Source organism: Rhinolophus hipposideros (genome assembly GCF_964194185.1).
Source record: "Rhinolophus hipposideros genome assembly, chromosome: 16".
Classification (NCBI taxonomy): Eukaryota; Metazoa; Chordata; class Mammalia; order Chiroptera; family Rhinolophidae; genus Rhinolophus; species Rhinolophus hipposideros.
The window spans coordinates 56,052,326-56,181,915 of NC_138062.1; the positions used below are offsets into that span (position 1 = coordinate 56,052,326).

Below are 129,590 nucleotides of genomic sequence, written 5' to 3' on the forward strand. Positions count from 1 at the left end.
CAGGGTGGGGCTCCATCTATAAAGGGGGGAAGCCTGCCTGCTCTTGGGCAGGAGAGCTTGGCACATGTTCCAGAGGCACCAAGGATCCCTCAGGCTTTGGTGAGTGTCCCCCACAACAACCGAGACCAGCTGCTGGTCCCTCTGGGGACAATGACAGGATGGGGACAAGGCCCATCCTGTGCCTGCTGCCTCCCTTGCAGACGGCCCTGGCTCAGGATGGGGGTGATGGAGTTCCTAGTACCCACCGCTGCTCATCTTGGGTCCTCACCCTCGCTTCCCCTGTTCCCTCAAGGCTAAACGAGGAGAAGCAGCCTGCACCATGAACTTGTGGCTCCTGGCCTTCCTGGTGGCCTACTTCGTGTACACACGGGCCCCCGCTGTCCACGCTCAAGGTACTATCTCAAGCCATGCCTACCCTCTTTCCCCAGATTTCCCCTCTCCCCATCCGTCCTTCTGTGCCCTCCTCATTTGCCCATCCCCTCCTCCAGAAGCCTCTTCTGAGCTGAGCTCTACCACCAAATTCTCTGACGGATCAGTTTCCTTACCCCAGGAATGCTGAAACTCCTGTGCAGCGCCTTGGCGCGGCAGGGTCCCCAGCCTCTCTTCCGGAGGCCCCATGATGCCTCCACCATAGTCCATGACTAGCTTCTCCCTTTGGGGACTCCAGCTGGCCCAGGGGCTGTGGGGAGCAGAAGGTGGCTCCCAGCAGTGGCCTAGCTGCTTACCACCAGGGACACACTGCAGTGACCTGACTCTGCAGAGCCCCAGAGACCAGCAGGAATGGGTTCCCCATCCCAGCTTCCTCCCAACCCATCTGAGTGGTCTGGCCGAGAGTCACTACTCAGCCTTTATAGACCTCAGTTTCCTCATCTGCAAAGTGGGGCTCCGAATTCCCACCGCAGAAAGGGGCCATGAAGATCTGATGGGTGGATGCCTGCAAATTCTTGGCCCAGTGCCCACCAGCAACAGTAATGGTTACCGTTACTGTTATTCACAGGAAATCCCTTCTGTCCTCTCCCTCGATTAGGCACTTGAGGATTTTAATGACTGCAGTTCAGTTCTAGGCATGCAATGTCCTCCACTGTGTCCTCCATTCTTGTGGGCCTTAGGAGACAGCTGAACCTCAGCCGTAGGCCAGGAAGGGCTGAGGTCCCCTGGCTCCACCCACCTGCCCCATCTGCTCCACCTGCCCCTCACTAAGTCTAAGGCCCTAGCCAGGCCACCAGCAGACCTTAGCCTTTGCCCCAAGAGGGCTGGGTTTCGTTCCCATTGTTGTGCTATCAGAGGCCCATTCCAGGAGCCAGGCCCAGCCCAGGCCCTTTGATCCTGGGGCAGAGTGGCCCCCAGCCCCAGGAAGCACCTGCCTGGGACTGCAGCTCAGGGTCTATCTGACTCCACTGCCCCTTGCACTCTGAGGCTGCTGGAGCCCTCCCCCTCACCCCTCCCTCCCCATGCGCTCTGCCAGCACTCAGACTTGGTCCCTCCAGGGGCCAGCAGAGGGACAGATCCCAGAGGACCCTGAAGGCCTCTGCACCTTTTCCTGCGTCAATTCATCTTCTGCATCCTCTGGCCCTGCGTCTCCTCCTCTGAGCACCCCCCTCAGAGTCCCTGGGCTTCCTCTGTCAGCACAGGTCAACTTCTCGGCCTATGACAACACTGGGTCCGGTTCCCCTCTGTTTGTCCAGACATCTGGCACTGAGTAAGAACTGAGTGAACAGAGACGTCCCGGTTTCTGGCCAGGTGACTCGAAGTGGTCACTCTGATGGGGACAGAGAAGAGGAGATACCCAAGATAGACCTAGGTGGGGAAGGCCAGCCTGGAATGGGAATCAGGACATCAGGAGCAGTGGGCCAGCCCGCTCATTTTAGGAGGAGGGACCCAAATGGGAGTGGTGGCCCCTGGCCCCCCTCAGTGTGCTGCACCTGCTCTCCTTGCCCTCTGCCCCAGAGCAGGAGAGGAAATGGCCTTGGTCCCCCCTTCATTTTGAGGTCCTGGACCCTTCCTAGCTGGGATCTGCTGGCATTCTCCAACTCCTGCCGGCTGTCCCATATCAAGGGCCAAAGGTGGGCCGAATGGCTTCCTTATCCCCTGGGCTGTCCCTCAGCCTCCACTGGGCCTGGGACTGTCGTTGTATGTTTGCGGTGTGTTCACGGTGCCTACAGTGGTGTCCAAGCCTGCACACACAGTGCACATGCAGCCACACAGGCACACAGTAAACTGAGTCCGCGGTGGCCCTGTAATTGCAGGCGTCTTTGAGGACTGCTGCCTGGCCTACCACCCCCAGGTACACTGGAAGTTGCTCAAGCAAGCCCGGAGTTACCTGCGCCAGGATGTGAGCGGGAGCTGTAACCTGCCTGCCGTGATGTGAGCAGGACAGTGGGGGTGGGGCTGGGCTGGGAGGCCTCACACATAACTTTGTTCCCCGCTCACACACTAACCTGGTATCCCCACTCCCACGCTGCACAGATTCTACTTCCCCCGCAAACAGAAGATGGTGTGTGCGAACCCAAAGGCCAAGTGGGTGCAAGATGGGATGAAGCTCCTGGACAGACGGAATGAGGCCCATCCAAAGCATCACCAAGGCACCCGGAGAATCTTCCGCGGTGGGTGAGACCCCAGCCCAGCACCTAGAGCATTCTACCCTACCTGTTGCAGGCTCCTGAGCTTCTCAACCCCCAAAGGAGGGAATTGCAGCCCAGAATGCTGACAGCTGCCACCAGCCAAAAGAAAGCCAGTTGCTAGGGAGTGGAAGACTGAGTGAATGAGCAACTCTTTTAATTAAAACACTTTGAATTGCCAGAGATGGAAAGGTCAAGCAAATGGGGAACTTATTGGCTCAAATGACAAGCAAAGAGCTTCAGGCTCGGCTAGATCCAGGTGCTCAAAGGATATTGGCTGGCTCTTATTTATTTCTCGTTCTGTGTCTCTGCCAGGCTCTCACTCTGAGGGAAAGAAGTTGAGGTATAGAACCTCCAAGCTACCACTGTCCACATTTAGAGATCACACCAGAAGCAGCCAGAGGAATGCCTCCCCCCTGACAACAGCTAATCCAGGTAAGGACTCAGATCATTCGACCACCCCTCTACCCATCACCGCTGCTGAGGGATGAGGGGTCATGATGAGTCCAGACTGGGTCAGGGGACTCACCTCCAGGACCAAGGAGGGCTGACTCTGGACAGCTCCGCAGGCTCCCATGGGAGGATCCGCAGTGTCCCCTACCCTGACCCAGCCCGGGGGTCTTTGGCTCCATTCCACCCCTCATCATCTGCCATCCTCTCCAATCTCTTCTGCAGGAGGATGAGCCCGCACATCTCCAGGATAAACCAGCACAAGATGGGCTGGACCTTTCTCCACCATGAGGGTCACCCTGCAGCCCCAGCTGCCCAGCCCGTCCTTCAGGCCAAATCTCAATCCCTGGATTTGCTGCATTGGTTCCCTCACCCCTGACACCTTCTGCTCCTTACGCAGCTGGAAGAAGGGAGTTGACCTTATTTCAAGCCCCTTGTCTGCTCTGGGAAAAGCCAGCCCTGGGCAACAAGTCTTATAAGGAACCATTGAGATACCACATCCACCTACAGCCTCTTGCCTCCCACCCTGGGCCACACCAGACTGTGTCCCTCTGGGTCCTTGCAAAGCTCCAGTCTGTCCAAAGACGCCCCTTTCAGGCTGTGCTTTTTAAAATAAATCTTTAGTGGAATGTCATTCCTGTCTGTCATGTTTATTATGGGGTGCTGAATCCCTCGTGATCCCCTCACTCCAGGATCTGTGCTCAGCCCTCGTAGCAGACAGCTCTGGAGGGCCAAGCACTGGATCTGCTGGTGAGTCCAGCTGGTGAGCTTGAACAAACTGTCCACTCTCTTGGCACCTCCTTCCTCGTCTATAAAGTGGGGGTCACATGCTTACTCTGCCCAGATCCTGGGGATGTAATGGGCAGAGGAGACTCTGCAAGCTCTGACAGGAGCCCAAAAGCTCCTGATAAGTCGGGTGAAGTAGCCCCTGGCCAGGACAGAGCCCTGGGGCCAAGCACTAATAGTGAGGCTCCGCAGGAGGAAGGGCCACACTTTGGGGTACAGCTCACCACCCAGACTTGAGCCCCCCAACTGTGCTGTCCTCAGGCAGCCGGTTTTCACCACCACAGAAAAAGCTCTGCATGAAAACCAAATGCATTATCTCTAGAGGACAAGAGGTGGTTTGGGGCCAGGGGCCAGACCCAGAAGAACGTAGGACACATCCAGGCCTCACTACGCTATGTGGTGACTAAGGCAGATTCCACAAACTCTCTGAGCCTTGGTTCCCCCCTCTAAAATGCGGTGATAATACTGCCTGCCTCATACAAGTCTGTGGGGACCAAATATACTCCGTCTGTGATATGCACGCGCTCCCATTTGTGACGTGTACACGCTGACTACATATTAGGTAACACCTCGAGAATACTGGCCATTTAAACTTGGTAGATCTGGCCCAACCTGGAGACAGGCAGGATGGCACAGCTGCCTGACTTTGAACCCAGCTCTGCTACCTGCAACCTGGAGTCACCTTAGTCAAGTTGCTTAACCTCTCGGAGCCTCAGTTTTCCAATCTGCAAAATGGGGATGAGAACAACAGCGTCTACTCCATGAGGTTGTAGTGATGACCAAATGGGTTAATAACTGGAAAATATTTAGAATGGTGCCAGTATATGTAGTATGTGGTCTGGAAACATGAGCCATTTTCACCACTATTGGTGAACCCACAAGGGCTCAGTCTGCGCCAACTTCACAGGTATGAAGTTGGCAGAGCCTACTTGTGCCTGGCGACCATGTCCTCACACCCAGGTAGAGGGTGGTCTCCAGCCACCTCTCATCTATACACTTTCTCCTTGGAGCCTGGGGCTGCAGCTCATGTTTCCCACAGCTTCCGCCCTCCCAATGTCTCCAGTTCCCCATGTGGCTCTGCATCTTCTGTGGGCAGCATCTTCTTTGAGAACATGCCAAGGGGGCAGACATAACCCAAAATAACTTTATTGTTTCTCCACTTCTGATATAAAGCATCCTTAGAACCCTAACCCAGCCCCCTGGGGGCATGAACATGGCTGCGTGTCACCAACTCTGGTTGGGGCCCCGTGGTCCTTACTTCTCAGAGGGATGAGCCCAACGCCCATGCTAGCTGCCATTCCCATGTCCCACTGACCCCCGGGGGTTGAGCCCTGGTGCAGTGCAGAATTTCAAGCCTGAGATTGACCAGATACAGTGAATCACAGGGTCCTGCTCGACCCTAGTGTTGGAGGTGGAGGGTGCAGACCACAGCTTCCAGCTCTCTCCAAGAAAGACTGAGTGTTGGGGAGAGGCTGGGCTCGCCTGAGGTCATAGTGTAGCATGTCATTCTTCCTGAGTTTTGGGGTTCCACCTGGTCAGCCACTGCCACCGGGGATCAATCCTTCTCAGTTCCAGAATCTCCCACTTCTGGAGAGGAGGATGGCCCTGGAGGCCCTGAGACCATCAAGGCCAGGGCTTGTCACCAGGGTGTCCCTGCGGTGTGTAGCGAGCAGTTTCATCAGTTTCCCCAAAACCCCGTGGAATGAGGCAGGGGTTGGGTGATGCCCAGTGACTGGAGAGAGGGCTGCGAGAGGGACCTGCGGCTAAGCGGGAGTTGCGGGCCTCTCCCAGCTACAGCAGCTGCAGCTGTACCTTCAGCCGCAAGGCCAGGACCCCTGGCCCCGGTTGCCTCTCTGGCCGGATGCCCCAGGGCCCTGCCACGCTCACCACCTCCAGCTGGTAGGTTCCAGGCCCTGGCCTCCGACGCCCCAGCTGCAGGGAGCTGAGGCCATGGAGGTGATGCATGCGGAAGAAACCTTGCTCGTTGCCATGGGCAATGACGTAACGGACCCGGCTCCCCAGACTCTCCAGCGCTGGCCGCAGCTCCAGAATGTGCTCAGCCCTGCCCAGGCATGAGAGGTTCAAGCCCAAGGTCAGCGGGGCCTCTGAGTCAAGGCTGGCCATGCTCACCTGGGGAGAAAGACAGGAGGATGATGGTTAGAGGCTGGCAGAACTGAATGCAATGATAGGGGGCCATGGAGTCATGGCCATGGGGAGATTTTAGCCAATCTCTAAAGAGGAGGAAAACATGGCACACTCTCTGCCCTTGACTTCTGTCTATCCCTCCATCCACAAGGCCAGAGATCAGGTTGGGCTATGGACATAGGCATGAAAATGGAGGCTGCTCTCCAGATGGAAAGCAAAGAGGGAAGGTAGGTGGCCACTTTTACATGCTGCCTCCAGACTCCTAGTCTCAGCGCAGGGGCTTTAGTGAGATCCCTGACAATCTGGGCAGAGAGAATCGAGGGTTTGCCCTCAGATTCAGGGAGTTAGTCAGACGGCTTCGGGCCCCAGGGCTTTCAGGTCACTCAAAGGTGGCCTGGGGTGGCTGGAGTTATGACCAAGGGCCTTGCAGCAGAAGCCAGCCCCAGAGAGGAGACCAGACCAGACCAGACACAGTGAGAGGAACACAAGATCCGGCTTGGCTAGAGACAAGAGTTGCCCAACATTTTTCCGGTTCCCGGAGGCCCACTGCAGTTCCTGCATCTGGGCTCTTTGAGAGCCTTCTGTGTGCAGATGACAAACCCTCTTTATCTGAGTTTCTGTGAGTGCATTCCTGGTCCTGGCAGCTGGACAGGGCCCTGAGTAAGCCAGCCAGCCTCAATGGCAGGCTAACCCGTGCTGGGTGCCGTATCCAATCCCACAGGAGGTTATCTGTGTTTCCTTCTCCTTTGTTCTGAGCAGTGCTGTATTTGTTCTGCCAAATTGACATGCTGATGGGGTATTTTGCTCTTGCATTAAAGTGAAAGTTATGCCTCTTTCCCAAACCCTCAGTTCTTGGAGATTTCAATCCTCACCATTAAGTGTTGCTCAAACATGTGTTCTTACTGACTGACACCTACTGACAGTCTGCGGGTATTGCAGGCAAAGGCACATGGAGCATCCCAGGAGACGGGAGAACCACTCCACCCACTCACTGAGGACCAAGGGCTGGTGAAACCGCAGCAAACCTGACAGACACAGGGCCCAACCTTGTGAAGTTCATAGAAAATAATGGTAACAATGGGATAATATATACAGCCACCATTTTTCCCAACAAGAGGAAAAAAAAAACTAGAGAGAAATGGCAGGCAAAGTAATCCACTCATATTTAGTTAATCTAATATTAAAAGAAACTTCAAAGCCAACATTCCTATCACACTTCTGCTTTCATTTTTCTGCATAGCATTTGTCATATCATGTTTTACCATGTTATAAAATACAATGTTTTATTTGTTTCTTATTTGTCTGTTTTAAAATGTCAGCCCCACAGGCACAGGGACTTTTGCTTTTGCTCACTGTTGCTCCATCACGGTGTCCAATGCACAGTAGGTGTTCAACAAAATCTTTGGAGTGAAGGAGTTTGGTAAGGGCTTCTGTGCTCAGTGATTTTTTGGGGAAATAACATAAAGTGATGGTCTCAGACGGTGGTGACTGCAGTCAGGGGTACATGTCTGAGCAACACTTAATGGGGATGGGCTGAAATTTCTAGAACTTAGGGTTTGGGAAACAGGAGTAGCTTCCACTTTAATGCAAAAGCAAAACACCCGGGATGCCTGGCCATGAAGACCAAGGCTGCTTGTAAAGAAAAGGTTGTGTGGTGTAGCTGTGGAATCCCTGCTCTGCCACTTTCAAGTTCTGCAACTTGAGCATGTGCCCTAACCTCTCTGAGCCTCAGTTTCCTGATCTTTAAAATGGGGATGACAGTGGCATCTACACCTCTCAAGGCTGTTGTAAACACTGAGAGGCCGTGAGTGCAGAGTGCTTGGAGGAGTGTATACATTAAGCAGGTGCTCAATGAATGTTTAGCTTTCAGATCCCTTGGGGGAGGGGGATGGCAAAGCTGGCTAGCAGTGGCCTCAGGCACAAAACTGCCATCCTCTACAACCTGAGGTCAGGGTCATGGCTGAAGTGGCCCAGGGGGCAGGAGCGACAGAGCCACAACTGCTCTGAGAGCGTGTAAGGACCCTTGTGATTTCTAGAAATGAGGTGGGTTTGGGAGATCAGAGCATCACGGTGCAGGAAAGAGGTGCAAGGTGGAAGGTCTGAAGGGGCTGATGAACAAAGGGGCTAAGCAGGCTGCTCTAGGCCTCGTTGGTACTAAATTCAAAGCAGTTATGAGGGAGGGCTGTGCCAGCCAGCAGGTGAAGGGTGACAATGCGGGGATGTTGGCAGGGACCCAAGCCATTTCTCCTGCATCCAAGTACCATGGGAGGAATCATGGGGAGCATCACAGTCCGGCCAGAGTCTGTGTGGGAGGTACCTGACTCGTCACCAGGAGTGTGGTAGGGGGGTGGGGCTCTGTGTCCCCCAGAGAGCCCTGAGGGGAATCTGGGAGCTCAGGAAGTGCAGGCAGGCCCAGGCGGCAGCATAGCACAGGAACAGCTGGGGCACAGTCTAGTGTTCCCAGCCTTGGCCCGTCCTCTAGCTGCCCCCATCACCTACGGTGCCACCACGTCCAGTGCATTCCCTGTGGCACCTGGTGGGCCCCGTGCACACTGCGCCGTGCCCGGTCACGAGGGGGGAGGCTGTTGATCTTGCATTCGTAGCAGGATTCGGGCGAGACCAGCTCTTCATCTGGGCCATTCTGGGGTCCAGGCCTGAGGCTCAGGCCGGAGACACAGTGCCTAGGCCAGGATGGGGGGAGACAGGCCTTCAGGGACAGGCTGGTGGGAGCTCCACAGCCACCCTCACACTCCATTGGAGCCACACTGCCCGTGGGCACAAGTGCTATCATGCAAATGTGCCAGTGTGGCTTTGCATGCACCTACCCAGAGGTGTGTGCAAGCATCCTTGGCTTACCTGGGCAAGGGTGTGTACCTGCATGCACTCAGGGCTGTATGAACATACCTGAGTATACCTAGAGGCATGTGCATGTGCAAGCCTGTGTGCACGCCGGAATGCTGATGTGTGCTTGTGCACATGCATGTTGGGAGATATGAACGCACAGGGTGTTGGCATGGGTGTGAGCCATGTGTACACTCGAGTGTATTACAGAGAAGCGTGCCTCTATCACTGTGGACGTGCAAGCATGCAAGAGTACCACGAGGACAATATACCACAGTGGGTGTGAGCTTGTACATGTACATGTACAGGTGCCACGGGGGCACAGGCTGGCACATGTGCATATACTCCCAGGGTATGGGGGTCTGTACCCACCCCACTCACCCTTGCCCAGCCCGGAAGTAGCCTCGGGGGCAGCCGCACAGGAAGCCACCAGGGGTGTTGGAACAGCTGTAGCTACAGGGTCCCCCCTGCACTGCACACTCATCCACATCCTGGCAGCCCCCCAGGGTCTGGTCAAAGTCAAAGCCAGAGGGACAGACGCAATGGAAGCCACCCAGCGTGTTGTGGCAGGAGGCGCTGCCACAGGCCGTGGGCGACAGGACACATTCATTCTTATCTGAGGGTGGGGAGGGAAAGAGAGAGTCTGTAGGGGGCAGAGGGGGAGCAGCTTTCGCAACCCCAGAGCCATCCACCTGCAATGCTCCTCCTCCCCACTGGCAACACTAGCTCCTCTTTCAGAGTCCAAGGCCAATGTCAAAATCTCCGTCAGCACTGTGAGCCCCTCAACCCTATAATTCTCTTTCAAAGCAATTCTTCTTAAAAACTTCCCAGAAATCCTAAATTGTGGGATGGTCTAAAACAATGTCTCTCCCCCTTGGCACTGTTGACATATGTGACCAGATGATGGGGGGGGCACGTCCTGGGCAGCAGCCCTGTCCTGCACGCACTCAATACGAGAAGCACCCACGGCCCAGCTGTGACAAATGTTTCTAAGACACTTTAAAATGTGCCCCAGGGGGTAAAAAGGGCCCCAGTTCAGAACCACTGGCCTAATTAATCCCTGTTTCCCCCGTGAGACTGGACTAGAGGGCAGGGATGAATTCTGGAATCTGCTTCTCGACTCATGTCTATATTCTCAGGGCTTGGTGCCAGGCAGGTCCTGGGCAAACCATGACTGAAGGAATGAATAAGTATGCAGAGGAGCAGACAGACTGAGAATGAGGAACTGACCCCTGGGGACCAATCAGACTATTGCAGCAGAGGCAATAGTCTGATTGGTCCCCAGGGGTCAGATGCCACAGGGCAGTGGGGGACAGATGTGGAACATAGCTGAGGACCCACCATAGGGAATAGGAGAAGGAGCTGGAGAAAAGGCAGTGCTGGTGAGGTGGTAGCAAAGTGGGGACAGCCACGTCACAAGGCTGCAAAAGGAGAGAGTGTACAGAAGGGTCAGGAAGCAGTGCCGAGAGAGTAAAGGAGGTGAAGAAGTCCAGGAAGAGTGGCCCCAGCAAGGGTCAAGAGTGAAAGCCAGGCTGCAGGGGAGAAAGAGAAGTGGTGAGGACAAAGCTGTCATTTAGAGGGCCTGGAGCAGCAACGAGCGTGCAATGGAGAAGGGTGAGGGGCAGAAGGCTAGCCCCCACAAGCTGAGAGCCTCTGCAATACCTATGGCAAAGGTGTGGCATGCGTGCCCCCACTCGCCACTGCCACACCCATGGCAGACATCAACAATCAATCACAGCACTCTTTCCCAGTGATCACAGGCACCATCTCAGAATCTTTCTCATCTGAGCCCTCCAGGTCACCACTCGTTAGGAAGTAGATTTGAACTTTGCCATGCTGGCTCTGCAGTCCCCTGACTCCCCAGCAAAGGGGAACCCATTACCCTCCAGGCTGGCCCATCTGAACTGTATAGGTAGTTGTGCTTTCACAATATCCTGCAGGGTCACCCACTCTAGACAGGTTCTGGCGGTTGCCCCAGCTTCCTCCCAGCCCCTGCCACTCACCCACACACTGGCTCCACTGAGAGTGTGGGGTGAAACCCTGGGGACAGCTGCAGCGGTAGCTCCCCAGCTCATTCTGACAGCCATGCTGGCAGCGATGGGGCCCGTCACATTCATCCACATCTGTAAGACAGAGAGGGAGAGAAGGTTCGCCTGGCTGCCTTCAAGACCACATCCCAGGTCTGGACTCTACCCAAAACCTGACTCTACCTTCGCAGCCATGGCCTGAGCTGTCCAGGGTGAAGCCTTGATAGCACTCACAGCTGAAGCTGCCTGGGGTGTTGTGGCAGCGTCCCCGGGTGCCACATAGGCCAGGCTGGGCCAAGCACTCATCATTATCTGCAGAGGACAGAGGCGGTTAGCGGGCCACCTGGCGGTTAGCGGACTCATGTCAGGCACCATGATGCCGGGCCTACCACCTGATTAAATGTGTGGCTTCAGGCAAGTCACTTACCCTCTTTGTGCCTCAGTTTCTCCCTCTGTGAAATGAGCTCTATAACAGTTCCCACCACACAGAATTACCACGAACATTTGAGATTACACACATAGGACTCTGTTTGAATTTCATCTGTACCATCTCAAAGCTGTGTGACCTGGGACAACTGACTTACCCTCTCTGTGGCTCAGTTTCCTCAGCTGTAGCATGGAGATGATAACACCAACCTTGCTGATTTTTTGTGAGAATTAAATTTATCTAATCATGTGAGAGGTTTAGGGCAGTGCTTGGCATGGGAGTAAAAGATTAATAAAACACCTTTTCCTTTTCCATGGGAAAATGACCTGGGGTGGCTGTTGTGCTCTGTCCTCTTGGAAACCTGACAACTGTGGCATGTTAGCCAGTGTTATAGACTGAATGTTTGTACGCTTCCCCCCCAAATTCGTATGTTGAATCCTTTACTCCCAGTGTGATGGTAGTTGAAGATGGAGCCTTTGGGCGTTGATTCGGGTTAGATGAGGCCATGAGGATGGGGCCTGCCATGATGGCATTAGTGCCCTTAGGAGACAAGACACCAGATTGCTGGCTCTCACTCTCTCCCCACATGAGCACACATGAGAAGACAGACTGCAGGCCAGGAAAAGAGTCCTCACCAGGAACCCACCCTGCCAGCACCTTGATCTTAGACTCCAGCCTCCAGAACTGTGATCAGGAGTTGTTGAAGCCGCTCAGGTTACGATGTTTTGTTATGGCAGCCTGAGTTACCAGGCAATGTTGCTACGGTGGAAATGGCCATACCTGGTAAACTGCATGTGGACTGGGGTTCTGGGGAATGAACAATACATTTCAGGGTAGGGAATCCGAGTTTTGGCTTCCTTGAGTATGGAGATTATTGAGACCAGGTATGTCCTCTTGGGACCCTGAGATCTCTCTGGGGTACAAGTGGCACTGGGGAAATGGGGTTTCTAAGCCAGAGAAGCTCCTGAAATTGCATGTGGTCTCATCCCTCACACCTGAGCTGTCACTTGAAGGGCCACAGAGAGTAGCTCTGGATTTCCACCAGTGAACCAAGAGGCAGGGTGGCCTGTTGTAGTCATGTGAGTGTGAACTTCTAGTTCAGCCAACAGCAAACGCCTGGGACAAATCCAGCCCACCATTTGTTTGTGTAAATAAAGTTTTATTGGCACACAGCCATGCCCATGCATTTATGACGTATCACCTATGGCTGCTTTTCAGCTAAAATGGCTGAGTTGAGTAATTACGACAGAAACCACATGGACCACAAACTTGAAATGTCCACTAACAGGCCCTTTTTAGAAAAAGTTTGCCCATCCCTGATCTAGTTGGCCAAAGACCACCCACCAAGAGTACAAGCTATCCAGAATGATTTGGAGCCTTCGATCCATGGTAACTACACAATAGGGAGCCTAGCTGAGAATTTAATCTAATGAGAGAAGATCTGTGTGAGCTTGCTGTGTGTCATGTACACGTGGTATGCGGGTGCGCTGGCACATGGGCTGTGTGTGAACACACATACAGCTGCACACGTACACATGCCACATTAAGGGTGCTCGTCTTAGGAGGCAGGAAAAATAACTTTACTGGGAGGAAAAAGGGCAATGCACGTCATTTCAAGGCCTAGAACGCTCTTCCCTAATATGCACATGGCTCTCGACTTCCCTCACATCTTTCCTCAACTGTCCCCTTTCAATTAGGCTTCTCCTGATCCCTCTTTGAAAAACTGCAGCCTCCCTGATTTCCTCACTAGGATTTTCTTTTTTGTTCTTTCACACTACGTGTCACCTGCGAACATTCCATAGTGTTAACTTCTTGTTATGTTTGTTTCTAGTCTGATTCCCTGCTGGCAGGGATGGTCCATGACAGGAGCAAGCTTGATCCCTGTGGCCATTTCTGTATCCTCAGAGTCTAGAACAGGGCTAGGCACCACTTCTATAAAGGACCAGATAGGAAATATTTTGGACTCTTGCAAATACTCAGCTCTGCCACTGTAGCCCAGAAGCATCCATAGACAGTATGTAAATAAACAGGCATGGCTGTGTGCCAATAAAACTTTATTAACAAAGGCCCCCCCCCCCCCTTGGCGGGCCTTGGCCCTCAGGGGAAGTCTGGTTCTCCCCGGCCTCAAGACACTAAGAAGTGATGGGAGTGACAGATGCTCTTGCAGCTTTGGGTTCTGAACCAACTTCCCCTTTGGATCCTGTGAGCCCCTGGGCTTTCAGGAGCACCCTGGGGAGGGGCTTAGGAGACAGACCCAGCAGGGACTGCTCAGGTGTCCTGGGCCAAAGTCAGAGGAACTCCTGAGGGCGGGCCTCCCAGCTCCCTAGGGGAGGAGGGAGACAGGTTCTAGATAGCCCTGGGCACTTGCTATTTTTTTGGTGAACAAATAAGTGAAGGCCACAGTCATGCACCAGATTCGGGACTCACCAAAACAGGCCTGGTGGCGCTGGGTGAAGCCGGGGGGACAGCGGCAGGTAAAGGCACCGATGGTGTTGACACAGAAGAACTGGCAGTTGTGCTGCCTGGAGGTACACTCATCCAGGTCTGTGGCACAGATGGTCCCAGGGGGCTCAGGGAAGGGCCTGGCTGGGACTGGGGGCTTCCCAGGGGAAAGACCCTAGAGATGGCACCCGATGCCATGCAGCAGGGAGGAGGTGAGATGGCACGGGATGTGCCCGGGGTATCCCTGGGGGGGCAGGGATGGAGTCCACAGGGCATAAGGGGCAGGGAGGGATGGACATCACCTCTGCAGGTCCTGCCATCCTCCTCCAGTAGGTAGCCGCGGGGGCAGGCACACAGGAAACTGCCCTCCGTGTTTTTGCAGAGGAAGGTGCATGGCGTGGGGGTCTGGCTGCACTCGTCCACATCTAGAGGAGACGACAACATGCGAGGGGATTAGACAGACATTCCCAGGGGCTCAGAGGCTGGGGTGTCCACCCCGGCCCTTTTAAAGCCTCCTTCCCAGACTCTAGCCATCCAGAATCTGTGGGCTTACATAGGAATTTACACTTCTGTAAAAGTCAGAGTAATCATGTTGGGCTTTCTGGACCACACAGTCTCAGTTCCAACTACTCAAGTCTAGCTTTGTAGTAGGAAAGCAGCCATAGAGGGTAAAGAAACAAATAGGTGTGGCTGTGTGCCAATAAAACTTTATTAACAAAAATAAGCCAAGGGCCAGATTCAGCCATTGGGCTGCGTTTGCCAAGCCCCGACTTAGATGAATACCTGCTATACAAGGTAACTGAAAATCTTCAGATGTACAAAACAACAGAAAGAAAGTGGCCCAAATAAGGTCGGGGTAACAGGAAGGATTAGTGCATATTTTCAGCTTTGTGGTCCATATGAACTCTGTTGTTTCTGGTCCTGGTTTTCTCACAGAAGCGCAGGCCAGATGCTATGCAGAGGGGCTGGGCTGGGTCAAGGGATGGGGGTCAGGGGACTCACCCAGGCAGGCTGTGGCAGTGACATCTGGCGTGTACCCCTCCTGGCAGTGGCAGCGGAAGGAGCCAAGGCCGTTGATGCACTCACCATGGGGACACAGGTGAGAGAACACATGGCATTCGTCCACATCTGGGGACAAGCAGCGCTTAGCTGGGGCTGGCTGCCTCGGGTCCCTGGGCCACGCCTCCTCCCTTTTGCCCACCAGCCCTTTCCCTGGAGGTCAGGCCAGCCTCTACTTCCCCTCCCTGCACCATGGAGCTGGGACCATACCTCATGCCGTGGGTGGCACCTCCGCCAGTAGGACACACTAATGAAGCTCCTTCCACTGGACGCAGAACAGCCCGGGTGACAGACCCACCCCACAGAGGTGGAAGCACAGTGACACACAAGCATTTCACACCATCGCACACACAGACTCTCCTGTAGGATCACGAGTACATACACTCAGGGGCTCCTCTGTCCCCCAGACTCACCCTCGCAAAGGCACTTCTCAGCCCCTGACGTCACTGCTGCTGATTTTGGATGCATTGCACCCTCACTGACAGACTCGACGTGACACACTCAGGCACAGATACACTCCTACACACAGACCAACTCAGACACTCGCTGGAACCCAAACCACACGACTGGCTCACTCCCTCTCCCCCACCTTCTGCTGTGTACTCCTCACCCACTTCACACACACAGAACACACACCAGCACCCACCTTCATCAGCACACACGCATGCTCACGAACCAGCTCACACACAAGAACGCACACCAGCTCTTTCACTTTCACATGCTCACTAACGAGCCCACACACAAAAGAACAAAGAACACACACATTGCCTCACACACCTGCTCACCTGTCCACCCGTGTTCATGCACTCACAGAGTCAAGAATGGGTTCTGGTTCACGCGGGTTCATACACACCTGCCAGCGTGCACGCATGCACACACACACACACACACACACATTCTCTCTCTCTCTCTCTCTCTCTCTCTCTCTCTCTCTCTCTCTCTCTCTCCAGCAACTGCACGACCATGGACAAACTCCCACCCACCTCGGCCCTCGACAGTGTATCCGGGGCCATGAGGGCACAGCTTCTTGTGGGCGGAGGTACCAGGCAGGGGACAGAGTTCGCAACGGAGTCCCCAGCCACGGCCGCCTCCGCAACAGCACTCCACCCTGGTGACCGGCGCGCCACCGCTCGATGGGGCCTGGCATACGGCCTGCAGCACCTCGGAGAAGCAAGGCCCCTGCCGGATGTCTGCAGAGAACGAGTGGGGATGCTGAGTGGGAGAAACATGTCATCAGAGTCCCCCTTCCATGGGGGGTGTCAGGGGTGCTGAGTCTACACATGGGCGCCCAGACATCTCGGACACAGCTGTGCAGGTGCATGGGTTGCCACCTTCCAAGCTGTTGCTCCCTAGCACTGTTAAACGCCCTGTGGGCTGGGCCTGGGACTACAGCTGGGGCAGAAGCTATAGACCTGAAGGTCAGAGAGCCACCCCTGGGCTGCAGATGCCGGGCCGCTCACTGAGGGCCAAGGGCAGCATCCCTCTGCCTTAGAGAGATCAGAAGGTCATGGGAACACTGGGGGGCTAGCAAGAAGTGGTGGCATCCTGGACAAACAGTGGGGACAGAGCAGAAGGGTGACGTCCAGAGACATGTGGGAAGTGGAGAGGACAGGCTGCAGACTGGACATCAGGTGAGGGAGAGGGAGCGCCTGGTTACTCTAGGGGTTACTCTTGGGAGTAGGTGCTAGGGCATCACCGAGGGGGGCTCGGGGGCAGAGACTGGGCTTGTTTGGGGTTAGCTGTGTCTGGGGGGTATTGGCAATGGGGGCTCCTGAAGGCAGCTGGACACACATGTGGGGACAGGGTGAACAAGTTGCCAGGACAGATGGCATAAGCAGGTCACCTGCCAGGGTTAGCCCCAGGAAGCGGTGCACCTGGGGAGGGCTGGTCCCTGGGTGTGATGGGTAGGGATGGGGGAGACGACTTGCTGTTCCAGGGCGTTTGACTGAAAGGACCAAGGGAAGCATGGGGCTGTGTGGTGGACACGTGTGTCCAGATCAGCTCAGCAAGCCCATGGGTCCCTTTGGTGCCCCAGGACCCATCCCGCCTTGGGAAGCGCCCAGGCATCAGGGGCGACAGGCGTTGGGTGGCTGCACCCCCCGTGCCTGAGCCTGGTCACACTCACCTTGGCACTCGGTGAGGGCGGGGCTGGGCTGGAAGCCCTCATCACAGTCGCACTGGAAGCTGCCCGCAGTGTTGACGCAGCGGCCGTTGGCACAGAGTCTGGGCTGGGTGCGGCACTCATCCTCATCTGACATGGGAGAGATAAGACCCCTGAGCCTGCCTCTCCCCAGTTTCAATGTCTGCCCGATCATCTACTTCTTCTTGCTCTGACTCCTCCTCTCTGTGGGGCTCCCTGCACCCCCAAAGCACCCCCATACCGATGCAGCCCTCCCCAGAGCCAAGCTGGGGCCGCATGCCCGGGGGGCAGACACAGGTGAAGGTGCCAATGAGGTTCTTGCACAGCATGCCCCGGGTGTGGCAGTCCTGCTGGCCTTCTTCACACTCGTCCACATCTGCGGATGACCAGGGAGGGAGGGTGGCAAGGTCAAGCGTCCCATGGCCTGGCCCCAGTCTGTGGAGGCCTGGATCCCAAACCCCAGGTGGCCTTAGGTGGGGCCAGAGTGAGGTTCTTGCAGCACTGCCAGGCTTCCGTCTCTCTCCTGCCTGGGCCAGGCCTCCTGAGACGCCAAGGGGGTCAGCACTGCCCCGAACACTGGCATCCCCTGTCCACACCGGGTCTGTGAATCTTTCTGGCCTTCAACATGCTCGCCGGAACGCTGACCCTGAAACAGCCCTAGAGAGGCCACATCCCAGCCCAGGGTTTCTCACCCTTGAAGCTATGGACATTTGAGACCAGAAAATTCTTTGTGGTGGGAGGCTGTTCTGTACATTGTAGTGTTTCCCCCAAAATAAGACCTAACCGGAAAATAAGCCCTAGCATGATTTTTCAGGATGACATCCCCCGAACATAAGCCCTAATGCGTCTTTTGGAGCAAAAAGTAATAAAGATCTGGTCTTATTTTCGGGGAAACAGGATAGGATATTTAGCAACATCCCAGGCTACTTAATGCCAGTAGCACCAAACTCCCGCCCGCTACCCAAGGGAGACAATACAAAATGTCTCCAGACATCGCCACATGTTCCTGTGGGGCTTAATCGCTGTCCCCACTGCCCTATCCCATGGAGGGCATGTCCAGCTGTCAGGGGAGAGGGCTCCAGAGCCACGCCCACTGTGCTGTTAGTCTCATGACCCAAGATGCTAGCACCCCATTTTCATAACAGAAATAGAGTCACCCGTCACAAAAGCGCACCCACTACACATGCATTCATTCCCCTCGCCACATCTCTTACTGCTCCTTCCCACCCCTGGAGGCACAGGCTTATTTCTCCCTCTTTTCTCAGGATGGGGGCAAGGGAGCCCTGGGGGCCCTGACCTTCCTGCCTGCCTGTGCAGGTCCTACCTTGGCACGTGGCCCCGTCCTCTCGCAAGGTGTAGCCAGCTGGGCAGGCGCACAGGTAGGAGCCTTCAGTGTTGTGGCAGCGGAAGGCACAGAGGAGGGGGTTCAGGGAGCACTCGTCCATGTCTGGGGAGGCCAGTGGATGTGCGGGCTAGGCGGGGTCTGCCTGCGGGACCCCTGCTCCCTCCCGCCCCATCTCACAGGCAAGTCTTGGACAGAGAGGACGTACCTTCACAGGTCATCATGGGGCCGGGCTCAAAGCCATCAGCGCAGGCGCATTCGAAGCCTCCGATGACATTGGTGCAGGTGCCTTCCCCACAGGGGTGCCCAACGGAACACTCGTCTGTGTCTGGGGTGGGCAAGGGGTGGTCAGTGCCTGCAGAGAGCCCCTCGTCCTGATGCTATCCTGTCTGCCTCCCCACGGACTACCACAGACTGGATAGGGTCAGACCTGGTGCAGCTCTAGGGCAGCATACAGTGTGTGTTCAGTGACTGAATGAATGAGTGACTGAGTCCATGAGTGAGCAAAGGAGTGAGGGAGGGAACAAATGAGGGAGTAAATGAGTGAGTAAATAAGCGAATGAATGGGTGAATAGATGAATACGTGAGTGGGCAAGTGACTGACTCAGTGAGTGAGTGAGTGAATAAGTGAATGAGCAAGTGATGGAGTGAGTGAGTAACAGAGAAGGAAGAGTGGGTAGGGAGAGTGACTGGCTGAGAGACAGGATCCTGTCTTGCGTTGTGTCTGCCCTGCCTGCTCTGCTCTGCTGTTTCCTGAGAGGCAAGCTCACCCACACAACTGATGCCCGTGAAGTCCAGGCTATAGCCGAAGGGACACTCGCAGCGAAAGGAGCCGTCGGTGTTGACACAATGACCACTGGCACAGACACCAGGGTTCTCCGCACACTCGTTCACGTCTGAGGATGGCAGAGGTTGCAGGCATGGCATCTGTCATGTCCTGGCCACGCTTAGGGTCTCTTCCTTCCCTCCAGGCCAGTGAGATCCAGGGCCACCCATGAGCCGAGGGGGAACGTGAGACTTGGGAACCCAGGCAGAGCCCAGATGGGACTGAGCAGGAAAGGAGGAGGGCAGCCCGGGGGGCCTCTTAGCATGTGGGTGAGGGACTTACCTTCCCGAGTTTCATCCGGGCCTGGGACAGCCCCGTGGCCGAAGGGGCAGAGCTCCTGGAAGGCAGCTGGAAAGTGAAAAGGGAAAGGGGTGAGGGTCAGGGGCCAGGTGCAGCCCTCAGGACCCCCCAAGTGGGTGTAGAGAAGGCTGAAGAAAAACTGGAAAGGAGAACAGATGGGGGCGCAGGCAAGCAGAATCAGAGAGACCGGACAAGGGCGAGTGCTCACCACTGCCCTCCTGAGGACAAAGCTCGCAGGGGTCGTTCCAGCCCTCACCAGGCCTCTGGCTGCAGCAGCACCGGCTCTTGGTGGTGTTGAAAGCTTTGGGTACCGAGCACCTTCCGCTCTCAAAATGGGTGAAGCAGAAACTCTGCCGTGTGTCTGTGGGGTGATTCCCCAGAGAATTGCTGGAAAGGCCATCAGTAGTACCCACCTGTCCTGCAGGCCTCTTCTATTTTAATCCCTACAAGTGGGTGGTCCTGCCTCTACCAGCGTCCAATTAGAACAATCCAGGCCCCTGACCATGGTGATTGGCTCAGATATAGACATATGACCCACACTGGCCCAAAGAGGGTCAGCCCTAGGGCTTTTGCTGGACCCCTGGGAAATCCTTCCAGCAATACCCCACTTTCACTACTGTGGCAATACCCTGGGGACAGGGAGAACTGTCAACCTCAGCCAAGTTGTTCTTGATCAGAAGCCCCTTTTTGGAGAGGCAGTGACTGATTCCAGGGAGCCAGAGGACCTCAGACTTCAGACCCCCAAATTCTCATCATTTACCCCAGTCCTCAGCCCCAGATTCCCATCAGCCTGAGAAATCTTCTTGGGCAGGTTGGGGTTTGGGCCAAACCTGGCACCAGAATAACAAACATTGGTAGAATTGTCCTGCCTTCCCCCTTGTTACTTCCAATTTGGGAGTAAAGAGGCTGGCTCAGATAGAATGAGGCCAGCCCACACTGGATAAGACTAGCCCACATTGGATAAGGATGGCCCACCTGAGATGAAGCCAGCCCAGGTAGAGCAACTGCAGCCCATATAAGACAGCCCAACCCCAAGAGACCAAGTTAGCCCAGACTGGACCAGGTTCGCCCTCCATAGAAAGGACCTATCTGGCCAAGAGGTTGGTTGGATCAGGACAACCCCACTAATGCAGAAAAGGCCCTCTGCCTGGAAAAGGTCCAAGAGATTGGTGCAAGAAACTGCAGTCCCCTTTTCTGGCTGTTCTGAATCTTCCCCACCCTACCTCTCTCCTCTTTATGGAGCCCTGTGTGCTCTCCAGCCCCAGACTCACCAAAGCAACGGCGTCCATTGTCAGAGAGGACAAAGCCAGGCGGACAGAGGCACTGGAAACTCCCGGGGCTGTTGGTACAGGTGCCAAAGAGGCAGAGGTTGGGCTCCTCTGAGCACTCGTCGATGTCTAGAGGGGCAGGGACATAAACTGGGTGGGGTGCGAGCAGGACCTCCACCAGAGTGGTGCAGCCTCAGCTGTCAGGAGGGATAGACAGAGTGGGGGCCCAGGAACTGACCCGACGCAGTGGCCCCGGGGCTCAGTATGAGCCAGAGCAACGGGGAGGTAATGTGAGGGGTCTTTCCTGGAAGGTGACTTCAGGGTAGGGGTCATGATCAGGAAAAGTTCATCTTTACAGACAAATTTTGTAAAAAGTAACCAAGACTAGATAAATTTAGCCTACACTGGATGGAGTTAGTTCACACTGTATTAGGCTAGCCCAGATGAAATAGACCAGAGATGGTCAGACCAGACTGGTAAGGTTAACCCACACTGTACGAGGCCAGAAGGGTCTAAGTTAGCCGAGGTTGTATAAGGCTAGCTGAGATGGATTAGATTGGTGGAGGCCAGGCTAGACTGGTCTAGGTTAGCCCACACTGTACAGTCACCTAGATGGGGGATTACACCAGTGGAACTCGGGCCAGACTGGACCTTGCCCACCATGCATCGAGTGAGTTCTGTTTGGGAAATCTTACAGTGAGACCCCACACCCATGACCATTTTATAGGATTCACAAGGAAGCCTGTGGGCCCGAGAGTGAGCCATCAGCCTGGAGCCCCAAAACAATCCTAATAATTCAGTTTATGGAGTGCTCATCATACTGTATGGATCTGCATTAGGTCCTATTCTGTGTGTCTCCACCATCACCACGATCCCAGTTGACGTGCCAGTGTTACAGGTGGGGAACAGAGGCCTCTCTGGCTCCAGAGCTGGGAAGTGGGGCTGGACACTCACCGATACAGTGGTCAATCTGCACTTGGAAGCCGGAGGGACAGATGCAGCGGAAGGAGCCCTCTAGGTTCTGGCAAGTGCCTGGCAGGCAGGTTCCTGCGAGGCTGAGACACTCGTTGGCATCTGTGGAGAGAAGGAGGGGTCCCAGCACCAGCTGACGGCAGGGGGCTTGCCTGGAACCAGGACCAGCGCTTATAGTCAGTGCCCGATGGGGCCCCAGAACAAGCCTTCTCTGTGGCAGTCCTGGGGCGGCCAAAGAAGGGCTGAGACTCAGAAAAACAAGGACAGGTAGGGATAGATATTCTGAGTCTTGGTGGGGGTCATGGATGGAGCAAAGTGGTGTCCAGGGAAAGAGGGAGCAAGATTCCTAATCTTGAACCACCTTTCATAGTTTCCATGGCATCCACTGAGCACCTCTATTATTCTGTATTTTGTTAAACTTAGATATTTAAAATAGCCTCACTCTCAGCTGCAAACCCTAGGAAAACATGGCTATAATGTGCTGGTTTTATTTCTTTTTTTCATACCTTAAAATAAATGTATGATTATGAAATGGAACCATGATCGTGCACAAGTACCAACCGCATGTAGGAGTAGGGGCTAGCTGAGATGGCTCCCAGCACCGTGCAAGACTCACCCATACAGTTCTTCCCATCAGCTGTGAGCTCAAAGCCATCCTGGCAGAGGCAGTGAAAGGAGCCAGCTGTGTTGAGGCACTGGCCAAATCGACACACCTGCCCTGCCAGGGTGGTGCACTCATTTACATCTGCAAAGGGGAGACGGGCAAATGGGATCACCCATAGCACCGAGGCTCTGAGCCTCCCTTGCACTTCCATCCACAAAGAAGTTGAGATGACTTCAATATATGGAGCACTCACATGCCAGGCTCTGTATATTAGCCTTGCAACTATTCTAAGAGGCAGATACCAATATTTTCCAATATGAGCTTTTAATGCTATGACTTTGCCTTTAGGTACTCCCTTGACTGCATCTCACACATTTTGTATTGTGTTTTCATCACTTATTTTAGAACATTTTCTAAATCCCCTTATTTTTTCTTTGACCTATGGATTCTTTAGGACTATACTGTTTAATTTCCAAATATATGAGGATTTTATGGATATCCTTCTGTGACTGATTTCTGGTTTAACTCCATTATATCCTGAGGACTTACCCTGTGTGACTTCAGTTCTTTCAAATTTGTTAAGGTTTGTTTTATGGCCCAAACTATATTTCCTGGTGAATGTCCATGTGCACTTGAGAAGAATGTGTTTTCTGGAATGTTCTAGGAATATCAGTCAGGTCTATGTGGTTAATAGCATTGTTCAAATATTCTATACACATACTGATTTTGTATTTGTTCCCTCTATTACTGAGGGAGGAGTGTCAAAGTCTCCAATTATAATGTAGATTTGCCTATTTCTTTTTCAGTTTTGTCAATTTTTATTTCATTTGTTTTGAAGCTCTATTGTTGGATGCATATGCATTTATGATTGTAATGTCTTCTCAGAGAAATGACCCCTTAATCAATATATGTCTCTCCTTATCTCTGATAATATTCCTTGTTCACAAGTCTATTTGGTCTGCTATTAATACAGGTAGTTACTACTATTAATCTCCATTTTACCAAGGAGGAAACTATAGCACAGAGAGGTAAATGACTTGTCTATGGTCACACAGCTGGTAGGTGGCAAAGCTGGGATTTGAACTTACGCCACCTGACCTTGGAATCCATGCTTTTAACCACTGAGCTAAAGTGCCAGCTTCACAGCACCCAGCTCTTGCTTCAACCTTCACCTTCCTCTCTCTACTATCCATCTGCCTGCCATCCACCTGAGTGTAAGCTCTAGTGAGGGATCCCTGGTACCTGATAACTAAAGAAGTGTGGGAAACTTTGCCGTTGACTCATTTTCAGTCTCCTGGGGGTTTTTCTGAATGGATTCCTGGAGCAAGAACCTTTACTTCAAAGGGACACCCTCAAGCCATGGGCCCGCTTCTCAGTGGGGTACACTGAGGTCTGTCTGCCAGCCTGCATGACTCACCCATGCAAACTCCGTTGTGTGTCATCACAAAGCCAGGGAAGCAGAGGCAGTTGTAGGAGCCGACGATGTTCTTACAGGTCCCATTTCCACATGGCTGCCGGTCACACTCATCGATGTCTGTCAGAGCAAAGCCCCCGATCCCTGCCCAGCTCACCCAGGGCAATGAGCAGCTCGGGCAGTGAGGGGCTGGGAAGCACCCTTGGTATTATTTAGTGTTCCCATTTTACTGATGGGAAAACTGAGGCACAAGGAGGTGAATAAGTCATTTTCCCAATTTCTTAAGTGCCAGGACGGATGGAAGCACTGTCTCCACCCCAGAGAAGGTATAGATTCTTGGCCGCTTGGTCTGCAAAGGGGGGCAGGAAGGGGCTCTCACCCATGCACAGGGTCTGGTCCACCGAGGCCCGGAAGCCACGGTGACATAGGCATGCGTAGCTGCCCTCTGTGTCCACACAGTCACCGTGGCTACAAACATTCGGGATCTCCTGACACTCGTTCCGTCCTGGAAAAGGGCGGGCAGTGTGGTGTCCCCAGGACCACCACTCCAGTGTTTCCTAAGCCTTTGCAGGCTGCGATGGGAAAGCCAGCAGCTGCCTGCAAGCCCCCTATTCAAGCTGCTGCTAGCACCAAGCTATCTTTCCCTGCCACATCACCCTCATTGCTCCCGTGAACAGAAGCTGTCAGCACCCCCACCAGCCCAAACTCCAGCCAAGGAGAAAGCCCCGGACAGAGCCATGCCCTACCCTAGTCACAGTGGACAGAGCCTGGCTTTGTCTCATATCCCACTCCCTTACCTCCGTCCCCTGCACCTGCTGGGGTCCCTGCTTACCCACACAAGCCCCGCCTGGCAACAGCTTGTACCCTCGGGTGCACTTGCAGCGGTAGCTGCCAGGGATATTGATGCAGTCGGCACTCTGTTGGCAGGGGCTCTCCCCGCTGGCACATTCGTCCATGTCTGGGGAATATGCCAACAGGGACGGGTGAAGGAGACACCTTCCCTGCCAGAATCAAATCCTAAAACCAGCCCCCGGCTTCGAGGTGGGGGGGGGACCCTCCGGAGCAGCCAGTACCAGAGTGAGGGTGGTTATGTGGGATGGAGCCCCTCGAAAAGGCGTGAGCCCCATTAAACAGAGGGAGAAACTGAGTTTTACATAGCTTAAATGATGTGCCCAGAAGGTACGGCGTGGGGGTAAAGCATCCCACCCAGGGATGGGAAGGCCAGGGAGGTGGCACCTTCGCAGATCAGCAGCACGCTGTTGTAGCTGAAACCCGTGGGGCACTCGCAGCGGAAGCTCCCGATCTGGTTGATGCAGACGCCGCTGGCACAGATGGCAGGGATCTCCCCGCACTCATCGATGTCTGGGGAGGGCACCAGCATCAGGGGCAGCCTAGCCCCCGGGAACACCTGGGGACCCTGAGCTAAGGGACCACGGTCTGGGAGAAGCAGCCCCACACCAGCACACGCTGGAAAAATCCTGCTGTAGCCAAAATGGGATCAGGATGAGAGAGGAAAGCCTAGAGCAGGGATGAGAGTCTTCCACAACTAAATTCACATTTGCTGTGGCCCAGCAAGCCTGCTTTGAGGGCTCTGCTGGAAGAAAGCAGCCCGCACGTCAGCAGGAAGCTGCACGGGGAGGTCCTGGGACAATGTTTGCAAGAAGCTGGAAATGTGAATGGGTGAATGGATAGCACAATGTGGCCCACCCACGCTCTGGAATATTACTCGGCCTTCAAAAGGAAGGAAGCACTGACACTCAGTACAACGTGAATGGATCTTGAACACACGGTGCTCATGAGAGATGCCAGACACTCAAGGTCACATTTCACGATTCTATTTACATGAAATGTCTAGAAGAGGCACAGCCAGAGATGGAAAGTAGAATCATGGTTGCCAGCGGCTGGGGGAGAACAGAATGGGGAATGACTGATATGACGCCTGGGTCTCTCTTTGCGTGATAGACATGTTCTCAATTTAGATTGAGGGGATGGCAGCACAACTGTGTGTACACAGCTGACCCTTCAACAACACAGGTTTGAACTGCAATTATACACGGGTTTTTTATACCAATAGATACTGTAAATGTATTTTCTCTTCCTTATGATTTTCTTTATGACATTTTCTTGTCTCTAGCTTACTTTATTGTAAGAGCACAGTATTAATATATATATAACATACAAAATACGTGTTCCTCGACTGTTGGTTATTGGTAAGGCTTCCAGTCCACAGTAGCTAAAATTCTGGGGAATTTGGGGAGTTGAAAGTTATATGAGGCACCCCTAACCCCAATGATGTTCAAGGGTCTATTATATACAAAAAAACCCACCACACTGAATTGTGTACTTTAAATGATGAAGTGTACAGTATGTGAATTATATTTCAATAAAGCTATTATATGTAAAAAAAAAGAACCTGGGCACACCTAAATGCTCATCCTCTGTGGGGGACTGGCTTGTGACCCGGGACATGTCTACACATAGAATATACTAGACAGCAGGGCCAAAGGGGAAGGAGGCCTACATGCAGTAATCTGGCCGATTCTTCACAACTTATTTCTGCGTGCAAAAAGAAAGTTACAGACCAATATGTAGGGAAATCGTAGAATTTCTGGCAAACTCCCCAGAAAAGAAAGCCACACATTTTCAATGGGAAACTTCTGTGTGTATTTAAATGCATGAAGAAAGAACTAGATAATGTGGTGCAGAGTTATACACCTGAAATCTATGTAATTTTGCTGGCAATTGTCCCAATAAACTTAAATTTTAAAAAATAAATAAATAAACATAAACTCATAAAAAAGGAAGAAAGAGAGAAAGAAAGAGAGAGAGAGAGAGAGAGAGAGAGAGAGAGAGAGAGAGAGAAAGAAAGAAAGAAAGAAAGAAAGAAAGAAAGAAAGAAAGAAAGAAAGAAAGAAAGAAAGAAAGAAAGAAAGAAAGAAAGAAAGAACTAGAAAGAAATACTCCGGGCATAAAGCATGGGAACACTAAGGGAGTATGAAGGGGACTTAGATTTGAGGTGGTGCCTGGAGGGGAAGTAGAACTTATCTGCCATGTTCCAATTGTTTAAAATAAGGAAAATACATCCATGGGGTGAAAACAGCTGGAAATGGGCTCACAATTAAACACCACACAGCTGAAATTTGGCATGTAGGTATTAAATTGTACAAAACCTCGTTTAACTTAAAAAGGAAGTGTTTTGACTGTGACATCGCTGCAACCCGGATGAACCTTGGGGACATTATGCTCAGTGAAATAAGCTAGACACAGAAGGACAAATACTGTGTGATTCCACTTATATGAAGTCCCCAGACGGGTCAGATTCATAGAGACAGGAAGTAGATGGTGGGGCCGGGGGCTGGGGGAGGTGGGTCGGGAGTGAGTGTTTTATGGGGACAGAGTGTCAGTTTGGGAAGATGAGAAAGTCCTAGAGATGGATGGTGGTGATGGTTCCGCAACAATGTGAGTGCACTTAGTGCCACTGAACTAACATTTAAGAATGGTTAAAATGGTCCATTTTACGTGTTATTTTACCAGAAGTTTTAAAAATGAACAATAATAAAAATACTCCTACTGTTGTTTTTCTTAAATTTGAGGGCAGGATTCCTGGCCTGGCCTGGGGGTCTGGAAATGCAGGGGGGCATGGAGTGGGGGAGGGTGAAAGGGAAAGAACTGTAGGGGAGGGGAGGGGAGCAGTCAGGACTCACGGGACAGAGACCTGGCGCTGTGGGCTGGAGGGCAGTGGCCACTCACCGAGGGGCTTCCCTGTATGGATGTCAATGATGAAGCCGGGCACCTGGTTTCCGCACAGGACCTCGTAGTCGACTGGGCAAAGGAGAACAGGGTGGGGATGCCAGGCTGCAGGCTTCCTGGGAGGACACCCCCTCTCCCTCCTCTTCCCAAACCCCCATCACCTCCTCTATTCCGAGAGCCCAGGCCTCATTTGGCCTTTAGTAACTAATCTCTCTCCCTCCCCTCACTTTGACCTCCCTCATCTTTTCCCTGCCTGAGCCCCGCCAACCACACCCCAATGTCCTCACCATAAAACAGACCCTTTAGTTTGTACCTCCTGGCCCCACCCTGCTGCCAACAGTGTCTCCTGCCCTCCCGTGACATTGATGTCATTACACATCCAGATATGCCCTGCTCTGTCAGGCCACCATAGCTTTGCATAGGCTGTTTCCTTTGCTGTTCCCTAGCATAGCCCATTTCAACCTTGAGGACTCAGGGCAGCCCACAGGGAAGGAAGAGTCCCTTAGGCTTCCCCTGACCTGCCACTCTGACCCCAGACAGCTGATGGCGCCACCCATGGGTTAAGAACACTTTCAAGGTAATTCACTCTCTAATTACATCCCACTGCTGACACCAAGATCCTGCCCAATCTCAATCCCCAGGAAGGGTACGTGACCCTGGACCCACCTGATGGACAGGCATTTGGGCAATGCCACCTTGCCACCTGTCCCTAGGTCCCTGCCCTGGCCCTCACTCTTCTGCCTGCATCGTGATGAGAACGGACCAATCTCAGCCACCCTTTGCTGGTATGAACATCTGCCTTGTTATTAGACTTGCACCTCAGATTCAGGCGCACAAGATCTGGCCAGGCAGGTACCTAAGTCCCAGCACACAACCTGTTGGTGACATTGGATCTGTCTTGACAGTCTTGTGGTCAGAATTGGTATGCCTTATTCTTGATCCCTGGAACCCAGAACAGGGCCCAGCAGTACCCAGAATGCCCCGTAATGACTGCCACCCATTTCACTCCACTGGGTTGAACAATGACCCCTACTCCAAGTTCATGTCCACTCACAACCTCTGAATGGGATCTTTCTTGGAAATAGGGTTTTCGCAGATGTAATCAAGTTAAGACGAGGTTGTCCAGGATTGAGGTCGGCACTAAATGCAATGATTGGTGTCCTTATAAGGAGAGACACGCAGAGACTCAGGGAGAAGCTATGTGAGATAAGGCAGAGGTCAGGGTGATACAGCTACAGGTCAAGTTAACAGAGACACCTGGAGTCACCAAATGCTGGAAGAGGCAAGGAAGAATCTTCTCTGAGCCTCTGGAGGGAGTGTGGCCCTGCCAACACTTTGATTTCTGACTTTCTGGGTTCTTTAAGCCACCAAGTATGTGGTAGGCTAACTTGTTACTTCAGCCTAAAGAACAAATTGTCTCAGTCTGGGGTGCTATAACAAAATACCATAGACGAGGTGGCTTAAACAACCAACATTAATTTCCCACAGTTCTGCAGGCTAGAAGTCCCAGATCAAGGCACCAGCATATTCAGTGTCTGGTGAGGGCTCTCTTCCTGATTTGCAGATGGACACCTTGTTGTGTCCTCACATGACAGAGAAAATCTCTCTCATGTCTCTTCTTATAAGAGCACTAATCCCATTCATGAGGACTCTACCTGCATGAACTAATGACCTCCCAAAGGCCCCACCTCCAAACACCACCATGGGTTAGGGTTTCAACATATGAATTTTGGGCAAACATAAAAATTCAGTCAATAGTACTAATATAACTATAACCCTCTAGTTGCCCCCTTCTAATCACTGCTTCATTCCTGCAGCTCTTTCTGATACATGGGCTGGCTGCTAGATTATTCTAATAGGCCTTGTCTCAGCTGCCAAAATGATCTACTGCTCAGTCCTGCCTCCAGGCCTTTGCTCATGCTATTCCCTGCCTGGAACAGCCCTCTTCATCCTGACCAACATTTTCAGCAATCTTCCCCAGAGCTTCTCCTGGTTGCTGTAACCACTTGTGCTTTATGACCTGGCCCCAGACATTCACTGACCCCTCCAAATAGTCTGTGAGTCTTCAAGGACCTTTACCACAAATGAAAGTCTCACTAATCCATCCTGAATTCCCAAAATCTGTGACATGGAAAGAAGGATGTCTTGCTCATGCAAAAAGTATTGATTTCCATACATTGGGACATAACTTAAATTCTTTAGCTCTCATAAGAACAACATAGACTAATCAGGGAGCCCAAAGTGGGGTGTGCCTCCTTAAACATTACACTAAAAGCACCAAGCTTAAAGAAGGTGGGGGAAGGGCACTCACGACTGGCAGGAGTGGGGCAGGCCTGGCAGGGTCTATTCCAGGCCTGGCCGATGTTGTAGGAGCAGCAGCACATCTTCCGGGTTACGTTAAAAGCCAGTTCATTCTGACATGTGCCGTTATAATGCCGGAAGCAGACACTCTTCCTCATGTCTGCAGTTGGGTTGGGGAGAAAAGTGTAGTAAGAGACACCCAAGTCAGAGGAAGACAGGGCCAGACAAATCAGAACTCATTCATGAATCCATTTGAAAATTACTGGCTTGATATCTCTACCCCAGTATACTTGAAAGTGACATTCACTTTTTAGCCTTTTTTGGGCAGTGCACAACCTGGACAACTATTCCTGACAGCCCTGGGCCCCTGAGCCCTGAAGCCTTATTCACTGCAGCGTCCCAGCATCTCAAATACATGCACCGTCCTCTCTCTCCTCCCCCAAACACGTCTCTCCACACTCTTCCAAGGCTTGGAGACTCCCAGAAGTTTCTTCCACACCCACGTGATGCTTTCACAACAGCCAGTCTCCCATCATCATACTCCATACCCATGCAGTTGTTGCCACCATTCACTGGCAGGTACTCCGCAGGGCAAACACACGTGTAGTTCCCCAGGGTGTTGTAGCAGGTACCGGGGCCACAGATGCCCGAGTGTATGGAGCATTCGTCAATGTCTGTAGGGGAGGGAGGGACAGCGTCCAGGAACTGTCTGGATAACCTCCCAATCCAGGTCTGGTGGAGTCACCTCACATGGGCTTGAGTTTGGTATCAAGATTAGCTTAAAATGCAGACATTTTAGTGACATGGAAAGATACGACATGGTGTTACGTGAAAAAAAAAGTTTTCTATGATCCCACTTCTATTAAGAAAAAATATGACCTGAACCCATGCAGTAATTATATTATGACTGAGTGGGGTAACCACGGGCTTCCTAATGTGATGTGATAGGAAGCAAGAGCCCTATGAATAATGTATCCTTGTGTCAAAAAAAATAATATAAATGAAGCCACTTTAAAAGTTGGAGCTACCATCCGAGAGAAACTGCCGTGCACGTCTGGTGCCTCAAACTTTTGGATATTAAAACAGGGCAAAATAATCTTTGGACTGGGCCTAATGCAACTTTGTGCCCCAAACAACTGTTTGCAAGGATAACAAGAAAGCAGATATGATGACTCCTGGACTAATAACAATAGGCTGAAAATCAGAAACATTGTTAGCTTACCTGCACCAATAGAAATGCCTTCTTTCTAGTGATGTAATTGTGACCCTTCCCTTTCTCATCAATACCCCTTGCCTTTGTCTCCCAAACAGAACACTATTTGGGTTTTTGCTTGAATCAGTGCTCCCTGAATAGTTATTCTTTTTTTTAAATTTCAAGTAAAGGCTTGTTGCCTCTCACTTTGAAAGGCCTTTTACTTTTAGGTTAGCACTTGAAAAAAAAAAGTTGACTCTCAATCTGATCAATCCTCTAGCCCAGAGGCAGGAAACTTTTTCTGTACAGGGCACATAGTAAATTATTTTCAGTTTCATGCTCAAAACCATGGTCTCTGACATAGCTCTTCACTCTGCCATTATAGTGTAAAAGCATTCATAGATAATAGGTCAACAGATGGGCTGTATGCCAATAAAACTTGATTTATGGACACTGAAATGTGAATTTCATGTAATTTTCATGTGTCACAATATATTCTTTTGATTTTTTGATTCATTTTTAAAAATGTAAAAAGTATTCTTAGTGGGCTGTACAAAAACAAGTATCAGAATATTAGGGTGCGAGAAGTGACGTCACTGAAAAATGACAGTAGGGAACGTCAGGGCTCCATTTCTCAACAAAAACAACTATTGAGCTGGCAAAAAAAAAGACAGAATCAACTTTTGCAGGACTCTGGAATCTAGCCAAAACTTACAACAATTAGGGGATTTGATCCATAGGAAATCCTAAAGAATCCGTAAAATACAAACTATTGGAGCTAATAAATGAGGTCAGCATAATTGCAGGATATGACATCCACACACAAACATCACTTGTATTTCTATATACTACCCAAAAAATTAACAAAAGAGGTGAAAGATACACACTGAAAACTATAAAACATTACAGAAAAAAATTTGAGAAGACCTATATAAATGGAAAGACACCCTGTGTAACACATTAGAAGACTTATTTTTAAGATGCCAGTACTCTCCAAAGCGATTTACAGTTTCAGTGTAATTACTCCTTTCAAAATCCTAATGACTTCTTTGGTTTTTGTTTTTTTTTCAGAAATGGAAAAGCTGATTCTAAAATTCATTTGGAATTGCAAGGGATGCCAAATAGCCAAAACAATTTTGGAACGAGAAAAACAAAGTTGGAGGATTCACACTTCCCAATTGCAAAACTTACAGTGCTACAGTAACCAAAACAGTGTGGTCCTGGCATAAGGATAGACCGATAAATCAAGGGGTTAGAATTTAGAGTCCAGAAACAAACTCATATGTCTACAGTCAATTGATTTCTGACAAGTCCACTCGATGGGAAAGAAGATTCTCTTCAACAAATGGCACTGGGACAACTGGATTTTCACATGCAAAAGAATAAAGTTGGACCCCTACCTCACACCATATACAAAACAAAAACTCAAAATTGATAGAAGACCTAAATGTAATAGCTAAAATTACAAAACTCTAAGAAGAAAACATTGGCATAAATCTTAATGACTTTGCATTTGGCAGTTGATTCTTAGGTATGACACCAAAAGCACAAGCTAAAAAAACAAAAATAAACACAAACTAGATAAATTGGACTTCATCAAAATTAAAACTTGCACGTATCAACGAATACTATTAAGAAAGTGAAAAGACAACCACAGGATGGGAGAACTATTTGCAAATCATATATCTGACAAGTCTTATATCCAGAATATATAAAGAACTCTCCCAACTCAACAACAAAAAGACAAACAACCCAATTTAAAAATGGGCAAAAAAACTGAAATAAACATTTCTCCAACAAAGATAAGCAAATGGTTAATAAACACATGAAAAAATGCTCAACCTCATTCGTCATTAGGAAAATGCAAATTAAAATTGCAATGAGATACTACTTCACACCCACTAGGATGGTACAACTTTAAACAATGGGGAAAAAATGTTGGTGAGGTTGTAGAGCAACCAGAACCGTCATACATTGATGGTGGGAATGAAAATGGTGCAGCTCCCGTGGAAAACAGTTTGGCAGTTCCTCAAAAAGTCACACATAGAATTTCTATATGACCCAGTGATTCCAGAAGTGAGACAAACTATTCAATAAGGATGGGCTAGAGAATTTGCTCAGTGTAACATGAAAACCAGGGCTTCATTGTTGAAATTATATGAAGAAGATAACGATGGCAGAGCATTAAACCAAGCCAGGGGGCTTCATAGTATAGGGCCCTTGAGTCTGGCTGCTGGGAAGAGCTGCAAGGACTGCAGGCTTCAAGGGCACAACCTGGCCCTACAAGACTGCATGGCCAAGGTCAACATTCAGGTTAGTCTCCCCACCCTGTGACAGCCAAGAAACTTGGCATACCGCCATTATTTACTGATGGCAATTGTCTCTTTTTCTGTTAATATTCTATGGGATGGGAGAGAATGGGAGGAATGAGATATTTTTCAAGCATTTTGAGTTCTGATTCTGGATCGACAGCTCCCATATCCATGTACAGAGAAAATCGCTTTCGATCTTTAATCTCTCCCTTCCTTCACCATTTCTTTAAGTTTTGAAACAGTGCTGCTCAGAGCAAAAGATAGGCTGTCCTTGTGAGCTGTTGTTGGAGTCTGTTTGGATGTAGGTGCCCCGCTAATTTTGTTGAAAGAAAAAGAATGGATTAATGCATGAATGAACAAATGAATGAATGAATTCAGTACACTGCATTAAAGAGTTCAGGCTCAGGGATCAGAACGGCGGGGTTCAAAGCCAGTTTCCATTACTTATTAGCTGGTGCCTCTCAAAAAGTCACTTAACCTCCTTAAGCCCCGGTTGTTACATCTGAAAAATGGGATCATAATTGGGAATATCCCCCTCATGGGGCTGTTGTCATGAATGAATGACAAATGAGGACGCTCACAAGAGTGGTGACACACGGTCACAGACACCAGTGAACTGCTGGTCATTTCTATGATGCTCAAATGAGAACAACAAGAAGGCAAGTGAAGTAATGCTTGAAGGAAAGGTGGGCCCATTCCTTCTGTGTCTTTCCCTTCCCAGTTTTGGCTCTGGGCCTTGGTCAGCTTTTGCCCAAAGGAGGAAGGGCATGAATGACTGCTGTGGCAAAGCCAGGTCATTGCTGAGTGGGAAGGTTGATGGTCAGGTGGCTGGGAGAAGGCAGCAGAGTGTAGAGTAGGGCATGTGGTGAAGCTTTCCCCACCCTTCCAACGGAGGGAAGGCAGGGGCGGGTCCAGGCTTACCCTCGCAGATGCGGGTGTCCTCATGCAGGTGGTAGCCAGGTGGGCACTCGCATTGAAAGCTGCCAAAAGTGTTGACACAGTCACCCCCTTGGCACAGTCCTGGAAGTTCCTGGCACTCGTCAATGTCTGTGAGGAAGTGAGAAGGCCAGACTTGGAAACTACACCCAAGCAGAGGACTCAGGGACACCCATGCCCGGCGCTGGGCTCCCTAGGGCTCCTTCAGTCCTGCTTCTTCAGGAACACCTGGAAGCTGTTAGATATTTGGAGGGTTCATTCCAGCGCCTATCCTGGAGGCCACACCCAGACTCTCTTGTGTCAGTGTCACCCTGAATTCATCCCCTTTTCCTTTAGCCCATCCATCCATCCATCCATCACATAGTTTCCTCTCAAGGGAATTCTCCAATCTCATCATACCTTCTGGATAAAAGGATGTATAGATGTATGCATGGATGGGTGGGTAGGTGGATAGATAAGAAAAGCAGTGGATGAGTGAATAAGCAAGAGTGTGAATGGATAAGAAGTAGATGAGTGGATGGATGGATGGATGGATGGGAAATGAATGAATGGGTAGCTGGATATTTAAATAAGTGGATGGATAGATATAAAAAGTAATGGATGAGTGAAGAAGCAAGTGGGTCAATAGAGAAGATGGATGAGCAAATGGATGGATTGGTTAGTAGATGAATGAATGTATGATGGGTAGATGAGTGGATGAATGGATGGATAAATGAATGGGTAGACGGATGGAGAGATGAATGGATAGATGAATGGATGGATAGGTAAATGAGTGGATGGACGAACAGATGGATGGATGGATGGATATGAAAAGCAGAGGGGTGAATAAGCAAATGAGTCAATGGACAAAAAGATGAATGAGTGGATGGATGGATGGATGGATGGACGAATGGCTGGGTGAGTAGGTAAGTGAGTAGATGGATGAATGGATGGATGGTAGATGAGTGTATGAATAAATGTATGGATGAACATACGGATATAGATGGATGGTTGGAAAGAAGGAAAGATGAAGGATGCATGGGGAATGGATATATGGATGGAGGATGGATGGATAGATGGATAGATAGGTGGATGGGGGATGAATAAAAGGAAGGATAGATGGTTGGATGGATGGATGAATAAACCAACAGGTGAAAGAAAAGATGGCTGAAAGAAAACACAAAAAATCCACTACAAGCTAAAAGCACAGTTTGGCCTCACTGCCTGGCCTCTAGGCAGGAGGATCTGGGCCTCCCCAAAACTGCCCAACTCTGCACTTTGGTGAGGCAGTGATGAAATAAAGGTCAATTGGTGGGTGTGTGATGGATGGTCTGCCAGGAACTCACCTTCCAAAATGACAGTGATGGGGTTGGGCCGGAAACCCTCGCCACCTGGGCACAAGGTTCTGTACTCAGCTGCAAGGGAAACAGGCTCTTGTGAAGGGGGTGGGGCAGTGCACTTTGGCAAAGCCCCGGGGAAGCAGGGGAGGGGAGGACCCTAAGAAGGGCTCAGGAGTAGGTCCTGCAGTCCTTTACTGCACCAACTACATCCTTACCTCCTCAACCGCTTGGGGCCAGGAGACGTTAGCCAGTCCTGGGGGTCCAGTATCTGCACTTGTGTGTGTGTGCGTGTATGTGTGTGTAAACATGTGTTTAAATTCAACATATGAACAGATGGATCGTGTGGTAGTAGCTGGGGGTGGGGAGGAGGAATTCCTAATTCCTTCTGGTCCAAAACCAGACCTTAGAGTGATCTCAGGTTTCTCACATGAAAGGAATACCCTGGCCTCGCTCCCACCCTCCCTCCCTGCATCTCTTTCTCTCTCTCTCTCTCTCTCTCTCTCACACACACACACACACACACACACACACACACACACTCACCCCTGAATAGGTGAACAGGTGCCTTCCTGTTTACATCTGAGGCCTTTGCATGTATTGTTCCCCTGCATCGCACACCCTTCCCTCTGCTCTGCATAGAAAACTCCTATTCGTCCTTCAAAACCTCATTCAAGCCTCCTGCCTTGGGAAGCCTTCCTTTATCCCTTCCTCTCCAGGCTTTCTCCTGAGCCATCACTGTGTCTCAAACAATAGCTCAACTCTCAGTCCTGTGGCTGTTGTTTTACAGGTGACAGGCAGTGTACAGTGTACAGGTGCCTAACAACAAAGGCTTGACCTTTGCTGGGTCCCCAGACCCAGGGCAAAGGGCACAGAGGAACCCTTGATATTTGTTTGACTGATTGAGTGAATATATAAGCACACAGAGAAGAATTTGCAGGGATGGCAGAAAGATACCTTGGAGAGAGGCCCAGACAATGAACTTCTGAGAATACACTGTGTGACCCAGAGCAAGCCCCCACCCTCTCTGGTTCCCAGTGTCCCTCTCTTAGCAGAGATGACCCCATAAGCCCCAGAGAGGCCCAGACTGGGACTCGTAGGTGTCTGTGGCTTAAGCCATAGTGCTCGCCTGTTCCCCAGCCCCCAGGACTCACTGGTGTTGGCCATCGGGCACAGCTCGCAAGGGTTGCCCCAGGCCCGGCCCAGAGAGCAACAGCAGGAAGCCCGGGTGACGCCAACCCCGATCTCAGCACTGCAGGAAATGCCACCGTCCCCTCGGTCGTGCGTGTCCAGGAAACAGTTTCCAACCCGGGTGTCTGAACAGGTAGAAGGGATGGTTAGCAAATGGCAGAGAAGAGAGATGGTTAGCAAATGGTGCATGTGTGTGTTTGCACCACTGTGTGTGTGACTGTGCATGTGTGTGTATGTGCCTGTGAGTGTGTATCTGTGAGTGACTGTGTGTGTCTCTGTGTGTGCAACGGTGTGCTCATGTGTAACTGTGTGTGTGTAACTATATGTCTCTGTGTGTGGCTGTGTAACTGTGTGTTCAACTGTGTGTCTCTGTGTTTGGATAACTGTGTATAACTGCATGTGTGTGACTATGTGTGTCTGTGTGGGGGGGGCCTCTGTGCATGCATGCACGTGTGTGTGCGTGTGTGTGTATGTGATGGGTGTTTCTGAACAAGGAAAATCACGAAGTGTGTCTGTGTGTGTGTCTGTGTCTGTGTGTGTGCCTACAGCAGAAGGCTGTATCTCAACAGGCGACCGGGCCGATCAATCTAGCTGGGAGCCAGCAAAGGTATTGTTTGTCAGGAGCAGGTGGATTTGAACAGGTTGACAGGCCACGGTGACCAGGATATAGTCCCATCCAGCTCACGGACTCCAGAACCCCAGCCGGAGCTGAGTGCATACTCACCCACACAGCCCACCCCGCTGGGGTTCAGCTCAAAATCCTGGGGGCAGTTGCAAAGGTAGCTGCCGGGGGTGTTGACGCACAGGCCGTTGATGCAGTTCACCGGGTCTGCACACTCATTGACATCTGCAGGGTGGTGGCACCATCAGCAGGGGGCCTTCCCTCACCCCACGTCCCTCCCACCTTCCTCCCAGGAAACGAAATCCCTGCATGTTGGGGAGCAGGCTGCAAGCCATGTCCTCGCCTGGGAAGAAAGCCAAGGGGACAGCAGCCTCCAGGGTCTGCCCAGCCCCATAACCAACATTTAGAACATGCTGTCAAACCATGCATTGGCAGATGACCACCTGTGGGCCAGATCCAGCCCCCTGCTTGTTTGTGTGAATAAAGTTTTATTGGTATAAGCCCATTCAATTTCATATCACCTGCATCTGCTTTCGAGCTACAACAGCAGAGTGGAATAGCTGTGACAGAGACTGTATGGCCCAGAAACAAAAATACTTGCTATCTGACCCTTTACTAAAAAATTTTGCCAACCCCCATTTTAAACACACAGGTGGGATACCATTTGGATGGCTGTGGTAGAGCTAATATGCCTTCATTCATTAATTTACTGCATTAATTCACGGGATGACAGACGACAATGTGCGTTAATGAGAACGGGGATCAATCAATCAGACAAGGCCCACCCCGGGAGAGCGCATTAAGAAGAAACCTGAGGGCAGTGAGAGAGTGAGCTGTGCCCCCTCCCAGCCCCACTATTGCATCCCCCTGGACCCCCACCCCGCTGACCCCACACCTGTGCAGTTGCCACCACTGCGGTCCAGCTCAAAACCCTCATCACAGATGCAGCGGAACATTCCAGGCAGGTTCTCACAGCTCCCGAACACACAGAGGTTTCCCAGGATGCACTCATCCACGTCTGTGGAGATGCCAGGTCAGGCCGCCCTGCCTGCGGGGACCCACCGGCTCTGTCCTCACCCCGGCCACCCCAGGCCTTACCCTGGCAGGTGCGCTGGTCCTCTGCGGGGTTGAAGCCCATCTCGCATTCGCAGCGGTACCCACCGGGGGCATTAAGGCACTGCCCGTTCTCACAGAGGTCCACGTCCTCTGCACATTCGTCCCTGTCTGAGGGGTCCCGAGAGGCAGATGGCTGGGGACCAGCTGGCCAAGACCCATGCAGGGCAGGCAGATGGCCTTGGTCACTCGAACCCTTCACTGTCACATGAGGCGATAGTAGCGCTGGGAACTCAGACTCCCACTTGGTAACCAGGTGACCAAGTCGGCACCAGGGAGCCAACAGGCAGGGGACTGGTCCCTGGGGCCTCCGCCAGGGGCAGGCGGGGGACCTAGACACTCAGGATCCAGGGCGGAGGCTCACTGAGCATTAAGTAGGTGTTTCTGCTCCCCACATCCACAAGGTGCCATGCATTCAGACTCCAGCAGGGAAGGCTGCCCTGGTGACCCGGCCTGGCCTGCAGCCCCGCCGGCTACAGGCATGTCCTCCCCAGCACCCACGGAGACAGCACTGGGTCAGCGTGAGTCAGGAAACCAACTGTCCACGATGGCCACCTCAGAGCCCAGTCCCCAAGGCTGTCCCTCTTAGGCCCCTCCGGTTCTCCCACCCCTCCCCAATCTCACCTTCGCAGAAGAAGCCATCCCCAGCAAAGCCCGGGTGGCAGGCACAGTGGTATGAGCCAGGGGCATTAAGGCAGTTGGCGCTTGGGCTGCACTGGTGCTCCTGGAAGGTGCATTCGTCCAGGTCTGCAGGAGACAGGGCCCAGAGCGCCCACGAGTGGATGCATTGGGGGGATGCGGGAGGCAGACCCTCCAATCTTGACCCTGCCAGGCCCCAAGAGCACCCCTGAACCCTTTCCCCCCAGCCCTACCTCCCACCTACCTCAGCTGCTCTGCCCACACCTCCTGTCCCCAGGCACTTACCATGGCATTCGAAGCCATCCCCCACCCAGCCTGGCTGGCACCTGCAGCTGAAACTCCCGGGGATATTGAGGCAGGAGGCGTGGCTGTCACAGCTGTGTCCCCCTAGCTCACATTCGTCCACATCTGAGAGAAGAGGGACCCAGTCACAGGATGAGCAGAACCAGGAGAGGGGAGGGGGACACAGCACCCCCACAAGGCCTGGGCCTCGTAGAAATAGGGCTTCGAGTGCAGAGTGGGGAGACTCAGTATAGCAGTAGCAGAAAGAGGAAGGGCCTCCTGAGGGCAGGGCTGAGTCAGATATGTCGCCACCACTCCAGGTGTTTCCACCTTGACCCAGAGCCCAAGAGGAGAACCCCAAAACCCAACAGGCATGATTCCCAGCAGCCCTCAGAAATGGTCTGAAATGGCAGCAAGACTTAAGGCAGACGCTCAGAGTAACTCGCCTACATCTGAAACTAATACAATCGTGTATGTCAACCGTAACTGAAAAATAAATTTTAAAAAAGAGTAACTGTCCTAACGTACATGCACCCTCTTAAAGCAGGATATCCTTCTAAACCAGCATTTCCAATCCTCAGCCAATTTTGCATCACCCTTATAACTGACAATGTTCATACACCACCTAAGAGAACCACTAGTTACTGAATGTTTCTTTACACTGCCTCCCATTTTTACTTACGTAAAGGTATTTTACAAGAAAATCTTATGTCAACACCAACAGTCTCTAAGAAGTCATGGATCTGATGCTCTGTTACGGAATGTTTGATTCTGGTATGTGTTAAAATAATTGCATAATTGTTCAGGTAGACTTGTACCCCCCAAAAGATATGTTCAAGTCCTAACTTTTGGAACCTGAGAATGGGAACTTATTTGGAAATAGGGTCTTTGTAGATGTACCCAAGTTAAGATGAGGTCATCCTGGATGATAGTGGGCCTTAATGCAATGACAGGTGTCCTTTAAAAAGAGGAAAATTTGGAGACAGACAGAGGAGAACGCCCTGTGCTGATGGACGCAGAGATTGGAGTGACGCATTTACAAGCCAAAGGACACCAAGAAGTCATGGCCACCACCAGAAGCCAGGAGAAAGGCGTGGGACGGATTCTCCCTCTGAACCCCTAAGAAGGAACAACCCCGCTGACACCTTGATTTCAGTCTTCTGGCCTCCAGAACTGTTGCTCTAGAGCAGGAGTGTCCAAACTTTTTTCAACGTTTTTCACCAAGGGCCATATGTGGTAAAATACACAAACAGCCGGGCCACTCATTCGAGGTGAAGTACGTATTGCCTCACCTGGTTTATTTAAGTAAACTGAATATATTTTTGGAATTTGCTGCGGGCCAATAAAAAATGGATCACGGGCCGCAGTTTGGACACCCCTGCTCTAGAGACAGAATACATTTTGGTAGTTCTGAGCCACCAGGACTGTGGTAATTGGTTATGGCAGCCTAGGAAGCTAAAACAATGATTGTTGCAATGCTGACATGTTGGTCTCTCTTATCACTGAAAAGCATCAAGCTCGCATGCCCTGGGAAGGCTGCCATGGACACTCCAGGACTCCCACTGAGCTGTTGGCTGAGGAGATTCTCAGGGGCACCCGATTTGGTCCTGTTTCTGCTGGAACACGAACACAAGCCCCACCTGTGGAGACCTCTAAGAAGGAAATGTGGCGTGCTCTGCCCTGAGAGATGAGGCAGACCCCACGACCCCTGAGCTGGCCCCTCAGAGACCTTCCCCTGTGCAGCCGACTCCCAGCTCACCGGAGCAGCCCGTAGCCCCCTTCCTGACGACGTAACCCAGCTGGCAGTGGCAGACAAAGGAACCCTTTGTGTTCTCACAGTCCCCGTGGAGGCAGATGTGTGGGTTCAGGTCACACTCGTTCACGTCTGCGGTATGACAGGAGAGGAAGTAGGTGAGGGTGGAGGGGGTGCACCAGCAATGCTGAGTGCCCTGCCATGCGTATCTTCTGTGTCCTCTTTGCCTGTCTCCGGGGGGTGGCGGGGAGGAGCTCCCTCTGGTCCCACCGTCGGGCAGCTGTGTCATCTCAGTGTTTCACAGCACATATTGGGCATGCATCCCAAAAAGGATTTTATGGCCAAATACATTTAGAGAACACTGAGTTAAACAAAGCTAACTAGATTTGCTCCCACAGACCTTTTCAGAGGCTTTAGGCCAATGGGGATCTGCAAGAACGGTATGAAATAGGCAGCATTGCCTACATTTTTTTGGTCCCAAGGCCCTTTTCTTAAGTGTTTCCTAAAGACTCCTGGGATCTGGAACTCTTTAAGCTGCCCTGGGCTCGGCACCTCTTCTTGGGAGGGAATTACATTTTGACTTCCTGGAAATTCCCCACTTGGCCCTCAGCTCTGTCCCCATGGGGCACCCAGTACACATTGCTCCCCAGTGTTGACCTGCAGCCAGGAGAGGATGGTAATCACAGCAAAACCACCCAGGTCCCCACGCAGGGCTCAGAGAACACAGTTCCGAGTGTCTTTCCCTCTGGCACACCATCCTTTGCATACAACCCCCTGGTCAGTGGCTATCATAAATTACGGCCCTGGGAACAGGCCACGAGCCTCTGGTATGCATTGGGACACAGTGTTCACCAAATGTACTTCTAAGGAGCAAGGTTCAGGGGCCTCTGCTGCTGTAAATACCGTTCCATGGACTTTGGCGCGAACTCAAGGTACTGGCGGCCACTAGCAGACCGCCTAGTGCTGCTGCAAAGCCCGCTCTCCCTTGCCTGTGTGTAATGGGGATGGGACCTGGTCTGCCACCTTGTGGAAGGTGTGGAGTCCTGGTATGTGTGTTCTGACAGCACCTCACAGTTCCAGCTCCTTACCAACACATGTCCTCATGTCCAACGTGGCCATGAAGCCATCATAGCACAAACAATGGTGACCCCCTGGCACATTGGTGCACTGGCCGCCATCACAGATGTCCGGGTTCTCTTCACACTCATTCACGTCTGGGGGAGCAGGATGGGGGCCAAGCTTCAGGCAGGCAGGGATGGAGGGGGGCCCCCAGGGACCCTCCCACAGGATCAGTGGCCTGTTCCATGTTTGGCTGGCTTTCTCTGGGCCGGGCCAGGTTGGCTCCCCGTGGGAGTGGGAGGGGGCTGTGCCCACCCACCTGCACATGCCCTGCCGTCCAGCATCAGTGAGTAGCCGTGTCCACAGCCACACCGGTAGCTGCCCTCAGTGTTAACACAGTGCACTTCACACCCACCGTTCCCAGTGAGACATTCGTTGGTGTCTGCAGTGGGCAGGGCAGAGGGCGAAGGGTAGGGCTGGGGGACAGGGTCAAGCATGGGGCTGATTTGGGAGCTGGAGCTGAGGTCAGGAGGTTGAAGTTGGGGTCAGGGGGTTAAGGTTGGGACTGGTGGGGTGACGCCACGTGCGGCAGCTGGGCGCAGTCTCACCCACACAGCCTCCTCGGTTAGGTGTGCTCTGGAAGCCGGTGTGGCAGGAGCACTGGAAGGAGCCAATGACATTGACACACTGGCCATGGGGACACAGGCCGTCACTCAGGGAGCACTCGTCGATGTCTGTGGGGGGAGCACATGGCTGACTGGGACCCAGCGTGCATAGATGGGTGAGGGGGCCTGAGCAAAGAGCAATGGGCTGTGCCCCTCGGCCATCTGCATGACCCTGAGACACTCGGACACACATGCATGATGATGTGCTCATGCTACGGGCACCCACACACCCCTGTAGGTGCGAGTCCACACACAAACACACCCAGGTACACAGTCACATCCAAGACATACAATCATATCCTCGCACATTTACACACTCCCCCTAGGTAGCCACATATGCACACCCAGACACCCCCCACTTGCACATTCACATAGGCTCTCACACAAACACACCCACTCACGTATAAACACAATCACCCTCAGTAGACACACACACTCACAGCCATACGCACACTCACGCAGACTCACAAACACACTTCATACCCACTCTTGGCAAACATACTCGCCCTTGTGTAAATACACACCCAGATATCCACATTCTCATGCACACTAATGTAGGCTCAAAACCCTTGCATGCACGCACACGAGAATGTCACCTGTGTAGACACACTTACACACTCAAACACTCTCATGCAAACAGTTACTTGCATAGGTGCATTCACAGATACACACTCACACATTTGCACGGTCACACACACACACAAACCCTCCCTCCCTCTATCTCACACACATGCGGTCACATTTCACAGACATACACTGACTCATACTTGCACACTTGTTTTCCACTTTCACATTCAGACACACACACAAATACACACTCCCACTATCTTATGCGTGCAGCCACGAACACAAAGACATGCTGATACACATGTGCACACACACAGACTCACTGACACACGTGCACACTCACACATAAGTACATATTCAGAGAGACACACACTCACTCATTATCTACCTCCCTCTGACCACTCACACTGGCTCCCCCACTCACAGTGCTGCACACTCACCCTCACAGGCCGTGCCCTTGGTCGCTAGTGCATGTCCAGGGGGGCACTGACATGTGTAGCTTCCGTCCGTGTTGGTGCAGGTACCTCCCCGACACAGCAGCGGGTCCCGTGCACACTCATCCACATCTGGGAGTGCGGAAGGACACAGTTGGCATGAAGATGAGGACACAAGAGGGCATGACATGGCTCTTGAAGCTTATCCCCGTGGCACCCCGGCCCCATCACCGCAGAGGAAGCCAGGAAAGCCTGGCGCTTTGGGGCACTGATGACCCAGGGAAGTGGAGTTTGAGCCGGGAGAAGCAGCACGTCAGATAGGGAGGGAAGCTGGAATTCTCAGGAGAATCAGGACCACGAGGCTGACACTCCTGGAGTCACTGAAGGAGGCTTTGGAGGACACAGCAGGGAGGCGAGGCCCAGCCCAGCCAGGCATCAGCACGGGGAGCAGGGACCTAGCCGCCCACCTCACCACCCTCCTCACACTCCAGTCTCACGTGCCTGTTTCTATCCAGGTCCACCCCGGGCCTCTGCACGTGCTGCTCTTTCTCCAGGCCTTTTTCGGTCCCTCTGCACCCCATTTACTCTCCGTCTCTTAGCCACAACCTCAAGCCCCACAAATGGGACACATCCCCCAGTGGCCCTTTCAAGTGCTTCTAACAGTGGCCATTTTGCATTTCTCTGGCAATTTATTTTATGAACACCTATCTCTGCATTAGATCATAAGCCTGAGAAAGACGGCTCTCTGATGTCAAATTTTCTATAGTTCCGGAGTAGAAGCACAAGAAAAAGTGAAGGAAGGGGCAAGAGTCTCCCCCCTCCCAGGCCCTCTCATCTTCTCTTGCTACACCCGCCTGGAGAGAATTCACTGGAATCTCAGTCCCCAGGCCTCAATTCCGCACTCCAGACCCGATGTCCTTTGGGGACGATGCCCCATGTTGTCTGTACTCACTGTGTCCCAGCTGATCACAGCTCTCCCCACACCTGCCCCTCCACCTGCACCCATCACAGCAACGTCCCCACCATCCCTTCGCTCAGCCCCAAGCCCCACAGGGCATCGCCCTGCTCAGGACAGCCACCTACCCATGCAGTTCTTCATGAGCATGAAGCCACTCTCGTAGCCATGGAAACACTCACACTCGAAGCTGCCCGGGGTATTAACACAGGCACCCTGGCCACAGAGGTCAGGGGAGATGCGGCACTCGTCAATGTCTGGGGAGACAGATGGTGCAGGCTGGGCCTCCATATCTGTAGATACGAAGGACTGCCCAGGAACGCCAAGTTGCCGAACTGAACTGAGCAGGGGAATGAGGGTGCCATGACTGCACACCAGACGACAACAGGAATTTCCACCTTGCCTGGAGGCCTCTGGAGGTCACCTTTGCCAGCCCCTTGTTTTATATTCAAGGTCTCTGAGGCCCAGAGAGCACGATGACCTATACTGGTCACACAGCAGGAAAGCAGGCACGACAAAGGCGCTTAAACACACAGGCCTTGGCTGCACGTCCAATTTGTAGTCCCCCTCCTTGCAGGAGCTCCCCTCCCAAAGGGGCAGTGGTAGGCACGTACCTGTGCAGTTCCTTTCCTGGGCGTCCAGGGTGAAGCCCCCAGCACAGGCGCAGCGGAAGCTGCCCACGGTATTGCGGCAGGTGCCATGTGTACAGAGGCCAGGGAAGGCTTTGCACTCATTTACATCTAGGGTGCGGGAGCATTGACTGTCATTAAGTTGGCGGATGTCTCACCTCCTGAGCTTTCCCACCTCCTGCCCTTTGCCCGTGCTGCGGCCCCTCCCCATCCTCCAGCTCCCTGTGCCCAAACGCACCTTTAAAGAAGGGCTGGCCTGACAGGAAGTCCCTGCTGGCAAAGCCCAGCCCCCGGGGACACAGGCTGGCAAATGCCGGGGACTCGGGCTCTGGGCACGCCTCACATGCAGCCCCCCATGCGGCCCCCACGGAGCAGCAGCACACATCCATCCGGTATTTGCCGGGCAGGGCAGCTCCACAGTCATCCTCATCCCAGCGCAGGAAACACAGCTCCAGACGCACATCTGCAAGAGGGACAGTCATTGGGTCCCACCCGGCCACACTGTGCCTATCGCCGGAAGGGAGGTACAGCCTCAATCGGCAGAACCCATCTGAAAATTTCTTCCCTGACAGGAAGAGTGAAAGGGGGGTGACCTCTTCACAATAAGATTTGATGTCATTTAATGGTTACATTTTTAATAATAATAACTCACTGCTAGGGTGCTTGCTATGTGATGGACACTGTTCTAAACTCATCAATCCATTTAATCCTCAAAATAACACCAAGATGAAAATATTACCATACCCATTTTACAGGCAAGAGAACTGAGGCACACATACTGTCTTTGACTGCTTTTGCAGAGCTGAATAGTTGCCACAGAACGCATGGCCCACAAAGCTGAGTATGTTTACTTTCTGCCCTTTCCAAAAAAGTTTGCTGATTCCTGGTCTAGGACAAAGTCTTTCTCTTTATTTACAAAAGGAACATGTTTAAATGGGTCAATTTGAGGATGAGCCATGTTACAGAATTTCTTTTAAAAAATCCAGAATCGCTGCAACCTACACAGGGCTCCTTAAGCTCTCTTGTACCCAGTACCTTGGTCCAGGCCTAACGGTTACACATGACCAGACCTTCCCATTCCACCTGACCCTGAAGTCAGCGCAGTAATGCAATGGCCTTTTACTCTTTACTCTGTTACTTTCTTATCTTGTTCATTTGCAATGAGCTTCATTAAAGGAACAGTGAAATGAGAAGGTGAATCCCCCCAAAATAGATGTCTTTTGAGACATGTCAGCAGGAGGTGGGCAGGTAGGGGGTCCCGAAGGACACCCCAGATCCCTCCTTTCCTAGGAGGGGTCTCCAGTCACTGGAGGTAGACTCCACAGAGGAAGGGCCGGTGACCCTGCACAGGGGCCACACACAGACTCACCCACGCACAGCCGGCCAGTGGCGTCCAGCATCAGGCCCTCAGGACACTCGCAGTGGAAGGAGCCGGCAGTGTTGTGGCAGCGCCCATTGGGACAGAGCCCGGGGAAGACTTCACACTCATTCACATCTGAGCAATGGGAGCAAGGAGGAGAGGCAAGGGCTGGAGGCTCCCAGGAGCTGCACCCCCAGAGCTCAGGACACTCAAGTTGTCATTGGGGAGGTAAGAGGGGACAGTGCCAGCCTCAGGACTCGGGAATTACTGGGAAGATGTGGGTACCAAGTGGCGGGACTCTGCCTTGATCTCAAAGACTTTGACCCACATGACATGCGCCTGCCTGTGTATGACTGAAGGGGTGATTGCAGAGGGCCGGGGAGCTGGTTACCTTCACAGATGAGCCCCTTCCTGCGGGCAAAACCTCGGGCACAGGCAGGGTCTGTGGTGGGAGAACCGGAGTGGGGCCAGGGTCACGCTCTCCATCCAGACCCCGCTCACCTGATTCACCCCAATTCTCTCAATGTGCAGGCTTAAGACGCCACACCTGGGGTGCCCCCAGCCACCTGGGAGGCTCCCTGGCGTTACCCGTCTCGCAGCGTTCGCAGGGGCTCCCCCAGGCAGCCCCCAGGGTGGCGCAGCACTCGGACCGCAGGGTGGCTCCATGTAGGTTTGCCTCACAGCGGCCGTCCTGGACCTTCAGCCAGCAGGTGCCCTTGGTGCTCTCTGCAGGACAGGGGTCACCCGTCTCATCGGCTGGACCCACACCTGCACACGGACCCGCAGAGGCGCAGCCTCCCTCCCTCACCCTGACAGAACACAGGGATGGGTGGTGGGGGTCCCTGGAACTCCATGGGACTCAGGCCTCTCACCTAGGCACACGGTGCCTGAGGGCCCCAGCCGGCTGCCAGGGCCGCATTCACAGGCGTAGGAGCCGGCCAGGTTCCGGCACGCACCATTCACACACGGGTTGGACAGGCACTCGTTGATGTCTGTGAGGACAGCCCCCCACCGGGTCCTGAGCTGAGGGAGGCAGAGCCCAGGGGCTGCCAGAGTCCAGCAGCATGGGGTGTACCCAGGTCCACGCGTGTGCGTGAACAGACAAGGCATGTGCATATTGGCAGAGTGCACGGGTACAGGCGCGCATGCATGTGTTTGCACTGAATCGGGTCGTGCACCTGTGCAAGCATGCTGGCATGCAGGGTCCTGGGAGCACGCATGTGGGAAAAGTACGGAGACAGATGCAGTGGGGAACAGGGTCCCTGGGGGGGGGTCACAGCACAGAGAAAACAACAGTGAGGAGAGGTGGGAATGCGTGTGGTGGGCGCTGTGGGAAGTTCTATGTAAGGGGAGGAGAAAAGGAGACACAGAGCCCGGGGAGAAGTGGGTCAGACGGGAGGTGTGTGCGTGTGTGAGTGCATGTGCCTGTGAGTACTGGGGGCCTGCGGGACGGTCATCACCGCAAAGTACGTGTGGGCAACAATGGGTATGCGTGCTTGAACGTGTGTGAGTGTGAACATGTGTGAGCAAGGACGTGTGAGTGTGGGCGAGTGTGTGTGTGAATGCATGTGTGTGTAACCGTGAGTCTAAATGCATGAAAGTGTGAGTGAATGTAGGCACACACGTGTCTTTGTGTGTACATGGGTGTGTGTGACTGTGCGGGAGTGTCTGTGAGTGTGAATATAGGTGTTTTGAGTACCGGTGTGTGTAAATAAGTCTCTGATCATGTGCACGTGTGTGATATGAGTATCTGCATATATGCATAAGTACATGTCTCTGAGGGTGTACCGTGTGGCTGTGAAAACAAATGTGTAAAGTGAGAGTAAGTGGATGTGGGTGTGTGTTTGAGTGTGTATGAATATGGGTGTACACAGCTTGGAGCATGTGTGTGTACACACAGCATGCAGTGTAAATGTCTGTGTGCATGCGTGTGTACAGAGTATGCAGCATACGTCTGAGTGTGCGCCAGTGTGGACACACCATACAAAGCACGTGAGTGTGCCTATGCGTGTACACACCCCACGCAGTGTGCCTGGGACCCTGTACCTTTGCAGGTCTCTGTATCCTGTCGGAAGCTGAAACCTTGGGGGCAGGAGCAGCTGTAGCTGCCAGGGCTGTTCTGGCACCACCCGTTGTCGCACAGGAGGCTGTTGAGGGCACACTCATCCACGTCTGCAGGGCAGGCAGAGGAAGCCGGGTGAGGCTGTGCAGCTGGGTGGCCCACCCTGCCACGCTCCCGCCCGCTGGCAAGCTCACCCGTGCACTCCCTGCCAGCGGCGTCTGCCTCATAGCCCAGGTTGCAGATACATCGGTAGCTGCTCCGCAGGTTCTCACACACGCCATTGGCACAGACATTGGGGTCAAGGGCGCACTCGTTAATGTCTGCAGCGGGAGGAGGGCGTCAGCAGCTGCCCCAGCTCATCAAGGTCTCCAGGAGCCAGGTCCCCCGGGGCCCAAGCTCCCGCCCAGACCCTGCCTCATTTCCCTGGAAACCAGGGTCTCTCAGCACTGTGGACATTGGGGGAAGAGCATTCTGTGCTGCGGGGAGTCCTGCGTTACAGTAGCCCTGGCCTCCACCCACAAGACGCCAGGAGCACCCTCCGCAATATTTCTCCAGAAATTCTCAAATGTCCGCATGGAATAGACCACACAGCCACAACATCACAGTAAAAATCAAAGCCCCATAATCACAAGCGTTATAGGGTGTTTATTAGGTTGTACCAAGCATATTAACTCATTTGATCTTCACAACCCCGCTAAAGTGGTTTCTATTATTATCCCCACTTTACAGACAAGGAAACTGAGGCAGAGAGAAGGTAAATCACTTGCCCAAGGTTATTCAATCAGTAAATAGTACAGCCAGGATTCAAACCCAGGCATCTGGCACAATAATCTGTGCCTTTAACTGGAGTGGGGAGGGGGACAAGCGGGGTTAGACATTCGTCCTGCCCCAAGGACCCTGCAGTGGATGGAAAACTTGACCACCTCGCAGACAGAAAACCTATTTCTCAATCTCTCTCTCTCTCTCTCTCTCTCTCTGTCTGTCTGTCTCTCTCTGTCTCTGTCTCTGTCTCTCTCTCTCTCTCTGTGTGTCTCTCTCTCTCTGTCTCTCTCTCTCTCTCTCTCTGTCTCTCTCTGATCAGCAAATGAAAAGACACATACAGGGAATTTCCTTTCAAGTTTCAACTGTACAAATAAAGCATTTTGGGCTGAGAGCAGCTGGCTGCAGGTCAGCCAGGGATCCTGTGAGGGGAAGGGAACGATGTGAACAGAAGTGCGGCTTCACACACCCACCAACTCTGTTATGGGCTGTGTTGGGTCCCCACAAATTCATAGTTGGAGTCCTAACCCCCAGGACTTTAGCATATGATGTTATTTGGAGATAGGGGCTTTACAGAGCTAATCCAATTAAAATGAGGTCATTATGGTAGACCCCCAAACCATTCTAATATGATTGTATCCTTGTAAAAGGGGGAAATTAGACATAGACAGGCACACAGAAAAGCCCCATGTGAAGAGATCGTGGTGATGCTTCTACAAACCAAAGAACACTAAAGACTGCGAGCAAACCCCCAAAAGCTGGGAGAGAAGCAAAGAACAGATTCTCCCTCCCAGCCTCGGAAAGACCAGCCCTGCTGACACTTTGCTCTTGGACCTCTAGCCTCTGCAACTATGAGATGATACATTTCTAGGGTTGAAACCCCCAGTCTACGGTAGATATTCTCTTAACCCAATGAAGTAAGACAGTTCCCAGCCACACCCTGTCCCTGCCCTCTCCCAGCACCCATCCCCACTCACCTCTACCATCTGTGGTCATGCCAAGACCGCTGCTGCACAGGGCCTGGAACTCGGCTGGAGTGGCAGGGACAAGGCGAGAGGGGTCACTGGTCATTGCTGAATGTAGACCACGCCCCAGGACATGGACCGTTGGTGTTGGGCAAGAGTCTGGGACTAAGATACCCTCACAATGGAGAGAGCAATTTCCTGCATTGTTTGCTCGGGAAGAGCCCCCACCCCATGGGAGCCAAGACTTCCGCCCTCTCCTATCCGCAGGGTGATGAACTAAAGCAAGGACTGGAAGAAGTGCAGGGCCATGGGAAGCGGGTGAAGGCCAGGCAGCTCACCAGAGTTCTTGGCAGGACACAGCTGGCAGGGCTCCCCAAATCCATGGTCAGGGCTGGCGCAGCAGCACTCAGATTTGGTCACGGCGCCCGGGAAGGGTCGGGCACAAGAGCTCTTGTCAAGGGCCCCATAGCACGTGCTGCGCATGTGTGTGTCTACGCACACGCGGCCATTGGCGCCCACTGCCAGCCCCCCTAGGCAGCGACAGTGGAAGGAGCCCTCGGTGTTGGTGCAGTGGCCATTCATGCAGATGCCAGGGGTCTGGCACTCATCGATATCTGCAGGGGCCGTGGGGACACTGCGATGGGCCCCAGCCCCCCACCGCCAGCCTTTCCCACTTCCCAATCTCTCACCTCTGGTCCAGCCTCCAGACTCACCCACACAGTGGCGGCCATCAGGCGCCAGGAGGAAGCCGGATTTGCAGAGACACGTGAAACTTCCATCCTCATTAAGGCACACGCCGTTGGCACACATGGTGGTGGCAGCACACTCGTTGTGATCTGGGGACACCAGGAGAAGCTGGGTCCCAGCAGGCCAGGCCAGGCACCCACCCCTCACAGAGCCAGCCCTGCCTGTCGACCAGCCCCTCCAGCTCACTTCTCCAGGACAGATGGAGGGCTGAGCCCCCAGGTGCCCTCTCAGGGGTGTGGGAGCCCAACCAGACAAGATGTGGCTGTCTGACTAGGTCTGTTTGGGTATCAGTTAGTCTGCTGGAACGTGAGCCCCTGCGGCGTGACTGGGGCTATTAGATTGTATCTGTATCTACGTTCTGGGCACACAGCGGGTGCTCCATAAATATTTGTTCAAAGCTGAATGCAGGAGGCGGTAGGTGCACAACACTGTACTAAATGCAACAGAATTTTTCCCTTAGAGTGTTAAAATGATCAATTTTACGCTATGTATAGTTCACCACAATAAAAAAATGCCAAAAAGATTGTATGAATGAGATGGTAGTTATACAATATTGGGAATGTACTAAACGCCACCAAATTGTTCGCTTAAAAATGGTTAAGTTTTGGGCCGGCCCGGTGGCTCAGGCAGTTGGAACTCCATGCTCCTAACTCTGAAGGCTACCAGTTCAATTCCCACATGGGCCAGTGGGCTCTCAACCACAAGGTTGCCGGATCAATTCCGCAAGTCGCACAAGAGATGGTGGGCTGCGCCCCCTGCAACTAAGACTGAAAGGACAACAACTTGACTTGGAAAAAAAAAAAGGCCTTGAAGTACACATTGTTCCCCAATGAAGTCCTGTTCCCCTTCCCCAATAAAAAAAAAAGGTTAAGTTTTATGCTGTTTAGATTTTACTGCAAAAAAAAAAACTTTGAATAAACAAGGTGGTGGTTGTACATTGGGAATGTACCAAATGACACTGAATTGTCCACTCTTAAATGATTAAATTTATGTTGCGTGAATTTCACCTTAATTTTTAAAAATGGAAAAAGAAAGTAAAAAAGAAAGGGAAAAAACAGTCAGCAAGTAAGAAAATAGTCTAATTTAAAGGAAGACAGTAGCTGCTGAAATGAGTTGGTAACCAAATATCAGTTTTGGGCAATAAAAGACTGCACCAAGAAAGAAAAAAGAAATGACTAAAAGAATGTAGGGTCCACACAAAAATGTGTACATGAATGTTCATAGCAGCATTGTCCATAATTGCAAAAAGTGGAAGCCACCCAAATGTGCACCAGCTGACGGTGGGGTAAACAAAATGTGGTCTATTCATACCATGGAATATTGTTTGATCATGAAAAGGAGGAAGTGCCGACACTCGCTACAACGTGGATAAACCTTGAACACATGGCGACACTCGCCAGACACAAAAGGCCACACGGTGCGATTCCATTTATACAAAATGCCCAGAACAGGCACATCCAGAGGGACAGAAAGTTGATTAGCCTAGTGCTGAGGGTTGGGGCAGCCAGAGAGGATTCTGGCATGACTGCTGATGGAGATGAGGTAGTAGAGATGGAAACGTAGATGGTGGTGATGCTCGCACAACTCTGTCACTGGACTAAAAACCATTGAATTGTACACTTCAAGTGGCTACTTTTATGGCATGTGGATATTAACAATAAAGATGCTAAAAAAGTTTTTTTGAATGAATGAATCAATGAATGAATGCAGAAAGGAGAAAATCCTTCCTGATGAGGGAAAACTACAACAGGTCTCCTCGAGAAAAAAGGGGGTCCCCAGTGCTGCCCACAAGCTGTGCTGTCCAGAGCTTGAATGGCACCCTCATATCCACAGGGAGGCTGAGGGTGGGGCGCTCTCCGCAGTCCTGCACCCACGTCTCTCGGCAAGACTCAGGCCATCATGGGGCAGGAGACAGAGGATGTGCTTCAGACCCAGGGTCAGACAATCCTTCCTGGGTTTCATGGAATAAGTTTAGACAAGAAGGAATACAGGAGTGAGTCAGGGTGGACAGAGCATAGAAAGGCTCTCAGGTGGGCTGGCTGGGTTAAGAGAGGTGAGCAGATGATCCACCGTAGGGAGGAAGGTAGGTGATACAGCAGGAATAAATATGCAACGTGGCCCTAAAAGCCAGCCCATGGGGCCCAGAAGCGCCTACCCTCCTGCCTGCCTTCAACTCACCCACACAGTTCTTGCCATCGGGGCTGAGCTCAAAGCCTGCGTTGCAGACACACTGGAAGGTGCCCTCTGTGTTGACACAGCGGCCATGGCGGCAGAGGCCACTGCTGACAATGCACTCATCCACATCTGGGGGCAGGGAGGCCGACAGTCAGCAGGTGCCCCCAAGACTAATTCAGGCTCCAGGTTCAGGCTCCACCCGGCTAGTACCCCCATCACCCGCTCTCTCAGACGATGGCCATACCCACACAGGCCTGCTTGGTGAGAGTGGCCTGGAAACCGTCATGGCATCGGCAGTGATAGGAGCCGGGGGTGTTGACGCAGTGTCCATGGTGACAAGGGCTGCTGGAGCATTCGTCCACGTCTGTGGGCAGAGCTTCCTGAGCCCCAGCCCGGCGGCGTGCGCCCCCCACCCAACCCAGCTGCTGCTCACCGATGCACTCTCCCCGGACGTCCTGCTTATAGCCCACATTACACTCGCAGCGGTAGCTGGAAGGGGTGGGCAGGCAGCGGCCATTGAGACACAGGTTGGTGAAGTGTCGGCAGATATCAATGGTCTGGTTTAGGGTGGCTGTGCCTAACACACAGACGACAAAGGCATTTGAGTGTTGGCTGGCCCCCGGCCCCGAGTCTGGGCCTTGCTCAAACACCCACTCTGAGGCTGGGACCCTGCCCTCTACGGCCCAGGCTCACTCACTTTAGCCCAGAGCCCCGCTCTAGATTCAGATGCCCAGACCCCACCACAAGCCCAGCCCCTCACCATGTAGCGAGTCTCCCACCTCAGTCCTAAACCCTCACCCAAGCCCCAAACACTGACTTTGAGACCCAGGTCCCCAATCTCTCCCACTCCCAGCCCGCTGTGAGCACTTTCCTCCCTACTGACCCTCTCTCTGAGGCCTGGAGCCCCTCCCCCAGGTCCTGGACCCCTCTGCCCCCGTCCCAGGCCTCACCGATGTTGGTGTCGCCCAAGCCCAGGCTGGGAACCCCACGCCCAGTGGAGCCGTGGGAGCTGTGCCGTGCCGGCCCAAGGACAGGACCCACGCCGCCGCTGGATCCAAAGCCAGGGAGGCCAGGGAAGGGGCCAGGGTAGGAGGGCAGCGGCGGGAGCCCCTGGGCACACAGTCGTTGGAACTCATCTGTGAGGAAGCAGGCTTTGAGGCGGAGCTCTGGGGGCAGAGGAGGGCGGGAGCCAGCCCCAGGCCACTCACCAGAGCCGGGAGGAGGACACAGCTCAGGGACTGGGCCAGCTGCCCAGCACCTGCCCTTGTCGCAGCAGCACTGCCTGTGAGTGTAGTGGCCGCCGAGGTCTCTGGCACACCGGCCCACAATGAGCACCGAGAAGCACGTGCCGGCCCGGTGGTCTGCAATGGGTGTAGGAGGCTTAGTTCCCAAACCCACGTTCAAACTCCAGCTCCGCCAGCACTGCCTGCAGAACTGGTCTCCTTGCCTGTCTGTGCCTCAGTTTCCCCCTCCATGGAATGGGGATGCTCCGGGTACCCACCTCCCCTCAGAAGAGTACTTCCCGGACGAAAAATGGAGTGCTCAGTGGCTGGCAAGAGGCTGACCCTCACTGAGTGAGGCTCTTACTACCAAGGTTCCACGTTATCCCAGGGAGGTCTTTTTGGGCTCATTCCAAGCAAAATTGTTCCGACACCAAAAGCTAGCACTGGTAGTAAGCTCCCCGTCACTGTGGGTACTCAACCACACTGAAAAAGACCCCTTAGTTTGGGGGTCTGCCCTGGTAGGAGGTCAGATAGGACACTCACGCAGGGACACTGGGATCTATAGCTATGTCCCCAGCTGCCAGCCCTGGGCATCCCGGGGAAACCTGACAGGCTGTGAAGTTGACGAGGGGCCCAGGAGCAGACTGGTCAGTTGGTGACTACAGTCCCTAGGGAAACTGAGGCAGAGGAACCACAACACTCTTCCACTTCCCACTGTACCCTCTAGTCTGATGGCTTTACGTGGTGACCGGATTTCTTGGGCTCTGACTCAGAGCATACTTTTAGGTTTAAAACGCACAAATCTTGGCCAGTGGCCCACAGTGGAGAAACCCCTCCCACCGGGACCTGCCCCAGGCTGAGAAAACATGCAATCTTTCCACCTTCCGTGCCACGCCCTGCACACCTGGGGATCCCCCCAGGGGCGCTGTGGGAGTGGGGGCTCTGCACTCCCAGCACCATTCCAGGCCCTCAAGCGGGGCTGGGGCCTGCCCAGACAAGCAGAGGTCAAGAGACTCATTGAAGGTCACACTGCTGCTACCTAGGAAGGGGGGGATAGGAACCCAGATCCCTGAACCCCAGGGGCTCTGACCAAGTAGCTGCCTCTCAAGTAGGGAAAACAGAGACAGAATGTAAGAATTTTAACCAAAATGATGCTGCCACTGCTTATTAAGGACCCCTGTGATGGGGTCCTGCAAAGCTGCCACAGCCCCAATTCTACTGCTTTCCTGTGTGAATGGCTACTAAGAACTCACATATCAACCCTGGGCAAATCACTGCAGCAATTGCATTTCATTCTCTCCAAGACTCCATGCGGTAGGTACTGCCATTATCCCCATTTGACAGAGGAGGAAGTTGAGGCATAGAGAGGTTAAGTGACTTGCCCAACGTCACAGAGTTTGTGAGCAGCTCAGGTGGCAGTCAGAAGCCAGAACTGAATCCCAAACCAAGTTCAGAGGCAACCTGCCCTTGGTTCAAACCTAGGCTCAGCTCTTTGGTAGCTGGGACGGGCCCCCACAGTCTGGGTGACGTGTCCTGATATATCCTCCATGCCGGCCATGGCCCCCAGAGGAGAAACTGAGGGTCTGGCGTTGGCCACAGCACACTGGCACAACTCCAAACACAACACTTCCATCCCTGCCTGGTAGAGGCCCAGGCAGAGGGGCCCAGTGGGTGCTGGGAAACTGCCAAGGCCCCCCTCCTCCCCAAACCTAGACTCTGCCCATCCCCCACTACAGAGGTCCACAGTCCTGGCTTGCCGTATTGGCCACCAACAGCTTCTAATGTCTAACGACCAGCTCATCAAGATAGCAGGGTGGAGTGAGACCCCAGGCTGGGTGTGGGGGAGAACAGGAGGGTGGGCTTCCAGAGGGAGGCAAGGCCCAGAGAACCCCACCCTGGCTGGGGGGTCTGGAGAGCCGGGTGTGGGCAACTATCTGTTCTGGATTTGTTGAATTGATTCAAGCAAACTTCTCTCAGGTTCCCTATCTGAGTCTGGGGGAAGATGGGGTGCTCTTAAAAAGTCTTTGGGGGTTGAAAGAGGGACATAGAGACAGAGGACCAGAGAGGGAGATAGGCAGAAGGGCATAGAGATGGAGGGCCACAGGGGCTTCCTGACTGGGGTCCAGAGAGCGCAAAGCTTAATGGGTAGGGAGCCAAGTGCCAGAGGTGATGGAATCTGGGGTTCAAAAAAGACAGCACAAGAAGACCCTGAGGGCAAGGGGACTGCAGAGAGAGATGAGCAAGGGGCCTGTCTCCCACCTGCCCTCTGCCCCGCCAGCCCCCTTGGGCCCTGCCTCACCCAGGCAGCGGGTCCCATCCAGGCTGCTGGCAAAACCACGGGGACAGGTACACACGTAGCTCCCGGCTGTGTTGGTGCAGTCACCCCCAGAGCAGAGGCCTGGCACACTGAGACACTCATTCACATCTGTGTAAATAGACACGGATCAGAGCCCGGCCCCCACCAGCCCTATGCCATCTCCTCCTCCTCCTCCTCGCAGGGGAGCTGAGCCATCCAGAGCACAGTGGAAGTCCCATCCCCATCACCCACCTTCACACTTGGCACTGTTCTCACTAAGCCTGTGTCCAATTGGGCAGCGACACTCAAAGGAGCCCACAGTGTTGATGCAGCTGCCCCCCTGGCACAGGCCTGGGACAGCCTGGCACTCATCCACATCTGCAAGGGATGAGAGGCCTGTCAGAGGGAGGAACCAAGGCTACAAGGGCTCCCACTCTGCCCTGGCTCCCACGACCTCCTTCCCCACTTGCTAACCCCCTTACTCACCTTGGCAGGCCCCGGTGCGGATATTGGGAATGAAGCCCCGGCGGCAGGGGTGTGGCTGTGCCGGGCAGAGCTCACACGGGAGGCCCCAGGCGCGGCCCACAGTGGCACAGCAGAGCGCCTTGGTGCAGACGAGGCCTGTCAGCTGGTGCTGGCACCCCTCGGGGCCCACTTGGCCAAAGCAGGGCCCAGTCCGGTAGTCTGTGGGACATGGAAGCTGGCAGCTGGCCTCAGGCTGCCCCCATCCCAGAGCTTTCTGCATTACATTCCTACAGCCGCAGCTTGGGCTTCTACCTCTCTTGCCTAGACCACTGCAGCGGCCACCCTCCAGCCTCCTAATACACCAGCCTTTTTGCCTAACTACAAGCCTTTACTCACTATGTTCCCCTTCTTTACCCAACTCCTACTCAGTCTTCAAAACCCTTTCTCACCCAAACATCCGCCAACCAACCTCCAAGAAAGGCTAGGACCTCCAAGCCCACAAAGCCAGGGCATGTCTGGAGACCCCAACACGCCCCCAGGCCCACCCTTCCTTCAAACCTGGGCAGGGACCCATGGATACACAGCTGGAGTGCCTGTCTTATCCCTGAGCACAAGTCTAGCCCTGCTAAATCTCTCAGACTTTGGGATGGACCCAGAGTCTGCCCAAATGCTCTGGACCCATAACACCACATCTCTGACCCCTACATCCGGGCGAAGGTGGTCGCGTCACTCCCCCTACCGCCATGAGTAAGCCCAGATGGGACTTCCTGGCTCCATCCTCCAGATGGTTCCAATCAAGGAGCTGGCACTGGACCAAGGGAAGCCCCTCCCTGAAGAAGAAGCCAAAGCCAGCCCCCCAAGGCCCCGTATGAAGGAGGGGCTTCACAGAGACCCCTGACAGTCCTGACTCCCTAAGTCAAAGCACAGTTCCCAGAATCTCATCTGATTCACCCAGAACCCCGAAATCCCACTCGCTCCTGTCTAGGCACCCAGCCCTACCTCTCTCTGGGGACTTCACTGTCCAACCTCCACCCCAGACCTCTCCTCTCTCACCCTCCCCATTGCCACTCGCTCCCCCTCAGACACTCCAACCGCTCCTTCTCTGTCAGCCCAAATCCCAATCCAATTTTCTGGTCAAATCCAGTTCCCAAAAGCCCACCCTCAAACCCAGGTAACCCTCCAGCTTCTGATTCATCAATACCCCCTCTCCAACCCCGCTGCGGCCACGAATGTACCTCCTCCCCAACCAGAACCCCAAACACATTGTTCAATCCCAGGGCCCTGCCCATCTCGGCTGTCCTGGGACCCCTGGCCACTTCTGGCACTCTGATGGCTCCTGCAGCTGAAAAACTCACCAGCCCAGGTACCCCCAAAGCTACCCACTCCTCTTCACTTACTCCTTCTCAGCCTCCTGTGGGCTCCATTTTTTCTGTGTGCCCTTAAGTCACCTTCCCTTCTCTTCTCCCAGAATCTCAACCATCCACTCACCTGCACCAACCTACGCCCAGTTTTCAGGTCAGTCGTGAGATTTGTCCTTGCCTCCACCCCTCCCGACCCCCCATGCCCAACTTTTAACAAAACATCTCTGCTTCCACTGCCTTTGTTTTGGTAACAGGTGATGCCACCCACCTCAGCCCGGGGGATCATTGGCTTGTCCATCTCATGAACTCCGACTTGTCCCTTCCTCCAGGAAGCCCTCCCTGATTCCCTTCCATGGAGCAGAGGGTTTCTCTGCCTTTCACAGCAGCAAAGGAGGAAGGAGGGAGGCCAACTGGACCCTCCCAGGGCCTAGCCATGTCTCTGAAGTCTCCTCCCGCCTCCCAAGCCCCTTACCCATGACCAGCTTGGTACCTTTCTCACACTGAGGCCCCATGAAGCCATATACACAGGCGCAGTGGTTCGGCCCAATGCAGCGGCCCCCATTGTGGCAGCCACGGTCACAGATGGCTGTGGAGGGAGAGGGAAGGGTGGCCTGAGGTCCCCCAGGAGCAGAAGGAGCTGGGTCCCAAGCAAGCCTTTACCCAGGAATCTCCACGATGTGACCCAGACCCAATGATAAGACTATGACAACAAGTGCGTCCCCTCCAATCCCTGGTCCCAGAAAAGTGCTCCACAAGCAGTGGCAGTGGGCAGGTGGCAGCAGAGACCCACCCTCTGGAATCCCAGGTCTAGGTGTGTGTGGAAGGTACTCACGCTGCCCACACACAGTGCCCGTGTAGCCTCTCTGGCACAGGCAGGACTCCCCTCGGCAGCTGCCCCCATTCATGCAGCTCACACTGCACCCTGACCCTAAGGACAGGAGAAGGGACACACAGTAAGTTGGTGACAGGCACTGCAGTGCACGTGCAAGGCGGCAGAATTCAGTGTGCTCAGCCAGCTCTGGTCCTGCAGCAAAACCAGCCTGGGCTCCCAGAAGCCTCTAACCTTCTCCTCCCACCCCTAGGTGGGAGGCTCACCTTGGCTCACCCCGCAGCTGGGAGCCAGCTTCCCATCAGCACAAGTGCACAGATTGGGTCGGGAGCAGAAGCCCTCACCACAGGCGTGCCTACAGACGGCTGGCAGGGCAGAGAGGGCGACAGTCAGGACCAGGCCCCAAACCCTGTGCCATCCCCACCCCTTCAGTGCTGGGCAGAGGCTCCAGGTTTCAGCTCTTGGGGCCAGAACCACAGAGCGGCAAGGATAGAGGTGGAGGTACTGAGACTCTGGCTCGGGTCGGGGGCTTTCCCAGGGAGTGGGTTCAGATTCTAGAGACCGGGATGGAGAGACAGACAGACAGAAGAGAGAGAGAGAGAGAGAGAGAGAGAGAGAGAGAGAGAGAGAGAGAGAGAGAGAGAGAGAGAGAGAGAGAAAGATGGGGGTAGAGACTGAGAGAAAAAGAGAAAGACTGAGAGAAAGGGAGAGACAGAAATAGGGAGTTAAAGACAGAGAGAGAAAGACAGAGCTAGAGAGACGAAGAGAGGAAGAGACAGAGAAAGGCAGACATACAGACAGGCAGACAGTCATTGGGAGGTGTTAAGGCAAAGCAAATGAACTTGGCAGGGTGGCCTGGGAGCCTGAGAACATTGGCAAGGACCATTTCTGCAGTTCAGTCAGATACCTCTGGCCTTGCGGTACACAAAGGTGGACTTGCGGGCAGGTAGGAGAGTTACACCAGCGTCCCCTGCCTATGTACTCCCCACCTCCACATGGCAGCGGTACTCACGCATGACACACTGGTTCCTGCCAGGCAGCGTCCTCCAACCCGGGCAGCAGTAGGTGTGGAAGCGGGAGCCACACACATTAGGCCTTGGGGAGAGCATGGCATGGCTGGTGAGACCCTGCTCAGCTGGATAACCCCTAGGCCTCGTCCCTTCCCACCCAGGACAGCCCAACCCAGTCCACACCCCAGCGGCCTCTCAGCATCCTGGGTACCACGCACCCCTGCAAAATGCCTGGGCTGCCACGCCTGCGCACACGTCCGGGACCTGCAATCTCCACGGCCCCATCCCAGCGGCCCTGGACACCTGCCACGCATGACAGGACCATCCAGGCCAGCAGGAGCAGAGCCGGGGTTCCCCAGGCCATGATGAGGGCACCAGCCCCTCTCCTTGCCAAGCACAGACCCTCCAGAACCATGACGTGTCCCTCGGAGGCTGCAGACAGGAAGAAGAATCAACCCCTTGGCCATGGGGCACCCAGGAGAACCAGGAGCAGTGGGACGGCTGCCTGGGGAATGCAGGAACCCAGGGAGGCATCCAAACCTGACCCAGAAGCAGGAGAACAGTCAGGGGAGGCTTCTTGGAGGAGGCGTGATGGCTCAGAGATAGAGTTAGCCAAGAGGGTGCTGGGCAGGGAGTACCCAGTGAGAACAGAGGCAAGAAGGTCATGGGCACTGAGTGGATGGGAGAGAAGACCAGTGGGCCAGTGTTGCAACAGTGCCTGGCTGTGTAACGGAGCTTCCACTTGTAGGTCAAGGACAATGGAGAGCCCTTGAAGGGCTTTAAGTGAGAGGAACAAGGGCAGACATGGGTGTTGGATGGAGTGTAAAAGGGCTATAAGGGCCCCAGAGAAGCATGCAGGAGAGGAAGCTGGGCAGGCATCCAGATGAGAGAACAGAAGAAAGGATCCCAAAGATAATGAGGAGGTGGAATCAATAGGAGTTTAAGGGAGGTGGGAGGTGTTGAAGAGACTCCCAGAATTCTGGCTGGGAGGGCCACGGTTAGTAAGTCTATGTGAGGCAGCTGGATCTTCTGGGAAGAGGCACGGAACAGAGGTGGGAACTTGCCAGTGTAGAGCACACCCCTCCACCCAATAGGGAAGGGTTAGCTTTTGTGCCCACCTCACAGATGAGCAAACTAAGGCCATTACACAGTTAGTGAGGAGCTAAGCAGGGGCTGAAGCCCAGGCAGAAGGGAGGGAGGGGAAGCAGATCAGGGGCCCCCATCCCCCAGGAGGTGGTTGGCTCTCTCCAGGACCTGTAAGGATGGGAGGGAAGTGGGGACAGGGTTACTTCTGGTGGAGATGACCAGGCAAAGGGTTGGAGGATGGAACTTGGGGGAAAGAAGCCAGATCAAGTGGGGCCTTGGGGGGTCCCACTTTCTGGATCAGAGAGGAGAGGAACTGGGCCTGGGTGGGGAATGAGTGGTGATATGCTGTTTGCCCTTGAGCCAGTGGATGCCCCTCTCTGGGCCTTGGGCTGACACAAAAGTCCAACCAGGTGGTCTCTTGGAGAAGGAAGGAGAGAGCCTTGTCAACTCTGGAGGAGAGGCGGAGGAGAGTCGACAGGCTGGAAAGGGGCCCTTCTTGCTTCCAAGCTGTCCAGGCGGATCTGTACTCCGAGGACGCCTTCTCCAGGCAGCTTCAGGGACCCCGCGGCCTCCCTCCCCGCCTGGGCCGGCCTCCGGGGTCTCCAGCCTGGCCTGACCCGGGCCCCCAGCCCTGCCTCCGCACACCACGCCCCACAGTTGGTCGAATGAATGAGCAGGGATGGCGCGCGTGGCCCTGGGAGTCAGGGGCTGGGAAGCGTGGAGGGGCGCGCGTCCGGGGAGCCCGCGGGCCGCGTTCTCCAGCGGGCAGGGCCGAAGACGCAGGCCCGGGGCCGCCAACAGGCTCGGCTCCGCCCTCACCTGCGGGTCAGGGCCGGACGTGCGCCCCACGCGGTGCCTGGGCCGAGCCCCTCCCGCCTGCACGGGTCCCTGCGCCCCACGGGCGGCACAGAGAGGGGAGGGGGCTGGGCCCGGGGCTGCGGGCTACAAACAAAGGAATCCCCTCCTCCTCCCAGCCCCGGCCCTCTCCTCCCTCCCGGGCACTCCCCACCCCTGCTCTCCGGGCCCTCGCCCGGCGCGGGGCCGCGCTTCCCCTACCTGCGAGCCGGCGCGCGTGGCGGCGGGCACCGCGAGCGGATGCGCGGGGCTCCACGGCGCCAGGGACCCGGGGCGGGAACACGAAGCCGAAGGCCGACCCCGCCGTGCTCCCAGCCCAGAGCTGCCACCGGGGGGGAGTTGGGAACGGGAGGAGTTGGGGGAGGGCGCGTTTGCACCTCGAAGCTCCCTGGGCGGGGGCCCGGGGCTCGGATCCGAGCTGGGGGAGGGGCTGGAGCTGGGGGAGGGCCTGGGGCTCCGGGGGAAACTCCGAGGGGCTGGAGAAATGGGAGGGAGCACAGATCCTGGGCGGGGGCTGAGACGCGTGGAGCGGAGCGCTGCGGGGACCGCGTTTTCGGAGAAAAGTTGAGTGGGAGGTGGCCCTGAGGTAGGGCTCCGATTTGGGGTGGCCTGGAAGAGAGCCAAGCCGGGAGGTCCTGGGACGCACCTAGGAGGACGTCCTACATCCTCCCAAGCTGCCTCCCCCTCCCTCGGGCCAGGAGAATTCCACGGGTGACGTTGGAAACTCACCTGGCCCTGGGACTGGATTTAAGTTCCAAATGCCCCTTAAAATGTAGGTAAAACATTGGGCAAAGATACATTTCCTGGGGAAAAGGTCCATATTTTTGCATCCGATTCTCTAAATGAAAAGTTTAGGAATCCAAAAGGTTTACACTTTCTGAGCCTAAGTTTGTCTACCTGTCAAAGGGGCCAGACTTCAGAATCCCAACTCTATCTGGAGTCTATATCCCAAGCAAACATTTCTAGCTTTCCCCACCACTTTCCCACCATTGAAAACAGACATCCCCAGTGACCCTAAACATGGGGATCCGCTGTTTGTTGGAACTGAATCTGTTATTCCACTGAGCAAACTCCTATGTATCTGGCAAAGCCCAGTTCAAAAATCCCCTCCCCACCTCCAAATTGTTAGTTTATTGAATTCCCAAAGCTGATTTTGCTGATCATGTCTTCATCACAGCACTTATGGAATGTACTAATTAAATAGTAAATAATAATTTGAGCTAATATTTATTGGGTGTTTATGTGCCACATTTGGTGCTAAGTGTTTTGTACACATTACCTCATTTAAACACACACACACACACACGCACGCACACACACACACACAAAACGCTATGAGGGAGACACTCATAATAGCCCAATGTGGGTCCCAGGAGACACACCTGAACGCTGACATTCCTAGGCCAGAAAGACGGACCCCAGGAAGGGGGGAGGAAAGGAGCACTCTGCCTAGGGACGGGAGCCTTGGAGGCTCAGGAGAAGAAAGAAAATCAGAAAAGGGAAGGGAAAGACAAGAGGAAGAAAGAACACAGGCAAAGGCCTGGAGACAAGAAAGTTTGGAACATGTGGGAACTGAGTGAGGCTGGAGCTTTAGGGAAGGGGTGAAAAGAAAGGGAGGCTAGAGGGATGATAGGAGGCAATGAGCACCCAAGAGCCTTCAGTAGGCGCCCCCACCTCTGAGGGGTGCCATGGTGGGCTGTGAGGAAAGAGAGTCACTCCACAGGCTGCACTGTGGGGTCCACATCTGGGTCTGGGGAGCAGACCCCATTGTCTATAACAATCTTTTCCTTATAAAAAAATCTCAAACAGGCCGGCCTGGTGGCTCAGGTGGTTAGAGCTCCATGCTCCTAACTCCGAAGGCTGCCGGTTCGATTCCCACATGGGCCAGTGGGCTCTCAACCACAAGGTTGCCGGTTCAATTCCTAGAGTCCCGCAAGGGATGGTGGGCTCCGCCCCCTGCAACTAAAATTGAACACAGCACCTTGAGCTGAACGCAGCCGCTGAGCTCCCGGATGGCTCAGTTGGTTGGAGCGCGTCCTCTCAACCACAAGGTTGCCGGTTTGACTCCCCCAAGGGATGGTGGGCTGTGCCCCCTGCAACTAGCAACGGCAACTGGACCTGGAGCTGAGCTGCGCCCTCCACAACTAAGATTGACAGGACAACAACTTGACTTGGAAAAAAGGCCTGGAAGTACACACTGTTCCCCAATAAAATCCTGTTCCCCTTCCCCAGTAAAATCTAAAAAAAAAATGTCAAACATACACAAAAGTAGACAGAATATATAGACAGTGTGGTGAACCTCTACGGATCCCTCATTCAGCTTTAATACTTATGAATATATGGTCACTTTTGTCACTTCCCCTCCAACCAGCATGTGTGCTGGGCTGGGCTGGGAGAGCACAAAGCAGAAGGAACCCTCAGGGACAAGATTCGGGCATTCCGGCCAAAGGAGGTTCCTGGACCCTGTCAGCAGGTTCAGGAGGGGTGCTGGGGCATGGGGAGGGGGGGCCTTGGAAGGAACCCCAGAATCAAGCTGGAACAGCAGTGACAGAGCTGTGGTATTCCAGTGTGGGAAGGCCCAGGGGCTATTGTGGACCGGCCAGCTTCTGGGGACACCTCTGTCACCCCTTCCCAGGCTCCTCTGACAAGATTCAGCCTGGTCCAGTGTCTCCCACCCCCAGGCATTGGGACAGACATGGGTAGCCCAGAAGCAGCGCAGTGTATGTGCAGAAGGTGGGGAGGGACAGTCTCACACCAGGGACGTGGCAGGACTGAGGCTGTGGTGGCTAAGCCCAGAGGAAGGATGCTGGGTCGGGCAGTGCGTCTATTCTAGAATTATCCCTGCCTGCTCTCTGGAAGTGACTAGAGAAGGACTCTATGGCATGTGACGAGACAGAAGTGTGCTGCTCTTGGAAGTCCCTGCACACAGAAGCTCCAGGGACAGCAGTGCTTCTTGTCATTACACGCCACGACTGCCATCTTGTCTTCTATGGGCACCACTGACTGGGTCTGTTATGCTGCTGCCCATCACCGATGTGGTCACACTGGGGTTACCTATGCGGTCACTCCATCATATCACCTGCCGTGAAGGGACAGGTAGAATCTCGCCCCTAGCATCCCAGTGCCACCTCAGAACGGTCACAAGGGCAGAGCCTGTCACACAGTCTCCCCATCAATACTGCACTGTCACCAAGTTCCTATGACAGGCTGACCCATCACTGTCACCCTCTCATTGCCACCCATTAACAGAACACCTTGCTGTTTTCTGGTTACTCCTCTACCTGTGACATTCATGTTGTCTGCTGTCAGCTTTATACCTTGTTGCTGTGACATTGTCACCCGTTACCAATGGTACACCCCCCCAGAGTGGCAGGGTTCTTAAACTACAAGCAACAGAAAGGGCGCTTGGTTGCATGCAGATTCCCCAGCCAACAGTCACCCCAAAATCGCCTGTAGATCTGGACCCACCAAGATGTCTCCAATTCCCTCTCTAGTCCCTGGGCTCAGATGATGCTTGATGGTCCCGGACACTACACACTAGAGGCACCCTCGGCCAAATGGAGTCCCAGGAACCCCACTTCTGATGCCAGCCTCTGTCAAATTTGCTGGCAGAGGCGCCTGGCTATAGGAGTGTCAGGGTGTGTGCTTTCCCCTTGCTGTGACAGGGCTGGAAAAGCAGGACCGGGTGTCTTGAGGTTCTGCCATGGAACTGCCTCCTGAGGGGCATTTCCCAGGCTGAGGGAAAGGTTACCTGGGTCCCCTGATGGCCAGGTAGATGGCAAGGCTCTGTGTGCTGTGTTCTTCCTACCTTGACATCTGTCACGGGTCCATCTCACCATCTCCCTACGGTCATCCATCACTGTCACAGACTGTCTTATTGTCATCATCTCTCACTGCAACTGTCTCCCCGCTGTCACCTGTGATTTTCATACACTGTCCTCTTATTGTCCTTTGTCATCCTGTCACAGGCTCCTTACCAACATTACATCAATCCCTAGGATTATTTTTTTAATTACAGTGTCACCTGTTGCTGTCAAACTGGCTCCTCGTTGTCACCTGTTGCTGTCACACTGTCTCTCCATTACCCCCAGTTCCTATTAATTGTCACCTGTCCCTGCCACACCATTCCTGGCACCCTGAGTACCCCCACACTGCTGTCATGCTCTTAAGGTCATTGCAAATGAATTTCTGAGTCATTCCAGTTCCACTCTCCCCGCATACCACCCTCAGCTGACTTTCTGTGCAGTTCTGGAGTCCCTTCTGCAGGCAGGACGTGACTGTGTGTGTCCTGAGCCAGGAGACTCTCAAATGTCCATTAGCACAGCCCTGAGGACAGGCTGGAGACAGAGGGAGAGAGTGGCTGGGAGCACCGGGCCAGGGCCGGGGATAAATAGACATGGGGGGGTATGGCTGGGGGGTGGACGCCTGCAGCCTGTGCTGTGTGGGGTGTGCTGGGCCTGCCTAGGCTGGTGGCCGGGGACAGAGCTCTCTTTGTCTGAGCACAGGAAGCAGCTGAGCTTGGGGGAAGAGGGAGCACATGGGCAGGGAGTTTGGCAGGATGCCTGGGAAGGAGGCTGGGGAATGGTGTGTCCTAGAGGTCCCAGGAAGTCCCCAAGGAGGTCAGGCCTGGGCTGGGAAGCGTAGAGAGAGGAGCTGGACCCTGTGTGGTTCTCCACCCCCAATTCACAGAGTGCTCACTGTATGCCAGGTTGGACCCTCACAACAGACCCCCAGAGCAGGCTCTGCTATCTTCCCCATTATGCAGATGGGGAAGACTGAGGCACAGAGCCCCCAGGTCACTCACCCCAACCCCACAGCCAGTAAAAGAGGAGAAGCACGTTTGAAACCAGGTCACAAAGCCTCAAACCTCAGGCTCCTGGGCAGGGGAGGTGGCAGAGGCCTGTGTCTCTCTGACACATACACATGTAGTCTTTTTTCTTTAACAGTAATCACAGATGTCAGCACCTATATATCCTGCTTTGTCCTGGCTTTCTTTCCTCTTTGTAAAAATCCATTTTACTTGTAAACTACGTAAGTGCCTCTCAATGATTCTTTTTTTTAGTGTTTTTTAAATTAAGGTAAAATTCACATAACATAAAATTAAGCATCTTTAAATGCACAATTCAGTGGTATTTGATACGTTCACAGTGTTGCGCAGCCATCACCTCTATCTAATTCTGAGATACTTTTATCATCCCCCAAACAAAACCCTGTACCCATTACCCCCGCCGCACAGCCCCTGGCCACCACTAATCTGCTTTCTGTCTTTATGGATTTGCCTGTTCTGGACATTTCATATAAATGGAATCATGTAATACGTGGCTTTTAATCTGGCTTCTTTTACTACACACAATGATTTCACGGTTCATCTGCCTTGTAGCATGTGTCAGTTTGTCATGCCTTTTTATGGCTGAGTGTGGATGGACCACAGTTTGTGTATCCGTTCCCCAGCTGACAGACATTTGAGTTGGTTCCACTTTTTGGCTGTTGAGAACAGTGCCTCTCTGGCTGTACTTGCTGTCTTCACTTTTTGAGACGTCTTGGCCCTGTCTCTGTGTCAGTTTGGAGGAAATTTGCTCACTCTTTTTTTTTTTATGTTTATAGAGGACTCCATTGGTGAGCTGAGCTGTAATTTATTTACCTAGTCACCTACTTTTGTAATTTCAGATAGTGCTGCAAAAAAATAGCTCAGTACAGGTGTCATCTCACGCTAGATACTATGCAGGGTTTTTAGAAATCTTTTTGTTATGGACAATGTCAAACATGCACAAAAGTAGACAAAATATATAGACAGTGTGATGAACCTCTATGGATTCCTCATTCAGCTTTAATACTTATGAACGTATGGTCACTCTCGTCACTTTGCCTCCAACCAGCCTGTGTGCCAAAGGTACAATGGACAGAGTAGAGAAGCCTGGGCAGAGTGACAACTCCTGTCTAGTTCGGCCAACAGAAACACAAGCCCAGGATACACTAGGGACAGCTGTCCCAGGTGACTTCTATGAAGCCAGAGTGACAGGAAAGATGAGAACAGCAGGTTCACAAGCGCATGGTAAGGAGTTCTGGGGTGAGCCTTAAAAGTCATCTGGGGGCTTAGCCATCATGGTATTGAGCTGTCACTCAGCCCAGGGGAAGGAAGGATGGCCAGGAGGGGAGGTGGAAGAAATGCTGCACCTCAGACACTTAGAGGTCAAAGACAGGAACCTCTGAATGGGGAGGACGTCCCTACACAGCGCCATGCAACCGTGATGGGCAGACAGTTTCTGTGGGGACAGAGCCCCAGAGAGCAGTTTCCAGGCTCTCGGTCTCATGTGGAAAGGTGCTGGCTTGGGTAGTAAATGGCCATCAGCTGTGGCTAGTTGGCTGTCAACTGTAACCATTGAGCCATTGGCCACTAACATAACTGCCGTGGCTACGTTGGGGAGTTGAGGAGAGTCGGTCGGTTGGCAGCAAAGCGGACAGCAGGTCGCACGTCATGTGAATCCAGCCTCCAGTGAGACTATAGTGGTATGACTCCCCTACCTACGGCGCCGTGGGTGTTCCTTTTTGGCCTCACCACATCCTGAGTTCTTATGTGGGGAGCGGGAGCAGAGACCCTGCAGGCCGCCCCGCGTGACAAATGGCGCAGCGAGCAGGGTATGGTGCTGGCCGAAACTCACCGAAGGATGGTGGAGCAGTTTATGCGTACAAAAGTTCAGCTTCGGGAGGCCCGTGAGGAGCGACACCGGGAGCGGGAGGCGCGGTCTGCCTGGGAGACTCGAGCCTCCAGATGGCACACCTCCCTCTTGGCCATGGACGGCGTTGTCCTCCTTTTGTTGATCTACTTCTGCTGTTGGCTCCAAGGATTGTGGACATTATACACCGAGGCCTCCACCCACTCAGACACTTGGCACGGGGAGCAGGATTCCGACCAGGTAGGAATGGAGTCTGACTCTGGGCAGGTGGACGTGTGGCCCCCACACAGTGTGTGGTGCCCGGTGGCCACTGTTCTCAGGAGTTGGACCCCCAGGGAGGGGTGGGAGGTCATGGATGGCTCTCTGTCCAGCATGGAGAGGGCCCTGCAGGCTCTGGCTGAGCGGTTGCCGGCGGAGGAGAAGGCTACAGCCCGCCGCGTGGGCTGGATGTTCCTCACGGCCTTGAGTCTCAACACGGAAAATGCGCTTAATGAAATGTCCCAGGTGCCCGACCAGGTGTCCCGGTTGGAAGCTCGGGTCCACCTGTTAGAAGAGGGGCCCCACAGTGGAGACGCTGAGGCAGAGGCGGAGGAAGCGAGTGGAGACAATGTAGCTCCCAACCCCCAAGCCCGGCCAGTCTTGAAGCAAAGGGTAAAACGTGAGCAACCTTTGGGCCCCGGGGGTGTTGCTGCCGGCAACCCAGCTGTGACTGAGTTCACAACCTACACCCCTTACACTCCCACTGAGCTGCAGGAGCTGGGGAGGCGGTGCAGACAGAGCCCTGGAGAGGCAGTCTCGGCTTGGCTGCTACGTTTATGGGATGAGGGGGCAGACAACATTCTCTGCTCCCCAGGCGAGATGGAAAAGCCAGCATTCGTGACAGTGCATCCGTCCCTGCGACAAAGGTTATAGAACTGCCATAGGTTGGCCCACGACCAGGGCAACCACTCTCTAATGGAGTGGCTCACTGCTGTGGTACGCACAGTATGGGGACAGGCTGGCGAGCTGCCAGACACTGTGAGTCAATGGCAGTCATATATGGAACTTAAATCATTCGTGAAATGGATATGAGACATGTTATTTTCAACCTTACTATGCAGAGGCCGGATGAGGAGCTTTTTACAGCCAGCATGAGAGATCTGGTTTTGGATACTGCACCTGTGAGTGCGTTTGGATCCTTGGTTGCCATTCTTACACCCTATGTGGGGCGACAGATCCATGAAGTTACAACTGCCATGGCCACCCTAGGGGATGTTGAAAGCTGGAAGCGAAGGAAGTTAAGACAGGAGGTCCGCGCAGTTGAGACCTGGAAGCCCAAACCAAAGGTAAAGGGGCGAGGTCGCGGGCCTCAGAGAGTAACACGCGCACAGATGTGGCGTGATCTCGTGGCAGCAGGGGTCAATCGGAAGAAAATAGACCGACAGCCCAATGCACTCCTGCTGGAACTTTGGAAACAGTTGCGTTCGGAACAGCAATTCCAGAGAAGCCTAAAGGAGAAGTCTGGGAAAGCGCGACCCTTGTCCCTCCAGGACTTCATGCAGCCGCTTGAGGCCGACTCCTTCCTGCTTGATTAGGGGTGGGGACAAGGTACCTGGTCAGAGGAGACGAGCAGGGACCGGAAGGCCACGTGGAACTTTGCAGAAGGTTTTGGCCCTAATTGACACTGGGGCAGACTGCAGTCTTGTTTATGGGAACCCAGAACTGTTTCCCGGACCAGCAATCTGCATTGATGGCTACGGGGGAAAGACTGTGACTGTAAAAGCCGTTTCCTTACCACTGGGTATAGGAAGGCTTCCCCCTCGTACCTACAAGGTTTATGTCTCCCCCGGAGTATATTCTAGGGGTGGACGTGCTACATGGCCTCAGCTTACAGACGTCGGTGGAGAGTTCCGTCTCCGGATCCAAGTGGTGAAAGTGGTGACACGCAGGCATGCTCACCACCCTCCTCAAGTGTTGCCACAGCCCTGGTGCGGGGCTACAGTGCGACAGTACCGCCTGCCAGGAGGGCAGGAGGAGATTGGTCGTACAATATTGGAATTGGAGAAGGCACATATTGTGAGGCTAACGCAAAATCCCTTTAACTCCCCAGTATGGCCTGTCAAGAAGCCAGAGGGGACCTGGCGAATGACTGTGGACTATAGGGAGTTAAGTAAGGTGACGCCAGGGGTGGTGGCTGAGTGGCCACCGCAAGTGACTGTAGTATACGGAGGTCCCGATACTTTGTGGGGAACCTATGTGCTCTCACTATGGCCTATTATGGGGTCTCCTGTTGTTACATGTTGAAACTATGCAAGGGACCCCAAGCACTGCCATAAAGGTCTGGTACCACAAACCGGAAAAGGTGCCAGTGGCAGCGACCTTCCTTTCCCAGGACAAAAAGCTAGCGTGTATCCTCCCAGATGGAAGGGATTTGCCATTGTTGGTTCCTAAGACTACCGTTTCTTTTCATCCGTAGGTGTTAATAGGCTAATATGGCACAGGGACCCTCGCGGAAGACGCTTGTCGTGTAGATTATGAGGCAAGACCCTGTAGGGGTGGAGTGTAGGGACAGAGCCCCAGAGAGCAGTTTCCAGGCTCGGCCTCACGTGGAAAGGTGCTGGCTCAGGTAGTAGGTAGCCGTCAGCTGTGGCTAGTTGGCCGTCAGCTGTAACTATTGAGCCATTGGCCATTAATATAACTGCCGTGGCTACGTTGGGGAGTTGAGGAGAGTCAGTCGGTTGGCAGCAAAGCAGACAGCAGCTCACACGTCGTGTGAATCCAGCCTCCAGTGAGACCATAGTGGTATGACTCCCCTACCTATGGCACCGTGGGTGTTCCTTTTTGGCCTAGCCATATCCTGCGTTCTTATGTGGGGAGCGGGAGCAGAGATCCCGCAGGCCACCCCACACGACAGTTTCTGAGCTGAAGGCAGACTTGTGTTTCTGAAGGAAGGGTCTCCCCCCATGACACATCCCTGAGAGGGGAACTCCCACACCTGAAAGTTCTGAATTAGAGGATCAAAAGGAAATCCTAGGAGAGTGTTCTCATCTGTGACCCCCAGGAGCCAGAAGACAACAGAGGACCATCGGCACTTCTGAGAGCCATGGAGCTGTGATGCTCTTTGCCAGTGAGATGCCACCTTAGACCCACTAGGATGGCCGTTATTAAAAAACAAACTAACTAACAAAAACGGGGTGGGGGTGGAGGGTCGTGGCTGGTTAGCTCAGTTGGTTAGAGCATAGTGCCAATAACACTAAGGTTGCCTATTCTATCCCCACATGGGCCACTGTGAGCTGCACCCTCCTTAAAAAAGAAAAAAAGGAAGAAAAAGAAAAGAACCAGTGTTGGTGAGAATGAGGAAAAATTAGACCCTTGGGCATTGCTGGTGGGAACGTAAAATGGTGCAGCCTCTGTGGAACACAGTATGGTGGTTCCTCAAAAGTTAAACCTAGACCTTCCATGGTCTAGACCTTCTAGACCTTCCATGGACCTTCCAAATGATATATATATATATTTTTTTCCTATCATATGACCTTGTCATTCCACTCAGAAGTGGTATATACCCAAAAGAAGTGAAATAGGAGTCTCAAAAACATATTTGTATACCCGTGTTTATAGCAACATTATTCACAACAGTCAAAGAGGGTAAGCAACCCAAGTGTCCACAAACAGATGAATGATAAACAGATGAATGAATCAATAAACACAATCTGGTGTCCAGACTTCGAATGGAAAGACATCCTGACACCTGCTACAATGTGGACAAACCCCGAGGACATGATGCTCATTGAAATAAGCCAGACACAGAAGGACAAACACTGTGTGATTCCACTCACAGGAGGTCCCCAGAGGAGTCAGATTCATAGAGACAGGAAGTAGATGGTGGTGCCAGGGGCTGGGGGAGGGGAGGGGAGTGAGTGTTTAATGGGGACAGAGTTTCACTTTGGGAAGATGAGAATGCTCTGGAGATGGATGGTGGGGATGGTTGCACAACTGTGTGAATGTATTATACTTACTGCCACTAAATTGTACACTTAAAAGTTATTAAGTAATCATTCCACAATGTATACGTGTGTCAAATCATCATGTTGTACACTTTAAATACATGTAATTATATGTGTCAATTATTCCTCAATAGAGTTGGGGGAAATTTTTAAGAATTTGGTAAAATTTTTGTCATTTAAGATGGTAAATTTTACGTTATGTGTATTTTACCACAAGTTTTGTTTTTTAATGTGGAGGCCACAGTCTCTCCTTGGGGCTCGAACAAGGCTGGTCCATGGGCAGCGTCCACCCCTCCCCACCTGCGGCCTGGAGGGGGCGGCTGGCAGGATCATATTCCTCATCATCGTCCCCAGAGCAGCCAAAAACATGATGTTACGCCAGGTTCGGTGAGTGCTCTGAGTTTTTCTTGGTAGTTGTTTCCTCTCTTGATGGAGAGAAAAGTCTGGATGTTTATGCAGCTATAGGACAAGTAGCTGCCGGCTGACATTTCCCTTTACAAGTCATGCATTTCCTGTACTTCTGACAGTTCTGTCACATTTCCAAAGTCAATATCCTCTCTGTCACTGGGGAGGGCAGACTGGGCCACTGGTTTTTGGGACACAGTTGGAGCAGCAGGGCTGGTTGTGTCTGGAACATGGGACTTTGAACACCAAGGTGACAGTCACGTGATGTCTGTAGGATGACTTCTGCCCGCTGACCTGCTGGAACCTTCCCCTCAGGTTGGAGGGTGTATGAGTTTCTCTGTAATAAATGACCACAAATGTGGTGGCTTAAAACACACACATTTATTATCTTAGAGTTCTGAAAGTCAGAAGTCTGAAATAGCTTTCCCCGGGCTAACATCAAGGTGTGGCAGGGCTGCATTCCTTCTGGAAGCCCCAGGGGAGAATCCATTCCTTACCTTTTCCAGCTTCTAGAAGCCACCCACCTTCCTGAGTTTATGGCCCCTTCCTCCATCTTCAAAGCCTGCAGTGTAGCATCTTGCAATCTCTCTCTGAGACTCCTGCCTCCCTCTTATAAGGACCCTGTGATGACACTGGGCCCCCCAGGTAATCCAGGATCATCTCCCCATCATCTCCAGATCCTTAACTTAATCCCATCTGCATATATACCTGCATGTTAGGTAACGTAGTCCCAGGTCCCAGGGATTGGGATGTGTGTGCGGTGCTTAGCCTACCACAGTGAGTTTCCCTGATGGAGAAGAAACCTCACCATCAGCTCCCCAGGGATGAGCAACGCATGGGGTCTGACTTGTGCTGCTCAACCTCCAGACCTCGGTTTCCTCATCTTCCAAATGGGAAAGAAAATCTCTCTTCTGGTCACTTTCCTGGTAAAATGAGGTAGTATCAGGCTGACCAAAATGTGCAGTGGGCACATGACAGCCCAAAACACAGGTGCTCTGTTACCCAGGCCTGAGGTGATCATTTCTGCAATGACCATTATTGATTATCTATTGTGTACCAGGCACTGGGGACAGGAAAGCAAGCTGAAACAGACTTGAGACCTGCCATCCTGCAGTGTATCAGAGTCTGGGGAACATTCATTCGACTGACATTTATTGATTGCCTACTGTATACTCATCTCTAGGTGCTGGGAGGAGGGGGAGGGGACACAGCAGCAAAGAAAGCAAATATCCCCAGAATTCACCTTCAAGTGGTAGTAAGTGTCACTGAAGGAACGTACCTGGTGCCCCAGGGCCTGACTTAGGCTGGGAGGTCAGTGGAGCTTCTCCAAGGTGGTGACAGTTGATCTGAGATTGACCAGATGACGAGGAGTTAAACTGCGAGAAAGGATGGGAAAAGCATCCCACTGGGAGGGAACAGCATGTGCAAAGGCCCTCAGTAAGTTGAGTGGCTGCAGCACAGGACCAAAGGAAGAGAGGAATGAGAGGTCAGGCTGAGCGGTCTGAGGAATTTCTCAATATGTTAAGATCAGCAAGGAGCTATCGAGGAGGTGAGTGCAAGTGGGTTCTGCAAAGATTGGGACTGCTGGGCCAGATATGGATTAGTCCTGCTGAGGGTGGAAGGACCGCCCCCAGGCCTGCCATCTGCATTCATCTCTCTGAGGCTCCATTATCTGCCCAGTTTGTGGTCCCATCCATCCCCCAGCTTCTGTCAGAGTTTCTACTTGCAGCTTTCCGCTCTGCCCACCAAACCTTGAGGATGCCATTAATTCAGTTGACATCTGTTAGGTACCTGCTCTGTGCCTTGTGCTCTATATTCATTGTTATGGTGAGTTCCCCCAATAATCCTACGATTAAGGTGTGCCGCTCAGGGTCAGATGTGAAGACTGAGGCCCAAGGATACAGAAGGTGAAGTGCACACTGTTGGACCAAGAAACGCAAGCGTCACTGACTCTCAGAAGGCACACATGTGCCCGGGTATTCCTTAGGTCTTCTGTGAACATTCACGGCATCAATGGATGAGTGAATGAACGAATGAATGAAGGGTGGGCAAGTCCACAAGTATGGATGGAGGAAGGAGTGGAAGTTGCCTGGGGAGAAGTGAGCAGGACTCAAGTTGAGAGAGGCCTTGAAAGCCAAACCTCGGAGCGTAGACCAGACCTGGTGGCAGCTAGGATCCATGGAAGATTCTAGGCAGAAAACCACACAATCTGATTTAAGTTTGAGTTGGACCAAGTCGACAAGAGGGTGGAGTTCACTGGATCTGACGCTAGGGGGCACTCAAGTCTCCCTATAGATTGTCTTCAGGGGGGCACTGTCCAGATGGTGGCACCTGCCACACGTGGCAGTTGAGCACTTGAAAGATGGCCAGTCGGAATGGAGATGTAAGTGTAAAATGCACACTGAATTCCGAACACTTTGTAAGAGAATGTAACATGCCTCGTCAATGCTTCTTAAGATATCAATGACATGTTGAAAAGATATTTTGGGCACATTGGGCTAAATAAATTATATTAAAATTTTATTTATTTTCTTTTACATTTTTGTAACGTGGTTAAAATTGCATACATGGATCACATTATATTTATATGGGACAGTGCTGCCTTAGAGAAAAGTTGCTTTTCAACTGTTGTAAGAGGGCAGATTAATCTCTCTTTTTCTCTTAATTCCTTTTATATTAGTCATCCTACAAGGTAACTTTCTACAGTGCTTCTTACCAGGTTCTCCTTGCTCATTGAGTAAAAGTACATAGACATAGATAGACAGAGCAAAAATAGAGTTGGGGTCATTGTTTTATAAATATGGAATCCTATTGGATACATGTTTTTTTACCCAAGGTATCTTATGGGAAATGCTCAGACTACCCGCTAAGGTCCTAATTCACTTTTTAATTGCTTGATAATCTTCCATGGTGTGGATGAACCAGAATTTATTCAACCACCTTCCCACTGACAGGTTTCACTTGGTTTACAGATTTTATTCCCTCTGCTGCTAAAAAGAAAAACAAACAAATAAAAATGCTGCGATAAATATTTTTACATCTATTCCTGCATATGCTGATGATTTTATTTCTTTTTTGTATTGTGGTAAATACTTTTTTAAAATTTCGATTAGAGTTGACATACAATATTATATTACTTTCAGGTGTACAATATGGTGATTAGATCATTATATAATTTACCTTCAGAAGTAATCACCCTATCTGACACCATACATAGTTATTACAATTTATTGATTATATTCCCTATGCTGTACTTTTTAAATCCTCTAACAGCTTTTATAACCGGCAATTTGTACATATGAATCCCTTCAACTCCCCTCCAATCCGGTGACTATCAATTTTTTCTCTATGTCTATGAGTTTGTTTCTGTTTGTTTGTTCACTTATTTTGTTTTGTAGATTATGCATGCAAGTGAAATCATGTGGTACTTGTCTTTCTCTGCCTGACTTTGATTTTACTTCTAAGGGAAAGATTTCTAGAAATGAGATTGCTGGGTGAAGGGCTTATGTATTTTTAATTTCCGCAAATTTTGTCAGGTCATAGACATCAATGGATTGATTCTAAAGTTTATACAGAAAGACAAGAATCTAAAATAGCCAACACAATACTGAAACAGAACAAAATTGGGGGACACTACCCAATGTCAAGACTTTCCGCAAATCTACAATCATCAAGAAAGCATGGGATTGGCAAGAAAAAAAAAATAGATGCGTAGATCAATGAAACAAAACAGAGAGCCTAGAAATAGACCCAGATAAATATAGTCAATTGTCTTTGACAAAGGAGCACTGGCAATTTAATGGAGAAAGGACAGTCTTTTCAACAGATGGTGCTGGAAGAATTGAATGTCCATATGCAAAAGAAAAATCTAGACACAGGTCTTATATCTTTCACAAAAATGAATTCAAAATGCATCATAACAAGCTACCTAGAAAAGACAAATGTGTAGAGTCAGAAAGTGGAATAGAAGTTACCAGAGGCTGGGGGAAGGGGGATGGGGAGTTATTGTTTAATGGGTACTATTTGTGTTAGGGATGATTATAAAGTTCTGGAAATAATGTCCACTATAATTAAAAATAAATATTTTTAAAGTTCTGGAAATAGGTAATGGTGATGGTTGGTGACATTGTGGATGTACTGAATGCCTCTAAATTATACACTTAAAATTATTAAAATGGTAATTATATGTTATATATATTTTAGCACACACACGAAAAGGATCATAGACAGATGTAAAATGCAAAACCATATAGCTTCTAGAAGGAAACATAGGAGAAAATCTAGGTAAACCTTAGGTTTGGTAATGGTTAGGTTTTTAGATACAACATCAAAGCATAATCCATGAAACAAAAAAATTGATGTTGAACTTTAGTAAAATTAAACACTTTTGCTCCGTAAAAGATGCTATTGGGAAAATGAAAAGACAACTCACAGACTGGAAGAAAATATTTACAAAACACATTTCTGAAAAAGGATTTGTGTCCAAAATAGATGTTGCCAGCGTGAAGTGTTCAAACCCTTTTGGAGAGCACGATTCCAACAACCATGCAAAAGTGTCTTTTTCCCCACAGCCTCAACAGCAATGAGTGTCATCACTTTTTAAAATTTTTGCCAGTTTGAGAAAGTGGTATCTCATTGTTACCTCAATTTTCTTTTTTTTTTAATTAAAGTTTATTGGGGTGACAATTGTTAGTAAAGTTACATAGATTTCACGTGTACAATTCTGTATTACATCATCTATAAATCCCATTGTGTGTTCACCACCCAGAGTCAGTTCTCCTTCCATCACCATATATTTGATCCCCTTTACCCTCATCTGCCACCCCCTCTTACCCTCTGGTAACCAGTATTGTCTGTGTCTATGAGTTTTGTTTTTCATTTGTTTGTCTTGTTCTTTTGTTGTTTTTGGTTTATATACCACATATCAGTGAAATCATAGGGTTCTCTGTTTTTTCTGTCTGACTTATTTCACTTAGCATTATATTCTCAAGATCCATCCATGTTGTCACAAATGGTCCTATTTCATCTTTTCTTACCGCCGATTAGTATTCCATTGTGTATATATACCACAACTTCTTTATCCATCCATCTATAGAAGGACATTTTGGTTGTTTCCATGCTTTGGCCATCATAAACAAAGCTGCAATGAACATTGGAGCACACTTGACTTTATGGATAAATGTTTTCAAATTTTTGGGGTAGATACCCAGGAGAGGGATTGCTGGGCCATATGGTAATTCTATTCGTAATCTTTTGAGGAACCTCCACACTGCCTTCCATAACAGCTGCACCAGTCTGCATTCCCACCAACAGTGGATGAGGGTTCCTTTTTCTCCACAGCCTCTCCAACACTTGTTACTATTTGTCTTGTTGATGAAAGCCATTCTGACTGGGGTGAGGTGGTAATTTTCATTTCTTGATCCCCAGCACATTTAAGCATCTTTTCATATGGTTTTGGTGACTTGTATTTACTTTTCTGTGTACTTATTAATCACATTCTTTGTCCCTTTTTTTCCTTTTGAATTGTCATTTTCTCAATTTATACATGTACTTTGTCATCTGAATCACTGACTTTAAAATTTTGTGGTATCTTTTGTCATCCAGAATTTCCAGTCTCGCTTAAGAAAGTCTCTTTTGCCCTTGGATTGTATGTGTAGTCACTTAGATTTTCTAGCAAGATTTTCATTCCTTGAATATTGTATCTAACTGGAATATATTTTTGTTTATTGCATCAGCAGAGGTTACCTGTTTTTGCAGATGGATATTCAAGGTTGGGCCAGCACTACTTTTTTAAAATAAATCACCCTTTTCTCTGAGAATTAAAATGCCACCTTTTTCATGTATAGATTTTTGTATATCCTGGAATATATTCCTGGATGTTGATTCTTTTTCTACTCATCTATTCAACTAGTTCTATTTTAATACCTCATCAATTGAATTATCCCCCCATTCTTTTTCACATTTGTCATAGCTATTGTTCCATATAATTGTTACCCAATTCAAAAAAAACAATTATTCTTTCCCCATTGGGATGCTGAATGCAATTGCATTAAATTTATAAATTAATGTGGATAATTTAGATCTTAGCAATGTCGACCCATCAAAGACATGGTGTATCTTTTCATCGCTTCAGATCTTGCTTTATCCCTTCAATAAGATTTTATAATTTTGTTTGTATAGTATCTGTGCTGTTTTCATTAAATTTATTCACAGGTAATTCAGTTTTACAGGAAGGTAGACAGTAGGGTGGGGTGGGGTTATAGAGAGATTATGGGGGGATCACTGCCTCTCCTTTTGTTTCTTTCCTTTATCTCTTCCATTCTAGAATCCAAACCATCCTAGAGACTTTGCTGTGTATCTTTTCCTTTGTTTCTGATTCTGTAAGATGTATATTATCCTATATGCATGTATTTTTCATTTACCTAAGTGTTTTTGTTTTGTCTCTAGCTCTTGTTTCTTCCTTTTTCTACTGGCATTTTGTTTTTCATTTGAATCAGAATCTATATGTATTCATCTATTTATTTTCTTGAGATATAATTCCCATACCCTAAAATTCATCCCTTTTAAAGTATATGAAGTTCTGACAATTAAGTTCATGAACTCATCATAGAAAAGTGCTACAGACCTCATTGTTGAATATCACTACAGTCACCTTTGAAGTGTTTCCCTTGGGAAGCTATGCACTGATGCCAGCCCCTAGTCCACCCTTCAAATCAATTTTGGAACTCTTTTTCTGGAATGGCCATCAGAGTTGTCATCGTATTACCCTTGATGTCCTGAATGTCACCAAAATATCTTCCTTTCAATATTTCCTTTATCTTTGGATAAAGAAAGAAGTCATTGGGGGCCAGATCAGGTGAGTAGGGAGAGTGTTCCAATACAGTTATTTGTTTACTGGCTAAAAACTCCCTCATAGACCAAGTGAGCTGGTGCATTGTCGTGATGCAAGAGCTCCTTTAGGACCGTTGTTGCACACACCTTTCTCATGCCAAGATTTTCAGTTAAGATTTTCTTAACTGTTTCTCCATCAATGTTTGGTCTGCTATGCTTCTCACAGTCAGCCGATGATTTTAATGCACAATTCGATGAATTTTTGCAATGTTTTCGTCAGTTCTGCTCGTTACTAGCCGCCCTGACCTCTCTTCGTCAGTGACACATTCTCTCCCCTCAGAATTGTACACTGTCGTTTTCTTCATGGCATTAACCCCATAAACTTAGACTAACGTGTCCCTGATTTCACTTCCACTCCTTCCAAGTGTAACAAGAAATTTATTGTTTGTTCGTTGCTCTAATTCAAGCTCAGACGTTCTCGCAACAGTATACAAAAACACGCAGCAACAATAATGAACGTCACTCAGCAAGACACCACCAGACGTTGACGTGAAAACTACTGTGAGACACTGATATACCAAGGTTATGAAACCTTACCAAGCTGTACAGTGCTGCCAACGTAAGCACACGGTGGTAAGTTTGCAAACTTAATTGGCAGACCTTGTACAATTCAGTGATTTCTATGAGGTGTGATCAAATGTTTAAACAAGAAAAATTTGTTACAGTAAAAGACACAGTGGTTATTAATTCCCCTCAAAATACTCCCCCTGACTTCGAACACACTTATCCCACCATTCTTGCCACTTTCTGAAGCAGTTCTGGAAGTCCTCTTTTGTGTCTTTAGTTGCACTGTCTGTCATGGCCTCCTTGATGTCCTGAATCTATTCAAAACATTTATCTTTCATGGTCATTTGACTTTGGGGAAGAGCCAGAAGTGTCACGGTGCCAAATCCGGTGACTAAGGTAGATGAGGTCACACTGTCGTGTTTTATTTGACAGAAATTTCTGAAGCAATGGTGACCCGGAGCATTATCATGAGGAGGATGAAACCGTTTGCCCATTTCTCAAGCCATTTTCTACACACATCATTTCTTAAATGCTCCTAAAGACTCATGAAAGAGGACTCCCAGAACTGCTTCAGAAAGTGGCAAGAATGCTGGAATAAGAGTGTTCGGAGTGAGGCAGAATATTTTGAGGGGGATTAATGGCAATGTGTCTTTTACTATAATAATTTTTTTAATGTAAATATTCACTGTATTTTTTTATCACACCTCATAACCCCACAATAATTATTTTTAGAGAAATATCAGAAGATACAGTATACTGATTAGGCCTATCACACAAGAATAGGATACTGTTTTAAAAATAAAAAAAGGAGATATATACACAATGGACTATTACTCAGCCATGAAAAGGAATGAAATCTTGCCATTTATAACAACATGAATGCATCTAGAGGGTACTATGTTAAGTGAAATAAGTTGGACAGAGAAAGACAAATACCATATGATTTCACTTACGTATGGAATCTAAAAAACAGAACAAACCAACAAAACAGAAACAAACTCATAGATACAGAGAACAAACTTGCGGAAAAGGGAAGGAGATTAGGAAGTACAAACTTCTAGTAATAAAATAAGTGATGAGGATGTAACGTACAGCATAGGGAATACAGTCCATAATATTGTTATAACTCTATACAGTGATAGATGGGTACTAGACTTATTACGGCGATCGATTCATAAGGTATATAAACTTTGAGTCACTATGTTGTACACCTGAAACTAATATACTACTGTATGTCAACTATAATAAAACTAAATTTAAAAAATATAAAAGAGAAACAATCACGTTTATTGCATCATTCTGCTCAGTGGGGATTTTAGCAGCCTGGGGTCCATCACTGGATGTAGGAATAGATGATGAAGCTGGGGGAGGTACAGCCAAGAGTCCTGTGGGTAGCTGGAGATAAAGACTTCACTTGCACAAAACAACAAGGATGGATCTTCCTAACAAAGTTCCTCATAATAGCCACAAAGTGAAAACAACCCAATTGTCTGTCAAGTGATGAACGGATAATATTAGGTAGGTGCAAAAGTAATTGCGGTTTAAAAGGTTAAAAACTATTGCAAAAACCACAATTACTTTTGCTTTTTAATTAGGGAATATTGGGAAACAGTGTTGCCAGGACCCATCAGCTCCAAGTCAAGCGGTTGTTTTCAATCTAGTAGTGGAGGGCGCAGCCCACTGGCCCATGTGGGAATCGAACTGACAACCTTAGGGTTATAAGCACTGTGTTCTAACTCACTGAGCCAACTGGCCGCCCCACAATTACTTTTGCACCAACCTAATAAAATGTGGTTCATTCTTCCACACAATGGGATATTATCCAGCCATAAAAGCTAATGAACTACTGACCCATACTACAATGTGGATGAACCTTGAGAATAATATAGTGAGTGAAAGAGCCCAGCACAAGAGTCATACACCACATGATCTCATTTTTATGAAATGTCCCAACAGGTAAATGCATAGAAACAGAAAACAGATTAGTGGTTGCCAAGAGGGATGGGAAGAGGGGGATTGCTTTTTGGGGTAATGAAAATTTTCTATAATTAGATTAAGGTGATGATTGCACAATCTTGCAGATACTGGCAACATAGCACTGAGCTAATTAGACAGTTCAAGCTTCTTGGAGCTTGCCCGTTCTAGTTCCTTCTAGAACCTCCTGTAGTGGAATACCTGGATTTATCCTCCATGTCCCTTAAAATTTTTTCTCCCATAGTTCCCATCTCTCATTAGCTAGCCTTATCTACAATTGATTCTTTTTCTAACCACCTGTTTTTGTTTCACAATAGTAGACATTTTTCCGTGTCAATAAATGTAAACCTATCTCGGATCCAAGATGCTGGAGTAGGTAACATTGTGCCTGCATCCTTCCCTGAACACATTAAAATTACAACTAAATCATAGAACAATAAACCTTGAGAACTATCTGAAGTCTAGCTGAACAGAAGTCCTATAACTAAAAATATGAAGAAGCCACGTCGAGACTCGTAGGAGGAATAGAGACACAGAATAGGCTCCAAAACTCCCTGTGGTGGTTGAGAATCAGGAGGGATATCTCAGCCACGTCGGTTCCCCCTGGAGGAGCAAGGGACCACTGCCTCCCATACTAGGCTCCCCAGCCCAGAGTACTGGTGACAAGAAGAGGAGCCCCCACAACATCTGGCTGTGGAAAACAGTGGGGATTTCGACTGATTGGGTGGGATAGAAGGCTGCGGGAAACCCAGACGTCCTCTTAAGCACCCGTACACAGACTCACTCGCTCGCAGGCACTCACCTTGGGCTCCAGCAGAGGGACGGTGACTGGGGTGGGAGGTGATCAGAGACATACAGGGAGCAGACTGAGGTGTGTGGGTTCAGGAAGAGGACTGCAAGGCATTTTCCCAGTGAGAGGTCCTTCTCCCATACAACGGGCAGGCAGGCACCATCTTTCCTGTGTTGAGCCCGCCTCCACAGGCCAATCTGAATCTGATTGGCCTGGTGAGCTCTGTTGCTCTGCACTGCTCACTCACTGAGATCTCGCCTCCCCCAATTCACGCACAGCTGCAGGCACTGTCTCAGCGAGCAGCTAGCCCCTTCCTCTTTGAACTCTTTCTTGGAAAACTATCGGAATCCACAGACCCCAGGTGGGCAGCCACTGGCCTCGGTGTGCTCTGAGACTTTAGCTGAGTTGCCCCAGGTTCAGCCCTGGCATGAAACTAGATTCTACATTAACTTGGTGACCAACTCTTCCCACTCTAGTGACTCCCTAAAACCCTGCCTCACCCAACTCGCATGCTGCATGAGGCTTTATCAGTGGCTGAACCTGATGGGAGCTGGCAGGGGGCAGCAGGCCTCCAGGTGTCCTTGCTTTTTGCAGAGCTACCCCAGACCGGTGCTGGTGACAACCGTCCTCAGTTTGCAGCGTGGCCTCTCCCACGCACCTCCAGGTTTAGCACAGGCATCAACAGATCACTTTGTAGCTCTTACCAGGTCGCCCCCAGCCAGTCACAGGCAGTGGCTGACCTGAGCCTGCACTGGAGCCCTGCCCAAACGACCTCAGAACAAACACACTTAGAGGTTGGCTTCAGACCAAGGCAGAGCACCACCCAATTAGCCCCACAAGTGGCACGTATAAAGGGTGGTCTCAACAGGTACCAGAGCCTCCTGGGGGAAATCTCACTCCGTGGGGTAAGCCTCCCACACTGCAGCCCATAAGCTGTGGACATGGCCAAACCCCACAGCCAGTCAGCCTAAGGGTCAATCCCACCTACTGATGTGCCAATAACAATCAAGTCTCAACTATAACAGGAGGGCACGCACAACCCACACAAGAGAGCACCCAGCGAAGGTGACCACAGGGCACCTACTACATAAGGCCACTTTGCAAAGACTGGGAGACCCAGCAGATCCACCTCGTACATAGAAACAAACACAGGGAGGCAGCCAGAATGAGGAAACAAAGAAATGTGTTCCAAGTGAAAGAACAGGAGAAAACTCCAGAAAAAGATCTAAACAAAATAGAGGCAAGCAACTTACAAGAAGCAGAGTTGAAAACCTGGTTATAAGGATACTCAAGGAACTTGGTGAAAATTTCAACAAAGATTTAACAAGCATAAAAAAGGACATAGAAACCACAAAAAAAGAACCAGTCAGACGCGAAGAGTACAATAATTGAAATGAAGAATGCCAGTTCAGGAATCACCAGCCGACTAGATGAAGCAGAGGATTGAATCAGCAATTTGGGAGACAAGGTGGCAGAAAACAGCCAATCAGAACAGCAAAAAGAAAAAAGAATTTTGAAAAATGGGGATAATTTAAGAGAGCTCTGTGACAACATCAAGCATAACAACACTTGCATCATAGGGGTACCAGGAGAAGAGAGAAAGCAAGAGATTGAGAACCTATTTGAAGAAATAATGACTGAATACTTTCCTAATCTGGAAAAGGGAATAGACAGGAAGTGCAGAGAGTCTCAAACAAAGTGAACCCAAACAGGCCCACACCTAGACACATTATAATTAAAATGGCAAAGGTTAAAGACCAAGAGAGAATCCTAAAAACAGTGAGAGAAAAGCAACTTCTTAGTAACTCATAAGGGAGCTTCCATAAGACTGTCAGTTGATTGCTCAACAGAAATTTTGTAGGCCAGAAGGGATTGGCACAAAATATTCAATGTGATGAAAAGCAAGGACCTGCAACCAAGATTTCTACCTGGAAGGACAGACAAACAGCTTCCCAGACAAGAAAAAGCTAAAGGAGTTCATCACCACCAAATCAGTATTATAAGGAATGTTAGAGGGACTTCTTTAAGATGGAAAAAAAATTCAAAATTATGAATAATAAAATGGCAATAGCTACATATCTATCAACAATTAGTTTTCATGTAAATGGACTAAGTGCTCCAATCAATGGATAAGAAAACAATGGCTGCATGGATAAGAAAACAAAACCCTTACATATGCTGCCTACAAGAGACTCACTTCAGATTGAAAGACACATACAGACAAAAAAATAGAAGGATGGGAAAAGATATTTCATGAAAATGGAAATGAAAAAAACAAAAGCTGGGGTAGCAATACTATACCAGACAAAATATACTTTAAAACAAAGGCTATCAGAAGAGATAATGAAGGACCCAGTAATCCCACTTTAAGGTATTTACCCGAAGAAACCCAAAATGCTACTTTGAAGGGACTTGTGCAGCCATATGTTCATTGCAGCAGTGTTTACAATGGCCAAGATGTGGAGGCAGCCTTGGTGTCCGTCGATGGATGAATGGATAAAGAGGAGGTGGTACATGTATACAATGGAATATTGCTTGGCCATGGAAGGGAATGGGTTCTTGCCATCTGCAGCATGAATGGACCCGGAAGGTATTGTGCTGAGTGGAGTATGTCAGACGGAGAAAGACAGATGCAATGTGATTTCACTTGTATGTGGAATCTAAGAACAAAATTAACAAGGAAAACAGAAATAAACTCAGAGATACAGAAAACATCTTGGTGATTGCCAGATGGGAGAGGGGTTGGGAGTGTGGGTGAAAGCAGGAGAAGTTATTAAAAAGTACAAATTTGTAGTTACAAAATAGTCACAGTGATGTAAAGTAAAGCACAGGGAATATAGTCAATAATATGATAATAACTATGTATAGAGCCAGGTGGGTACTAGACTAGTCAGGGGGGTCAACTTCTCAAGTTATGTAAATGTCCAACCACTATGCTGTACACCTGAAATTAATATAAAATAATATTGAATGTCAACTGTAATTGATACATTTAAAAAGAAGGGGAAAAGGGAAGGGGAATAAGAGGTCCAAATTTCCAGGTATAAGAAAAATATGTCATGGGGATGTAATGTACAGCATGGGGAATACTGTCAATAATATTGTGATAGCCTGGTATGGTGTCAGATGGACTTGTTATGGTGATCACTTCTTTAGGTATATGAAGATTGAATAACTATGGTTTACCCCTAAAACTAATATAATATTGTATGTTAGCTATATTTTCAATAAAAATCTTTTTTAAAAATGTAGACCTATCTCATCTATTTCCTTTTGCGTGACCATATAGTATTCCATTATGTGACCATCACATTATATATTTAACCAATATTCTGTTATTGGACATTTAGTCTGCAGCTGATTTCTTATTATTATAATATACATAACTATATGTATACATATATTATATATAGCTATATAAATATTTCATAATATATAAAATATAACTGTATATAATATATAGAACTATATTATATGTATATAATATACATATATTGTATATTCTATATACAATATTATATGTGTATATGTGTATACCCATCTGTACAAAATTATTACTAAAACTTTGATTAAGTCTTTAATTATTTTCTTAAGATTGAATCCTGAAAGTAGAATTTCTGGGTCAAAGGCCATTTATTAAATTTTTGGATACCTGTTGTCAGTTGCCTTCCAGAAACATCCATCCCCAAACGGGCAAAGTAGGGCTCCAGAAAATGACCCCCCTCCTCCACCCCAGCCACTCAAAGTCAAATACCGTCTTGGGGACATAAATTAATGAAAAATCACATGCAGTAGCCAAATTGGCCATGAGAACAGCCCAGGTCCAGGAGACAGTCTGTCTGCACCTCCAGACAGGAAGGAAAGTGAATTGGAAAGTGACTGTGGCCTACTGGCGTTAGGGACAGGTACAGGAACACAGATGCAAGAACCATCATCCTGGAATCCAGAAAAAGAGCAAAGAACTCTGGCTGGAATTAGGAGGCCCAGCCACGACCTGGGAATCTGCTCCAATGGACTCTGCCCCTTCTGGTGCCATTCATAGACCAGATGTCTGGTTTCCCCTCCACATCTGGGGCTTTGGTCAGGGTGCAGGAGCAGGCCCCAAAGTCTGGGGTGGTGAGCAGCCTGGATGAAATGCCCGCCCCATCATTCTATAGCTCTAGGCTCTCAGGTTCACTTTCTCTGAATCTTGATCTCCCATCTAGAAAATAGAAATAATAATAATTCCTGCCTTCTAGGATCCCTGGATGGTTCGAAGTCAGATTTAAATATGGGACATCCTACAACAACAATAATAATCATAAACTGATAGTTAAGAGTCAGAAAGTGCTTCTTCTGTCCAGGTATTGTCTTTCTTACTTACATATATTATCCACTTCTCACCACAGCCCTACACAACCTGCCACGACTGCTGTCATCCCCATTTTTCACAAGAGCAAACTTTGAGGTTCAGAGACGTTGACTAACATGCCCAAGGCTGTGCAGCTGGCAGAGCTGGGATAGGTTCAGAGACGTTGACTAACATGCCCAAGGCTGTGCAGCTGGCAGAGCTGGGATTTGACCCCTGTCCTATGACCCCGCAGCCCATGCTGTGATTCCTGAGTGCTACCTGCCTCTTGGGGAGGGAGCACAGCTTTTTGCAATTCACACAAAGACACCCTATGTCATAGTGGGTCTTCCTGCCTCTTTGGATGAGCTTAAATACATTGTAACTACAGTTGACCCTTGAAAATGCAGGGGTGGGGGCGGCCAGTTGGCTCTGTGGTCAGAGGGCAGTGCTCATAACACGAAGGTCTCTGTGTTCGATTCCCACATGAGCCAGTGAGCCGCGCCCTCCACAACTAGATTGAAAACAACAACTTGACATGGAGCTGATGGGTGCTGGAAAAACATACTATTCCTCAATATTCCCCAATAAAAGATAAATAAATAAATAAATAAATAAATAAATAAATAAATAAATAAAAATAAAATGCAGGAGTTGGGGCCTGACCTCCTTGCAGTTCCAAATCTGCCTATAACTTTTGATTCCCCAAAAACTTACCTACTACTAGCCTACTATTGACCGGAAGCCTTACAGATAACATGAACAGCAAATGAACACATATTTTGTATGTTATGTGTATAGACTGCATTCTTACAGTCAAGTAAGCTAGAGAAAAGAAAATCTTATTAAGAAAATCAGATGGGTCATCTGTGAGTTTTTTCCAATTGTCGCAAATCTCCCCCCAAATTTCCAATATATGTATTGAACCCCCCCCCATATAAGTGGATCCTGGCAGTTTAAACCATGTTGTTCAAGGGTTACCTATAAATATAATCATAGTCATCAACTACTTCTATGTCTAAACTTCTGCAGCTGATAAGGTCCAGCTTGTGGGCCTGCAAAGCTGATATCATTTTTGGTCTCAGGGCCCTCCTTCTGCTTCTGGAGGTCAGTCTTTCCACATCCCAGCTTCTGCCGCCCGTGTCCGTGCTTTGTGGTTCAGTGGTGGTTTTCCAGTGAAAATGCTCTTTAGCCCTGGAAGAGAGATGGGGAAGGCAAGGATGAGAGCGGTGCCCTTGCCCGCTAAACTTCTCCCTTCCCAGCCTGAGCTCCAACCCCTGCTCTGCCCTCTGACCAGATCACTTGACACCCCCTTTTGGGAAAGGCACCCTGCTTTCTTCATTCCTTTGCTCTATCTGCAGCTGGCCAGACATGGAGGTTCCTCTGTCATGGAGAATCTGTGCCGAGAGATAAGAGCTTCTGTGATCTGGGGGCCAGCCAACTGGCACAGACCCAGGTATCTTGGAAGTCAGCCTCAGCCAACAAGCTGATGGGAGATGATATCATCTGCAAATATTGACTGATGCTTCCAGGCACGGAGCTAGTACTAGGGCACGAAGGGCATTTTTAAGTGTCCAGTTCAGCAGCAATAAATACAATCACATTGTTGTGGAACCATCCCCACCATCCATCTTCAGAACATTCCCACCTTCCCAAACTGAAACTCTGTCCCCATTAAACACTCGCTCCCCTCCCCTCCTCCGGCCCCTTGCCCCACCATCTACTTCCTGTCTCTATGAATCTGACTCCTCCAGGGACCTCACATAAGAGGAATCACACAGTATTTGTCCTTCTGTGTCTGGCTTATCTCACTGAGCATCATGTCCTCAGGGGTCATCCATGTTGTAGCAGGTGTCAGAATGTCCTTCCTTTGTAAGGCTGAGTAATATTCCATTGTCTGGATGGACCACATTTTGTATACCCATTATCTGCCGATGGACACCTGGGTGGCTTCCACCCCTTGGTGGTTGTGGGTAATGCTGCTGTAAACAGGAGTGTCTAAGTATCTCTTGGAGGCCTTTTTCTTTTTAATAAGGTTTTTACTTTGGAATGATTTTAGGGCTACAGAAAAATTGCAAATAGTGCAGAGAGCTCCTGAATTCCCTACACTCAGCTTCCCCCAATGGTAACATTTTATGAAACCATTCCTTGCTTTTGAAATGAAGGATGGATGTTGGACCGTTTTCCAAATCAGCCAGTGCAGGTGTCCTATCTCAGGGATTGGCATCATGGTCTGCTCAGATTCCACTCCAGTCTCTGTCCCCTGTCCCCCGTGACTCCAGGTGGATCACTTCACCCTTCTGTGCTGACTCAGTTTTCTTCCTCATCCTAAAATGGGGAGAATTACAGCACCTACTTCCTAGACCTAAAAGTGAAGAGGGTTTCAGTACATATACAGGAGAAAGCTGACCACAGGGAGGTATGTCTAAGCTGCTTTTATGAGCACATCCTGACCTTTCTCCTTCCACGTGACACAGCCATACATTTCACAGAGGGGCCACTGTTTTTACTTAACTGGCCCATGGTGGACAGACATGTAGGTTTTGCTGCCATAAACAAGGCAGCCTGTAATTGCCTTGCCTGAATTTCCTTGCATGTGCAAATTCATCTGCAGGATACATCCCCCAAAAATGTGATGGCTGAGCCGAAGAGTATGCACATTTCACAGCCAGATAGCGTTGGCCTCCTCTGAGGCTGTTTCCAGGGCTGGGTCACACCTGCAATGACTGTGTTCTTTGCCCATCTGATACCAGTGAGGATGAAGAGGGAGATAGAGGAGGAGGCGTCAGCTGGGCAATAGGCAAGGGTGGAGTGTGGGTGCTATGCCTGCATGCTGCCTGGGGTTTAAGACCACGAGGAAGAAATGAGTGAATCATCCCACAGACCAGTGAATTCAGCTCTTGAAGGGCTTTGTGTCTCCAGCTAAGATGCGTGAGCTCTTTTTAGGGCTGTCGGGAAGCCTCCGGATTCTAAGCGGGGATGAACCATTCCGTGCCGTCTGTTTCAGAGCCATCTCTCTGGCTGCTGGTGGCAGATGGGGATGGGGTGGGCTGAGTCAGAATCAACAGGCAGGAAGCTTGTTCTAATCTACAAACGGATGTTGAGTGCCTGGATCCCCAACGACTGTGAGCTCCCTGGATGGGGACTGTGTCTGTCCTGGCCACTACAGTGGCCCCAGGAACCTGGCCTAGGGCCAGGTGCATGGAGGGGCTGAGAAGCATTTGTTGATGGAATGATGAACGAAGGCACGCAAAACTGGGGATGGCACAAAGAGGGGCCTTTTGAGAAACATTAAGGCAGTAACTCCATCAGAGCTGGATGGTCAACCGGCTGCAGGGGATGAGGGGGAAGGTGACGTCCGGGCAATACCCAGGTCATACCTAGATGGGTGGACAATGCTGAGATGGGTTCCAGGGACATATCTAGGAAGCAGGTGGACACGTGTACAGGGGTCCCTGAGAAGCCCATGCTAAAGTTGGAGACAAATGGGAACCAGTGGACACGGATGGATGGGATGGCTCAGGACCAGGGGACAGGGAGCACGGGACTGCATTGATACAGGGGAAAGGTGAGTGGAGTCACAAGGTGAAGAAGTGTATTAATCACTTTTTATGTTGTATATTTTCTGACGCTTTGCCATCCTGGGGACTTGCTGATCCCAGACACACAGCCCCTCCTAAGATTAGCTATTATAATTCCTGGAGGTGGCAAACTGCTCCCTCTTGCAGGGCACCTTTCATATGTAAAACGGCCAATGAAAAACTCACACCCACAGCCACCTCCTTTTTTGGCTCTGCACCTGGACCAATAATTCCTTGTCCCCTCCCTCCGCTCTGATCACCCCAGGGCCTTGTACCAGACAACTAGGGACCGCTGCTAGACTCCAGAGACAGCTGAAATTATTCAAAGCAGCTAATCCTAAATCTCACCATGCCCTGTCTTGCCTTTCCTGTGGAAACCACAATCAAGGCTCTTGCCCATGTAGTTCCCTCATTCCTTCTGCCTCCTGACCAACCCTGGTGCTTCCCCGTGAGCCTGGCATGGTGTGCACCTCCTGTTTCTAGAGGACTGTGAGTATAAACGTCTTCCTTCTTGACAGTCTTTTCCATGTCTGTGTGTCTTACTGTACCCCGTTAAAACAAACCCCGGTATATTTTAAGACAAGAGGATACCAAACAGTAGAGATGGTCCACAGTGCCAGACGCTGCAGAGGGTCAGGGCAGCCGGGAATGGCCGGTGTCTACAGGAACTCAGGGATTCTCCCGGAGATAGATAGGCTGGCAGTGGTGTGTGGAGGGCAGGGTCATCTCTGACTGGGAAGTGAGACAAGGTTGGCTGCTAAAGGGAAGAAGGCTGTGGGCAGCTGGAGGGATACCAGCTTGGAGAAGTGTTTTTGCTGTGGGTCTTCAATGGAAGAGATGGTGAAGGACTGTGTGAGCATGGTGAGATTTCTTTTTTTTTTTTTTAAGATTTTTTTTTTATTGGGGGAAGGGAACAGCACTTTATTTGGGAACAGTGTGTACTTCCAGGAATTTTTTCCCAGTCAAGTTGTTCTTTCAATCTTAGTTGTGGAGGTTGCAGCTCAGCTCCAGGTCCAGTTGCCGTTGCTAGTTAGTTGCAGGGGGCACAGCCCACCATCCCTTGCAGGAATTGAACTAGCAACCTTGTGGTTGACAGCCCTCTGGCCCATGTGGGAATCGAACCGGCAGCCTTCGGAGTTAGGAGCACGGAGTTCCAACCGCCTGAGCCACCGGGCCGGCACCGAGATTTCTTTTTTTAAATTACAGATGGTGAGATTTGAGGGGGACACTGGGGTGAGCAAAGTGGAGAGGAGATGATTAGGGAGAGGGCCAGGGGCTCAGCTGACTCCAACTGTGCCCCCTGGAGAAGGCATAGGACTGTTTGCTGAATGGCTGCAGAAATGGGTCAGCCAGTGGTAGTGTGTGGGCAACCTGTGGCCAGAAGGAATGGGCAGAGGTGTCAACGGTATTGGGGAGAGAGGGGTCGGGGGGAATTGTGGGTTGTCCTCTTGTTCGTTCTTCTTCTGTGTGATCTTCAGCATAAGTTGTTGGTTAATACGGGCCAGTAATATGCGTAGAAAAAATATAATAGGGTGTCTTGATCTTTGTTTCTTGAAACACTCTTACTTCCTTTCAGAGTTAGAAGCAAGTTCTGGTTTGCATGGAAAGTGTTACACCTAGAGACTGTCAACATCTTTTTTCTTTTTTAACTTTAAAATAAATTTATTTTAAGTGTATTTTTCCAGGACCCATCAGCTCCAAGTCAAGTAGTTATTTCAATCTAGTTGTGGAGGGCGCAGCTCACAGTGGCCCACATGGGGATCTAACTGGCAACCTTGTTGTTCGGAGCACCGAGCTCTAACCAACTGAGCCAATCAGCCACCCCTGACTGTCAGCGTCTTACTCAGTCCTAGACAGAACAACAAACCCTCACCTTGAGTCTTGCTGAGCTGTCCTATGTCGTGGGTCCACTGAAATTTTGAGCTCATGGGGCATCACGAATTCTGTATGCAGATCTCTACTGACCAGCATGCTCCATTGTCCCATCACACTTCACTTACGAAGAACAAATTTGAAGGCAAAATGATTAAGAGTTTTCAGTTGGAGGCACTATGCTCAGTGAAATAAGTCAGACAGAGAAACACAAATACTCTGTGATCTCACTTATATGTAGAACCTAAAAAAAGATAAAATCAGAAGAACAGAGTAGAATGGTGGTTACCGGGGGCTGGGGGTCAGGGAGCTGGGGGATGTTAGTCAAAGGCACAAGCTTCTAGTTACCAGATTAACAAGACTGAAGATCGAATGTACAGCACGGTGGTTATAGCTGATGCCAGTGTGTCATATACTTGAATGTTGCTAAGAGATAGATCTTAAATGTTCTCACCACAAAAAGGAGATGGTAACTATGTGATGTGCTGGAGGGGTAGCTGACGCTATGGTCACCATTTTGCAATTTATAAATGTATCGGATCAACGTGTTGTACCCCTTAAACTTGTGGATGGCAATGAAGCATTAAAACCAAGTGCACGGCCCTTCTGAGTGCGGGGCCCTGGGCAAGTGCACAGGTCACACACATGCAAAGCCAGTCCTGGTGCAGCATTTTACAGATGGCAAAACAAGGGAACCCTGGCCCAAGCGGCCCAGCTGGGAAGGGGCAGAACCACTAAGACCTCTCTCATTATTGCACAGTTGAGCTGCGTCTTAAATGCGAGAATAAGTGTGCATTCTGTGGCTGAGTTTTGTGTTGGTTTCTATAGCTGGGTTCTATGGCTGTGTTCCGTGATTGGGTTCTGTAGCTGGGTTCTGTGAGTGGGTTCTGAAGCTGGGATCTATGGCTGGGTTCTGTGGCTGAGTTTTTTGTTGGTTTTTATGCCTGGGTTTTGTGTTCGGTTCCATGATTGGTTCCATGGTTGGGTTTTGTGGCTGGGTTGTGTGGCTGATTAAGGTCTTCAAGAATCTCTATACCATGTGCTCTCTTGGCTGGGGAAGTGTAAAGTTCAGATGCAAAGACACTGCAAATACATTTTGCCTTAGTTTGAAACAATAAATTAATGAAAACACCCACAGGCTGGATCATATTTGAACTGGTTTAAAAATGGCCTCTCTTAGAAGTGAATGCCTTCACCTCAAAGGAAGAGATAAGCATCCTGGGTTTGAACCTGGAGAAGAGGGACTGGCACAGGCAGGGAAGTGGTTTAACCACGATGCCAATCGGTTTTGCTACTGCTCTGTGTACAAAGTACAGCACGTTTTGTTGTTCTCTGCCCTGTTTACCCAATAATTTCTGTTATTAAATGTAATATTTAATTTATATTTCAGATAATATTTGTTATAATTAATATCCTGGTGTAATATCAACATTATTTTTATTGTACTATGTATAAGTATATAAATGACATCCTGTTATTTTTAGAGTGTGAGTTTTCAGAACACAGGATTTTCAGGAAAAACATTGAAATGTTTTTGTAGAAGCAACTGGTGTGCTGAGCACCAACTATGTGACAGGCACTTTCTAGGTGTTGGGGACACAGCAGTGAACAACCTGAACAAAAACCCTGCCCCCGGAGGGGACATGCCAGCGGGGATGGAGCAAATTGTATTCTGCCAAAGAAGCTGTAACAGTCTCTCCCATCCCACTCGCTCTTTTTCACTGTGAACTTGACATTCCTGCACAGAGCTGGAGTGTAGGTCCCCTCCTCTTGGACCTGGGCAGATCTTTGTGTCCACCTCCTTAACCAATAGGGTATGGCGGAAGTGACATGATGGTAAGGCTAGGTCATAAATGGCTATGATCATAAATGGTATCAACTTAGAGATCGTCATATTGGCTAAGAGGATGATAACCCCGTAGGGCAAGGATCCGGGATGTAGCCCGAAGGGTGACGGAGGTCTCTATGAAATGTATGACAGCGGTAATTATGCACTGCCCGATGGTAGCAAGGAGGAGGATCGTGAGGAGTGGGCCGGCCAGGGGTAGGAGCCAAGAGGACCAGCAAAGGCTAGAAATAGTAGGAGTCCAATAATAGCGAAGACGGAGGCTGGGCAGACAACGGCGAGGCTCATCCGGGCTGTTTCTTGAGGGTCAGATGGAGTGGATGGGCCGGGTCAGGTTGGGTGATCCAGGCGTCGTCCTCTGGCTGGACCCTTTTAACCCAAGTGTGATAGATCCAAGGAGCGATGCCTGAAATTTTCAGAGCGGTGGGAGTAACAAGCATGACAGTATGAGGGCCTGTCCCCTGGGGTCGGAGGGGCTCGCGCTTCCAATTTTTGACCCAGACTTGGTCTCCCAGGGTAAAGGGGTGTATCAGGGCTCCAAGAGAAATGGGGCCCTTTCCAGAATGTAAGCACGTGCATCTGTGAGGACCTTGCCTAGCGCGGCCATCTGGTTTTGGAGGCTGGAGAACCCCAGCTGGCGAATGTCGCCAGGGAGGCAGGTTAGCAGGGGAGGGGGTCTCCCAAACATAATCTCGAAGGGAGAGAATCCAGATTTGCCAGGGATACAGTGCACCCGAAGGACATTTAGTGGTAGGAGGTCCACCCACCCTAGGGAGGTCTCCTGGTGGAGTTTAGCTAATGTCTCCTTAAGGGTACGGTTCATGCGTTCAACTTTCCCTCAGCCTTGTGGTCGGTGTCCTGTATGGAGCATCCAGTTGATGCCCATGGCTCAGGTCACCATCTGGAGGAGTTCTGCTATGAAAGTCGGCCCATTGTCACTGTGGATAGAAAGTGGAACCCCGTAGCAGGGGATAATCTCCCTGAGGAGGACCTTGGCTACTTCGTGGCTCTTCTCAGTCCTTGTGGGGAAGGCTTCGACCCACCCTGAGTAGGTACAGACCAGGACCAGCATGTACTTAGTACCGCAGCATGTTGGCATGTCAGTGAGGTCGACTTCGAGGTCCTCAAAAGGTGTGGTTCCGCTTCTCTGAATACCGGGGATGGGGCTGGGGCCGGACTTGGGATTGTTCTTTGCACAAGTGAGGCAGCGTTCTCCGATGGACTCGCAAAGAGCTGACAGCCGGCTAATGTAGACGTTTTGGCTAGGAGGCCTTCGAGAGCAGTTTTTCCTAAGTGGGTTAACTTGTGATATTCAGCGGTTACTTGAGGACCCAGCAGGGTCGGGATGAAGAGGCTTCCGTCGGGCAGTTGCCACCACCCTTGTGGCAATCTGGTGGCCCCTTCTGACTTTGCCCATCTGAGTTCTTCTTTTGTGTACTGCAGGAGGGACGTGGTGGTAGTGTCAGTGGCCAAGAGTAGCTCACTAGGGCTTCCCATCACCGCTGATTTGGCCGTGGTGTCGGCGAGCCTGTTCCTGACTGCTGAGGGCTCATTGCCCCTCTGGTGGCCCCGACAATGGATAACTGCAACATGCTGGGGAAGCCTAATGGTTTGTAGGAGCTTAAGGATTTCTTGTTTATTTTTAATAGGTTTTCTATCCGCGGTCAGAAGGCCTCTTTCTGTGTATATAGCCCCATGGATATGGACGGTAGCAAAGGCATACCAAGAGTCGGTGTAGATGTTGACTTTTTGGCCCTCAGATAGAGTAAGGGTTCTTATTAGTGCTCAAAGTTCTGCCCATTGGTCTGACCACCCCGACAGAAGTGCCCCTGCCTTGAGTACCTCGTCGTGGTGGTTACTGCATACCCCGCGTGACGTTTTCTGTTCCTCAGGAAGCTGCTGCCGTCAGTATACAGAGTAAGGTCCGGGTTAGGATGTCGGCTGTCCCAGAGGTCAGGTCTGGTGGCGTGGACCTCGTTGATAACTTCTATACAGTCATGTTCTGGATCCCCGTCCTCTGTTGGCAGGAAAGTGGCTGGGTTCAGGGCGCGCACAGTTTCTAACGAGATCAGAGGGTTTTCCAGGAATAGCCCCTGATACTGAGTCAGCCGTGCATTCGACAGCCATCAGGGGCCTTGACTGTTCATTGAGGTGGTGACTGAGTGGGTACTTTAACTCTGAGTCTCTGGCCTAAGGTGAGCTTATCTGCCTCTTTGATGAGAATCACGATGGCTGCTAGGGCCTGCAGGCATGGTGGCCAACCCGCTGCTACAGGGTCTAATTTCTTTGAGAGGTAGGTGATGGGACGGAGCCATGGTCCAATTGTTTGGGCCAGCAGTCCTAAGGCTACTTTGTCTCTTTCATGGACGAATAAGTGGAATGGCCTCTCAGCATCAGGTAACCCGAGGGCTGGGGCCTGTCCAAGTGAGCTCTTGAGCTGCTGGAAGGCATGTTCTCGATCTTCTGTCTATAGCATGGGGGCCTTTTCTTGACCAGTTAGAGCCTCATATAAGGGCCGGGCTATTGCCGAAAAGCCAGGAGTCCAGATCCAGCAGAAGCCGGCGGCCCCGAGGAACTCACGGAGCGCTCTCCGGTTGGTGAGCCAGGGGAAGGAAGTGATGACTTTCTTCCGCTCGGTGCTGAGGGCCCGCTGTCCTTTGGAGATGACACAGCCCAAGTATTGTACTTGTTCTCTGTAGAGCTGGGCTTTCTTCCAGGAGACACGGGATAGGAGTGCCTGTGTCGTGGATTGGCACTAGGTCTCGGTGGCACAGGCTAGGAGTGCAACAGAGTGCCGCGGTATTCTTCTCGAGGGAAGGTGGCTAAATCTGAGGCTAGCGCGTCCCCAAAGAGGGCTGGGGAGTGTTTGAAGCCCTGTGGGAGCTGAGTCCATGTCGGCTGGAGCTGCCGGCCGGTATCAGGTTCAGTCCATTCAGAGGCGAACAGTGATTGGCTCTGAGGCGCCAAATGAATGCAGAAGAATGCATCTTTCAGGTCCAGGCAGGAGAACCATCCGGCCTCCGGGGGCAGCTGCCTGAGGAGAATATATGGATTTGGGACTAAGGGGTGTAGGGAGACTGTGGCTTGGTTTACCGCTCTTAAATCTTCTACAGGCTGGTATTCTCCATTGGGCTTCCTTACTGACAGGAGGCGCCTATTCCATGGCGAATGGCATTCTACGAGTATCCCTGCTGCTCTGAGATGGGCGAGGTGTTTTTGAATCCCTGCCCGAGCTTCCCTGGAGATGGGGTATTAGCATAGCCATTGGGGTTGAGCTCCGGGTCTCAGTTCCACCAAAACTGGGGCCTTATGTTTTGCTAGCCCAGGTGGGTTCTCTTCAGCCCAGACCTCTGGGAAATCGGCCCTGTAGGCTTCCGGGTTCTGTTCTACACTGCCGGTACTGTAAAGCCTCCATTCCTCTGCCCTCGGGGTGGTGATAGACAGAATAAGTTCCTCTGACGGGGGCTGCAGTGACATGGTGCCTCGGCCTGATGGTTTGAAGGAGATTTGCGCCCCTAACTTGGTAAGGAGGTCGCATCCCAGGAGCGGGATTGGGCAGTCTGGTAAGTAGAGAAACTCATGCCACATGGTGTGTCCTCCTAATTTACAAGTCTGAGCCTGGCAGAACGGTCGCCTCTTAGCTTGATCACTGGTGGCTCCCATTATGGTGACTCTGCGGTCCCCGAGTAGTACCACCAGCGTGATGACTACCGAGTGTTCTGCTCCGGTATCTACCATAAAAGTCACTGTTTGGCCCCCTACATCTAAGTCAACCGTGGGCTCCTGGGGGCTGCATTTGAATGAGACCGGTTTTCCTCAGTCTGACTCGATCCTCGCTAATCCTATGAAGTTGGGCTCTGGGCTGGTTGGGTTGGGACCACAGGGAGGCTGAGGCTGGAAGCGGAGTGTCTGGAAGCTGTGGGGTCGCGCCAGCCGTTGGCCGTGGTGCGTAGGGAGGTGGTGGCGGCTCTTCGTCGGGGGCTCCCTGGTAAATGGTCTTAGTCATGTCTTTCTGGGCACGGCCTCGTGGGTTCCGTGCAACGAGGACCTTGGACTGTCCCTTACAATTGGAGCAGAACCATACCCAAGGAAGAGGGGTTCGGGCTATTTCCAACCACAAGTCAACGTAAGGGAATTGGTCTGGATGTCCTGGGGTCCCGGTGACAACTGTGTAGACTCGGCAAATCATGAGGGGTCAAGAGTGCCTTCTGATGGCCATCCCACTTGGCCACTCCAGCTCACATAAAGTGCGGAGATGTCCGGGGGTCATTTTGACCCCATAGTCGCCTCCGAAATCCTTCCCGAAATCCTTTAACATGCAGTCTAGAATCCTGGGCTTCCTGTGACTCCCTCCCATGATGTTTGGTGTTGCGTAGACAAGGGAAGGGTCTCAATCAGGCGCCCGCCTGGCCATTTCCCTCACGGGAACTTAGGGTACTTCTTGGCTAAGGTGTGCCCATTTAAGCCCCAGGCCGGTCGCACTCCGAGAGTGCGAATCACCGTTATGCGGAACGACGCTACCACGGAAACACAGGTTGGGGCTCACTCGGCTCCGGAGCCCGCAGGCCGTGGAGCCACACAGAATCCCAGTTCGGGACCAAGCACACACACAGTCATTCAGGGAGGAAAGATGCCCTCCCCCGGAATGGCCCTAACTGGAGTCCAAAGTGGGACTCAGTGGGAGGTGATCAGGATCCCCATCTGCCTTTAGGCAGGCCTAACTGGGTCTTACCGTGTCCAATGTCCTGGTTGACCGTCCATCCTTTCTCTCTACTGGGGTCTGGCAGGGAGTCACAGGCTGGAGCCGGCAGGAGGTCGCTGGTCCTGGGCCTGCCTAAATCAGCAGGGCCTGCCTAGCCCTGTCTTGGCTCTCCCTCCACCCTATGGCCTGCTCTCGCCCAAACCCGTGGCTCAAGGGGCCAGCGTGGTTGGGTTTCCCGGTCAAGGAACCAAGAATGTTACAGATACCAGGACTGGAAAGAACCCAAGCGGCACTCAGAGAGTTAGGAGAGTCAGCTTTATTATGCCAGCGGGCTCAGCGGGATTCTTCCCAAAATGCTGAGCCCCTAGCAAGGTTTTGAGCAGGTTTTTATGGGTTGGGGACTTCCTTGAGTCTGGGAAGGGGTAAGTGTCTGGTGATTGCCTGGGATGTGGTTTGGAGGGGGTTATGCGGAAGTGGCCTGGGGCTTAGGCTGGGGACCTCTCTCACCGCTCGGGCCACCATTTTAGGTCAGTTCCCCCATCAATACTACATTAGAACACTTTGGGATTGAATTTGGCTATTGATGACCAAAAAAAAATATCTAACAGTGACTGAAACAGGGAGGGAAGAGTTTTGCTATTGCTAATATAACATGACTGGAAATAAAGAGCCCAGCTCTGGTGCAGAGGCTCTACGGTGACTGCTGGGAGTGAGGGTCATTCCATCCTTTTGTATCACCATCCTTAACCATGTGGCTTTCGTCCGTGTGGTCTCAATATGGCTGCTATGCTTCCGGGCATCGTGACCACGTTTCAGGCAGCAAAAAAGGGGAAGGATTATGTGAAGAAAAAAAAAGGCAGGGATGGCAGAGTTCTTCCTTCTAATCAGGAAAACAATAGCTTTTCAGAAGCCCTACCACCAATGTCTACTTGCATCTCATTGGCCATAAAAGGGTCACGTGGCTACTTCTAGCTACAAGGGAATTTGGGGACATTTTTGGATTTTTTGTGTTTTTGTTTTTTTTAAAGGGCCTGGCCTGCTTCTTTTTTAAAATTTTTCTTGGGGAATATTGGGGAATAGTGTTTTTCCAGGACCCATCAGCTCCTAGTCAAGTTGCTGTTTTAAGTCTCATGAAGGGCGCAGCTCACTGACCCATGTGGGAATCCAACACGCGACCTTGGTGTTATGAGCGCTGCACTCTAACCACTGAGCCAACCAGCCATCCGGCATTTGTGTTTTAACTGGAGCATTCTCCTGTCCCAGAAAAAATTAATGCTTTTCAGTCATGAAGAAGAGAAAATAAATAGCAGGCAGGCAGCCAAGTATCTTTGCAAAAACGACGGCAAACAAGTTTCAGGGAGGGCAGTCAGCATCCAAGATGGCCCCCTGTCATCTTCACCTCCTGGAATTCAAGTCTCCTCCCATATGAAATCAGAGGTGGCGTGACCTGTGTGACCAATGGAATTCTACAGGCCAGTATGTGACTTCCAAGGCTGAGTCATAAATGGCATTGCAGCTTCTGCCTGGCTCATTTGTAGGGATCGACAAATATTTTCTGTAAAAGACTAGATAGTAAATATTTTATGCGTTATGGGCCATACAATTTTTGCCATAACAACTTGACTTGCTGTGGCAATGCAAAAGCAGCCATAGGCAACTTGTAAACAAATGAGCTGTGTTCCGGAAGAGGTTTATAAAAACAGGCAGTGTTTGACCCGTGGGCTATAGCTTTCAGCAACGAAGTTTTGGAGTAACTTGTTATAGCAATAGCTAACGAATAAAAGATGACCTGAGAGTGAAATAGCTAACATTCAAACTACACACTTCCATGTGACTCGAAGAAACTAGAAGGAAATAAAAATAAATGGATTTCAAAGTTCTTTCTAAGCTTAAGAGCAGTGAGAGAAGTGAGATAGGAATGTACTTGCTTGTTTCTCTTTAAAACACAGGAGAGCTTATCTGAATCGATTTATATGAATAATGCAACCATGAGATGAAAAAAGACCGTGAACAGAAAAGTCACAAATATTCAGGTGATACATCTGGTATACATCATATTGGTTGGAAATATCCAACCAATAATGGTGAAACATCCGGAAAAAGACATTCAACCTCACGAATGCTCAAAGATACTAACTGCTCATTAAAAACGAGACATCTTTTTATTTATTTTAATAGCGGAGTGGCTTTTAAAAGTACAGAATCTTGCTTTGGCTTGCTGCTTTCAGCGTACGTTGCAGCCTTCTAGAGAGCATTTGGCAGCTTGTGCCAAGAATCATAAAATGTTTGTCTTTTGCAAGCCAGTATTTCCACTTCTGAGAATTCACTCTGAAGAAATATGAGAAGTAGTCAAATATCTACACATAACAATACTCGTGGTAGCATTATTTTACTACTCAGCACAAAGCCTAAGGTACACAGTTAAGTAGAATGCAGTACAATAATATGGTAAAATCAATTATGTGGTCATTACACATGTTTTTAATGATATGGAAAGATTTTTCTAACAAAATGGAGAGGTGTTCTTTTTCCAACAATATGGAAAGCATTTCACATAATGTTTTAAGATAAAAAAGCTGCTTACAGATGGAACCCAGTTTATTTTTCTAGATTTCTCTGTGATTAAAAATCCTATTGCCTGGGAAGAAATGAAGAAGGTAAAGGGGGTCAAATATGTGGTGGTGGAAAGAGACTAGACTTCAGGTGGTGAGCACCCAAAAGAGTACACAGATGTTGTATTATAATGTTGTGCGCCTGAAAATATATAATGTTATTAACCAACGTTCCCCCAAACAATTTAATTTAAAAATTAAATTAAATGTTAAAAATATGGATAAGGTCTGCAGAGCTAATATACAGCATGGTGACTATAGTTAACCATACTGTATTATGGACTTGAAGTTGCTAAGAGAGTGCATCTTATCTGTTCTCACCACAAACAGGAAATGGTAATTATGTGAGGGGATGGAGGTGTGAGCTGACTCTCCAGGAGTGATTAGTTTCAGTATATAAGTGTATCAAATCAACACGCTGACCACTTTAAATTGATTCAATGTTATGTGTTAATTATATCGCAATCAAACTGGAAAAAATAAATAAAAGGAGGATCCTTCTCTGCCAAAAAAGAAATAATGTACATAAAATTACTTTGTATACAATAAAGCTCTCTAGTAAAATTAGCTATTACTATGTGTTGATATATATATATGTAAATATATACATGTTTTTAATTATTTTTTTAATCCATTTGCCTGTGCAGCAACAGAACTCTCACTCTCTGCTGGTGGGAATACAGAAACGAAACACACACTTACTTCTACCAGTCGAGCTCCTTGGTATTTACCCAAGTGCGTTGAAAGCTATGTCCACACGAAAACCTGCTCAGTGCTTCATCCAGTGTTCGTCCAGAATAAACATCTACACTATGACTCCCAGGAATAAACTCAATGGAAATACATATGGACGCTCACCAGAAAACCTACAAGAATGTTCGTAACACCTCTGCTTGTAATACCCCCAAAGTGGAAATAATCTAAATGCCCAATGAAAGGATGGGTCAGTAAGTGTGGTGACTTCACAAAATGGAATACTGTATCGCAGTGATTCTCAACCAAGGGTGATTTTTTACCCCTAAGAGGACATTTGGCAAGGTCTAGAGACATTTGTGGTTATCACAACGTGGAGGGATGTGTTACCGTCATCTCCTGGATAGAGGCCAGGGATACGGCTCACCATCCTGCAGGGCGTGGAACACACAAAGAATTATCCAGCCCCAAATGCCAATAGTGGTTGAGAGACCCTGCTATACAATAATGGCAACGAACACGGCCTGGAACAGCCTAGAACAATTTGGATGAAACTCATTAACTTAATGCTGTGCAAAAGTAGCCAGACATAAAAGAGAACATCCTGTCTGCTTGCATTTGTATGAAGTCCAAATGACAAAGTGATTGTGTGCTGTTCTAAATCAAGTTAGGGGTGACCCTTAGTGGGAAAGATAAGAAGGAGGCACCGCGGGGCTTCTAGGGGCTGGAGGTGGTCTATCCTTGAGCTGGTGCTGATTGTATAGGCAAGTTCATGCTGTGAAAACTGTGACTTGTGCTTTTCTTTTTTTTGTATACGTGCTATATTTGAATAAAAGTTTCTAAAACTTAGGTGCGGCCGGATGGCTCAGTTGGTTAGAGCGCAAATTCTGAACAACAGGGTTGTCGGTTCGATTCCCACCTGGGCCAGTGAGCTGCGCTCTCCACTAGACTGAAGGACAACGACTTGGAGCTGATGGACCCTGGAGAAACACACTGTCCCACAATAATCCCCAATAAAATTTATATTAAAAAAGTTTCTAAAAATTAAAAACTTCCCCCTTCCCTCCACCCCTCTGCCTGATTCAGGCCCAGATTTAGGCCTAATCAACTCTGTAGTGAACAATTGCTCCCACCACTCCCCTCTCCCCAGCCCATCCTCCATCCTACAGACAGTAGCCAGGGGATCTCCAGGGCACACAAATAAGACCACATCCCTCCTTGCTCTAAAACCTTCCATGGCTCCCGATTGCCCCCAAGATTTCACCCAACTTTTTAAGGAGTTTCTTGGTGCCAACCCTGCTTCTTTTGCAGTTTCATCTCTAACTACCTTCTCTGCTCCCTGCACCATTAAATCAACCTTCAGCCCAGAACACCCGCTTCAAACCTCCAGGACTTTGCACCTGCTGTCCTCTTTGCCTGACTGCCCTGACACTTCTTGCCCTCCGAGGTTCAGCTCCCGTGCCCCTGCTCCAGAAGCGTCACCCTCTCACCTTCCCTCCACTCCTGCTCAGATCTTGGGAACAGGATGCTTTGGGACTGTAGCTGATTTTCTTCTAGTCATCTCCCCCTCCCACCCTCCATTTTGCAAAATACAAGAGAAGGCATGGAGTAATATGCAAAAGCTTAGCCACTCACCCCAGGGTCCTTTTCTCCAGGAAACCCCACCCTCCACCCTCTGAGCCACCCACCCCCCTCCCACACACACACACCCTGGGAACTCCTGGAATGAAAAATACGGAAAGAACTGAGAAACCCCAGGCCTCTGCCCAAAGACTGCACCCTCCCCCAGTGGGGAAGGACAAGGCAGAGACTTCAAAAGTCCTGAACTTGAATACTGCCCCTCTGCTTTCCCAGCAGCCCCTGACTGCATCTCCCTACCCCACACTCCATGCAGTGGTTGCAAAAGAGGAAGTGGCAGAAAAGGAGGTTCCAGAGAGGTGGAGGGAAATCGGTCTACCTCCAGCTCACACCCCCAGTGACAGGCTTTATTCAGGGAGGACAGCTTTGCACAGTACCTGGCTCTGTCTGTCTGCCTGCCACTGACTTACGGCCAGTAGAGCAGAAACCCAGGGTTCCACTCCAGCTCAGCCACTCACAGGCTGTGTGACCTTGGGCCAGTGCCCTAACCTCTCTGTACCTCCATTTCCTCACCTGCAAAAGAGAGATAAGAGTATCCACTTCACAGGGTTGTTGAAGGATGAGATGAGTTCATTTAAAATAGTGTCTGGCACATAAGTGCCTTGTGACAGTTTGTGACTTTTATTATTTTTCATAGGCAAGAGGTGAGGATATGCCCTGTGTGTGGTAAATGGTCAATAAATGCTGTTTTCCCCTCCCCGCTCCTGGTCTGAAGACCAAGTTCAAGGTCTGAAGTGATCCTTCAACTACTGTCCTTCAGCCCCATCTGTCTAGCCAAGCTGTTCACTAGGCTTCCCCAGCCTGGATGCTGAGAGTGGTCCATGCAGCTGGCCGGAGGCAGGAGAGGGGATGAGCTCCGGTCAGATGTCCCCCTTCCTCTGGCCCTCACCTGCAGAGGCTGTCACATATGGGCCCTGCATCTCCAGCTCAGACACTCTGGGCTTCCAGTGCAGGCCTCCCCCACACACCTAGACCTCTCCCATCCAACGCAGCACCTTCTCTCCAAATCTGCAGTTGCCCTGTGCTGCCCACTTGGCTGCCCAGCCAGACAGGGACATGGTGCCAGGTGCACAGTCCAGCCCTGCCCGTGAGACCTCCCTCCTCCCTCCCTCTCCTTCCCTTTCCCCTGGTCCCACCAGCCCCTACGTGCCCTCAGGAAGCCAAGCTCCTGTCCCTCTGTTCTCTCCAGGTACCTACCATGCTGTGGCCCCATGACCCTTCAGACTGCAAATCAAAGCATGACACTCTTACAAAAACCCAACTGTGGTTCCATAAAGTCTGATTCCAGATCCTGCAGGCCTGAGTGGACAGTCTCCTTCACGCTGTTCCCTCAGGTCACACTGGGCTTTTTGTTTCAAAGGAGCTCCCTCTCCCCCATCCTGCCCACCTGCCCCTTCAGCTAAGGGACGTTCTGTCCTTGGGAAGGTCACCCCACCTCTTACTCACGTCCTGAACATCCTGTACCTGCCCGCACACCCCCATCACTCACCCACCACATTGACCTGGAATCACAAAGGGGCCTCCTCATTATCTTTGGCTCACTGGTCACAGAGAAAAGCCTCCCCCCCCCCCCAATTAACACAGGCACCAAAACCCCAGAGGAGGAAATAAAAGGACTGGTTGGAAGGAACTATATCTTTCAAACACAGTGTCCAAATTATGACAAAGAATTAATTCTACTTTATAGTGAACAAGATGGTGGTCTTAATTGAAACTACAGTAGGCTAACTCTTGAAACCAAAAAAAAGAAGTTAATTCATTGGGGGGTTTTTTTGGAGGGGGAATTTTAGCCCCCACAAGATTTGTATTTAATAATTCATATGTAATATTCCAAAAGGATTCTGACACCAAAGAGTCATTGGCGGTGGGGTGAGGGGAGGAATAGACATACACACACAAAGAAAACAAAAACTGCTTAGAGGGTGTTGTGGATTGAATTGTGTCTCCCAGAGATATGTTGAAGTCCTGAGCCCCAGTATCTGGGAGTGTGACCTTATTTGGAAATATAGCAGGTCCTCAAATAACATCTTATTTGTCGTTTTGTTAGTACTGTTGATGAGCTGCCAAAGGAACTTAACTTTTGTTTCTATCCTTTAGCCTACGGCAAGTTAGTTTTCTTATATGTCATTTTACTTTGTCTTACAACCGACCAACATTAAGTGAGGACTCATTGTAGGGTCTTCACAGATATAATCAAGTGAAGATCAGGTCATCCTGGAGTAGAATGGGCCCTAAATTGAATGACTGGTGACCTTATAAGAGAAATTTGGACACAGAGAAACAGACACAGAGATAGCAGACAGTCATGTGAAGACAGCCCCAGAAACTGGAGTGATGGGTCTTCGGGGCAAGGATTGCCGGCAGCCCCCAGAAGCTAGAAAGAAGCAGGCAAGATTCTTCCCTAGAGCCCTTGGAGAGAGGAAGCATGGCCCTTGCAACACCTTGATTTCACACTTTGAACTTTTAGAATGGTGAGAGAATAAATTTCTGTGGGTTAAGCCACCCCTTTTGGGGTCCTGTGTCCTGGCAGCCCCAGAAAACGACACACATGTGTGGTCTGACTCATTTGCTGTTCCAAGCGCCCTGGAGCTGCCCGTCCTGCCTTCACCAATGGCCACTCTCTCCATGTTCAGTTACTCCTTGGATTGACCACCAAGTCTTCTTTTGTGAATAACTCCGAGGTGTTTTGGCTCTTTTCCACAGTCACTTCCTTCCACCACACAAAGTCCCACCAAGTGGCAAGATTTGTCCTATCATTTTGCAATCAACATGCATTGTGTCAACATTGTTTCTGTGGGATGTTTACAACATCCCACAACCAGAGAACAGCTGATCTTAAAAAAATCATGTTCCAGGCGTGCCGCTGGAGCTGCCCAAAACTTGGAAGTTTGGGTGGGGACCAATTTTTGAAATCATCCCTTTAGTAGTAAGCAGTTTCCATGTTGTGTAATTTCTCTCCACAGAACTATCCTTCTCTTACTGATGTGAGTCCCTGGTGATCTTCCCAGAACGGCACATCAAGAAAGACAGGTGCTACAGTAAAGGCTGTTGGGACAACTGGGAGAATAAAAGCTGGACCCTTACCTCACAGCTCAACATAATTTCTTGACTGATCAAAGTTTTTATGTGTGCAAAATAAAATCATAAAAGTAGTAGGGAATAAAAAACACACTGGGCCTTTTAAAAATAATAATTTGAGAATAGGTAAAGCCTTTTTAAGAAAAATAAATTGAACATAAAAGCCACAAAAGAAAAAGGTGAATAAGTCCAACTTCATAAAAATATAAATGGATGTGCGTGGGAGAAACATTATAATGTAATAAACCAGGGAAAAACTGCAACTTGTATCAGAAAATAAGAAGTAACTCCCTTAATATTAAAAAAGAGCTCCTATGCCGGCTGGGTGGCTCAGGTTGGAGCTCCATGCTCCTAATTCCGAAGGCTGCCGGTTTGATTCCCACATGGGCCAATGGGCTCTCAACCACAAGGTTGCCGGTTGGACTCCTCGACTCCTGCAAGGGATAGTGGGCTGTGCCGCCTGCAACTAACAACTGGACCTGGAGCTGAGCTGCGCCCTCCACAACTAAGATTGAAAGGACAACAAGTTGACTTGGAAAAATAAAGTCCTGGAAGTACACATTGTTGCCCAATAAAGCCCTGTTCCCCTTCCCCAATAAAATCTTTAAAAAAAAAAAAAAAGATAAAAAGAGCTTCTATGTGTATTTTACCATATTTTTTTTAAAAAAGCCTCTATTGTGGTGGTCGGTTAGCTCAGTTGGTTAGAGTGCGGTGCTGGTAGCACCAAGGGTGCCGGTTCGATCTCCGCATGGGCCACTGTGAGCTGTGCCCTCCTTAAAAAAAAAAAAAAAAGTGCCTCTATTAATAAATTTTTAGAAGTCTGACAACTAAAAAAATGTTTTTTCTGGAAAAAGACTAGAGATTCACTTTTTTTTTGAGTGAGAAAATGCTCATCTTTACCCAAAATAATAAAAATGCAAATTAGAGCTGTGTCATTTGAAATCTATCGGATTAGCAAAGTTTGGTAGTGTTGCTATTGTGGAGTGTGGAGAACCTTGCGGCCATAGCTATCAAAATTCCACCCTGGCGCGCCTTCTGACTAGCAATTCTAGGAATTTAATTTATGGAGATCTATTCACACTGGTTTCACATCACCTGTGCACCAAGTTATTCATTACATCTTTGCTTAATTAGAAGCAACCTTTCTGTCCATCAACAGGGGACTGGTTCCTTGAGAAAGAACAAGGTGGTGATAGCTGTTCAACTCTGTGACTATATATTAAAAACCCTTGACTTGAACATTGTAAATCAGGGATTTGGATGGTATGTGAATTGTATATCTAAAACTATTACCAAAAAAAAAAAAGACAAAACACTCACTCCCCCTTTCCAAAAAAACACAGAGAGACCTGTGCTCAAGAGAAAACAAGCCCAAAATGGCGTCACTCACGCCTAAAGTCCATGATACCAAACGTAGATTTAGCACCAAACCTAATTGCAGGTTTCAACCCCTCACAGGAACATAATCTTAATCAACAAGTCTTGAATTTTCTGGTTAGCACCAATGAGGTCATCTGTCATGGCCATTCCCTTCCCCTCACACACACAAACAAAAGATGTCCTGATTTAAAACCAATCCTATCTTTTCTTTTGCTGATAATTCCCTCGCTCCACCCTTCTTCCTATAAAAACCTTCCCTGTGGAACAACCCCTGGGAGTAGCTGTCTGCTTGCTCAATGAGACGCTGTCCCACTCATGAATCATTTAATAAAGCCAATTAGAGCTCCAAATTGACTCCGTTGAAATTTTGTTTTCAACACGTCTTTAAGTATTGCTATCAAAGAGCTCCTAGGAATATTCAGCTAAAACATAAGGTTCAGGTGCCTCAAAAATTTAAACACAGAATTACCATAGGATCCAGCACTTCCTCTCCAGGTATATATATACCTGTTAAAAAAGAAATAACAGGCCCTAAATGGAGTCATTTATCCCCACAATGGCAAACCAAGACTTAAGACTTAATTACAATTTTAACCTCGCCCTGTAGTGTGACCTTTTAAACGGTCAACCTGAAATTTCCTGATTACCATCCACAAGATAAAACCCCTGTCTTCCCTCCAGCCTGAAACACGACTTTCTTTTGTTTTGCAGATGACTTCCTTGCCCCACCCTCTTCCCTGCTTGCGAGATGGGCTGTTGCCCAACTATTGAATGGCTCAGTAAAGCCAATTAGATCTCCAAATTTACTCAGTTGAATTTCTGTTCTTTAACAAACCCAAAATAATTGAAAGCCGGCGCAACCCGACAGTTGTACCCCCATGTTCTCTGCAGCATGATTCACAATATTACCGCGAAAATGGCGGTGAACACCTCGGACCTTCGTCTGATTGAAGGAATGAATTTAATCAAGAGACAGAAATTTGTGCAGCATGAACAGCTGAAGCTTATTAGTAAAAGAACATACACTCCAGGGCGGCAGGATGGCTCAGTTGGTTAGAGCACGAGCTCTCAACAAGGTTGCTGGTTCAATTCCTGCATGGGATGGTGGGCTGCGCCCCTTGCAACTAAAGATTGAAAATGGTGACTGGACTTGGAGCTGAGCTGCGCCCTCCACAACTAGATTGAAGGACAATGACTTGGAGCTAATGGGCCCTGGAGAGGCATACTGTTCCCCAATAAAAAAAATTTTTTTTTGAAAAGTACACTTCAAGATGTGGAGCAGGCTGACCCAACAGAGGGAAGCAGCCTTGCCGTACATTGTGTGAAGGCTTCTGTTTCCATGGGTAGAATTGCATCCCCCTCTCCCTTCTCTTATCTCTTTCTCCCCGTGAGGTGCCTAGTCCTCTGGCATTTAGCAATGCATTTCTTTGATTTAGGGGCATGGGTCAACACATCCCTTGATTTGGGGGGATGAGTAAACACATCCCTTAGGGGTGTGTGAAAACCTGGAATCCTGTTGGGCTAGTCAGGTATTGATGACCCTGACAGACAGAATGGTTTCCCCCCTTCTCTGACTCCTAACAACACATCTTTTTGATTTAGAGGCACCTGTAAGTCTGGAGTCCTGCTGGGCAGCTGCCAGGGGTCTTGACAAGTAGCAAGGGGTTTTTCTAACCAGGGCTCAGTTTCTCCTTCTACTCATTTCTATTTATCTACCTACCCTATCAACATTAGCCAAAAGGTGGAAGTAACTCAAACATATATCAATAAATGAATGGATAAATAAAATGTGCTATACATGTACCATGGAATATTTAGTTAGCCATAAAAAGAATGAAGTTCTGATATGTGGTACAACACAGATGAACCTTGAAAATATGCTGAGTGAAATAAGCCAGACACAAAAGGATAAATACTCTGATTTCATTTGTAAGAGGTCCCCAAAGGAATCAGTTTCAGGGACAGAAAACAGATGGTGGTGCCAGGGGCCGGGGAAATGGGGAGTTAGTATTTAATGGGGACAGAGTTCAATTTGGGAAGATCAGAGAGCTCTGGAGCTGGACGGTGGTGATGGTGACTGTTAGGCAGGGTCTCTGGTCCCACTCCCCACACAACAACGCGGGACATGGTGAGGCTAAAACGGAACACCAATGGAGCCATAGATAGGGGAGTCATAGCACTATAGCCTCCCTAGCGGCTGGGTTGGAGGTACAGGAAACAGGAGCCACACAATGCGCAATCCACCATCTGCTTCTCTGCTAACCAACCAGCAACCCCCTAGTGACTAATGGCTAACTGGTTACAGCTGATGGTCAACTAGTCACAGCTGATGGCTATCTACTACCCGAGCCAGCACCTTTCCACGTGAGGCTGAGAGCTTGGAAACTGCTCTCCTGACTCTGTCCCCACAGTGACACAAAATTGTGACTGTACTTAATGTTGCTGAACTGGACACTTAAAAATATTTAAAATGGTAAATTTTATGTTACGTACAGAGGGTGCCAAAAACATGTGTACACATTTTAAGAAAGGAAAACTGTATTAAAATTGTAATACTCAACATATACCAATAACAAAAGATGAATACAAGTCACGTTTGACTTCTCCAATTACAAGAGGTGCTCAAAGTGGTTACCATCAGCGTCCAGACACTTCTGATTACGGTAAACTAGTGCTTGAGCAACGCTGACCAAAGTGTCTACTTGTATACATTTTTTTGGCACCCCCAGTATATGTTACCTCTATTTAAAAAAGAAAGGTGCAGAAGAATGTGTAAGATGCAAGTATTTGTTTAACAAAAAAAGAAAGGGAAATAAAAAGATGTACATTTATACACAAAATGGGTTTTAAGAAGCTGAACCAATAAACTGCGCCTCTGGGGGCCTGAGAGACAGGGTAGGAGGAATCTTACTGCTGTAGTAAACTCTTGGGCAGTTTTCTAGTGTTACCTGTTAACTGAGGAAAAGTGTTTTAATGCAAATCAGAGTTTGTCACCTGTTTAAAAAACCCTTGAAAAGTAAGACTCCCTAAATTTCTCCTAATCAATTCTAGGAGAGGGGATGGTGTCTTGGATCTGTGGGTGTTGGCACGGGGTTCCTATCCTAGCTGTGTCACCCCAGGCAAATCACCACACCCCCAGTAGGATGACCAACCATGGTGGTTTGCTTGGGACTTTCCTGGTGGTATCCCTGGAAGTCCCATGCCCCAGGCACACCGGATAGTCAGTCACAGTACCCCTGGATCCAGGGGTTTTATTTGCTGAGTTGTACAGACATGGCAGGCTTGCAGGTGAAGATTAGGAGACATGGGGAACTTTCCAGATGCCCTCCTGAGTGGGGGGCAGGAGGCGGGAATCAATGGACCAGGGCCTCCTGTTGGGTTGGCTGGTCCATTGTCTCACCACCAACTCAAACCGGCCCTGAGAGATGGGAAGGCCAGATGGAGGGGAAGAGAAACCGGGTGCTGAGCACCTACTCTGGGCAGGTAAGGACACTGAGGCACGGAGCCAGGAGGGTTGTCGTGCAAGGCACGTCCGGCGGGGTCTCAGCTCCCGCTCCCCACATAAGAACGCAGGATGTGGCGAGGCCAAAAAGGAACACCCACGGCGCCATAGGTAGGGGAGTCAGACCACTGTAGTCTCACTGGAGGCTGGGTTCACACGGCGTGCGACCTGCTGTCCGCTTTGCTGCCAACCGACCGACTCTCCTCCACGCTCCTCCACACCCCCAACGTAGCCGCGGCAGTTATATTAGTGGCCAATGGCTCACTGGTTACAGCTGACAGCCAACTAGCCACAGCTGATGGCTATCTACTACCCGAGCCAGCACCTTTCCACATGAGGCCAAGAGCCTGGAAACTGCTCTCTGGGGCTCTGTCCCCACAAGGGTGTTTGGGAGGACGCAAGCAGCAGGACCGGAGAGGAGGCGGGTACCACTCTGGAGAGAGTGGGGCCCAGCTCCCACTCAGCAGGGGAAGTTGAGCCTTCACAGGCACCCCCAGAAACACAGAGGCCCCCTGCAGACAGACACACAAAAACACACAGAAGACGTATACACCTATAGATACACCTAGACAGACAGACAAACCCACAGACATCCAAAGAAACAGAGACACACAGACACAAAGAAACATAGAGACAGACAGACACAGACACCCCAGATTCAGGCAGATACCTCCTCAGACAAACACATGTGCACCTAGAAACACACCTAGATAGACCTACAGACACAGAGACACAAAGAAACAGAGAAACACAGAGACCCAGACGGACGTAGCGACACACAGACAGGCACATGGACACTCAGTAAGCGCTCCTTCTGAGCCTTTCTCAGACAAACCCTATTTCTTGCCTTGCCTCTCATTTTCTCTGCCCCCAATGAACATTTATGAAGCACCCACTGTGTACTGGGCCCTGTTCTAGGCGTTAGGGTCACAGGGGGATTGAAACACAGCCCCCTGCCCTTGGAGACATGGACATTCTCGGGGGGGGGGGGACTGTCAATGTACAGGATCAACATGGAACAAAAAGGAGGACTTGGGGGCAGGCAGAGGGATGGCAGGATGGGAGGGCAGTGTGGGGGGGGACTTTGACTAAAGGCTCAAGGTGGTGAGTGAGGGGGTGGCAAGGACATGCAGGAAGAGTGTTCTAGGCAGAGAGAACAGCCAGTGCAGAGGTCTCTCCACTCCCCCTCCACCCCCTCCCATCCCCTCCCTCAGCCCCTACTTCGGCCATTTGGAAGGGGAGGGTGGGGAGGGGGCAAAATGAGGAGAGTGGTCCCTTCAGGTATCTGTCCCCCTGTGGGCCTGGTCATCTTCCATTCCACAGATGGGGATACGACAGGGCTCAGAGAGGTTGTCACACACCTGAGGGCACATGGCACAAATGGGGGCCCAGGTCTGTCTGAATTGGGGGCCTCTGTCTTCAGGGAGAGGAGCTCTCCACTGAGGGCAGGAATCTTGATTAGCAAAGGCTGGACCAGGCAGGACAGTCAGGCGCTGGGGCAGTAGACACCTGCCTGGCTTGAGACGCTGGAGCACGAGTCACTGGACTGGACACTGCAGGGCATGGAGAGGCAGTGACAGAGAGACAGATAGCCAGGACTTCAGCCTCCAACCTGCTAGAACAGGGGAGCAGAAGCCCTGGAGACAACCAGGTCCGGAGGGATGGTGATTCGGAAACTGAGCCAAGATGAGAGGGGGGTTCTGACAGTGTAAGCGGGACTCTGAATAGGGGGCTTAGTGTCTGTATGAGTCTCCTTTGGCTGCAGTAACAAAGCATCACAAACTTGGTGGCTTAAATAACACACGTGTATTACCGATGGGTTTCACTGAGCTAAAATCAACGCGTTTGCAGGGCTGCAGTCCTTCTGGAAGCTCTAGAGGAGAACGTGTTTCTGTGCCTTTCCCAGTTTCGAGAGGCTGCCTATATGCCTTGGCTCATGGCGCCTTCCTCTCCTTCAAAGTCAAGAGCATAGCATCTTCTAAGCTTTCTCTGACCTCTGCTTCCATCACATTTCATTCTCTGACCTGGACCCTCCTGCCTCCCTCTCGTAAGGACCCTTGTGATGTCACTGGGCCCACCTGGTTATTCCAGGATCATCTCCAGGTCCTTAATTTAATCAGAATTGCAAAGTCCCTTTGGCCTTATAAGGTCACATAGTCACAAGTTCTGGGGGTTAGGACATGTAGACATCACTGGATTCATCTATCACAGGGTCCAGGGTCCAGACCTGGTCATGATGGAACCAGAGACTGGAAAAGGCCAACGTGGCTGGGACCAGCCAACTGGCTGGAGGGGAGCAGTAGGGACAAGGAGAATCTCCGCAGCAGGTCACCTGGATCCAGGCCTCCTTGTCCCTGTGAAGGCCTGGAGGGGAGGAGGAAGAGGCACGGATCTCCCACTCTGTCCCCCAGCTCTGAGCTCTGGGCCTTGTTACGGTCCCTTCTCCCCCACCCAGACACCCCACACTGAACTGGCCAGCTTAGAAACAGCTCCATCTCCCCACTCCCATCAACCAGACCTTGGCCTCCCCTGATTCCCCAGACCCTGGCAATTTTACCTCTAAATACCTCTGGAGTCTCTCCTTTCACTCTGTCATGCAGGGTGTCATGCGGGGGGTCTCAGCTCCCGCTCCCCACATAAGAACACAGGACATGGTGAGGCCAAAAAGGAACACCCACGGAGCCATAGGTAGGGGAGTCAGACCACTATATTCTCCCTGGCGGCTGGATTGGAGAAATAGGAAGCAGGAGTCACACTGTTTGCAACCCTCACTGCACCGCTTGCAGGCTCAGCCACCATCTTCTTGCTAGCCCCCATTTCCTGCTAGTGTAGCCACAGCAGTTATATTAGTGGCCAATGGCTCACTGGTTACAGCTGACGGCCAACTAGCCACAGCTGATGGCCATCCAATCACAGTTGATGGCCATTTACTACCTGAAACAGCACCTTTCAACGTGAGGCCAAGAGCCTGGAAACTGCTCCCGGGGCCTCTGTCCCCACACACTCCTATCTACAACCCCCAGACCAGACCCCGGTCGCTGTCACTGCCCACTCATTTTAAATTTGATTGTTTCTAATTTTAAATCCGATTGCACTTCTTCAGAGAAAGCCCTGGAGGGCATTTAGTGGCTGGCCCCACAGAACTGTCCTCTGCTTATTCACTTTCAGACCCTAACTCAGCTAAATGCCCACCCACTCATCTCAGATGCTACCTCCTCTGAACACTCTATGCCCATGGATGGGGAAGTGGGCTGCGCAGGTAGGATCAGGAGAAAGAGGGCGTGCAGAAGAGGGTGGCAGGAGAGATGCAGGCAGGACCTCACACAGTCTGACCTGCATCTCTCCTGCCACGCCGACCCTCTAGCCTCCCCACTTTTGCCCAGGCCGTACCTCCCACCTGAAATCTCTCTCTGGACCTGGCCCACCCCACCCTCTCTGGAGGGCCTCTCCCTCCACTTCTTTAGGGATCTGCCACTTCTTCACGGGGACCTGGATTCTCCCATTCCAGCAGGAGTTCTCCTGTTGCTATTCATTCAAATACTAGCAGCCATGTTCAGAGCAGCCCCAGTTGCAAGGCTTGTGATACAAGGCAGCTCCTGGTGGCAACAACTGAGACAAACGACTTTATTGTTTTCCTTTTTAGATGTGCAGTGGAGCTCTTGAAGGGAAAGGGAGAGAATAAGAGTGCAGGTGGAAGGTGGGCAGAGGTGGGGGGGTGTGTGGTGGGCTCTTTGGAGGTGGCAGGCCTGAGGGAAAAGGACTTAGCATTTGAAGAAAAAGAAAAGTGGGGAGTGGGTGGGGGTAGACAGCAAGTGCAAGGCCAGGAATCTGGAATGGAGGGGCAGGTCCTTCCACACTTGCAGCAGAGGTCTCGTCCCCTCCCAGTTCCTCTGTTGTGAAGCAACTTGCCTAGGGCCCCACAGCCCAGAAAACCTCGACTTCCCCCACCTCCCCAGGATCTGCTTCAGAAAGAGGCTCATTGTCCAAAGGTGAAGACACTTGCCCAGAAGACACGCCGTCGGCCAGCGGCTCGGGAACCCCTTTGCCTTCAACTGGTGACAGCTGGACCATGAGTCCTCAGGTGCGACCCCTGCCTGATTGGGGATTCGAGGCTCGCGCAGCGGTATGCCCCTGTGCTCTGCTGATCCCGGGACACTTTCGGTTCCAGACGCCAAGAGGGGACTCAGCACTCTTCCCTGTTGGACTCCGCTACCCGGGGACCTCGGCTGCGCCACCACCCACACAAGGCCTATCTCCCTAGGTCTGCTCCCTGCACCCTATCAAACCACAGACTTTGCCCGGCTGCCTCCACGCCTCCCAGCCTCCAGAATAGGCCCCAGGGGCCCCAACTCTGCCTGTCGGTCCTCGGTCCCACGAACCACGAACTGGGCGGGTATGGCCCGCGAGCGGGGACAGGTACCCAGCATCTGGGCATCGGAGGCGGCCTCTGAGGCCTGAGGCGGTGTTGGGGCCTCCCCCGCAACGCCCAGCGGTGCGCTCCAGCGGATCTGGGCGCCCGGGGAGTGGTGGCAGTGGCGCGGGTCAGAGCCGGGCCAGAAGAGGGGACCTCGGAGGGGGCGGGGGGCCCGTGTAGCGAATGGAGGAGAAGCAGGGGCCAGTCTGGGCGCGCAGCGGACCGTGCTGGATTCAAACACAAGAGGTAAAGTTCAGGCAAGATATCTGCGGCTGGATCGCGGCCCAGCGCGCCTCGGGGCGGGGCCCGGAGAGGGCCAGGCTCGGGGAGGGGCCGGGTGGCGCCCGGCGTGGGTCCGGGAAGCGGCCTACGGCTGGCGGGGAGCCGAGCGCCGCCAGCCCCCGCGTCCCGCTGGGCCCGCCCCCAGCCCAGCCCTTCCAGGCCCTGCCCCGAGCCCCCCCACAACCTTCTTCCCCGGCCCCTCCCCGAGGCGGTGCCGGGAGCGGAGTCCGGCTGCCTCGCGCGGTCCGAGTGCGTTTCTTTTGTCTGCCAGGCGCGCGGTGCCCGGCCCCGCTGCCCACTCCCGGTGCGCCCAGCCGCCTGCGCCCCCAGGTAAGCGAGCCCCCGGTTCCCGGGACGCCGCCCGAAACGCCACCCTCGCGGCCAACGCCTGCCCCGCCTCCGCAGCCATGGCGGCCGCGACCCCGGCCCCAGACGCTGCCGTTAGGTCCCCCACCATCCTGCCCGGGACGGCCTCGCGGGGCTCCCCTCTGGTCCCGGGCCCGGGCCGCCCCCCCCCGACACCCCCCCTCCCGCGAGGCCCGGACGCCGTGCGCGACCCGGGATGCGGCTGCGAAACGGGTGGGAGGGGCTGGGGGCGAGCCTGGCCGCGTGACGCGGGGGAGTCCGGCTGTGTGAGCGCGGGCAGCGCCGCGGGAGTGTCGGCCGGTCTGTCACCACCGAATCCTTACGGAGTGCCTAGTGGGTGCCCCCGACATGCCAGGGCTGGGAATGCAGCCGGGGCCCTGGCCGCGGAGCTCGCAGCCCGGACGCTTAGACGGCTGGGAACCGCGTCAACAGAAACACGGGTCATTCCTGTCCGTGCTTCGTGCGGGGAAGACAAAGCATCAGGGAGATGGGATAAGTTAAGTCAGGGGGAGCTTGTCAGCGAAGGTAGCATCCCGGCCTGAGCGAACCAGCCCGCGAAGGCTTTCTAGGCCCAGAAAACGGCAAGGTTCTGAGGCAGGTGTTTTGCAGAGCAGAAAAGAGGCCAGCGTGATTGAAGCGCAGGGAGTGAAGGTGGGGAGAGATGGGACCGGGTCTCGGAGATGGATGGTGAGGAGCATGTGGATTCCATTCTCAAGCCTGTGGAGACCACAGGAGTATTAGGACAACGTGGTGACGTGGTCCCATTGCATCTTAAGATCTCAGGGCTGTTGTGGGCAGAACAGATGGGAGGAAGCCGCTGCTTTGGACCCGACTGGCAGGGCTGGTGGAAAGTGGGTGAATTGGGGGTTCATTTTGGTAAAACATAATTTGTATCCCCTGCCCGCGGGGCGTGAAGAAAGGTGAGTGGAGGAGACTGCTGGCATGAGTGGCTGGGCGAGCGCAGGGGCCTTTCTTGGCTGGATGGGGAAACTGAGGGAGAAACATCTGGGGCGTGGGGCTGTTGCAGCTGAGTCAGACTTGTGAACCTGTGAGATGCCACCTGATGGGGGAGCCTAGGCAAGGTCCCAGGTGGCTGAGCACTGGCTGGCCCCACTTAGGTGTCATGGGGACACCCGAGATAGAAATTTTGGAAATTCTGGATCGTGGGGCTGTTTTTGAAGCCCCAGCCTCAACTCAGTCCTCTTCCAAGAGCAGCTGCTGTGAATAAACTGGTGAGTGTGGGAACCTCACTAAACACATCTGGCCCAGCCAGGCTACAGGGAGGAGTCATTTGAGACCTTCTTTGCCTGCCGTCCCAGTTCACCTACTCCCAGCGAAGGTGTCTTGAGGGGGGATTGGAAGAGGCGGTGGAAATAAGCTGTGAACCTTGGTCCTTAAATCTAAACCGGCCTTTGGGCCCCAGGGAAATTTTCTGAGCTTCAGTTTGCTCATCTGTAAAATGGGTCAATAGTTCTTATCCCTAGAAGTGTTGTTGGGATCAAAAGAAGCCTTGGCTAGGAAAGGGCTTGGTCATCGCAGCTGCAGCCTGGTGCCTGGGGGGATGGGGAAGCCTCCAGCGCTGCTGCCACCCGCCTGCCACTGCCATCCGCCTGCCACTGCCTGCCGCTGCTGCCCGCCCTGATAGGAGTTCACAACCCTCCATTTCCTGCTCTGAGAAATTAGAGTGGGTGTGCATAACTGCGCCCACCTCCAGACTCAGGGCCATTTGCAGATTGAGTGAGTCAGGCATGTAAAATTGGTTGGCCCAGTGCCTGGCATGGAGTGGGCATCGGAGCTGCTAGGGTGACTGTAGTTGGCAGGGGGAAGTGGGCCTGGGTTCTTTCCTCCCACCTTCCACTACCCCTGGGACACCCACAGGAAAACGGGCATGGGGGTGGGGAGCCCCGGTCCCCCTCTTATCTGGGCATCGCAGGCTGTCCCCTTTCCGGCTGTCTGGGGGTTGTCTCAGACCGTGTCCTGCCAGTTTGAGTTCAGTGCCCTCCGGCTAGTGACTTCACCTCCTTGTGCTTCAGTGTCTTCCCTGCAAAATGGGGATAATAGCACTCATCACCTCAGAGGTGAGCCCAGCTGGTAATAAGCACCTGGTAAAACAGAGACTGCCTGGGGGGAGGGAGCCAAAGGAGTGATGCAGCCTGGAGAAGGGGTCCAGGAGGGCTTCTTAGAGGAGGCGGCTGTTGGCTGTGTTAATAAAGATGATTAAGAACTAATGGGCAGAGAGACCAATGAGCTAAGATGTGGAGGGGAGAAACCGCAGGATGATGGGAGGAGCTGCGGGTGGGAGGCAGGAGGTCCCATGGAGGCAACTGTGCTGGTCCAGGTCATGATGGGGCTGGACCTGGGGGAAGCTCGGATGTGTGAGAATTGGGAGGATCCTGGATAGCTTTGCAGTTGGGGTGGGAAGGAATAGCCTCTGACGGGGAAGGAGATTCAGGTGCAAGTCAGCAATCTGTTTCCAGCATCTGGAAACTGTGGTGCTGCTAGAGGCCCAGAGAGAGGCAAGGTGCACCCCGGTGGAGGCGAGGTATGGGGCAGGCTTTGGAGAAGCAAGCCTGAAGCTTGGGAGACATACCCACATTGGGGGTGGGAGGATGAAGTGGAGAGAGGGTGGAAGGAAGCCAGGAGTTGGTGTTGAGCCAGAAGCCAAGGGAGGAGCAAGGGCTTCAAAAAGAAGGAAGAAATCAGCTTTGGCCAGGTCTCTGAATCCCCTGTCAAATAATCCCCCTTGGCAGGGGTCTTACCCCCTTGTTTCGTTGTCCTTCCAGTCCCTATACCCACCTGAGGTCATTCAGAATGGGCTTTTCATTGCTACCCTGAATTAGCCCCTCAGACCCAACCTGGCTCTGACTGGAGTGGCTATAGAGGAAGCCTTTCTTCTCCCTCAGTCTGGACTTATACCTTTGTTAATATGCTCACACAGTTCCCCACACTAAACCAGCAGGAGTTTGGCTCTCTCCCCAGCCCCTCCTGGGCTCCCCAAAGGATATTTTGCCCCAGGCTCCCACTACTGTGTATATGAGGAGGTACCAAACCCCTGCCAGCCATGCCCTGGGGGCCTCCTCTTCCTGGCCCCGCCTCTCACCCCTGTCTGTCATTTATTCATTCAGCACTTGCTTAGGTGGTGCCTGCACTGGGAGGCACTGGGGACTAGCAGTAAACAAAATGAAACTTCCCTCTCTGCCCCCCCCCCCACCCATGGAGCTGATGTTCTGGGAGGAGAGAGCAAAGAGGAGGATGAGACCTGAAGAATGAGAAGTATCCAGCCAGGTGGACCTCTGGAGGAAGAGCATTTCAGGTAGAGGAACCAGCATGTGCAGGAAGCCAGTGTGGCTGGAGCAGAGTGAGGGGGAAGAGGGTGAGACAGGAGAGAGGGGCAGATGAAGACACTGAGGCTTTCAGGGCCCCCATCCAACAACAGCAGACCTTGTGAGGGTCCTTGCTCAAGGGGTGAGAGGTTGTTGCACACCCCCTTGCTTTGCAGTTTGCCGGGGTGGGGGTGGGGGTTGTTTTGGTACTTTGTTCCCTGTGTGCACTGGTCATTCTACTCTGAAGTCCTGGAACCACGAAGTCCAAGGGGGCTGGTGGGAGGAGGGAAGACCACCCCCTTCCCTCTGTTCTTGGTGGGGCTCAGCTGACCTGGGAGACGCCCTGGAGGGAAGTAACCAGGGAGAAGGCAGTGATGGGGGATATGGAGGCAGAAAAGCTGAAGACGGAGTGGGAGGGTGGGGGGAGGAGAAGGAGGTGGCAGTGGTAGCTGGGTGGCAGGTGGCACAGGGCGCAGAGCTGAGTGTTAAGGTAGGATGTTCTCAGAGGTAACAGGAGCCTGAGGGACACAGGGGTGTTAGTGGCCTGGCTGGGGCTTCAGGACAAGCAGCAAATACCTAGGCAGGTGTGTTTTGAGGATGGCCCACCACCAGCCCGCTGTCACTCCCTTTGTAGGTAGAGGAGAAAAGACTCAGCCTCACTTCCCCACAACCCACGTGGACAAGGGCCTAGTCCTTTGGGTCTGGTCACCCTCCACACCCCACCACTGACCAGATATGCCCCAAACCCCTCTGGCTTCAGAGGCTTGGGACTCTTGGACATTGGAACCTCCATCAAGGTTCTGCTGAGCCAGGACACCGTTATTAGAAGTGTCCCCACCCCCTATCACCCTCCAATTTGGGATGGGTGCTCCCTTAGGCCTGGTTCAGCTATGGCAGTGATCCTGGCAGGGCCTATGGGGCCACCGTTGCAGCAAGGAATCAGGCTAAACTATTGGGAGATGGCACGGACAAGGGCTTTGAGTGACAGGAGGGGAGAGCAGGCAGGACAAGCTTTGGAAATGTCTGCCTCTAGGTCTTATTTCTTCATCTGATATGTTGGTTAGGGCAGGTCTACACACAAAGCTATCACTTCGCTGCCCTTACCTCTTCCCACTCTCCCCTCTGTTCCAGTCCCACGGGCCTCTTGGATGCATCATGTGTGGCCCTGCCTCAGTGCCTTTGCACAGGCTGCTCTTCTCGCTGCCAAGAATGCTCTATCCCCATGGCTTCCTCCTTCGCCTCTTTTGCTCAAACATCACCTTCTCAGGGAGGCCTTCCAGACCTTCCTGTTTAAAATTGCAGTCTCCACTGCCCTACTCCTTATCTCTTTTCCTTCCTTATTTTTCTCTACTACCTGACCTCATGAAACAAAGTAATAAAATATATGGTATCTGCCACCTCCCAGTTCCACCCTCAAGGAGCTGAGGTTCCGAACGAGGTGGGAATCCTCATGTAGTCTGTTCCCTGCTGGGATCCCAGTGTGTAGCCCAGCACATGGCACGCAGTGTGCACGCAATAAATGTTTGTGAAATGCTGATAGGCGTCCCAGGTACTTCTGGCTACAGCCTGAGAGGCTTGGCTTGGAAGGGATTGGGAGAAAGGTGCATAGGATGGCAGGCTCTGAAACAGGTGGGCTTAGATTCGAATCCCACCTTTCCACTTCCTACTCTGTGCCTCAGTTTTCTCATTGCAAGATGACAGAAACTCCTGGCACTGGACACCTGCATTACTTCCTGAGGTCCTGGCCAGAGACTGAAAGGAGTTGGGGGCAGGTCAGACACTGAGATAGGACACTTGGCCCTTTCCCGCATATTGCCAGAATTTTCCTGAAATGTGTGAAGAGTGAAAGAGGGCTTACTTCGTGTGGTCAGAGCGTCTCTGAGGAGGTCATGTACCGTTGCCAAAAACACGTATACACATTTTAAGCAATGTTCTCTATACGCAAGCAGTAGTTCCGTAATCAGAAGTGTCCGGACACTGATGGTAACCACTGTGAGTACCTCTTGTAATTGCAGAAGTCAAACGTGACTTGCATTCATTTTTTGTAATCGGTACATATTGAGTATTACAGTTAATACAGTTTTTTTCTTAAAATGTGTATACATTTTTTTGGCACCCTCTGTAGCTAGTATATTTCCTTTTTGTAGATTTTGACTCTTCCACTTTTGATACAAAGAGAACTTTTTTATATAGTATTTATCTATTTATTTATTTACTTTTTATTGGGAAACAATGTTTCTCCAGGGCCCATCAGCTCCAAGTCGATGTCTCTCAGTCTAGTTGTGGAGGGCGCAGCTCAGCTCCAAGTCCAGTCCTCGTTTTCAATCCTTAGTTGCAGGGGGCACAGCCCACTATCCATCCCATGCAAGAATTGAACCGACAACCTTGTTGCCGAGAGCTCCTGCTCTAACCAACTGAGCCATCCAGCCGCCCCCGAAAACTTTTTCCATAGATCCATTTTCCAGGACAAATGCCATGACCCTTTAGGATGTGAGGGAGCAGTACTATTTTCCAAATGGCAAATTTCTAATGATGAAGCCCAACTTCTCCTCCATTGCCAAGTGCCATGTTTTCTCATGTACTTCGAATCAAGAGGCTCCTGTGGGCTGCAGATTATAAGGCAATTCTTGGAGGAGGTGTTAGGTTGCTTAGGCACGTACTTCCTTAATGTAGTTCTCATGGCCAAAGTAGTCATTCTGAATTTTGAAACGTTTTTTTACACAACAAAATTCACATGACTCCACAGAAGTATTGAGATTGATGGAATAGGACGTGTTTATTCAATCTAAGCCTGTCTGAATAGCACAGGGAGCAAGGTCTCTTCCTTAACAGGCCTGAGTGTTAAGGGTTTCCAGAACATTCTCCAAGGGTACGGCAAGAGTCTTGTGCTTCAGTTGATGCAATGAAAGAAATCCTTGCAGTAACTTCTGCATCAAGACGGGGCTGAGCCAAAGGGCTCTAACGGTTCACCTGTTTCATCCTGTTTCAACCTTGGACAATATTGAGCCAGGACTCCTGAGCACAGCCAATAGAAATTTTGGGAATAGGTAAAAAAGTTATGCCTCAGGACCTTCAGAAATCCAAAAAGTACGTGAGTCATTTGCATAGAACATTGCTCAAATGTGCTTAGAGATTGGTTGTAGAATATTTAGAAACCATTGTGTGGATATCTATAGCCACTGGCTTTCATTCAGAGTAGTTATTTTCTTTCTTTGTTTTTTAATTTTAATTGGGGAATATTGGGGAACAATGTGTTTCTCCAGGATCAGCTCCAAGTCAAGCCGTTGTTTTCAATCTAGTTGTGGAGGGCGCAGCCCACTGGCCCATGTGGGAATGGAACCAGTGACCTTGGTGTTTTGAGCACTGTGCTCTCACCAACTGAGCCAACAGACGGCCCCCAGAGTAGTTCTTTACCAAGAAACAGGGGAGGGATCTCTCTATTATTAGGAAAGAGTCTGTAATCATCACCCTTTGTAACCGTTAGCAGCATTATGTTTGCATTTGCCAAGGCATTGCCTTCTCCATGTTGACGTAATTTGGTTCCTGAGGAGGTCATATTTGAGCTGAGGCCAGGGTGGGGGCTCCATCACTGACAGGAATTGGATGTGCTCACTGCCCTCCCAGGGCCCCCCTTTCGTTAGGGAGACAGACAGTCCCTGGGCAGTGACAAAGCAGAATAACCTGGGCCAAATGGAAGAACCCCAGGCCCCCTGACCCAGCCTAGGAGTCTGCCAAGGCTTCCTGGTAGCAGGGATAGGGACATACTTGAAAAGTAAGGGGAATGGTGTCTCAGGCTAAGGGAGCACCCCAGGTAAAAGCCTGGCAACCAGGTATTGCATTAGAGTGATGTTTCTGAGATTTAAACAGACCCTGGGAATCCAGCCATGACCCCCAGGCTGAGACCCAGGAGTCTGGGTGGCCTCAGGTCAGCAGGGTGGGGTGGGGTTGGGGACGGGCGGGGGCCAGATCACTAAGGCCTCCTATGTGATGGATGCTGGACCTTAAAGGTGGGCAGTGTCTCTCCGGGGTTTTCCAGCTGGGATGGTTTGTACTGTGAGCCACTGTGGGGCGACTGAGAGAGGGATGGCTGGGTAAAAGCAAATGACCCCGAGTCTTCCAGCCTCCCTCCAGCCTCTGCCACTGGCTCTCCACCCTCCGGCTGAGCACATGGGAGAGGAGGGGCTGCCCTCAACTGTCATCTGAGAGGAAGTGCTTAGCCTTCCTCCTGTTACACAAACACTTCCGGTCCTTAAAGGAACCATGGGCAGCCCCTCTCTGCACCACCCCGCCTCACAGGTGCCCGGCCTAGCCCCGCATGCCACCTGGGCAGGTGGGAAGGCAGGCATGCAAGCAGGCGCCAGGATGGTGACTCAATTCCGCAGAAGGTGCTGCTCGCCTGAGGCCACCCAGTAGGAGCAGATCTGACCCGTCTGCGACTCTGAGGTTCATAGTTTGCCACTCTATCTACCAGACCAGCGTGGGCCACTTTCAAGTCAGGAATGCAGGCAGTGCTGGGGGGCGAGGGGGGTGCTGGGGTTCCAGGGCCCTTGAGGCCCTGCCCCCATTGTCACCCCCCTGCTGCTCAGATGTCCCACACCTGGAATTTGCCCCAAAGGGCTTTTCATTTCCCCAAATTCCTGCCCAAGCATGTAGTTCCCAGATGGGGCCTACCCACCCCAACATACTCTACCCCCCACCCCTTGAAGACATCCTACCCACTGTGCCTGCTGCCCACCCCATACCTCATCCCCACCCCATCACCTCCCAGATGCCAGCCATTGGTGACCCCTTGAGGTGGCACTTCCCTGTCTTTGAAATCCCAGGGACAGCCCACTTGACAGGAGAGTTCGTAAAACCACCCCTTTTCTGGGACATGGAGGTCCAGAGCTCCCGTTGCTGCCTTTGTGTCTTTCAGGCCCAGACGGCAGGCACTTGCCCACCTCCCCTTGCACAAGGAGGGCTCAGGTCTGGGCCGACAGCCTAGCCAGCGTTGGTACTGGCCAGGACTGAATGTCGTCTTGTTTTCATTGTGCTTGTTTTGTGGCTACTGTTTGCAAGTGACACGGAAGCTGGCTTTCTCTTTAAGGGATGGAGGGAAATCTGAAAATAAGAGTACTTAAGGAAAAAAAAGTGAACCTTTTGAAGGAGACTGGTGAGTATGTAATCGCACAGGTGGGAAAGGGATGGGGAAAATTGGGAAGGATTGAGGCTGGAGCTAAGTTGTTTTCTGGGGCCACAGGTGTCTACAGCCTGAACCAGGGCTTTAGCTTAGCCTTTCTTTCCGTCATCCATTTGGGGGACAGCTTCTGAGCACCTGTTACGTGTTAAGTGCTTGAAACACAGAGAGGCCAGGCCCTATCACCAGAATACTGGGGAGGAGACAAAAGTTGCCCCAAAATTTCTGAGAAAGGGAGTAGGAAAGTCCAGGGGAAGGACCCCTCACCAACTGTGGGGGCACCTGGCAGACTTCTTGGAGGAAGTGTCTGGAGAACAGAGTTGTGAAGAACCAGAAGGGGTTTGTCAGACTGGCGGTGGGTAGTGGGGTGATGGAGGTATGTGCAGAGGCCTGGACGTGTGTCTGGGTGCATAGCGCCAAGTTGGTGGGAGCACTTGCAGGATTTAAAGCTGTGAGTCTGATGTGCATGTTAGAAGGATGGAGGTGGCCTGGGCAAAACCCAGAGGCAAGGAGACTGGGTCAGAGGCCACAGTGATTTAGACAGAGACGAGGCTGCCGCAGTGGGAATCGAGCAGAGAAGGGACTTGCTCGACTGTGACGGGGGAGGTAGATACAAGTACGGGACTTGGTGAGTGTCCAGGAGGTGTGTGGAGAGTCCCAGGACGACTCCCAGATTCCAGTCCCCAAGGACTGGGTGGAAGGTGGGATCTTGGCCAAGAAGTCTCGGGAGAAAGTCAGCACGTTCTGTGGGGTGGAGGCCGACTTCAGTGTGACAGGACAAAAGCCTACACATGACTTTTTTATTTCAAACATTGTATTTGTCAGTTTTGGATTTCCATTCAGTTCAGTTTTATGATTTTTGCTTCTCTGCTAAGGTGTCTTCTTTGTTCATTCACGAGGAGGTAATTTTTCTCCACATCCTTGAATATATTCATCACAGCTGCTTCAAAGTCCTTATCTACTCATTCCAACATCTGGATTACCTCGGGCTCTGTCTCCATGGGTTTTCTTCTTTCTTGTGTCTGGGTCATGTTTTCCTGTTTCTTCATATGTGGAGTAATTTTGGATTGTATCTTGGGCATTGTGCAAGCTGTGTTGCAGAGACTCTGGATTATGTTGTGTTCCTCTGAAGAGCATTGATTCTTTTTCTTTCTTTTTTTTTAAATCAAGCAATTAGCCCATCAGGACTCAAGCTCCAAAGTCTATGTTCCCTGAGATGGGTGGCAGGTGAAATCTTACTTTCTCTTTTAGCCTTATCTGGGCTGGTTGGAGTCTGCCCTGTACACATGTGATTCAAGGGTTCACACTGAGTTTTTGTATAGAATTTGGGACTTCTTTTTTTTTTGGCTCGCTTCTTTCCTACATGTTCCATTGTTGAGCTATTGTGGTCTCTCTGGGCTCTGTCTTCTCATTTTTCAAGCCAGTTTCTATTTTCACTGAATAACAGTAAAAAGTGGGAAACGCTTCCCATGCTCTTCCATTATTCCAGGTGTAGACTCACATCCAACTTCTACGTATTTTTGGTCACTCTTGAGCAGTACTGCTCAGGAGAATTTTCTGCGTGATGGAAATGTTTCCTATCTGCACTGCCCAATATGGAAGCTACACGCAGCGATTGAGTATAGAAATGTTGCTGGTACAACGGAAGTTTTAATTTTATTTAATTTTAATTAATTGAAATGTAAATAGCTACATATTAGGCCAGTGGCTACCACATCGGACATTGCAGCCCCAGAGAGCTTTTGGGGGCAGTAAATCCTTACTTAACATTGTTGATAGGTCCTGTGACTTTAAGGGAAATGACATATAACAAAACCAATTTACCCTAGATGTAATATATATTGATATAAACAGAGTTAAGTTCCTGCAGCATCTCCTCAAGAGGGCTGGTCCGATGTGGCTGACTCCTCCATCACCAGAAGCAGAAGTCTTCTGGTGGTTTTCCATTTCATAAATTACATACCAGGCCATTAGTGTCTCTCTGCATTTTGCTTTCATTTTTTTTTTTTTAACTTGGTTCTCCCAAGTCAGTAAGCATAGTTTTTCCTCTTCTTTTCTCTATCTTTGGTAATTTTTGAAATTAAAAAAATTTTTTTTTAATTGTGGTCAAATTCATATAACAAAATTTATCATCTTGGCCATGTTTAAGTGCAGAGTTCAGTACAGTGGTATCTTGGTTTTCGAACGTAATCCACGAGTTCTGAAACGTTCGGAAACCGCTGAGAGCTAGGCCTCAGGATCTTGCACTCAGCAGAATCCACGTGACACGTTCGACTTCTGGGTTGTGTTCGAAAACTGAAGCGCTTACTTCTGGGTTTCCGGCGTTCGTAAACCAAAATGTTCCTCAATGGAGTCTTTCGAAAACCGAGGCACTACTGTATTGTTAAGTATATTCCCATTGTTGTGCAGCCATCTCCACAACTTTTTCATCTTATAAAACTGAAACTGTTTTCATTAAACACTCACTCCCCACCCCCAGTCCCAACCCCTGGCCACCACCATCCACTTCCTGTCTATGGATTTGCCTCCTCTAGGTCCCTCCTGTAGGGGAGTCCTATAGTATTTGTCTTTTTGTGGCTGGCTTCTTTCACTGAGCATCATGTCCTCGAGATCCATCCATGGAATCCTGAGGTTCCTTATCCCCAAATGTTGGACATCAAAGTTACTTCCAGTTTTCACTGGAAGGGCAAGGGGGAAGGACTCTGAAGGGGCACAAGGAAACTTTGAGGAGGGATGGATATACAGGTGACCCTTGAACAATGCAGGGGTTAGGGGCACTGACCCCACGTGCATTTTAAAATATACCTATAACTTTTGACTTTTCCCCAAATTTAACTACTAATAGCCTACTGTTGACCAGAAGCCTTACCAACAATATAAACAGGTGATGAACACATATTTTGTATGTTCTATGTATTATATACTGAATTCTTACGATAAAGTAAGCTAGAGAAAAGAAAATGTCATTAAGAAAATCAGTAGGAAGAGAAAATACATTTACAAT

General features: G+C 50.7%; 3 protein-coding genes across 11 annotated transcripts in view; 2 read left to right on the plus strand and 1 right to left on the minus strand.

The window, feature by feature from the left end:
* Positions 1-319: 319 nt before the first annotated feature.
* Positions 320-3,301, plus strand: CCL25 (C-C motif chemokine ligand 25; the record flags this gene model as incomplete). The annotated part of the gene is made up of 5 exons (XM_081077397.1): positions 320-392; positions 2,247-2,364; positions 2,467-2,603; positions 2,934-3,053; positions 3,294-3,301. 5 exons carry the CDS (start codon positions 320-322, stop codon positions 3,299-3,301), a joined length of 456 nt encoding a protein of 151 aa, XP_080933523.1.
* A 1,684-nt stretch (positions 3,302-4,985) lies between these two features.
* FBN3 (fibrillin 3) lies at positions 4,986-62,861 on the minus strand. Of its 7 annotated transcripts, XM_081075992.1 has the most exons (65): positions 62,772-62,861; positions 60,848-61,061; positions 60,632-60,714; positions 59,886-59,984; positions 59,623-59,718; positions 59,281-59,376; positions 57,451-57,648; positions 57,217-57,342; positions 56,968-57,093; positions 54,654-54,806; positions 54,396-54,581; positions 53,879-54,022; positions 53,690-53,809; positions 53,449-53,574; positions 51,237-51,359; positions 50,862-51,137; positions 50,536-50,589; positions 48,994-49,119; positions 48,784-48,909; positions 47,610-47,729; positions 47,326-47,463; positions 47,129-47,179; positions 46,747-46,872; positions 45,616-45,840; positions 45,363-45,488; positions 44,877-45,005; positions 43,800-43,925; positions 42,736-42,861; positions 42,447-42,569; positions 42,157-42,282; positions 41,075-41,200; positions 39,319-39,441; positions 39,019-39,141; positions 38,380-38,505; positions 38,177-38,299; positions 37,384-37,506; positions 36,623-36,784; positions 35,478-35,546; positions 34,138-34,263; positions 30,261-30,386; positions 29,723-29,872; positions 27,412-27,483; positions 24,898-25,023; positions 24,494-24,619; positions 24,041-24,166; positions 23,665-23,781; positions 22,260-22,388; positions 21,626-21,745; positions 20,675-20,800; positions 19,612-19,764; positions 19,386-19,451; positions 19,048-19,173; positions 18,486-18,605; positions 18,260-18,382; positions 17,177-17,311; positions 16,921-17,046; positions 15,779-15,985; positions 14,739-14,864; positions 14,039-14,161; positions 13,722-13,838; positions 11,051-11,179; positions 10,844-10,963; positions 9,222-9,456; positions 8,533-8,680; positions 4,986-5,984 (listed from the first exon to the last, which is right to left on the minus strand). In XM_081075992.1, exons 2-65 carry the CDS (start codon positions 61,042-61,044, stop codon positions 5,646-5,648), a joined length of 8,583 nt encoding a protein of 2,860 aa, XP_080932118.1. In that variant the 5' UTR covers positions 61,045-61,061; positions 62,772-62,861; the 3' UTR covers positions 4,986-5,645. The 7 variants fall into 7 exon arrangements, 6 of the variants coding, with proteins under 6 accessions (XP_080932118.1, XP_080932116.1, XP_080932119.1 ...); XM_081075990.1 differs by having other exon boundaries at positions 50,862-51,359; XM_081075994.1 differs by having other exon boundaries at positions 5,841-5,984; positions 8,499-8,680; positions 50,862-51,359.
* A 54,546-nt stretch (positions 62,862-117,407) lies between these two features.
* CERS4 (ceramide synthase 4) overlaps positions 117,408-129,590 on the plus strand; it is a 27,742-nt gene continuing 15,559 nt past the window's right edge. Inside the window, exon 1 of one of the 3 annotated variants that reach the window (XM_081076187.1) lies at positions 117,408-117,685. Coding sequence is in view for 1 of the 3 variants with exons in the window: in XM_081076185.1 (XP_080932311.1) it covers positions 121,354-121,400 (47 nt within the window). In the remaining 2 variants the exon portion in view is untranslated. Of the gene's footprint in view, positions 117,686-117,769; positions 118,052-121,212; positions 121,401-129,590 lie in introns of those variants that run through there. The other 2 variants (XM_081076186.1, XM_081076185.1) reach the window with 2 other exon arrangements.

Excerpts from the sequence above, each read along its gene's own strand:
- FBN3 (XM_081075990.1), bottom strand. The coding sequence starts at position 61,044 with ATGGTTCTGGAGGGTCTGTGCTTGGCAAGGAGAGGGGCTGGTGCCCTC. Across the intron at positions 29,873-30,260 it reads TGGTGGCAACAACTGCATGG|ACATGAGGAAGAGTGTCTGC; the intron begins GTATGGAGTATG and ends ACCCAACTGCAG. Across the intron at positions 18,383-18,485 it reads CCCCATGATGACCTGTGAAG|ACATGGACGAGTGCTCCCTG; the intron begins GTACGTCCTCTC and ends TGGCCTCCCCAG.